The 144,179-nt window shown below is 41.2% G+C and overlaps 3 protein-coding genes across 4 annotated transcripts; 1 reads left to right on the top strand and 2 right to left on the bottom strand.

Annotated features, from left to right (window-relative positions):
• Positions 1–66,274: 66,274 nt before the first annotated feature.
• TEX43 (testis expressed 43) lies at positions 66,275–71,243 on the bottom strand. Its single transcript, XM_025432652.2, has 3 exons — positions 71,086–71,243; positions 70,215–70,323; positions 66,275–66,514 (listed from the first exon to the last, which is right to left on the bottom strand). The coding sequence occupies exons 1-3, from the start codon at positions 71,220–71,222 to the stop codon at positions 66,305–66,307; spliced, it is 456 nt and encodes a 151-aa protein (XP_025288437.1). The 5' UTR covers positions 71,223–71,243; the 3' UTR covers positions 66,275–66,304.
• A 3,450-nt stretch (positions 71,244–74,693) lies between these two features.
• On the bottom strand, positions 74,694–89,307 carry PHAX (phosphorylated adaptor for RNA export). 2 transcript variants are annotated; one of them, XM_025432611.3, is made up of 5 exons: positions 89,177–89,307; positions 86,046–86,659; positions 83,056–83,176; positions 79,958–80,041; positions 74,694–75,961 (listed from the first exon to the last, which is right to left on the bottom strand). In XM_025432611.3, exons 1-5 carry the CDS (start codon positions 89,270–89,272, stop codon positions 75,692–75,694), a joined length of 1,185 nt encoding a protein of 394 aa, XP_025288396.1. In that variant the 5' UTR covers positions 89,273–89,307; the 3' UTR covers positions 74,694–75,691. The 2 variants fall into 2 exon arrangements, with proteins under 2 accessions (XP_025288396.1, XP_025288397.1); XM_025432612.3 differs by lacking the exon at positions 79,958–80,041.
• A 6,717-nt stretch (positions 89,308–96,024) lies between these two features.
• On the top strand, positions 96,025–143,446 carry ALDH7A1 (aldehyde dehydrogenase 7 family member A1). The gene is made up of 18 exons (XM_025432468.3): positions 96,025–96,270; positions 97,541–97,594; positions 98,128–98,193; positions 107,518–107,598; positions 107,966–108,089; positions 113,449–113,581; positions 116,712–116,756; positions 120,276–120,353; positions 121,695–121,792; positions 126,442–126,483; positions 127,741–127,835; positions 130,166–130,250; positions 132,099–132,205; positions 135,130–135,246; positions 136,480–136,577; positions 136,786–136,859; positions 141,748–141,823; positions 143,193–143,446. Exons 1-18 carry the CDS (start codon positions 96,079–96,081, stop codon positions 143,245–143,247), a joined length of 1,620 nt encoding a protein of 539 aa, XP_025288253.2. The 5' UTR covers positions 96,025–96,078; the 3' UTR covers positions 143,248–143,446.
• The last annotated feature ends 733 nt before the right edge of the window (positions 143,447–144,179 follow it).

The following is a 144,179-nucleotide window of genomic DNA, read 5'->3' as shown; positions in this document are numbered from 1 at the left end:
TTCTCTAGAAATGAAAACAATATATTAATCAGGCAGAAAACTGATCTGATGCAGGGATCATCATCATGCAGGCTTCCTTGGCCTGCATTTTGCAGTTCCTGATGACATCATGAGCAGAGGACAGGGAGGGACTGACCTAATCTCCTTCCTAGACATGAAGTGTTTGTCCACTCTGTGGTCACTGGAGGCATACTGAGTTGTCCTCTGGACTTCCAGAAAAGCCTTTCCACAATCTTTCCACTTTGGGTCTTGCCTTAGCTTTCTGAGGTCCAATATATCGTAGGGAATAGACTTAGGACATTCGTGCAAGACAAAGGAATGGGACTTCCATTAAAGACTAAACACCAAAATAGTGACTCTAACAGTCATAATTACACGTACAAAGTTTAGACATTGTTAATTATGGCTTTCCATCTTCATATTTAGAAAGACTATCTACAGATAACATAATGTTTGGATGTGATGAAGTGCAATGATATCAAAAAATACATGCCTGTGTCTATACAAATAAACACATTTAAGACTAGAAGCCAATTAGCACCTGTGACGTATAACAATAATGGTATGTTTTTGGACCTTTCTCAAAAGTTAAATTCTATTAAAGATTTTATTTATTTTTATTTTAGAGAGACAAAGCACGCACAAACTGGGGGGAAAGGGAGAGGGAGAGGAAGAATCTTAAGGAGACTCCTCGCTGAGTATGGAGCCTAACACAAGGCTCGATCTCATGACCCTGAGATCACAACCTGAGCCGAAACCAAGAGTCAGTCAGTTAAACCACCTATGCACTCCAAAAGTCAAATTCTACTTATAAAGCTAACTACATAAAAGACTTTGCCCTTGACTGTGTGTTCATAATAATTGCAAGTTTTTTGTCTCTCACATAACTCCCATTGCATACCAAGATGCCAGACTTATCCTGTATTTTCCATTGGTCACACTCTGCCTCTTATTACTGCACCAGACCTCTTTTAATTCAAAAGAAGAAGTCGCAAAAATATTAGGAAAGAATGCATCACTTAATGCATTCATCACTCTACAATGGAAAATAAGCAAGGTTTGCTTTTAACTGCAATATGTGGTTATGGTATTAAAGTCATGTGTAGGTGGCCGTGGACTGCCCCTTACTCTCTGAGGGCCTCCACTGAGCTCACAAGAGTAGATTTTCGATTCTTCTAAATCTTGTGTCTCTGGTCTGGTTCTACTCAATCGTCAAGGCTGACTGGTCCAGAGCTAAATCCTGAGCAAAGAAGGAAAACCGTATATCTTTCCCAAAAAGTGGACGTTTTGATCTAGAAATGTTTGAGGCAGCAAGCACTCTACAGAGAAAATCTCTGAATGTGTCCATCCTCAGCGAGGTCCCCAGGGGCACTTTGCTCCTGCCCTCTCAAGACCTGGTGCCCCTCTTCCCTGCATTGAGGAGATGCTCCAGAGTTCTCCTACAAGGGCCTCCACCCCTTGTTTTTTTGCCTAAACTTTCCTCTCTTCTTTTTTTCTTTTTCTTTCTTTCTTTTTTTTCTTTCTTTCTTTCTTTCTTCTTTCTTTCTTTTCTTTTCTTTTTTTTTTTTTTTTTTTTTTTTTTTTTTTGTCACTTGTAACCAGAGGAAATTCAATGTAACATAAAAGGAGACACATGTCTAATAGGATGTTACTTCAGGGCTACCATGGAATTTATGGTTTCTGGTAAAATGATGATCATAGGGTCATGTTCTGGCTAATTCTGTCCTTGCTGGAGTACAAGAACTCTAAATAGCCACAACTGATGTGCTTAGAATTATTTGAAGGTAAGTTAAAGCAGTGTGTTAGAAAACGATTTAAGGAATTTGCAGGAAAATGTGGGGCCTGTTAACTTAAACACTAAACTTTTTTTTTTTTTTTTTTGAGTAAAGAATGTCTGGGAAAAAAAAGAATGTCTGTTAGACTTCCTTTCAGAATCTCAGCATCACACAGGAGATTGTGAACTGTCTCTAAAAGTTATCATTCAGTTTCTTACAACCAAATGGGAGACTTCTCTCTGGTTAAGCACTAGATACAAGTGCTCATGCCAACCTACTCAGGATGTAGAAGTCCTAAGTCATTAGATAGCAGTGAGATTTCAAAAAAAATTGGGCAGCAGGAAATAGAGCAGAACTCTTACCAACACATGCAGACTACAGTAGCAGCCACAGAGAATGTGGTATCCTGTTCTGCCTCGCTCACTGGGCTGGCTGATGTTGTCTCATAGACCCAGTTAATGCTGGAAGAACTTAACAGTGCATATTGTCGGGTGAGGGGGGGCTGCAAAATTATACCCATAGATGCTACAGCTTCTCAAGTTCAGATGAAACCAGCAGTCTTGCTTCTAACACTCAGGGTGTGTTTCCCATTAAACTAAAATCCTAGTAAGCACCTGTAGTTTCTTCTTCACCATCTCTGTCGTGAAAATGAAATGAATGGGTTTGCCCCTCCTTTTCTTCTGGAAACAGCAATATCTAGCTGCACCTGAAAATCTGCATTCAGGGCATAGGTAGAATTTGTCTGATCTTTTCTGCACCCCAAAAGAAATGGTCTAAAACTGGAGGCAGTGTTGGGTAAGATTAAATGTGTTGATTTGGTTAGAGTCCAGCCTATACATAACTAGAACAACCTTTTATTGATTCCTCCCCCCTTCCACCAATTAATTAGTGTTCTTTATCCTTCAAGGCATTATTTACAAGAGAAGACATTAAAAGAATTCATAGGCTTACCTTTTCCTAAGAATGTCTTATAAGACCAACATTCCCCGATCTAAATGAGAATTTCAAACGTTTCCTAAAGATCTCTTGGTGGAGTTCAGTGAACGAGAGTTGAGATGAGCCCACAATAACACTCTGAGGACATTGTAAGTCTCTGAGTACCAAAACCTTGTCCAATTCCTCTTTGTATCCCTTCCACCCACCATCAGGCAAGCTCCAGAAACCTTTGTCAAATAAGCATTAGCTTTCCTATTCAAATTCTAGTTCTCAGAGGGAGTAAGAGCCATGTGGATTTAAACTGCAAGTGCCACACTAGTCTGACAAATCGCATGCCTGGGGAAAGAACTTCAGATACATCTTAATCCATATTTATTAAATTAAAGCAAAGCAGTCAATACCAAGAGATTTCAAATATAAAGAGTCTTCGGTTAACTTGGAAAGACTGAACAAGGTATATAAAAAGACCATTCAAAAAACTCAGGGCTTTGCTCTTGGAAGCAGACGAGTAGCCCCAAAAGCAAACTCCAGAGTGGGGGAATCACAGTGGTCTGGAAATTTGGGGGAAAGATTCACGGGAGATGTGGAGCCCATTTGGGCAGCAAAGGCTGGGTGAGAGACAAAGCTTACCACTCCCACCTCTGCAGAGGTTCCTAAATTCACCACTTCACTCTTCAGTTGATGATGAGTCAAACCAAAATTATCATCAAAGCTGCTAAGCTTTCTGCCCCCTCCCCTGGCTTTTTTTCTTTTATCTTTTCTTTCTTTCTTTCTCTCTTTCTTTCTTTCTTTCTTTCTTTCTTTCTTTCTTTCTTCTTCTTTCTTTCTTTCTTTCTTTCTTTCTCTCTCTCTCTCTCTCTCTCTCTCTCTCTCTTTCTTTCTTCTTTCTTTCTTTCTTTCTTTCTTTCTTTCTTTCTTTCTTCTTTCTTTCTCTTTCTCTTCTTTTTTTTGTAACCAAAGCATAACAGGCAAAATAAAGACAATAAAAACCTTGGTGATAAAATAGTGCACATGAAGGAGTGACTCATTTATTGTTTTTTCACAAGTGTCTGCTAAAAGGTTAACCAAGGGGATGCCTGAGTGGCTCAGCAGTTGAGTATCTGCCTTCGGCTCAGGGCCTGATCCTGGGATCCAGGATTGAATCCTACATCAGATTCTCTGCGGGGAGCCTGCTCCTCCCTCTGCCTATGTCTCTGCCTCTGTATGTGTGTGTGTGTGTGATGAATAAATAAATAAATCATAAATAAATGAATGAATAAATAAATAAATAAATAAATAAATAAAATAGTTAACCAAGCATCTCCCTTGATGGAGTATATGTGGCAGAAGGAGGAGAGAACTAATTTCATCCCTTCTTTGTTCAAGCTTTTGCCCATGCTGCTTCTGAAAATAACTTTATCTGGAGTTTAAGTGGAACAGGGGTCTAATGGACATCACATAAAACATTTGTTAATGTTTAAGGAAGCAAGACAAAAATTTAATGCAACAAATGCCATTGTACACTTTAAAATAATAGTTAATTTTGTTATATGGATTTTACCTGAATAAAAAAAAAGAATGGAGCAACCTGGGTGCCTGAGTGGCTAAGTGTTTGAGCATCTGCCTTTGGCTCAGGTCGTTATTCGAGGGTCCTGGGATCGAGTTTTGCATTGGGCTCCCCGCAAGGAGCCTGCTTCTCCCTCTGCCTGTGTCTCTGCCTCTCTCTCTGTGTCTCTCATGAATAAATAAATAAAATCTTGAAAAAAAAAAAAGAGCAAACTTAATTTGCCATCTTAATTTGCCAAGGTCATGAAATTTGTCCATACTACTTTGTGTGTGTAAGCATTGGACCAAGGCTAAAAGCAATTTAGTCCTGTGAAAAAGTCCTGGAGGGGACCTGAGTTCTGGCCCAGCTCTGCTTCATCTGGGGGAATCTTTAAGATTTCTTTTATAAATTACCAGCATTGGAAATTGGGGTCATCCAGGTCTCTTCCAGAAGCAAATTTATTTCAAAGCAACAGCAATTTACATCTTTACTTTTATCTTTCAGAAGAACTTCTTTTCCATATCATTATCCACTTAAGTCTGAAGGTCCAGTGAAGGGACAAAACCATTAAAATCCAAGCAAATCATTTCACTGGGTCTTTCCTCACCCCAGGAACTGATTCATTGGAAAAACACACAACTTAACACATTCCAAGACACAAATATGAATAAAACCCAATCTTGCCCCCAAGAGGTAATACGCAGTCTATTGACCATTATGTAAACATATACAAAAGGGCAAATCACAGCACAGCCCAGAAAGTGTCCTTAGGGATGAGGATTAGGAAGGACCTGGATCCAGAGGATGGGTCAGGTGAGGCAGATCCACCAGCAGGGCAGAGAGCAAAGGGAAAAGGCGGATGAGAAGGGGAGCTGGAGTCATCAGGAACAGCAGCCCTTTGGCACCCTTACCATCACCGGGCAGATGAGGCAGTTGGTGACATGAAGGGTCCCCACAATATTCTTAACCACCAAGAGAAAAATGGTTACCCTACCAGGGAGGAAATGGGCAGGCCTCTTTGTTGAAGGATCACAGCTAAAGTCCCCAGATAGACAACGAATTGACATAAAGTGTTTCTTGATATAATGCACTGAGTATTCTGGGGGAATTTCTGCCACAAATGCCTATTCTCAATTTAATCATAAGGAAACACCAAAAAGACAGAGGAACTGCTCCCCACTGATTAAGACTAAAGAGACAAAACAATTGAATGCAGTACTTGTTCTAGAATCTTCTCTTACTCTAAAGGACATTATGCAGATAATTGGAAAAATCTGAGTAAGTTCTGTAGCTTAGGCAGTAATATTGCATCAGTGACAATTTCCTGATTTTGTGGTTATGGAAAAGAATGCTCTTATTTTTAGGAAGTACACACTGAAATACTTAGGAATAAAGGGGCATCATATCTGCAACTTATTCTCAAACAACTTAGAAAAAGTGCATGTATGTATCATATTATTATGCAGTATATTATATATTTTATGTATATTATGCTAGTACATATACAAATGCCAAGGAAAAGGGATAAAACAAGTGTGAAAAAAATGTTAACATTTGTGAAATATGGGTGAAAGGTATTTGGGGATTCTGTGTGCTGTTGCTGAAACTTATTTGTAATTCTGATTTTATACCAAAATAAAAAGTGGGGGAAAAAAAGAAGTTGAGCCTCCTGATGCTAAAATACAAACCCCACTTTCTGGCCATGTTTTTGACCACTGGCTATTTACTTGCACTCTTTGTGACATGTTGGATGAATAATAAATAATACTTATAATAAGATGGGACAGATGGGATTTTTTACTGCACTGTAACTTACATGCTATAAAATCACCTTTTTAAATGTACAATTCAGGGGTGCTTGGGTGGCTCAGTGGTTGAGCATCTGCCTTTGGCTCAGCATGGTCCTGGAGTCCCAGGATCGAGTCCCACATCAGGCTGCCCTCAAGGAGCCTGCTTCTCCCTCTGCCTATGTCTCTGTCTCTCTTTATATATCTCTCATGAATAAATAAATAAAATCTTTTTTAAAATAAAATAAAAAATAAATATACAATTCAGTAATTTTTAGTTATGCAATCTCACCACTAATTCCAAAACATTTTCATCCTCCTCTAAAAGTAACCGATTCATCAGCCATTATTCCCCATTCCCTCCTATCCCCATTCTTAGGCAAATGCGTTTTTTGCTTCTGTTTTGTTTTGTTTGTTTTTAGAGAGGAATAGTGCACACGTGTGGCAGGAAGGTGCAGAAGGAGAGGACGAGAGAGATCTTAGGCAGGCTCCACAGCCAGCATGAAGACGAACATACGGCTTAATCTCAAGACCCTGAGATCATGACCTGAGTTGAAATCCAAGTCAGGTGCTTAACCGACTGAATCACCCAGGTGGCCCTTGGCAACAGCTGTTACTATGGATGGGCCTATTCTGGACATTACATTTAGATGGAATCTTATATGGGCATCTGGGTGGTTCAGTCAGTTGAGCCTCCCACTCTTGTTCTCTGCTCAGGTCAGGGTCTCAGGGCCAAGAGATTGGAGTCCCAGATCTAGCTCTGGGCTGGCTATGGAACCTGCTTAGGATTCTCTCTTTTTCTCTCCCTCTGGCTCCCTGTCTTTCCCTCTAATAAAGAAAATTTTCTAATTAAAAAAAAAAATAAAAAAATAAATGGAATCATGTAATATGTAGCCTTTTGTATCTGGCTTCTTTTATTCAGCTTAATGTTTTTTTTTTTAGCTTAATGTTTTTAAGATTCATCTGTGTAGTGACATTTATCAGTACTTTATTCTTTTTAATTACTGAATAATATTTCATTGTATGGTTATGCCACATTTTATCTATTCATCATGTGATGGATATTTGGGGTTTGGGCTATTATGAATATGCCATTGTGAATATTCATTACACATTTTTTGTGTGGTCATATGCTTTCAATATTCTTGATGACATAACTAGGAGTGAAATTTCTGGTACACGTACTGTATTCACTTGCAACAGCTGCCATAACAAAATACAACAGATCGAGTGGCTTCAACAACAGAAATTTATTTTCTCATAGTGTTGGAGACTAGAAGGCCGAAATCAAGGTGTTGGCAAGTTTGGTTCCTTCTGAGGCCTCTCTCCTTGGCTTGCAAATGCATCCACAAGCAGAAAATTACTTTTTCTCTTGCTAAAATGGTTTGCTTTTGATGACATAACTTCTAAGGTCATATAATGTTAAAAAATTGGGAGACATAAAAATTAAGAGACATAATGGAGGTGTGTGCACAGGACAAAATCCCTTTTGCCATTTGGTGCTTTATAAGAAAGAGTCTGGTGAATAAACAAAATTTAAAGAAATTTAGAGATTAAAAATTTTTTTAAGTTAGTTTCATTAACATACAATAAGTGCCTCTTGGAGGAGTATTTAGCCCTTTCTGACACAGTAAAAAGTATTTTAAGGAAATCTATACTTAATCTGTTATTTTTGTGTTAAATATGGTGATTTCTTTGGCCTTATTTTTTTTAAGATTTACTTATTTGCAAGAGAAAGAGAGAGAGCATGCACACATGGAGGAGGGGCAGATAGGAAGAGAGAAACCCAAGCAGACTCCACCCTGAGCATGGAGCCCCACATGGGGCTCTATCCCACAATCCTGAGATTGCAACCCTAAGATTATACCTGAACCAAAACCAAGAGTCAGACTCTTAACCAACTATGCCACCCAGGTGCCTCAGCCTTACTTTTTAAAAGGGAGGATCTGAGTCACAGAAAGACTGAAAAGGTTAATTAGAAATGACTAAGTGCAGAGATGGGGCAACCAAAAGAGCTGGGCAGGGCTGGCCTGCTGATCACCAGTGGTTGGCTTTCTGTTTGGGGTTGGGTTGGGGGCTGGAGCATCTTTCACCCTCAGAGATAGTGCACAGATCCAATCTATCCTGGAGAACATCAACCAGGGAGGTGTGTCTAAAATGAATTATCAGAGTGAGCAAGTTTCCCAAGGCAGATAATAATAGAAGGTGCAGAGCCAAAGAAGATAAGAATAAGAAATGCACAAGAAGGCAAAGGAACAGCAATTTCAGAGGCTTTAGTTACTGCCTAAAGTTGAGCTTTACATTTTACTAATAGAATGTTGCTTGGTCAGGCTGGATGCCTCGGTCTCTTCCAGGATGGAGCACATGGAAGGAACAAGAAAGTTTAAAACAGGGTTTAGGTCATGTCACAAAACATAGGATATGACTGAGCAAGGGAGCCAGGTGGCTCTCACAATCCCCTCCCCCCCCCAATTAGCTTCAATTATTTGGGAGAGCTAATTGAGTCAGCAACTTCTAATAAATTTTGAAAAATATTGTTTATGTGGTTTTAAAATGAACTTTGCTGAACAGCTGGTTTACAGGATCAAAGAGGTAAGGATATTGGGATATTTGTTTTTAAAATATACATTTTTTTGCTCTTAAACATCTTTGAATTCTTTTTTCATCATCATCCTTGATATTCTGTGACTTTTAGGCTTTTCAAAGGAACTGACTTCTATTTTGTAAAAGTTGATACTCAAATAAAATACTCTGTAAGAGAAGGTGCTATTTTGTTTTTTTAGTTTACATTCTCAAAGCTTTCCCTGCCCAAATGGGAGTGCCTGCTGCAGTATTCAAAACCTACAATCATTTGGTAAATGACAAAAGGCAAACCGCATCAGTGGGGCATGCCAGAACCTCCCAGGTGTGTGTCAGACACTTTATTTTGGCAAACTGGAACTTGTATATTTCTGTAATAAACAATGTGATTCTGTTCATTTTTCAACCACTTAAAGGGGGGTGGAATTGTGTCCTTTCAAAATTCAAACAAAGGGGCACCTGAGTGGCTCAGTCAGTTAAGTGTTGGACTTCAGCTCTGTCATGAGCTGAAGTTGATTTCAGTTGATTTCAGCTCTGTCATGAGCTCGGGGTCGTGAGATCCAGCCCCTCATCAGGCTCTGCACTGAAGAAGCAGGGAGTCAGCTTCTCTCCCTCTCCCCCCCCCGCCCCACCTCAGGTTCTCTCTCTCTCTCTCAAATAAATTTTTTAAAAATAGACTATTGATTTAAAACATGAGACATAGTTTTCTGTTCCATTAATGTCAAGAATACCCAGAAAGGATTAGCAAACTATAGCTGGAATATGCAAAATTTATAATTTTATGGAATTTTTTCAGAGTTTCTTCTTTCTTTCTTTCTTTCTTTCTTTCTTTCTTTCTTTCTTTCTTTCTTTCTTTCTCTTTCTTTCTTTCTTCTTTCTTTCTTTCTTTCTTTCTTTCTTTCTTTCTTTCTTTCTTCTTTCTGAGGTCATTCTTTAAAGTATATACTTTTTCGCCTCAGGTAGACAAAGAATACTTACATTTGGAAGTTAAACAAGTTTGCTTCTGGAAAAAAAAATAAAGAAGATCTGCTGGGAGACCTGTTTTCTTCTTAACAGGGCCAATTATACACACACAAAAAAAGCCAGAAACACAAAGAAACCACAGCAGTGTAGGAAGGGATTCTTCTAGTACTCTACCTGGAATGAACAGGTCTCCCTGAGGTTATTTTTCACTGGAACTTAGATCCCATTAGGGATAGCTCAGCAGACTAACGTGCTGAGCACAACTCAGGCAGGAATCTCGCTGGCCATAAACCTTTCAGAAATACACATTTAAGCCAGCTTGGGCTAGGAGCCAAGACAATACAGTAATCCACTTGGACAGCTGAGGAGGTAAAGTTGGGTCAGAGCTAAGTAGCCCCAGCTGAAGGCTCGCAGCTCACCTACCACCTGACGGAGCCCAGGCGCAGGGCTCTGCAGCGCAGGTGTCTGGGCGTGGTGCCTGAGGCTTAGCCCCTCAGCCATCGGCTCTGTTACTGTGATTACCTCAGCTCCGATACTTAAGTTTTTTTTTTTTTTTAAAGACTTTATTTATTTATTCATGAGAGACACACAGAGAGAGGCAGAGACACAGGCAAAGAAAGAAGCAGTTTCCCCGTGGGGACTTGATCCCAGGACCCCAGGATCACGCCCTGAGCCAAAGGCAGACGCTCAACCCCTGAACCGGCCAGGCGCCCCCTGATACTTAAGACTTGCCAAAGTGAATACATTCCCCCAATTCATGCATGGATGCTGAACTGAGCTGCTGAAATAAAATCCTCATTTTTTTAAATCGTAATTTTAATAAAATTTTCTCCCAGGCTTCATTTCATTTATTCAATAAATATCTATTGAGTGCTTCTTACGTGTTAGGGTTTATCTTATAGTTAAGCCAAGCAGAGGAACAAGAGCTGCCAAGGTTTGCCCTTTTGAGTTTCTTTCCAAGTGAGCAAACTCCCAAAGGAGTCAGCAGAATTGATATTTTCTGTGGCAGCTGCCAGCTGTGGGGAAACAAAAGTGTCACAGATTACTGGTGACAGATGGAAGCAATGGCTTGGGTTCAAACAAAATGCAAGTTTATGGACCAACATTATAAAAAGGCCAAATTACTTTAACTAGTTACACAATGTTTTAAGGTGCTGAGTAGTATACAAGTATAATTTAGATAAGCCCTTTGGTGTTGTCAAAATGCTAGTAGATTTGAAAATTAAAACATTGCCATAATGAGATGGGTTAACACCCTCTGTCTACTCTCTACCTTTAGTGTAGTAGCCAGAGTGCTTTCTGCTGCAAGTGACTGAAGCCCAACTCAAAGTCATCCAAGCATATGAGTTTATTGACTTGTGTAACTGGTAAATTCAGGGTAGGACTGGTTTCAGGATGACACATCCAGGGTCTCAGATGAGCTGGTTAGGTTTCTCTCTCAACATTTTTTCCCCTCACTGTTCTGGACCTATTCCCTTCTATACAGGTGGGCTTTCTCAGGGAAATTATCAGACAATATCCCCTAGTTCTCATCTGCCATCACCTCCCTAATGCAAAAAGCCAAACAGCTCTAAATGTAAAGCCCAGAAGGGGTGTTCATTGGTCTGACTTGGGTTGCATGCCTTTGCCTACTAAAACCAGATAAATAGGGTGTTAGGAATGTCTGGAATGTTCTGTGCCCACTGAGCAGGGTCCTGGTTGAGCAGCCCCACCAAAAATCACACGATTGCACTGCTGTGGGGGAGAACCAATTCCCCAAAGAAGAAGAGCTATGCAAACAACGTCAAAAGACATTCTTGAAGAATCCAATCCTAAACTTTGAATCTGCCCTTACTTCTTGGTTCAGCAGTGTTGCATTGAAAGTTTGACTAATATGGTTATATTTCTGGCTTGGTAGTTCTTCAACTTCAACTAGCATCAGAAACATCTGGAAGGCTTGTTGAAATACAGATCGCTGGGACTCACCCCAGAGTTTCTGATTTAGTAGGTCTCTTTCCAAGTGATGCAGATGCTGCTGGTTGGAGGACCGCATTTCAAGAACCACTGTTTTGATTTTTTTTTTTTAATTGTCAAGGAGCTTCTTTTTTTTTTTTTTTTTTTTTTTTTTTTTTTTTTTTGTCAAGGAGCTTCTTATCCAAATAAATACCACTCCTGGATATATTTGGTAAAAGTTTTCTAATATTCAGGAACATATCATTCTCATGCTGATTAACATTGTGGCCTTGGGCAAGTTATTTAACCACTTTGCCAATTTTTTCTTGTGTAAAATGGAAATAATGGTGCTAACTTCCTATGGTTGTTGCAGAGATTAAATGAATTAATATACATAATATATTACACTACATACGTATACTATATATGTACACTACATTACACTTAGAAGTATGTAGTATATAACACAGAAGTGTTTGCAAGTATTTAAACTGCTCCAAAAAATAGAGGGAAATCATCCAAAGTATTTTATAATGGAATCAAAATACCAGTATCAAAGCCTAAAAAGGATTATGCACACCTATGTCACTGATGAATTAACCAACCATGAAAACCCTAAATAAAATAGTAGCAAACAGAATCTAGCTGTACATTCAAAGAATATAATATCAAAGCCAAGTGGATTTTATTCCAAGAAGGGAAAGATGAAAAAAAAAAAAAAGCAGGGAAAGATGATTCAACTAAATCTACAAATATAGTTACTATAGAGATAGGTCTGAAGCAAAAAAAAAAAAAAAATATATATATATATATATATATGGTCATTTCAAATGCTGGAAGGGTAATCATTACTGACTCCTGATGAAATATTTTAGTAAAGTCAGAATAGATGGGTAGTAGATTTTGTCATTTCTATCTTTGACTATCCAGTGTCAGCATCCCATTATGGAGTACGGAGTTTCGTGCATCTTGGTGGGAAAAAGGGAACCCCTTAAAAAGCCAGTAACTTGTTTTCCTGACCCCCGGGGAACCATAGTGCAAACAGCAGCCAAGCCCGATCAACCAGAGACCCTCACCCAGGACTCTGAGTCAGGAGTGGGTAAAGCAAAGAATCAGAGGTGAGTTAGAACTTAGTCTGCAGGCAGCAGAGATGGTAGGATCTTCAAGGGTGGCAGAGGCATCTCAACCTAGTTTTTTTTTTTTAAGATTTTATTTATTTATTCATGAGAGACACACAGAGACAGAGGCAGAGACACAAGCAGAGGGAGAAGCAGGCTCCATGCAGGGAACCTCATGTGGGACTCGATCCTGGGACTCCAGGATCACACCCTAGGCCAAAGGTAGGTGCCAAACCACTGAGCTACCCAGGGATCCCCTCAATCCAACTAGTTTTGAGGAACAATTTTGGCTGCAATCAAGCTTCCCAGCTTTTTATTTTTTATAAGAGATAAAATTTGAATTTACTTTTAAAAGATCAGTATGATTGTGTCTTACAAAAGCACTAAAAAAGCATTGTAGACAGAGGAAACAGAATGTGTTTTTTTCTGATGACCAAAGGGATAAAAAAAAAAAGAGAAACAATGGGTAAATGCTATAGGAAGTCAAAGAAAATTGGCAAAATCATGACTGCCCTATAGAGACTGATGGGTCACTACTTGGTAGAAACATTGCATCAAAGGCTCACATGTTTGGGACACCTGGGTGGCTCAGCGGCTGAGCATTTGCCTTTGGCTCAGGGTGTGATCCCAGGTCCAGTAATCGGGCTTCCTACAGGGAACCTGCTTCTCCCTCTGCCTATATCTCTACCTTTCTCTGTACCTCTCTTTCATGAGTAAGTAAATAAAATCTTAAAAAAAAAAAAAAAAAAAACTCACATGTTAGATGGATCCTTGTACCAGATGATTTCAGGTGATTTACAATCCTGAGACTTATTAATGGATGCTTCTCATAGGATATTCAAGGAATAAGCAAAACTCCCAAACTTCAAGGGAATCCCCAATTTCATGATTCCCGGTCTTTCTTGTTTTTAGGTTGGGTTTGGATCTTCAGTCTTCACAGAGATTCCAAGAATGATCAAATAGCCTTGTGAAATTTTCTTCCAGTAAGTTACTCAGATTCTGTTTCTGATGGGAAAGAACCTTGAAACCAAGAATTTTGACCAGTGCAAGATGAATATCTTCTTGACTTGATTTTAAGAGTGTGTATCTTAAGCCAATAGCCAACCTTATATTTAATGGTGAAATACCAAAAACCCCTTAATGCCACCAATATGCAAATGTGATGTCTACGATCATCCACCATAGAAGTCTCTGGATTTTTTTTAAATGTTAAGGAGAAGGTGGCAGGCAACAACTTTTATACCACTGAAACCTTGCAAACACAAGTGTGGGCATGGAAAGATGAATGGCGGTAAAAGGTCTAAATGCAGTCAAGGAGAGATTTCCAGAAACCAGGCCAAAGGAGTTGCAGCAGAGGAACATGATAATATGTCTAAAAAATGATAATATGTCTTAACAGATGTTCATTCCCTCTCTCAGCAGTTTACTGCTGGGGATTCAGCCTAAGAAAATAATCAGGGCTGAGAACAAAGATTTGTGTGTAAAGGGCAGAAAATTTGCACCTGGCCACAATAGACGACAAGCAGGCTCTCTTGTAAGTAGGAAACTGCTGTCTTTATTTCTTCCTCTCCTCACTGCCCATCTCCTCCTCTTAACTTTCTTCTCCTCCACCTTTGCCCCCTGCCCCTCCAGTTCTTTTCCTTTTTCCTCCCCTTCCTCCTCTTCTATCTCCACCCCCCCCCTCCTTTCCATCTCTAACTTTCTCATACCTTCATAACCTCTTAGTCATCTGGGCTAGATGAAAGGAGCAGGTTGGGAAAAAAGTAGGCTTAGTACTTCTGAGGACAGATACATTAAAGTATGAGGGAAAAACAAGATCCTAAAGATATTTATAAAGAAAAAGGAAGGGTACTTGGATGGCTCAGGTGGTTAAGCATCTGCCTTTAGCTTAGGTCATGGTCCTGGGGTCTTGGGATAGAGCCCCACATCTTTCTCCCTACTCAGTGGTGAGCCTGCTTCCCCTCCTCCTCTCCCTCCATTTGTGATTACTCTCTCTCTCTCCAATCAATAAAATCTGAAAAGAAAGAAAGAAAGAAAGAAAGAAAGAAAGAAAGAAAGAAAGAAAGAAAAGAAAAGAAAGAAAGAAGAGATAACTAGATGATATGAAAGACTAGCCCCTAACTCACTGGATTGAGACTAACTTATATGAATTTATTATGTGATTTTAGCATAAAGCCTTCTGTGCACGTGTTCCCCAGTCGCACTTGGGAATCTTAGGATTTTCAGCACTCTGGACCTTGTTGAGAGGCATCTGGCATATAGCCAGAATTTATTGAATCCTCATTATTTCCTAAAATCTGTTCTTATGTAAATCACTTGATTTAATTTGCACAACTGCCCAATGAGATAGATGCTATTGTAATCTTGAATAAAAAAGATGAGGAGCAGAAGCTTTGAGAAGTAATGAGTGGGATGTGATACCAGGCAGACAGGCACCAGAACCCCCACTCCTAACTACTAAGTGGCAATGTCCCAGTTGGCTAGTAAATCTAGAGGACTACTTAAAAACTAGTTATTTGGGTCCAAGAGGCCTCCCATTCTCCTAACTCAGTTTGGTCATACGATATGGGAACCCCTATTCTTTTTGCTGGCTGAACTTCATGGGGATGCATCAAGTCTTTCCACATTTCCTATTATTCTCTCCTGGCTGCCCAGTGTGGTGTACAGAGGTTAAGCTTTAGGAACATATAGACACGAACTTCGCTTACATCCTGGGGACTGGCTGTGTGACTGAGTCTAAAAGGTTGTCCAACTGGGAGTCCAGGTCCTGTGACTGACCAGAACAGGTACTGTTCTTCATTGCTCTTTGAAACATCTTGCAGAACTACCAAGAGTGCAAAAGGGGTCTGTGTTAGTGAGACAGTTTCAGCCATGCAGCCTTGGACAGGATGAGCAATGCCACGTGACAGCAGCAGATGTGAGTAGAGAATTTCTTTGATTATCCAGGTTTCAGCTGGATACCAGACTCCCTCCTTCTGGCTACAATAATAACAGTATGAAGGTTCCCTCTAATCTAGAGCAACTTTTTTAGATATGCATGTCCCCAAGGCAAGAGTGAGAAGTGTGGAGGCTGAGCGTCTGAGTTTTGGCTCCTGCAGAGACACAAACAAGGTCCGCCCCTTGAAATGAAGAAGCACCCTCAGAGAGTCCTAATCACATTGGGTGTGGGGCTGGAGGACACAGGGGATAGAAACTGAACTTGCCGATCTTCCAAGGATGTGCATGTGGGAGGCATCACTTTCCCCGCAAATTATCAGGTGGGATGCCCCAGTTCCATTTTGAAGAGAACAGAACATTCATATTGTTGCTCTGAAGTTCTGAAATCTTACATTGGGCATTGGTGATGACTTTACAGGTTGTCTCATTAACAACCCACCCAATATTTAAATCTCCTTGCCAAGAGTTGTCCAGCCTATTTCGACAGATCTTGACACTGCAATTCATTATGTTTTGAAGCAACTTCTCTCATGTTTGGGAAACATTAATAAAATGGTATTTGAAAATTGTGCCAAAATCCGTCTCCCTGTAATGTTCATTCTTCGGTCTGGGTGCTACACTGAGGCAATATGGGCTAAGTCTAGTCAATATTCCATAAAACACCTTTCAAAAATGTAAAGGCAGCCGGCATAAGGGAGATGGCTCCTAAGAAGCCAAACATGCTCAAGTCCATTCGTCCAATTGTTTTTGCGTGACATGTGTCAGGGCCCTCAATGCTCCTGATTTCTCTCCATGAGAACTTGGCAGTTATCTCTTTTCCTTCCAAAATACAACATCCAGAACTAAATGTCATGCTTCTGAAGTAGGAAGCAACTGTCAACTATGCTTTTCTATTAATGCAGACCAAGAAAGAGCATACAGACTTTTTTTTTTTGTAGAAACCTCAAAATGGGTGGAAATTGATATAACTGCTGGCTACATTCCCTAAATAATTTTCACATGCGTTGTTTCTAAACCCTGCTTTCACTTTGCTCAAGGCAGCTGCTGTACTCTTGTGACACTCAAATGCCCTCAGGGGTATGTTCCAGCAACAGAAGGAATAGTCCATCCAATATTATTAAATCTGTGTTTCCAAATAAATAAATAAATAAATAAATCTGTGTTTCCAGATTCAAGACAATCTCATGCTTTCAATCATGCGTCGTATCTTTTCATAAAAGAATGATTTAGTATTTCTTAAAATGCCAGAGAGTATGCCTGATTCCCTAATGTTTTAGCCATTATGCTTTGCTATGCAAATGTGGAAACAACCTAAGGATTATTGGCATTTTTTTTTTCAGATAAAATTTAAGCTTAATTTAGAAATATCGTTACTATTCCAGTTCAAAACAATGGATTCTCGGGAAAATGTCCTAGTGTTTGTATTAAGTTTACAGACTAATCTTTCAGACTGTCAGGGAAATTGCTAGTTTTATCATCATAAAGCCCAACTCTTAAAATGTAAAACAATAATTCACTTTATAGTATCTAAGGGTTTGAAAAAAGATTAAAATTAAAGTATGTGATAGTAATGTTTAGAAAACCTTATAGGATTTTTTCAAGCACTAGATTGTTGCCCTTTTATCTAAGTTTAGCTTAGATAAGTACTTAAAATCTCAGAAATCAATGTTACACAAGCAGAGTGTCAGTGCAAGATTAGTGTGCTTGGAACTGCCAGGGCTTCGTATCTGTCTAGCAGAGTAAGTAGAATTTGCCAAGTTCTTTACAAGTATGCGAGTTTCTAGGTTTTTTTCAAAAACAATATTTGGGTCATTTAAAAAAGAATCTTACAAATAATTCAGCTGAAACTAGTTTATTAGTTCAAAACAAATTACTTCATACTTCATCATACTTTGGAATTGTGCATATTTTAAATTACATTTGGCCTCCAGCGGTTGGTTCATGGCCTTTTCCCACGTGTATTTTTGGCAAACTTTAATGTTGACAGTCTTGAAATATTTAATTTTTCTAAAAGCAAAGAAGGGAAATCGATTTCACTTGAAAACTCATTTAAAAAGTACCGAATAGGGATCCCTGGGTGGCTCAGAGGTTTAGTGCCTGCTTTTGGCCCAGGGCATGATCCTGTAATCTCAGAATCGAGTCCCACATCGGGCTTCCTGCATGGGGCCTGCTTTTCCCTCTGCCCGTGTCCCTGCCTCTGTGTGTGTGTTTGTATCTCTCTCTCATGAATAAATAAATAAAATCTTTAAAAAAAAAAGTACTGAATAGAAAAATGAAACTCTTGATATTAACGTACACACCCTACAAAAAGAAAACTGTTTTACTCCCTGGCGTGCAGATAGACAAAGTTACACACAGGACAGGCCCTCCCTCTCCACCTTCCCCAGAGGCCAGGGTTCTGGATGGAATTTCTAGAGGTGGAGACTGCATTTAGTCGGTGCTCTGTGAAGGACGCAGCAGAGCAGTGAATCATCCTCTAGGAGCTGACCTGCCACTGACTTTGGTCCTCCAAACTCAGGCTGAGCACTGATGCCTTTCTCCACCCACTTCTTCCTGTGTGGCCCCTCCCTTCCTCTCTTTTTCTCCAATGGAAATTTAACTTGGTTGGAAGGTGAGAAGGGGTTGGTGGAGAGAAGAGGGCGGGAAACTGTAAATGTGTATTTAAATTTTTCAGCCTTCCCCTAGACCAGTGACTTTATAACTTAAACATGTCAATAATGGAATCCATCCCATAAAGCAAAGAATGGCTCATAAGTAGTTCATCTGGGAGAAGCCCTCAGGTGCATGCAAAGAATTACAGTGGGTGCAGGGTGGGTGAGAAGGTGTGAAAGTCACACATAATTAACCTTTGAAGTTCTCTATAACCAAATGACTTTAGAGAGAATAACATTGGGTAACCTTCAATTAATAACAAACTAAAAGTATTTATGGGGGTAATTCCTCTAGGTTCTGCACATTGAGATGAGAGAAAACCCATAAAAACAAAAACAATGTCCTTAATGAAAATGTGTGCAATTCTTCAGAAAAGTAACGTGGGCTAAGTGTTTTCAATGTTTATCATTATCTTTTTTAAAAAAAGATTTTGTTTTTTTTTAAGATGTTATTTATTTGAAAGAAAGAGCACAAGTTGGGGGAAGTGCAGAGGGAGAAGGAGAAGCAGACTCGCTGAGCAGGGAGCCCCATGTGGGGCTTGATCCTAGGACCCTGGGATCATGACCTGAGCTGAAGGCAGACACTTAACTGACTGAGCCACCCAGGCTTCTAAAGATTTTATTTTTAAGTAACCTCTACATTGAACATGGGGCCAGAACTCATAACCTTGAGATCAAGAACCGCATACTCACCGACTGACCTAGCCAAACACCCAGATTTGTCCTTAATTTCTGTAGTGGAATGAAATTGTTCTTTTCAGGGTTCATCAATAAGCCCATGTTGCCAATCACTTCTCTTCTGTTTTGTGTGTGTGTGGAAAGCATTCAACACAGTTGACCACACTTTCTTTTCTTTTTTCTTTTCCTTTCCTCTCTTCCTCTTTCTTTCTTTCTTTCTTTCTTTCTTTCTTTCTTTCTTTCTTTCTTTCTTTCTTTTCTTTCTTCTTCTTCTTTCTCTTTCACCAAAAATTATATATATGTGGTATAAAGACTCAAATGATTCCATAAGGTTTATTTTTAACATTAAATTAAAATTTTTTTCAAGGCCAGTCTGTGGGGGGTTGAGGTAATTGGTTGACAGACATTAAGGAGAGCATATGATGTGACGAGCACTGGGTATTATATGCAACTGATGAATTACTGAATGCTACATCTGAAACTAACAATGTACTACATTGGCCAATTGCATTTAAATTTAAAAAAAAATTCTTTTCAATCCCGGCTGTTCCTCCCCTCAACCTTTCACCATACTCATATCGTGCTTCCATTTCCCAGAGCTTTGAACTCTTTTCGCTCATTCTTTTGATATGGAGCTCCAAGTCTCTAACAAATGTGCATAGAACACCACTTCTTGAATTTCCCATTTTAGGTATTATCAATTGATTTCACGCTTTGGGCAATGAGGAATTAATATGGATTTGGTCAGTCTGCCCTCTTTCTTACACATACACATACACACAAACCCCACATGCATTGCACTTGGCAACAAGCATACTTCTCATCCTCTTGATTCCAAAAAAGAGTTGAATTATAAAAGTACTTTTGGGGCACTTGGGTGGCTCAGTTGGCTAAGCATCTGCTTTCAGCTCAGGTCATGATCTCAGGGTCCTGGGATGGAGCCTTGCATCTGGCTCCCTGCTCAGTGGGGAGCCTGCTTCTCCCTCTCCCGCTGCCCCTTTCCCTGCTTGCTCTCTTGCTCTTGCTTGCTCTCTCTGTCTGGTAGCCTCCTGAGAAAAAGTATGTGAGTGATCCATCTTTTTTACTGCTGTATGGTCGTCCATTGTGTAAACATATCACAGTTTTTTTTTTTAATTTTACTGTTGATATGCTTTTGGATTGCTTCCATATGGGAACTGCTATGAATAGTGCTGCCATGAAAATTCTAGTGCATGTTTTTTGGTGATTTATCTAAGAATATTTACTGCGTATATACTTTGGAGTGAAATTTATGGTACAGGAGATGAATGTGTTCAGAGAGAATAGGTATTGCCAAAACATTTTCTGGTGTTGTTGGATGGACTTACATGCTCTTGCCAGAATGTCTGAGAATCCAGGTTCCTCTACAATCTTGCCAACACTTGTTGTTTGCTGCGTTGTTAAAATTAGCCTTTTTTGAGGGTTTGTAATGGTATCTTACAATGGTCTGAATTTTCATTTCCCTGGCTACTAATAAAGTTGAATGCCTTTTCACATCCTCCTATGTGATGTCACTGTTTAAATCATGTCTCTACACTTGATAAGATGAGCACTGGCTGTTATACTATATGTTGGCAAATTGAATTCAAATTTTTCTAAAATGTCCCTACTTTTTCTATTAGGATTGTCCTTTTCCTATTGGATTATGTTATTATAGATATAAGTCCTTTATCAGATACATGTTTACTGGATATCTTCTTACTCTGTCAGTTGCTTTCATCATCTCTTAATGGTATCTTTTGCTAAACTAAAATTTCAGATGTTAATACAGTCCATTGTATATATTTTTTCTTTTATGGTTAGTGTATTTTATGTCCTTTTTAAGAAATCTTGCCTTCTAAAGATCAAGAAGATATTCTCATATGTTTTCTTCTAAAAGCTTTATTGTTTTACCTTTCATCTGGAATTGCATCTGGAAAAAATTTTCTGCACATGTTGAAATATTTCAGTATGGTGAAGGACTCTAACACGTTGTCCTGCTGGCTCAAGCTTGCATATCCAGTATCAATCCAAATCAACTGTGAGATATCTTAGTTACAGACTGCTGAATTTGATTTGCAAATATTTTGCTTGGAATTTTTATTATCTTTATGTTAACGAGTGAGGTTAAATTGCATTTTTCTCTTATACTTCTTTTGGTGTCAATGTTATATCAGTTCATTAAAATGATTTGGGAAGGGTTTATTCTTTTTCTATGCTCGATGAGATTACAATTAACTGGCACTTGAATTTTTGGTAAAACTTGCTTGTCAAATTGTGTGGACCAAGTTGTTAGGTTTATTTTGCAAGGAAAGCTTTTAAAGCTATTAATTCAATTTATTTAATAGTTAGAAGACTGTATGGTTTCTCTGTTTCATCTTGGACTATTTTATTAAATCATACTTTACATAAATTTGTCTATTTCATGAAAGTTTTCAAATATATTACACTAATATTTTCCCTAATTTTTCCTTTCTTATTAATCTGTCCTGTCCTGCATCTACACTGTTGTCTCCCTTTTCATAGGATTGTGTCTTCCTTTTTTCTTGATCTAACTTGTAGATGGTAGTCAAATTTTTGTTCTTTCCAAAGAATCATCTTTGAGATTTAACTTTTAAGCTTAGAAAATTATTAGTTTTAAAAATATTGCAATAAAATTTGTATGTGTTTCAGAGATTGTGATTTTTTTTTGGATAGTTTTGTGTTTTATTTTGTGGCCTGCCACATAAACAAATCTTTAAAATGTTCCATATGAGCTCAACAAGAATGTATCTGATTATATATCCATTAGATCTGGCTTGTTGATCATATTGTTTAAATCTTTAATACCTCGATGATTTTTTCCACTTAAAGGATCGTTCATGAGAGATATATGAAAACCTCCTTCTTAGATAGGGAATTAGCTAATTTCCTCTCAAAGTGCTAATAAATTCTGCTTTCTATATTTGTTGCTATGTTAGTAAATGGATAAAAGTTTAGAAGTATTTATCTTCTATCTGAATTGAGCCTTATAATAATATGTAGTGATCTTTTTAACTCTAATAATGCTTTTTTCCTAATAGCTTATTACTACAACCTGATATTATAGCCTTCTCTCTTTTAATATTATTTATGTGTATTTTTCCATGTTTGAAATGCATGGTACTTTAAATGTCTTTTTTTTGGGGGGGGGGATCTTTTTTTTTAAAGATTGATTGAGTGATTGATTGATTGGCAGAGACAGAAGCAGAGGGAGAAGCAGGCTCCATGCAGAAAGCCCGAGGTGGGACTTGATCCCAGGTCTCCAGGATCACACCCTGGGCTGTAGACAGCGCTAAACCGCTGAGCCACCCGGGCTGCCCTAAATCATGTCTTTTATTGGAAAAAAACTTTTTGGCTGGCTGGCTGGTATGTCAGTAGAACATGTGACTCTTGATATCAGGGTTGTGAGTTTAAGGTCCACAATGTGGGTAGAGTTTACTGTAATTAAAAAATTAAAATAAATAAATAAATAAATATATATATATATATGAAACATTTCTTTTTGTTTTTTACCTGTTTTGTTTGTTATGTTTTGAGTGAGAGAGCATGTATGTGCTCATGTGTGGATGTGTTCACAAGCAGTAGGGGAGGGGCAGAGGGAGTGATAGAATCCTGAGCTCCATGCCCAGGACTCGGTCTCACAACCCTGAGATCATGACCTAAGTTGAAATCAAGAGTCACACACTTAATGAACTGAGCTACCCAGGCACCCCTGGTTTTTAACAGTATTATTGAGATATAATTTATATACCATAAAGGCCACCCACTTAATACAATTCAGTGGTTTTCACAGAGTTGTGACATCATCACCACAATATAATACTGGAACATTTTGTCACTCCAAAAAGGCCATACCCATCAGCAGTCACTTCATCTTTTCTGCCTGTCCCTTCTCCCTCTCACAGCCCCTGGTAATAATTAATCTACTTTCTTTCTCTATGAATTTGACTATTTCAGGCATCTCACATATATGAAATCATATGGTGTTTGTCCTCTGGGGTCTGACTCATTTCACTTAGCATAATGTTTTCAAGGCTCATCCATGCTGTAGTACTTCAGTCATTTCCACTGATGAATATTTTATTGCCTGCACATTCCACATTTGTTTATCCATCATCAGGTGATGGACATTTGAGTTATTCCCTTTTTTTAGCTATGATGAATAATGCCATTATGAACATTCATGAACAAGTTTTATATGTACACATGTGCTTTCCATATGTGTGTTTCTTTTGGGTAGATGCCTAGGAAAGGGACTGCTGAATCTTGAAGGAAGTATATGTTTAGCATTTTGAAGAATGGATGAACTGTTCTCTAAGCAGCTTACATCATTTTACAGTCCCACCAACAATGTATAAGGATTTTAATTTCTCTACTTCTTCAACAATACTTGTAATGATTCATCTTTGTGACTGTAATCATTCAATTATAATTGTGTCACCTAATACAAACAAGGGCTGCCATATGCAATACCACAGGCTAAATGGTTTAAATACCAGAAATATTTCTCATAGTTGTAGAGAATGAGAAGTCCAAGATAAAAATGCTGGCCAATTTTTTTCCTGGTGAGACTTTATTTCTGGCTTGTAGGTGGGCACCATCTTGCTGTGTGATCACAATACTTCTTCATGTGTGTGAAGAGAGACTGCTATGGTCTTTCCCTTTCTTAAAAGAACACTAATCCTACTGAATTTAAGGCCCTGCCCTTATGACTTCATTTAACTTAATTCATCTATAAAGGCTCTGTCTCCAAATACAGTCTCATAAGAGGTTAGGGCTTATGAATGAAAGAATGAACATATGAATTTGGGAAGGATGCAAGCATTTAGTCTGTAACATAGAAAATATAGAGTAGTATCTCATTGTGGGCTTGATTTTCATTTGCCTGATCATAATTACTTGAGCATCTTACGTGTTTTATTATTCATTCATGTATCTTTTTTGGAGAAATGTTGATTCAAATCTTTTGTCCATTTTTAAAATCAGATTTCTGTCTTTTTATAACTGAATTGTGAGACTTTTAAAACATATTCTGGATATAATTCCTTTATCAGATATATGATTTGCTAAACCATATATTTCCAAAGTAAACATTTTAAATTATAAAAGTCACAAAATATGGGCACACCTGCTAGCCCCATCAGTGGAGCATGCAACCCTTGATCTCAGGGATGTAAGCTTGAGCCCCATGTTGGGTATAGAGATTACTAAATAAAATTTTGTTTTAAGTCATGAAAAATGCCAACTTAACAAAATACTAAAACTATCAAAAAAGTAGGACGCGGGGATCCCTGGGTGGCTCAGCAGTTTAGTGCCTGTCCTTTGGCCCAGGGCGCAATCCTGGGGTCCCGGGATCGGGTCCCGCGTCGGGGCTCCCTGCATGGAGCCTGCTTCTCCCTCCTCCTGTGTCTCTGCCTCTGTGTGTGTGTGTGTCTATCATAAACAAAATTTTTAAAAATCTTTTAAAAAAAAGGACACCTAATAAATAAATACATAAACAAACAAACAAACAAATAAGTAAATAAATAAAGTAGGACGCCTGGGTGGCTCAGTGGTTGACCACCTGCCTTCAGCTCAGGGCATGATCACAGGGTTCCAGAATCAAGTCCCCCATCAGGTTCCCCACAGGGAGCCTGCTTCTCCCTCTGCCTGTGTCTCTGCCTCTCTCTCTCTCTCTCTGTATCTCTCATGAATAAATAAATAAAATCTTGAAAAAGGAAAAAGTGTTATCAAAAGAGCAAAGAAAACAAATTACATCACAAAAGAATTTTTCGATTACAGAAAGAAAAAATATAAAAGAAAATGACATAAAAAAATAAAATATGCCTGTCACGTCAAAAAAATGAAAATATGCCAAGATGCCTGGGTGGCTCAGTGGTTGAGCATCTGCCTTTGGCTCAGGTCATGATCCCGGGGTCCAGAATCGAGTCACACATCGGGCTCCCTGCAGGGAGTCTGCTTCTCCCTCTGCCTGTGTCTATGCCTCTCTCTCTCTGTATCTCTCATGAATAAATAAATAAAATCTTTTTTTAAAAATGAAAATATGCTTACACACCTTTTGCAAATCAACAGATTTTCAGATTACATCACAAAGCAAAACCCAAACTGCAGAATGTAAGAGAAACACAACTAAAACAAAGCAATTCACAAAGGTTGAAGATAAAGAATGGGCAAAAGTAATCTAGGCAAATGCGAAGTAAAAGAAAGCAAGAATTGCAATCTTAGTATCATAGATTAGGAATTTATGACAAAAACACATGAAATGAGATCAAGTGGGTCTACTGACAATATTAGTTGATGCAATTTACAATGACGATATAACATCTATTTGGTAGATATGCACCAAAAGCATGGTGGCAATAGTCAAAGAGCAGATACTACAGGAGATGTAGACAGAATTAGACACATCTACCTTAGGAGACTTTCATTGCATCTCTAGGTTCAAAGCAGATCAAACAGATTTTTTTTAAAAGGATGTGAGGGGCAGCCTGGGTGGTTCAGCGGTTTAGCACCGCCTTCAGTCCAGAGCCTGATCCTGGAGACCCGGAATCAAGTCCCACATCGGGCTCCCTGCATGGAGCCTGCTTCTCCCTCTGCCTGTGTCTCTGCCTCCCTCCCCACCCCCCTCTGTGTCTCTCATGAATAAATAAATAAAATCTTAAAAAAAAAAAAAACGGATGTGAGGATGTAAATAACATAAGGTAGAACTGGTCAATGTATCACATTTCTTTGGATATAAGATGCCATCGGTAGTAAAGCATAACATGTTTTATATAGCGCTGAGAATAAATACTATCAAAGTATGACACAATGCCTCAATTGTAGCCCTGCAAAATACATGAGTAAGTCTCACTATCCTCTGCTCAGTGTAAAATTTATTTCCTCTCTTCTGAGGGATTTGGCAATTTCTCTGTTTGGTGTACAATAACTATACTCCTGTACATATCTCAGGAACAAAACACCACACAGATCCATCTACTCATAGTTACTGTTCTTTATTGTTTTAAGGTTATTCAAGGTCTTTGGTTGTTTTTATAAGAAAATGTAGAATTATAGTAATTCTTCCATCAATATTTGCTTTACTAATATCACATTTATACCTATCTGCTTTATTTCCAAGCTTTACTCTGTGCCCAGTAACTTTTAGTTTTAGTGCCAAAACATACTATAATCTTATCATCCGCATTCAAAATGGTAATTAAACCCAACATGTACAGAGCCAGCAATGCAAACATAACTGAGTTGAAGAGTCAATGACATAAACAGCTGGGACCCAGTGTGTCCATGTGCCAGCAATAACAACCACACTACAAGTGCCATCTGGCCAAAAGTAATTACAAGATGCCAAAATTGAAAGATGAATCTCAATCAGGGATTTTAAAATCTAAAGTAAGACACTATGACTTAGATTCAATAAAATATGGTGCATTTTACTCCGTCAGAGCTGGTAATACATCTGCATTTCAAGTGCCCATTGAAACCTCACCATATACGCGTCCACAAAAAAACCCAAACAGATTTCAAACAGTAGAAATAATACAGGTCACATTCTTTAATCACAATGTAAGTGGCAGCCCGGTGACTCAGCAGTTTAGCGCCTGCCTTCAACCCGGGGTGTGATCCTGGGGACCCAGGATCTAGTCCCACGTTGGGCTCCCTGTGTGGAGCCTGCTTCTCTCTCTGCCTGTGTCTCTAACTCTCTCTCTCTCTTTCTCTTTCTGTGTATGTCTCTCATGAAAATAAAATCTTTAAAAAGAAAATCACAATGTAAGAAAGCTAAACTTAACATTATCACATAATAAAGGCCTTCTACCCAAACATGTAAAGAAAACAAATTCTCTTATATTTTGGATCCAGAGGGATATGCTGAAATACTAGGCAACAACGCATGTTCTGGAATTGTGAATAAGTCAAAATCATCAGTTTTTGACTTTGTCAAATAAATATTTAAATTTAGGGATTACCAGTCAGAAAAATCAATGGCATATACACTCTCTAAAACAGTACAAGAGAAAGAAGCAATAAGGACCAATGTCAAAGAACTTACTATGTTTCCTTCTACTGGGTTTTATGGTTTCAGGTCTTAGGTTTGAGTCTTTAATCCAGTTTGAGTTTATTTTTGTGTATGGTGTACTTTAGGAGTCTAGTTTCATTCTTCTGTACGTGGCTGTCCAATTTTCCCACCCCATCTATTGAACAGACTGTCCTTTCCCCATTATATATTCTTGGCTCCTTTGTCATAGATTAATTGGCCATATAAGGGTAGGTTTATTTCTGGGCTCTCTATTCTGTTCCACTGATAGATGGGTCTGTTTGGTTTTTTGTGTTGTTGTTGTTGTTGTTTTTTGCCAATACCACTGTTTTGTTCCCAGATTGGATTAAGTCCCACCCTAAGGGCCTCATTTTAACTTAATTGCCCCTGTAAAGGTTCTGTCTCCAAATGCAGTCACATTCTGGGGTCCTGGGCATCAGAGCTTCAATACATGAATTTTGAGGGGGCACAATTCAGCCTGGAACAAAATTTAAAATAAAATATTATGTGGAGACAAAACATAAGAGACTCATAGGAAACAAACTGAGGGTTGCTGGAGGGGAAGTGGGTGAGGGGATGGGATAACTGGGTGATGGACATTAAGGAGGGCACCTGATATAAGGAGCACTAGGTGCTATGTGCAACCAACAAATCATTGAACTCTATGTCTGAAACTAATGATACTGTATTTGTTCATTGAATTTAGATAAAATAAGATTTTAAAATACTATGTAATTTTTCAGGATTTCTGTGTGCAAACTATAGGGCATGGCTACATTATCACAGTGCTTCCCCAACTTTAGACACACTTCTGAATGCCCTAGGGATATTATAAAAAATGCAGATTGTGAATCAGTAGTTCTCAGAGGGTTTTGGATTCTGTAATACTAACCAGCTCCAAGCAAGGCTGATGCTCCACCAAATGGACCACATTTTGGGTAGTAATGAAGCACAACAAGATATGAAATAGTCAGATCCTTGCACCTCCTTGTAATCAAGAGGTTTGGATTTGAGAAATAACAGGATCCAAAGATATTCCACACAAGAAAAACAGAAAAATGAAACAGCAGGGGAACAAATGTGATTTATATCTGTAGATGCTAAGAGAAAGAAATTTAAATGAAGTAAGGATAACATGCCAAGACAACATACTGCCTTTGTGGAGAAAATGAGGAGGTATCATATCCTCCCCGCCAAGTGAATAAGTGATTAGTTTTAATATACCCCACCAGTGCTGTCAGATTTCCCAAACTGCAAGTGTGCCAAACAGTTTTTCATGCCACTGCATAATTTCAACACCACTACAGGTAACACAATGGGATGCCCACCATGTATCATCAGTAATACCAAATACAATGTTTTTAAAAAGGGAAATGATTCAATCAGCCCTAATAGCCCCCTTTCCAGTTTATTTACTGCCAATTTTTTAATTGGCATACATCATACATCACATAAGGAAGAAGCTCAGATTTAGTAAGTTATTCAAGGACTGTCTTTAACTCCTTTGGGTTTCCTTATCCATACCACCTACCTCTAAATTAACAGGGCTTTTTTTTTTTTTGTAACTTCCTGTAAAACAACAACAATAAACTCATTATTAAAATCTAACAAATTATCAATGATGTATATTTGTAGTGGGTTAATCCTGGTGGAACACTGTACAAACTGAGGGTAGTTCTTTCTTGTGCAAGACATTTCCACACCCTATAGGTGGTTTAACATTCCTGGGTTCCGCTCGTTAAATATATGAGTGTCCAGCCTCCAATCCTTATTAGAGGTAAAAGGATCCCTAACAATAACTAAAACACACTTTAAGGGGCACCTGGGTGGCTCAGTCAGTTGGGCATCTGCCTTTGGCTCAAGTCATGATCCTCAGGGTCCTGGGATTGAGCCCCGAGTTGGGCTCCCTGCTCAGTCGGGAAAGGAACCTGCTTCTGTCTCTGCCCCTCCCTCCTGCTCTGCTTTCTCTTGCTATCTTTCAAATAAATAAATAAAATATTTTAAAAATAAAAATAAATAATAAAATACACTTTAGGATGTTGACCATCACTGCATAGATCATCAACTAGACTAGACTAAACTTTACACCTTGAAGATTTAATGCAACTTGCAAATGCCTGACTTAAAACCAAGATAGTAAAGATACCGAAACAGAAAAAGCTTCACAACTGTTTTATAATCCAAAAGTTTCCTACAGAAAGGTCAAGCCCTAGAAAAATCTGACATGTTCACTCAGGATTTGTCACTGAAAATCTCAGGTAGTTAGATAGCCAGTGAGCTCTGAAAGTTCTTCCTCCCTTACTAACTGGAAATTCAAGAACAACCACTTCTATTCTTTTTATATCCTGTTTTACCCAAGAACGCGCCTCTTTCACTCTCTGTTCAAAACACAACATACTTGAAGACACTCTGTTTACATTCACTTACATTCACCCCACCTGCAAGACTTTGTAGCCTATCTTACGGAAGACCGGGTCCTATTCCATATCATAATGTTCATGCTTAATTACCCTTCCCTGAATGAGGTGACTTCAGGGGACCATCTGTTCAGAAAATAACTGGATAAACACTTGAGAGAAAATATGTGAAAGGGTCATTAATATGGTAAGCTAAACAACAATAAGAACTACACACCCATATTTGGTTCATTTGCAAGATCTCATCAGGCACCCCTTTTAACATAGCATCTGTATAAAATTAGGCAATGCGCATATCAGGCCCTGTAATTTGTAAAGCTAGAATCTCATCAACAAATTGGTAAACTCTGGCTAATTTATCCCTGAGATCAAAATCTAGATGGATTAGTAGCACCAATAAATTAACTCTTCACAGCCTTAGTAAATTATGAAAAAAATACTCTTATTAACAATAATTCCTAGATTCACAAGATGCTCTTTTAATATAAGTCAAAGCCATGTGTTTTTGCAATGTTTGCCACCAATAGGTTTCAGTTTACTCCAGACATTAAAGCAAATGGGTCATATTGTAATTGTTGCTTATATCTGATTGTAAGATATCTACCAGTGCACTGTATATGTAGAATAAAATCTGGGGGGCTAAACCACAATACACTGACAGAGCTTGTCTCTAGAAGCTGGGATTAAATGTAATCTTTACTTTGTTCTTTATATTTTGCTGGTTTTTTTTTTTTTAAGGTTTTATTGGGACGCCTGAATAGCTCAGGTTGTGATCCCAGAATCCAGGATCAGTCCCACATCGGGCTCCCTGCAGGGAGCCTGCTTCTCCCTCTGCCTATGTGTCTGCCTCTCTCTCTCTGTCTCTCATGAATAAATAAATCTTTTAAAAATTTAAAAAATAAAATAATAAAATAAAAAGGTTTTATTTATTAGAAAGAGAGCGTGTAAGCACACTGTGCATGAATTGGGGGAGGGGCAGAAGGAGAGGGAGAAGCAGACTCTGTTGAGCAGGGAGCCTGACTTGGGGCTCCAACCCAGGACCCTAAGATCATGACCTAAGCAGAAGGCAGATGCTTAACTGAGTCGCCCAAGTGCCCCTCTTTTTTTTTTTTTTTTTTAGATTTTTAAAATCTATTTACTCATGAGAGACACAGAGAGGGGCAGAGATACAGGCAGAGGGAGAAGCAGGCTCCATATAGGGGGCCCGATGTGGGCTCGATCTGGGGACCCAGGGATCACGCACTAAGCCAAAGGCAGCCGCTCAACCACTGAGCCACTCAGGCATCCCCTTCTTCTTTTTTTTTTTTTTTTTTTGGTGGGTGGGGGCAGTGGAGGGAGGGGGAGAGGAAGAGGGAGACAGAATCTTAAGCAGGCTCCACTCCCAGAAGGAGCCTGAAAGGGAGCGCAGTCTCACCACCTTGAGATCAAGACCTGAGCTGAAACCAAGAATCCCACACTTAACCCACTAAGCCACCCAGGTGCCCCTTGATGGGTTCTTTTCTAAAATTTGTTCAGTAACTATGTTTTACTTTTATAACCAGATATAAATGAATGAGAGTTATTTTTTAAAACATAATGCATGACTTGCAGAATGTTGACCAAAACTTGTTTGAAAATGTCTTACTGCATGGAAATGAATGAAGCGCAGAGAAGACAATGCTTTGGAAAGATTAAAACCACAAACCATGGCAAGCATTACCAGGGAAAATGAAGGTTTTAGATGTCAGGCAAATAAAATATCTGGCAATGAACATGATAATGTAGTCTATAAACAAAAACTTTACTATGAAGAATTAAGTTTAAAGCAAATTTCCTTTTATTTCAAAACACTCTGTCATGTGAGTACTTAATTATTTTTTTAAAGATTTTATTTATTTGAGAGAGAGAAAGAAGGAGAGCATGATCGTGTGTGTGTGTGTGTGTGTGTGTGTGTGTGTGCCCGCTCACGCACGCACAGAGGAAGAATACTGCTGTGCGAGGAGCCCGATTCAGGGCTCCATGGGGGCGGAAAGAACTTCAGCATCATGATCTGAGTCGGAGGCAGATGCTTAACTAACTGAGCCACCCAGGTGCCCCCAAGAGAGTACTTTAAATCTCTGTTTAAAAACTTTTTTTAGAGGGCAGCCCGGGTGTCTCAGTGGTTTGGTGCCTGCCTTGGCCCAGGGTGTGATCCTGGAGACCCAGGATTGAGTCCCACATCAGGCTCCCTGCATGGAGCCTGCTTCTCCCTCTGCCTGTGTCTCTGCCTCTCTCTCTCTCTCTCTCTGTGTCTGTCATGAATAAATAAATAAAATATGAAAAAAAAAAAAAAAAAACCTTTTCAGAGCTCCCTGCACTTTGCTCAGGGTCAGGACATCCGGGGAGGAAAAGACGTCTGACATGAACCAGGAGGGGAGCCCTCACCAGACACCCTACCTGCCAGCAACTCCATCCTGCACTTCCCTGCCTCCAGACTGTGCGAAACACATCCTTCACGTTTATCAGCCACCCACCCAGTCTAGGCTACTCTGTCCTAGTGGTCCCAACAGACTAAGACAGCAAGGGTGAAGTTTCTCTATTTAGCTCCTTTCCTAAGGAATTTTTTTTTTTTTTTTGCAGAAATTGTCAAAGTTAGGGCTTGTGGTGGCCAAAGCTCAAGATCATGGGGTCTCAGTAGCCTCAGAGGTCTGCTCCCTTTATAACACGCACAGGAGGGCACAGCTAGACACTCCTCTAGCAGGGGTTCTCCAAGTGTGATCTGGAGATGCCTGGGGTTCCTGGACACCCTGTGAGGAGGGGCTGTGAGGTCAAAACTATTTGCAACACAATTATCTGGCCATTTTTGTTTCTGTTCTTACACTAGTGTACAATGGAATGTACTGAAAACTCCGTGACAGGTAATATCACAGCAGAGAGAAAGCAGGAGCAGCTGGGAGACTCCACCTGGCTTCAGTTAAACAAGATATGAATGATGCACAGAGTCTGTCGCTCGTTAAATAATTTTTTTGTTTTGGGAAATAGAGTTATTTTCCTTAACTCTAATGTTTTTAAACATCATGTGTGCATGTGAGCCTATTATTAATTAATCTTTCATTTTGAGGGGCGCCTGGGTACCTCAGTTGGTTGAGTGATCAACTCTTGGCTTCAGTGCCAGTTGTGATCTGCTGTGTCAGGGGATCAAGCCCCGTGTGGGGCTCCCCGCTCAGAGGGAGTCTGCTTGGGTTTCTCTCTCTCCTTCTTCCCTTCACCTTCCGCCCACTCATATGCTCCCTCTCTTTGAAATAAAAAAAAAATTGTTCATTTTGTTTTTAATCTCTAGTATAATATCAATAGAACCCACATAAAAACTCTCTTAAGGTCTTCAGTAGTTTTTAAGAACGTAAAGGGTTCTATCTCTTATGTTGTTGGTGGGAATGCAAACTGGTGCAGCCACTCTGAAAAACAGTTTGGAGAGTCCTGAAAAAATTAAACATAGAACTACCCTATGATCCAGCAATTACACTACTAGGTATTTATCCAAAGGATACAAAAATACTAATCCAAAGAGATATGTGCACCCTTATGTTTATAGCAGTATTATTTACAACAGCCAAATTAGATGTCCACCAACTGATGAATGGATAAAGAGGTGCTATACATACACAATGAAATGTTAGCTGCAAAAAAGAATGAAATCTTGGCATTCACAATGATGTGAATAGAGCTAGAAAGTATTATGCTAAGAAATAAGTCAGAGAAAAAAAAAAGAAATAAGTCAGAGAAAGACAAATATCATATGATTTCACTCATATGGGGAATTTAAGAAACAAAATAAATATAGGGGGGAGGAAAACCAAGAAACAAACTCTTACCTCTAGAGAAGAAACTATTACCAGAGAGGAGGTAGGCAGGGGGATGGGTGAAATAAGTGATGGGCATTAAGGGGTGCACTTGTGAAGAGCACCAGTACTGTGTGTAAGCGCTGAATCACTAAACTGTACATCTGAAACGAATATTACATATATGTTAAATAACTGAAATTTGAATAAAAAACTTGAAATAAACAAACAAAAGAATGTAAAGAGTTCTAAAGACCAAAAAGCTTGAGAAGCACCATTTAATATAGTATAATCGATCTAAACTCAGAAAGCACAGAGGACTTGATATATAAACATAACTATTATTAGAAATGGGCTTCAGGAAGTGTTTTGTTTTATTCATGGAAAAAACAGACCAGTAGAACATGAACACACATTTCTGCAGCCTCAACTCGCCCAAATTAATTAATAAAATAATTTAGTAGGATATCTATATGCCAATACATGGGACTCTGTCACCAAATAAAAAGCATATGATGTGATCCTGAATTCCCGGGATCGAGTCCCACATCAGGCTCCCTGCATGGAGCCTGCTTCTCCCTCTGCCTGTATTTCTGCCCCCCACCCCATCTCTCATGAATAAATAAATAAAATCTTAAAAAAAAAAAAAGCATATGATGTGGCTTCACTCTGACAAATACTGGGAAACACTAACTTGTTTTGTCATTTTGTTGTGGTGTTACAGAGCTACAATCATTAGCCCAAACTATCATCTATGAAATGCTTGTGTACAGGTAATTACAATGAGAGAATGTCAAGTATGGACCAATACAGCCAGTGGTGTGTGAACACTCAGAGATCTGATGATCCACCAGCTATATCAAGCCAAAGGAAAATTCTCATTTGAACAGGTACTGGTTTTCTTTCCTTTTTTTTTTTTTTAAATGATACAATTTAGGGGGATGCCTGGGTGGCTCAGTGGTTTGGCACCTGCCTCCGGCCCAAGGTGTGATCCTGGAGTCCCGGGATCAAGTCCCACATCAGGCTCCCTACATGGAGCCTGCTTCTGTCTCTACCTATGTCTCTGCCTCTCTCTTTCTCTCGGTGTCTCTCATGAATAAATAAATAAAACCTTAAAAAATGATACAATTTAGGGAGAAGACACAGTTAATATATGTATTTAGATACATGAATTTTTGACATTTTCATTACGAAGATTTTTAAGTACAACAGACAAGAGTATAGTACATTACACCTTGTGTGTCCATCCTCTGCTTCAATAGCTACTAACATTTTATCAATGTTGTCTCATCTATCCATCACCCCACAAACCCACTTTTTAGCTGTAGTATTTATTTTTTTTTAATATTTTATTTATTTATTCATGAGAGACACAGAGAGAGAGACAGAAACACAGGCAGAGGGAGAAGCAGGCTCCATGCAGGGAGCCTGACGTGGGACTCGATCCCGGGTCTCCAGGATCATGCCCTGGGCTGAAGGCAGATGTCCAACCACTGAGCCACCCGGGCGTCCCTAGCTGCAGTATATAAAACAATTCTCAGTTGGGCATAGGAAATATAGTCAATGATACCATAATAATATTGTATGGTGACAGATGGTAACTACACTAATCATGGTGAGCATTTTCTAAGGTATAATAAACTTCTAATCCCTATGTTGTACACTTCAAACTAACATAATTTATGTCAACTATACTTCAATTTTAAAAATGTCAGACGTGGGATCCCTGGGTGGCGCAGCGGTTTGGCGCCTGCCTTTGGCCCGGGGCATGATCCTGGAGACCCGGGATCGAATCCCACATCGGGCTCCCGATGCATGGAGCCTGCATTCTCCCTCTGCCTGTGTCTCTGCCTCTCTGTCTCCCTCTGTGTGACTATCATGAATAAATAAATAAAATCTTTAAAAAAATAAATAAATAAAAATAAAAATGTCAGACGTTATATTATTTACTCATAAATAATTCAACGTGACTTGGTAATAAAGACTTTTAAACTTTTATCTAATAAAATGGTCAATACTTTTTTGGTACAGAGTAATCTAATACCTAGTCCATGTGCAAATTTCCCTGATTATCTCAAAGCTATTTGCAATGAAATTTATTTCCTCCCTTTTCCCTTGGGATTTAAACCAGTTCCTCAAATTATGTCTCTTAAATCTCTCTTAATGTCATTTGTTTGTTGAAGAATCTAGGTAATGAAAATGAATATTTTAATTTCATCATTAAGTAAAGAGGCAAAAAGGGGCACCTGGGTGGCTCCATTGGTTAAGCATCTGCCTTTGGCTCAGGTCATAATCCCAGGGTTGTGGGATTGAGTTCCACATTGGGCTCCCTGCTCAGCATAGAGTCTGCTTCTCCCTCTGCCCCTCCCCCTGCTTGTGATCTCTTGTTTGCTTGTTCCTTCTCTCTCTCAAATAAATAAAATCTTTTTTAAAAATGTAGTGAAATTTGATGTAGCTAACAAACTCTAGCTAAAATTAGATTAATGGATGAGATATGGATTTTTTTTTTCATTTAAAGTAGAGTGACAAATTACTTTGTCAAGTCACAGTTACTTTGTTGGTTCTCTTCCTTCCTCTGTTGCCTGAAGGGGAACAGGGATACTGAGAAAATGTAAGGACCCTTTGGGATGAGACAGGAGCTCCAGGAATTCAAACCAACATCAGAGTCGCCTATTTAGAATGCTACTGAGTAAGGGACAGGTGAAGCTAGGTAGGGAGACCTAGGGGGTGATGGGATCAGGCTCACAGAAATCCCCAAAATGCTGAGATGTATGGAAATCAGATATAAGGGAACAAACCAGACCACTCAGCCCTAGCTGTGGGTGGGGAGGGTGTCTTCTTTTTGACAGTCACATGTGACCAAGAAAGAATAACCAGACCCCAAAAGAAAGCCATTAGAGATGTTATTACCAGTCTTTACTCAAACCAAGACATCAGAGGAATGATAAGGCCACAGGCTCCCTGGTCAGTTCTAGATAAATGGCTGTCAGTGCAGGCCTACGTTGGCAATGCTGTCGGGACCCCTGAGAGCTTCTTCTGTATCCTTGCTTAAGAAACTTTTATTGCTTTGCTCACTCTCTTTTGTCCACAAGATTCATTCTTCGACTCCATGAGACAAGTACCTCGCTCTCCTGCCTCACTACCAGCCTCCAAGGACAGCTTCAGATGAAGAGCTGTTGGTCCTGCGTCCTGTACTTTCAGAATAGAGTGCTGGTGAGTGCTATACTGCTTACCCTACCCAAGTTATTCTAATTAGTTATTTTGGAACAAATTCAAATGTATTCTGTGCCAATTCCCCCTTCTGGGTTGAGGACACCATAGCCCCGCGGTTGGGCACATTGAGGGCAATTGGCATCAGCTGCTGGGAGCCGCCTCTGCCAAGATCACAGAGGGCAGCCCCAGGCCAACACCTGGCTAAGCAGGGGATACAAAGTCCTGCTTTCCTTGCTTCGGTTGGGGCCAATGCTCAAGGACCAAACCAGCTCTGGAGTTCACCACAGGGCTGCAGGGTAGGCCAAAGCCACAGCTGTGACTTACACCGTGGGTCAACTTCTCCCTCTGCCCAGCACTGCCTTTTTCACTCCCTGGCAGGTGTATCTCCTGAGAGCACTCCCTAGTAAACCTTCTGCCCTCATTGTTGTCTTTGTGTCTATTTCCAGCAAACCCCATGTAAAATTGTTGGTTAAAAGGGACGACTGGGTGGCTCAGTGGTTAAGCATCTGCCTTCAGCCCAGGGCATGATCCTGGAGTCCCGGGATCGGGTGCCACATGGGGCTCCCTGCTTCTCCCTCTGCCTCTGTCTCTCTCTGTTTCTCATGAATAAATAAATTAAATATTAAGGAAAAAAAAACACATGCATATATTCTGTCCCTCTTATGTTTTGTTAAACATATGATAGCTTTATTTTTTTTAATTTTTTTATTTATTTATGATAGTCACAGAGAGAGAAAGAGAGAGGCAGAGACACAGGCAGAGGGAGAAGCAGGCTCCATGCACCGGAAGCCCGATGTGGGATTCGATCCTGGGTCTCCAGGATCGCGCCCTGGGCCAAAGGCAGGCGCCAAACTGCTGCGCCACCCAGGGATCCCCCATATGATAGCTTTAAACCATTCTTTGCTTTGCTTTTTTCTTTTAACAATAAATTTATCTCTTCATAGTATGTTTTGCAAGACTGCCTTATTATTTTTAATGGATGTTTACTATGGAGTTACCACAATTTATTTAACCATTGCTCTCTTATTATTGCAACATATAAATTGTGTCTGATTTTTTTTTTATTACATGCCAGGCTGTAATATATCACTGTGCATGTATCTCTTCAGAAATATGAGATTACATCTCTAACATACAGAAATAGAGTCAAATTGCTAGGTCAGAGGATATGACTTTAAAATACTGTTTGATGTTGAGGTGCTTGGGTGACTCAGTCGGTTAAGTGACCGACTCTTGATTTTGGCTTAGGTCATGATCTCAGGGTGGTGAGAATGAGCTCTGCTCTGGGTGTGGAGCCTGCTTAAGATTTTCCCTTTCCCTCTGCCTGTCCTCCCCTATTCGTGTCTCTCGCTCCTTCTGAAATGAATAAATAAATAAATAAATAAATAAACTATTGACTGATGTTGCCAAATTTACCCTTCATGGAAGTTTTTTTTTTTTTAAGATTTTATTTATTTACTCATGAGAGACACACAGAGGGAAAGAGGCAGGGACACAGGCAGAGGGAGAAGCAGGCTCCATGCAGGGAGCCCGACGTGGGACTCGATCCCGGGTCTCCAGGATCACACCCTGGGCTGGAGGCAGCACTAAACCGCTGAGCCACCCAGGCTGCCCCTTAATGAAAGTTGATGAGAATGTTTATATTGCTATATCCTAGCTAATGCCCTGAGTTTTTTTTTTTTATCTATATCAATATGATACGGAGGAAATCATCTAAGGATAGCTTTAACGTGCCACTGAGTCATAGTGAGTGTCTTGTTTTTAAAAAGTATTTATAGGAACACCTGGGTGGCTCAGAGATTGAGTGTCTGCCTTCTGGCCCAGGGTGTGATCCTGGAGTCCCAGGATCGAGTCCCACGTCTGGCTCCCTACATGGAGCCTGCTTCTCCCTCTGCCTCTCTCTCTCTCTTTGTGTCTCTCATAATAAATAAATAAAGTATTTAAAAAAATATTTATAGTGAACTTTTTTCATGAACTATCTGTTCATATCTATTGTTAATTTTTCTATTGGGTTTTTATTGCTGCTTCTTATCTTTTTCTAGTTCTTTAAAAAATTTTTTTAAGATTTATTTATTTATGATAGACATAGAAAGAGAGAGAGGCAGAGACACAGGAGGAGGGAGAAGCAGGCTCCATGCCAGGAGCCTGATGTGGGACTCGATCCCGGGACTCCAGGATTTGCGCCCTGGGCCAAAGGCAGGCGCTAAACCGCTGAGCCACCCAGGGATCCCCTCTAGTTCTTTATATATTAGGAAACACAGTATTATAGGATGAGCTACCAATACTGTTCCATGGTTTGTCATTTGTATGTAGACTTTGGTTTTAGTAGTTTCTGTCATGCTAATTTTTAAATTTGGTTAATTTATCATTTGTCTCTGGTTTCTGAGATTTTTGTTAAAGAGTATAAGGAGAAAAAGACTTCAAGATAAAACCCAGGGTGTGCTAGAAAGGAACATAATAATTAAAACTGGATAAGGCCAAAACTACTTGCAATCATCACTGATGTTTCTCCAAGGAAGACATACAGATGGCCAATAGACCCATGAAAGGATGCTCATCATTAGTTACCATTAGGGAAATACAAATCAAAACTGCGATGAGGCATCACCTCACACCTGTCAAAATAGCTAAAATCAACAACACAAGAAACAACAGGTGTTGGCGAAGATGTGGAGAAAAAGGAACACTTGTGCACTGTTGTTGGAAATTCGAACTGATGCAGCCACTGCAGAAAACGGTATGGATATTCCTCAAAAAATTAAAAATAGAATTTCCCTATGATCTAGCCATTGTACTACTAGGTATTCACCCAAAGAATACAAAAACACTAATTCAAAGGGATACATGCACTCTGATATTCATAGTAGCATTGTTTACAATAGCCAAACTATAGAAACAGTACAAATGTCCACTGATAGATGAATGGATAAAGAAAATGTGATATATATACAATGGAATATTATTCAGCCATAAAAAATAATGAAATCTTGCCGTTTGCAATGGCATGGATGGAGCTAGAGAATATAACACTAAGAGAAATAAGTCAGAGAAAGACAAGTACAATATGAGTTCACTCATGTGGAATTTAAGAAAAATAAATAAGCAAAGGAAAAAAGAGAGAGGGAGAGAGAGACAAATCAAGAAACAGACTCTTAACTATTGAGAACAAAATGATGGTTATGGGGGGCAGGGTGGAGGATGGGTGACACAGGTGATGGAAGTTAAGTAGGGCACTTGTTGTGATGAACCCCAGGTGATGTATGGAGTTGTTGAATCACTATATTGTATACCTGAAACTAATATTACACTGTGTCAACTAACTGGAATTAAAATAAAAACATAAAACAAAAAAACTATTACCAATAACCTAATAAAAATCTTGATCCTCCCTCCACCTCACCCTCCAAAACTTGTTCCTCCCATAGTCTGCCCCATTTTAGCAAGTACCAACTTCATCCTTCTATTTACTCAAGGATGGCCTTGGAATTATCCTTGGCTCTTTCTGTCACATCTCCCATTCAAACCATTAGCAGCTCTTATCAGCTCCATTTTTAAAATATCTCAAGAATCTGACCTTTTTTCAAAACCTTTACTATTGGCACACCTGAGTGGCTCAGCAGTTGAGCACCTCTGCCTTAGGCTCAGGGCATGATCCTGGAGTACCAGGATCGAGTCCCGCACCAGGCTCTCTGCTGGCAGCCTGCTTCTCCCTCTGCCTATGTCTCTGCCTCTCTCTGTGTGTCTCTCATGAATAAATAAATAAAATCTTAAAAAAAAAAAACAAAAACAAACTTCGCTATTACCCTAATCCAAGTCATTATCATAGAGGCTCCTAAGTGGTTTCCCTGCCTCTACTCTGACCTATACAGTTTACTTTCAAGCAGTTAGAGAAATCGTTTAATACCATAATACAGATCACTCAGCTCCTCTACTCAGTCCCCTGTATAGTCTCCATCTATTTGGTTTAGGATAAAAGCCAAAGTCTTCCCAGTGGCTTATGGTCCACTAAGATCCTCCAAACTCATCTACCACACACTGCCTGGTTCACTCTGTTGTCTTTGCTATTTACCACTAGAACATAGAAAGTTTCTGCCTCAGGCCATTTGCATGTCTTGTGCCTATCTTTAGACTGCTCAGTAGCTGTAAGTTCATTTTTAGTGAAACGTTTAGTGAATGTTTAGTGAAAAGTTCCCTTTTAGTATTTTAGTCAAATGTCACTTTTCCGTGGGACCCTCTGTGATCACCATATTTAAAACTCCACTCTCCATTCTGACCACTTCTGTGCTCCTTATCCTCCTTCCTACTCTATAGCTCATATCTCATACGACATTTTGAATATGTTGCTGATTTATTTATTTAATATCTTCATATCCTAGCCCTGCCACCACCCTTTTAAACTCTGAGAGCAGAAATCTATTCCTTTTGTGTTCACTTTTATATCCTTAGCCCTAGGACAGTGCCTGTCAGATAACTAGGATGGAATGGATCAGATCTTGAATTGTACTTGAGGGATTTCATTTCCTAATTTGATTCCACAATAGTGTGCTGAAAATTAGCTATGTGGATGACTCTGTACTTGGAGCAGTTGGGAAAAAAAATTCTACTCATACAAAAAAAGTTTCAAAGAAGAATCAAGGCAGAGTACTAAGAAAAAAAGGCACACATGGGGAACCTGGGTGGCTCAGTCTGTTAAGCTTCCAACTCTTGATTTGGGCTCAGGTCATGATCTGAGGCAGAGCCAGACATTGGGGTCCACACTCATCATGGAGTCTGCTTGTCCCTCTCCCTCTGTTCCTATCCCTGCTCTCTTTCTCTCTCTCATAAGTAAATAAATAAATAAACTATTTTTTTAAAAAGGCACATAGGTAGGAAAGCTTAAGCTTTTCCAGGTAGTTATATAAGAGGTGGGTGTGTGAAATAGATACTAAGGAATTTAATCTGGGAAATGCAAATTTTCTTAGTTTTAAGAGATCCTGGGGTTAGGTTATACCGAATTGTATATGCACTAGGAAACCATTGACAAGACTTGAGCAGAACTTGACACAGTGGGAAATGAGTTTTAAATGCTTCATCTACCAACATGTCCAGGATGCAGTGGGGCTGGAAAGGCAGCTTAGAACCTAATGCCTACCTACCACATCAGTGATAGTGACCTTGAAAGGGAATGACTTGAAAGACCCTGTATATTGGCTACGGAAGGTAAAAGGGAACAGGGGTCAGATGGTGCTGAAACTTTAAGCATAGGTGATCTTTAAAGCATGTTCTAGACGCCTTATGTAACCAGGTCTAGTACTTTGATGTACGTGTGAACACTCCACAGACCCTCTGTGGAGAAAGCCTGCAATGCCTTAGCTCTAGCTGTGTAAAACCCCGGGTAAAAGGCTGAGAAGATCATCTGGCCTTTTCTCTCCCTTGAAGTGTTTCTTTTTTTTTAATATTTTTTTTTAATTTATAATAGTCACACAGAGAGAGAGAGAGAGAGAGGCAGAGACATAAGCAGGCTCCATGCACCGAGCCCGATGTGGGATTCAATCCCCGGTCTCCAGGATCATGCCCTGGGCCAAAGGCAGGCGCCAAACCAGCGCGCCACCCAGGGATCCCTCCCTTGAAGCGTTTTATGGAATGTCATTGCTCAAGCTGCAGCTAACCCCTAGAATTTGACAAAAATTTGCATGGCTCTTCAAGAAGACAAACTCCATGCTGCCTGAATTGAATTCAGCAACTTTCCAGCCACTGAGGAATAGTCATCATTCTCATTCTGTGGGAAAATCAGCCCAAAGATAATTTGCATATTGTAAGGTGGGTAAGACAAAGGCAGCCCTATAAAAGATCAAAGTCCTAGATACTTTCTCATACCTTCTTTATCTACACTTCTCCTAGGTTTCTTATGCAAATATCAAGAGATTAAACACCACACTTTGCCCAGCTTGAAAGAAAGGAAGGAAGGATGGAAGGAAGGATGGAGGAAGGAAAGAAGGAAGAAAGGAAGGATGGAAGGGAGAAAGGAAGGAAGGATGGAAGGAAGGAAGAAAAAGAAAGAAAGAAAGAAAGAAGAAGAAAGAAAGAAAGAAAGAAAGAAAGAAAGAAAGAAGAAAGAAAGAAAGAAAGAAAGAAAGAAAGGAAGAAAGAAAGAAAGAAAAAAGAAATCTATGTGATTCAGAGAATTGTCAGGCTGACTTTATCTTTTTTTAAAGGTTTTATTTATTTATTTATTTAAGGGGGGGGGGGATCCCTGGGTGGCTCAGAGGTTTAGCACCTGCCTTTAGCCCAGGGCTCGATCCTGGAGTCCCGGGATCGAGTTCCACGTTGGGCTCCCGGCATGGGGCCTGCTTCTCCCTCTGCCTGTGTCTCTGCCTCTCTCTCTATGTCTATCATGAATAAATAAATGAAATCTTTAAAAAAAAAATAATAAGAGAGAGAGAGAAAGAGAGAGAAAACAGGAAGAGTGGGGAGGCAGAAGGAGAAGCACACTCCCCACCAAGTGAGAAGCCTAACATGGGCTCCATCTCAGGACCCTGGGATCATGACCTAAGCTGAAGGCATATGCTTAACCAACTAAGCCATCCAGGCATCACATGTCAGCCAGCTTCATACTTACCAGGGTAAAAGATTGATCTGTAATAGCTTATGGAAATACTTCTTTAACAATTTTGTACCTTCTAAATGACTTTCTTTAGGTTTGTTAATTTTTTAGAAAAGATTACCAAAACCAGTAAACCAAACGTTATTGGAACATAGCCATGCCCATTTGTTTATAAAGTAAACAAAAGTTCATTCAGCCTATAGCTTAAGGTTCAAGTCATTCTCGACAAGGGCTATGTGTCGTTTCCATGGTCATGGCCGGGTGCCCTGGAGTATTTCTGGGCATTGCCAAATACAGCTAATTCCCATTGGACTCACTTGGCCCCTTTTCCTACTCTTCTGAAACAAATCAGCCTCAATTATACCTTAATTGAACGAAGTATTTGAGCTGTTTAAGACAACTTGATTGTATCTAGAGCCAAAAGCAAAGAACCAAGTGTCTTTGACTCATCTCCAAAGTTTCAAGTCTGGTAATAAAAGACATTATATGATTAAAGGGCTTATTATAGGTTAAGTTTAGAGTAATATTTAATGCCTTAGAGTCCTGTGCTCCCACTCTTCCCAGCTTATAAAGAGCTGACTCTGTATATTCCTTGAAGACATTTGATTTTAATACAATACAGAAAATCAGTAAATACAAAAGCTAGAAAGGAACTATGAAGTCATCTGGTCCATTTTATTTGCGTTTTTCAGACGGTGAAACTGAGACACAGAGAGATAAAATCATATTTTACAGGACTCCATCATAGACCTGAGAGGAATCTGAAACTGGAATCCAGTTCATCTGATCCAGTGGCTTTGAACTTTACCATGTTTACGATAGAATAATTAAGTGATGTTGTGTTTTTTTTTTTTTTTTTACTCATGAGAAACACAAAGAGAGAGAGGCAGAGACACAGGCAGAGAGAGAAGCAGGCTCTATGCAGAGAGCCTAATGCGGAACTTGATCCTGGGAATCCATCCTGGGACTCCAGGATCATGCCCTGGGCCAAAGGCAGACACTCAACCGCTGAGGCACCCAGGTGTCCCAAGTGATACTGTTTAATAAAATAAAATCCAAGCACGATAACTCATCATTCAGCCATTTTTCAGGGGAAAGGTACCAGAGACTCTGTATTAGAAAGGAACAGAGTATTTGGAAATATTCCATCAACTTGCTAGTTTTTCAGGAATCCCCTTAGAGCTCACAGGTAGAGAGTGTAGGAGAGTAATGCTAGCTGCTGCAACAAAACAAACTCTAAACTTTAATGCCAAACACACTCAAAGTTTACTTCTCACTCGTTTAATAATACAAGTGTTACTGATTGGCGGCCATCTTTCCCAAGGTAACTCTGAAACCCAGACTCTTTTTATCTGATGGCCTCCTCACTATAGGGTCATCTATGTGCAGAAAGAGGAAAAGAACAAGTAGAAAAGGCTTCTTAATCTTGGTCTTGAGAGAATGCGTCTTACCTTGTCTCCCATTCCATTGCTGAGAACTATTCCTGTGGCCCCTCTATTGCAAAACAGGCTGAGAAATGTTGGTGGCGGCTGGACAGAGGCCTCTGTACACTAGAGAAAAAGGAATGCAAATGTTTGGTGAACCCTCCCTGAGGTGAAAGGGTTAGATCTATATTCCTGTACCAGTCAGCGACCCTAGGCAATACCTTGGGTGGGAAGTGGTTTAATTTCCCAGCCATGTGTGACTTAGGCAGTTTCCTTCAGCCAAATGCAAGCCTCTAGGGAACAGCATAGGTGTGAGTCATTGGCAGCCAACATGGGAACTCCAGCACACAAAGCAGACTCCAGTCTACCCTTCGTACCACTCAGAGCTGATTCTTCCTATGTCCATGTCACTCCATCTGGTTGCAGGTCTTCCAGGATTCTGACTGGTACAGTTTCTGGGTACTTGTAAGAGGAGGGTTTCTAGAACAAACTATAACCCTGACTATATCAGGGGCTCCTCAGGTTATGATAAATATGCCCAGGACGAATTGTTGCTCTTTACAGCATGAAGGGGGTCTGATATAATCATTTAGCCACCAAGTAGGTGGTTGGTTTCCTCAAGGGGTTGTACCGTATGGAGAACTCCATTGCTGCCGTTATGGCTACTCTGCTCATAAGCCAAATGTGCAAGGGCTGGTGTGGCTGAGGACAAAAGCTAGTGGGCATCTGCTGAGTGACCCTTCCTGTCTCCTGGTTGGTTACTACCTTGTCTGTCATAGATACGATCTGGTGGATGTTAACCAATGCTTCTTGCCCACACCCAGTGATCCACTCACATGCTTCTTCTCTAGAAGAAGATTTTCTAATCTTGCTCCTTGTCAGCCCGCTTACTCGACCAGTCAGGCCATTCGCCAGTGCCCGTGAATCTCCACATAACCTTTTTTTTGGGGGGAGGGGCGTCTTCTCTCCACACAGAGTAGACACCCAAGAACACCAAAGTAGATACCCAGTGGCAGAACTTGTTTTCACCCCCGTCATGCACTAGCAGCCTGTTTTCAACTTGCATTAACCCACCAGGAAGAGGGTTTATCCTCCTCCATCAGCGGTCTTAGGGAACCCTCAAGAAGCTATGAGCTCAAAAGAAAAGCTCATGAAAGAGAAATGAGAGATAAGTCATCTGAAGTACTTGTTTATACAGCTTACTCACAACTCGAGGACCTGTGTGAACCCAGTCTCAGACATACTGTGTTCATCTTATGACGGAATGCTGCTGGTGTACCCAGTCTTACGACTAGCTGTGTCTGGACAAGCCCAGCTCATGGTAGGCAGCTCTAGTTGCCTCACTGCTTGATGTCTTATACCCAGGGAGTCCCTTCCAGGTCTGAAGAGTGTGTCAGAAGCTCTATTTGAATGGTATATAGTTCCCTGCTGCAGATGGCATGGCCTTGCCCGAGAACCCTAGACGTCACCCTGCAACTGTCACATTTGGGCGTCCCAAATATTTCACAGAGCATTTTAATCTAACATAATACAAACCAATCTAGTACCCTAGAATCCTTTGAGTCATATGGCCCAAACATATTTCTTATTTTGTAACTCAGATCCACAACAGAGCCCTCTTGTGCTCTGAGTCTCACTTAAGCTGGTGACCTTCCTCATGCCCAATAAATAGGTCAGAGCAGTTTCGCAAATGTGATAAATACTACCTCTGAAATGCCTGCATATCCTGTATCTTTTTTAGTGGTAGGAAGCACAACGCACAATTACTTGTCCTTTAGCAGAGATGAGATGTCCCAGCATGTCCAAGAACACTGTACCCCTAAATATATGTACATGGTGGCAGGCTCCTCCATCTTTTTAACATTATCTTCCACCTTCCAAAGTGCATGTGTCTTGCCCGCATCCCCGAGCACTTGCCAGTTCCTTCTTACCAGGTTCATTTAACATGACCATCGGTATGGTATGGTGGGCCAGTGTGAAGTTCTGTGGAATGTCTGCACGATCCAGGTCTTTTGGGAGTACACTGTGACAGAGCATAGGAGAAGTGAAGTAGCCCTGGGGCAGAGTGATGAATCAATACTATTATCTACTCCTTGTGAAAGCAAACTATTTCTGATTCACCTTTCTGATGGAAATAGGAAATAAGTGTTTGCCAGTTACAGCTGCACACCACATCCGAAAAGCTATATTAATCTGTTTTAGTGAAGATACCAAACTCAGTCTAGCAACTTTGATTGCAGCTACTGCTTGAGTTTCTGGGAGTCCATGTCATTTGCCACAATTTATTTAGTTTTTGCAAAGAACAAGCTATTGAATTAAATGGCAATTTGTGGGGTACCTGGGTAGCTCAGTGGTTGAGCATCTGCCTTTGGCTCAGGTCCTGGTCCCGGGGTCCTGGGATCAAGTCTTGCATCTGGCTCCCCGCAGGGAGCCTGCTTCTCCCTCTGCCTATGTTTCTGCTTCTCTCTGTGTGTCTCTCATGAATACATAAAATCTTTTTTAAAAAATAAAAATAAATGGCAATTATGTGGGAGCTATCATCTCTGCCTCCCCTAAGTCCTTGTGGATACTACTGATGTCTACCATTTTCCCTAGGATATAATATTGTTTTCACACTATAGGTGTTTATTTGCTTGTTTTTAATTTTTTTTTTTATTTTGAAATAACTACAGACACAAGAAATTATGAAAATAGTACAAGCAGGCCTGTTTACCAAGCTTCCCCTGTTTGCCTGAAACGTGTTAAATGCCAGAGCCATTGAACAATTTAACACAGTCTCTTCTACCTATATTTTGTCCCAGTCGCCACAGGTGACAATCTTAGTGAGCTCACACTCCAGCACGTCAACGTTTACCGTCTGACAAGGATGGGGTTCACATTGCCACCTAGTGGTTGATTTATGCAATCCCAAATTCCAGACTATTCTGCTACCTAAGGACCACGGCTGCACCAACTATCTTAAATTATGCTCCCTCCATGAACAGACTCTGAGGTGGGAATTCCTGCTTCAGTGATTTTTTTTCTTAAAGACTTTATATATTTATTTGAGAGAGCACATGAGTGGTGAGGTGTGGGATGGGAGGAGGGAAGGGCAGAGGCAGAGGCAGAGGCAAACTTCCTGCTGATCAAGGAGCTGGATCCCTTGGCTGGATCCCATGACCCCAGGATCATGACCTGAGCTGAAGGCAGATGCTTAGCCGACTGAGTCACCCAAGCACCCTGCTTCAGTGATCTTAAGGAGAATTTAAAAAGTAGCAGACAGGGGCACCTGGGTGGCTCAGTTGGTTGAGTGACTAACTTGGTTTCATCTCAGGGTCATGAGATTGAACCCCGCCTTGGCCTCTCCTCTCAGCAAGGAGTCAGCTTGAGATTCTCTCTTCCTCTCCCTCTGCCCTGCCCCTACTCACATGTGCATGCCCTCTCTCTCTCTCTCAACAAATTTTTTTTTTTTAAATGTAGCAGGGTGCTTGTTACCAGACAGCCTGCTTCTCCCTTGCCTCTTGCTCCTCCCCTCTGCTCATGCTCACTCTCTTTCTTTCTGTGTCAAATAAATAAATAAAATCTTCAAAAAAAAAAAAAAAGGAGCAGACAACAGGGGATGATGTTTGGCAACTCTACTCCTTAGGAGAAGTCTGTTCTCAGCCTGATCCCATGGGAAGCCCTGGATCGTTAATTGCACCAAGAAGGTGTCCCACCCAGAGGAGAGGAGGCTGCTCTATCTCTTCATCACTTAGTCTTTGGCCCTGGCCCCCCTACGTGGAGGATATGACCTTCAGCTATGGTCTCCAGGACCACCACCACTGGGTGAGAAAGCTCCCATCAGCCCAGGACAATCCTCCATAAAAGGACAAAACCCTGAGCCTTGAGCTGCCAAACACCTGGGGGGTGAACCCATAGCCTGTGAGGGGGATAGGGCAGGGTGCCCAGCAGCATCCACTGTGCCTCTGAGAAGATGATGGTCACTTAAAAAACCCAATGATGAGAAGGAGTGAGCCATGTGTAGCTCTTGGGAAGAGCATCCCAGGTGGTTCTGAGATGGGCACTAACCTGGTGTGTTTGAGATACAGAGGAAGCCCCTAGTGGGATGGGGTGCAGAGGCGGGGAAGGAGGGACCGTGCTTGGCAATCGGCCAGAGCAGTGGGATAAAGTTTTATACTCTGATTACTGCTTCCTTGAGACACTTTATGTCTTGGAAATAATGTTGTTTTCTTTTCTTTTCTTTTCTTTTCTTTAAAGATTTCATTTATTTATTTGAAATAGAAAGAGTGAACGAGAGAGAGAGCGAGCGAGGGAGAGCATGAGTGAGCATGAGCAGGGGGAGCAGCAGAGGGAGAGGGAGAAGCAGGTGCCCCGCTGAGCAGGGAGCCCGACGTGGGGCTCCATCCCAGGAGCCCAGGATCACGACCTGAGCTGAAGGCAAACGCTTAACCCATGGAGACACCCAGGCGCGTCTTTTTTAAATAAACAGTTCACTCCAGGAATTACTTCTTTTTAATAATTGGAGACACAAGAGCTGGAGTGACTCACTACAAGGAAATGTGAGTTAGTGACAAGCTTAGAAATGTTATTCCTGCTCTCATTAAAAACACACACCCACACATGAGCCATAGCTCCTCCAGAATGCATCAGGTCCCAGGTATTGTCACGTTCATGAATTTTCACGAGGTAATAAAGCAGGTCCGATCTTGATCTTGGATGCCTTATCTATTCCTTCCTAACTAGGCTGTACTTAAATGAAACATCTCTGAAAGGGAAAATAGTCACACTAAGCAGCTTTCTTAAAATACTTCACCATAAAAAAAAAAAAAAGCACTGTACCTCCTGCTACTTCCTACACCACACATTGATTTTTTCCCCCTCTCTGTGTTATCATGTTTTTTAGTTTTATAACTTTTCTTGGAGGTTAAAATGGTCTCTCCACTCATGCCTTACTGACCTCATCTATAAAGGTAACTACCAAGTGCAACTAAACTCTTTTTATGTGTAGGTAGGTCTTGTCTCCACATGCACAAGCCTCTCTTGTGCAGTTCATTTACACCAATATAAACTGTAGAAAGGCAGCTCCCTATTCTCCATTCTATTTGCTTTGATCCTACTTTAGCCTCCTCGCCTGGATGTATTTCCAAATAAGTGTCACGATTTCTTAATCTCCAAACCATCCTTTGAATTACTGGCAGATAAATTTTCCTGAAACCCTATTTTGCTCATTAGCACAACTCTCCATAGTAATCTGTGTGAATCACTCCTTTTAGGACTTAAAGCTCAAAAAGCTGAATCCCTTTTCCTAAGACTATCTTTTTTTTATTCTCCAACGGAAAACTGCTCTGCCCAGGATATTCTCACCATTCTGTCAATACCACAGCTTTTTCTTTCCTCATTGCCTTTGTTCATATTTTCCCCACAAGTAGAAAGATCTCTCTGGTTCTTCTCTGCTCACATCTCACCCATTATTCAAACCTCACATTTCCTGTAAGCAGAGAGAGTTAGAAGTCCCCAGAAGAAGCAGCTTTCTTGATGTAAAAAAAAAGTCATTTTGGGCTGCTGGCTATCTTGTGAAAGAATGTAAGAACTGACCTTGACTCGGACTCAGTCATCTTAAGATGACTCTTACCCCAACTCCATGCTGCATTCCCCAAATGGGCAAGTTCCTTCATAAATATGTATGTTCCCCTTAGCTTAAAATTTTCCCACATTTGTTGTTTGGAGAGACACTGCTTTGGGAAAGATCTCTGGTATACTCCTTTACATGTTGCAACTAAAATCCTTCCTTTTCCTATTCTTTGGTGTGGTTGTATCTTTTGGCTCTTGCATGCACCAAGAGGCAAACCCAGTTTTAAGTAACAGTCCTGGAATTTGTCCTGATTCCTTTCACTCTATAAAGCTTATCTCTCCTCTGATAGGTAGCACCAGTCAAGGAGTGGCCATCTAGCAGTCACTTAGGATAAAATGCACATGTAATTGTTTGAGAAACTTATAGCATGACGATGATCTTTGTCTTCCGATATCAGGATGGCAACGAACCTTGCTGTACTCGCAAAGAATTCTTTTAACTCCCCAGGAAGACCAAAGGATGAACACATTTGTTATCCTGAAAAAGGAAAGAACAGAGTTGTCACAACTCATTGCTGGGGGGAATTAAGTATGTCCTAAGTGACCTAAGTCCTGTGTGACTCCACAGCAAGAAGACTCTTGGAAACGTGTGCCTGCTGTCCCTGGACTTCACCCCGTGTGCTGTTTCCCTTTGTGGATTTTGTTCTGTATCCTGTTGCAATAAATCACAACTATGAGGATAACTATACACTGTTTTGCTAGTCCTTCTAATGAATCACTGAATTTGGAGGTGGTTCTGGGGACCCTCCAATACGTAGGCCAAAGGACAGTTAGTGGAGGAATGGATAAAGAAATTGTGGCACATCCATAAGGCAGAGTACCACTCAGCAATAAAGAGCCATAAACTACTGAAACATGCAACAAATTAGATGGATCTCAATGGTATTACACTTAGAAAAGCCAAAGTCAAGGGTTGCATACTGTAGGATTCTATTACTACGACGTTCATGAAGTGACAAAATTATAGTGCTGGGACATGGATCAGTAGTAGTAGATCCAGGGGAAACACGTGACTATCAAGGGGTAATGTGAGAGAGTTTCTTTATGGTAATGGAACAGTTCTGCATGCTGATGGTCACGATGGTTAAGTTGAATCTATGCTTTTGATAAGATTTCACAGAACTATATACTCCTTCCTGGCCGCCATCCCCCCCCAAAGAGTGCCTGTAAAAAGTGGTGAAATTCCTTTTTTTTCTTTTTAAAGATTTTATTTATTTATTCATGAACGACACAGAGAGAGAGGCAGAGACACAGGCAGAGGGAGAAGCAGGTTCCCCCCATCACCCTGGGAGCCTGAGGCCCCCAGGATCACAGCCAGAGCTGAAGGCGGATGCTTAACCACTGAGCCACCCAGGCATCCTAAAAGTGGTAAAATTCTAATAAATTCTGTATCTTGGGACACCTGGGTGGCTCAGCGGTTGGGTGCCTGCCTTCAACCCAGGTCGTGATCCCGGATCTGGGATCAAGTCCGCATAAGGCTCCCTGCAAGGAGCCTGCTTCTCTCTCTGCCTGTGTCTCTGCTTCTCTTTCTCTCTGTGTCTCTCATGAATAAATAAATACATCAAAAAAATTCTGTGTCTCCATACCTGAATTAATAGTGATTTAACAAAATCAATTTTCTGGTTTTGATCAACTACTCTGGTTATATACGATATGATCATTGTGGAAGCTGAGTAAAGAGTGCATGGGAACTCTCTGTACGGTTTTTACAAATTCTTGTGAGTCTGAGATAATTTCAAAGTATAAACACATTAACAGAAGAGTGAGCATGTGTGTATGTGCGTATGTGTGTGTGTGCAAACTGCCCAAGACTTGCCACAGGAGACATATCTTAAAGAATAAATGGCATACTTTCTCTTTGTGCTGCCAGAGAGCAGAAAGGACTCCCTTCTATTTAATACCTGCTTGTGTTTTGTCCATTTTAAAAATTAATCACCAATTAAGTGTAGCAGAATATGCCACCCCCAAATATGTCACTTTGGCATAAGGATTATTTTGAGCTAAAGGCAATTGAGAAGATGTGGATATAAGAAAAGCTATCTGCCTTCCTACTATTTGCCTAAAACAGGAAATCCGTTTGTAGAGGTGTCCCCATCTCCCATATCTACCAAGGGACAGAAGTTAGTCATCATAGACAACTCTATACCCTTATTAGCTCAGAGGAATCTAGATAACAAACCTTGCTTAAACTAGCCCTTATCTACCATTGATTTCTTCATATATTCCCTCCCCCAACCTGCAACTCCTATAAACTTTAAGTCCTTCTGTTTGTTTTGCCAATTATTAAATTAAATTAAAATTATTATTATTTTCCAGTATTATGCCAATTAGAATTATTATTATTATCCTTCCGTTAAGATGCTATAAGGCCCAAGTTCTACCTACTGTTTTGAGTTACTCATCACTGGCTACTCCCATTGTATACATGATGCATGTGTTAATAAACTTCTGTTTGTTTTTCTCTTGTTAATCATTCCTTTGTCAGTCTAACTTACAGGGGTCCAGAAGAAGAACCTATGAAGAAACATGAAAAAAATTAAAAATTCCCTTCCTTACCCTCATCTTTTTCTTATTGATTTGAAGAAGCTCTGTATACAATCTGAAACTCTTCAGATTTATGTATTTCATCTTCTATCAATGTGATTCAGTTGGTTAAGCATCTGCCTCCGGCTCGAGGGGTGATCTCAGGGTCCTGGGATCGAGCCCTGCATTGGGCTTTCTGCTCAGCAGGGAGTCTGCTTCTCACTTGCCCTCTGTATGCTCTCTATCTCAACTAAATAAATAAAAAATAAAATCTTAAAAGCAAAAACATAAACTTAACATTCATCACCTAAAATAAGTATCTCGTAACTAATATATGCTCAAGAAACATTTGATGAATAAAAGCAAGAGTGTATGGGGATGCCTGGGTGGGTTGGCGGTTGAGTGTCTGCCTTTGGCTCAGGGTGTGATTCCACAGTCCTGGGATTGAGTCCCACATTGGGCTTCATGCATGGAGCCCGCTTCTCCCTCTGCCTATGTCTGTGCCTCTCTCTCTGTGTCTGTCATGAATAAATAAATTAAAATATTTTTAAAAAAGCAAGAGTGTATGAATGAAAGCAAGGGCCAAATAAAAGACAACAACTACACTTGATCTTACTGCTTTTCATATATATTCAGTTGCCCACATGTATTCCCCATTCTCCAGTCATTAAAGCATAAAGTAAAGGTCTGTGAAAAAAGCAAGTCTAGTTCACTTGTAATTAACCCTTTTAAAAAAATGAATTACAAGGATGCCTGGATGGCTCAGTGGTTGAGAGCCTGCCTTCGGCTCAGGGCCTCATCCCCGGATCTGGGATGGAGTCCCATATCGGGCTCCCTGCACGGAGCCTGCTTCTCCCTCTGCCTGTGTCTCTGCCTCTCTCTCTCTTTGTGTATCTCATGAATAAATAAATCTTTGGGAAAAAAAAGAATTACAGATTTAATGTGTGATAATTGGTTGGAATATTTTAAGGTCTTTGTGAAAAGAATGTTGTTTTCCGAAGAGAAAAATTTTTGTCTAATTTATATTTGTCTATTTATATTTGACAGAGAGTCTAGTCCTCATTTGTGGTCAAAGCTCTTTGTCTTGTGATTTTATTTTCTTGCTATTTAAGAGTTAAATTTTGAGGCCATGTAAAAATGGCCTTTATTGGGGGCACTTGGGTGGTTCAGTCAGTTAAGCATTCAACTCTTCATTTTAGCTCAGATCAGTTATCTCAGGGTTGTAAGATTAAGTCCCACATGGAGCCCTGAGTCAGGCTTGTTGCTGGGCATGAAGCCTGCTTAAGATTCTCTTCTGGGCAGCCCAGGTGGCTCAGCGGTTTAGTACCACCCTCAGCCCAGGGCCTGATCCTAGAGACCCAGGATCGAGTCCCATGTCAGGCCCCGTATGGAGCCTGCTTCTCCCTCTCCCTTTGCCTCTACCTCTCTCTGTGTGTCTCTCATGAATAAGTAAATAAAATCTTTAAAAAAATATATTTTCTTCCTTGCAGGGCACCTGGGTGGCTCAGTGTTTGAGCATCTGCCTTTAGCTCAAGTTGTGATCCTGGGGTCCTGGAATCAAGTCCTGCATCAGGCTCCTTGCAGGGAGCCTGCTTCTCCCTCTGCCTATGTCTCTGCCTCTCTCTCTATGTCTCATGAATAAATAAATAAAATCTTTAAAAAAAAATTCTTGCTTGCTTTCTGCCCCTCCCCCAACTATCTCTCTTAAAAAACAAAACAAACAAAAAGCCTTCTTTTCCACTATGGTTAAGAAGTCCAGAGTCCATTATTAACCCAGACAAATCATTTACAATGAAGTTATATATTTATAATAAAGATGTTAACATAATATTACCTTCTGGTAGTGCTAGAGGCAAAGTTATATTAAGGATGACCATATATTCTTCCAAGATTACTTTCCTGGAAGGTAAACTATTGCTTAGCAATAGTTTATTCAAAAGATAATGGTGCAGGGATGCCTGAGTGGCTCAGTGGTTGAGCGTCTGCCTTCGGCTCAGGGTGTCATCCTGGAGTCCCGGATGGAGTCCCACATTGGGCTTCCCCGCAGGAAGCCTGCTTCTCCCTCTGCTTGTGTCTCTGCCTCTATGTGTCTCTCAGGAATGAATAAAAATCTGATAGATAGATCAGATAGATAGATAGATAGATAGATAGATAGATAGATAGATAGATAGATGATAGATAGATAATGCCGTGGAAGCCCAGAGCAAGGGAGGGATTACTTCCAACACGAGAGGTAAGAGTGAAGGCTTCGTGGACAAAATGCAGTTGAGCTGGACTTTGAATGGATGGATAGATCAGGACATGGTTATATTAGACAGGTTGGGAGGCGGCAGGGTGGGGGGTGGAGAAGCTGTATCCAGCACAAAGCATGAACCATTCCCAGCGACCATGGAGGGAGGTGACTTCAGAGAAAGGACAGTGGGTGCAAGCGTGTGGGTGGTAGCACAGGTGTCATGGGCAATAAGATAACCACCTTCCCTCCTTTCACTGTCCTGGATGCCAGACCTCCTGCTAATGAAGATGACCTGGTTTGGATCGTGACAGTCCTTATCTAACATTATGCTCTGGTCTTTGAATCATTAACATGTTGTTGATGTGTCTGTAGTAGAGTAGACATATCAGAAAGCTATTTCAACTCTTTAAAAAGTATACATTTCCAGGGGTACCTGGGTGACTCAGTTGGTTAAGCGTCTCCCTTTGGTTCGGGTCCTGATCTCAGGGTCTTGGGATTGAGCCCCACTTTGGGCTCTCTGCTCATCAGGGAGTCTGCTTCTCTGTGTGCTAGCTCGCTCTCTCTCTCTCTCTCTCTCTCTCTCTCAAATAAATTTTTTAAAAAGTGTACCGTTCTAGCATCATTGAGTACATTCACACTGCTGTGAAGCCATCACCACCATTCACCTCCAGACCTCTGTGAATGACTTTTGAGCGGGAGAATGAAGGACTCACAGAGCGCATTAGCAAAATTACTCTAGAAGCAGCTTGCGGGACCGCCTGAGTTGTCCTCGCCTATTTATGCAGAAGGTGAGAAAGGGGAGAGGGAACAGAGTAGGAGGTTGTCGGAAGGAACTTGGTGCAAGGACAGCGACCCCTGGAGGGCGGGCAAGATGGCAGAGGAGCGCGAGTCCTCAACTCTCAGGCTCCCACCAACTTGCCTAGATAACTGTCAAGGCCTCCGGAAGGCCTGGGAATCCGCCCTGGGGTTTAAAGAGAGAACAGCCGGGACTCTACGGAGAGAAGGGCTTTGGCTTCCAACAGGGTAGGAAGGTGGAAGGAAGGAAAGGAAGGGAAGGAGGAAAGAGGAAAGAGGGAGAGGGAGAGGGAGAGCTCCAGGCTCCCGGGGTCCCCAGGAGGGGAGGGGCGCCCGGGCAGAGCTCCCCGCACCCCGCGGCCCGACCTCGGGGAGGGGCTGGAGCCCCGGGGCATCTGGGGGAGCCGGGGGAGGGGGGGGCAGGCGGCGGCTGCGGGGGAGGCGGGGAGGGCCCAGGGCAGCGCGGCCTCTCCTGCCGCCGGGCGCCCCGAGCTGCGCCGAGCAGCACCCCCGCCGCCCCGGGAGCACCTGGGCCAGGGCGGGGTGGGGGGGGGGAGCCTGCGGTGCTGCCCGCGGAGCTGACTCCAGGGCTGGAGAGCCGGCCGCCGCCATCCCGCTGGTTCCTCCTCCTTCCCCTGAGCCCGGGAGGGGGGGCCCGGGGGACAGAGGCCTCGCAAGGGAGCAGCGCAGGCGGAGCCGGCACCTGGCGGGGGGCGGGGCGTCTCCCCCAGGTGCACGCACCTGAGAGTCAGCGCGGCAGGCCCCGCCCCCGGAACCAGCTGGAAGGACAGGGAGGAGCAAGTTGGGGACCACGCGGCGCTGGGAAGCTCCAGGACCAAGGGAAAATCGAGGGAACATAGATGGTCCCCCCTCTTTTTTTTAGAATTTTTTCCTTTTTCCGTTCAACTTGTTTTTATATCAGACTAAAAACTTCCAATATTTTTTCTCTTTTTCCACCTTAACTACCATACGTTACCAGCTCATTTTTAAGTTTCTTCTCTTTTGACTTTCATTTTTCTACAATTACATGTCTTAGATATATTTTTTCACTTCTGGATTCCCTTCAACATACTTAATTTGGAGAGATATATGAGATTTAGGTTTTTGGTTTGTGTTTTTTGTTTTCTCTGCCTCTTTTTGTTCTACAATGACGGAAGTTAATAGCGTCTAAAACATGACCAGCATGCACCCAGAACCAAGTGGAATACCTTGCTGGATCATTCTGTGAGATTATATTCTCTCTTCGTTCCCATTCCTCCCCCCTCTTTTATCTTGTATATGTTTTGGTGGTCAGTGTTGGGGCTCTCTACAAGTATTGCTGGTTTATATAAATTTGGGAATGAGCATCTTCTAACAGAATAAAATACACTCAGAACCAAGAGGATCTGAATTGGCTTTCTGATCGAATTGAAATCTGTGTCTTGGGGCAGCCCCGGTGGCGCAGCAGTTTAGCGCTGCCTGCAGCCCACGGCGTGATCCTGGAGACCCTGGATCGAGTCCCACGTCAGGCTCTCTGCATGGAGCCTGCTTCTCACTCTGCCTGTGTCTCTGCTTCTCTCTCTGTGTGTGTCTCTATGAATAAATAAATAAAATCTTTTTAAAAAATCTGTATTTTGTAACTCTGTAGCAGAGATACTGTTTTTGATTCTTTCTTTTGTGGTGAATTCTTCCTTCTAGTCATTTTGTTCAGTGTAGAGTGGCTATATGAATGAGCTGAGTCAAGAATATCGACCACAACCTAAGTAAATTTCACCCTAGATGATTCTGATGAGGTCAGAGACCAGAAAATGAAAAAGAAGATCAGAACAAAATAAAGCAAAAGGACCACTAAAGTGAAAAACAAATTTTAAAACAAAATAGTGAAAAATAAAAGGCCAAAAATTCCAAAGAGAAAAAAAGAAAAAGGAGGGAAGAAAGTAAAGAGGAACAAGAGAAAAAAGGAAAAGGAAAAAATGGGGGGACTGGGAGATGGTGGTGCTGAAGAAGTGGTAGTGGAGGGAGAATGTAGTCTACCTGAGGTGTCCTAGAGGGTGATCCTCTTGGTTCTGAGTGTATTTGCATATTTTCAGACCACGATGCTTTGAAACTAGAACTCAGTCACAAGAAGAAATCTGGAAGAAACCCAAACACATGGAGGTTAAAGAGCATCCTACTAAAAGATGAATGGCTCAACCAGGAAATTAAAGAAGAATTAAAAAGATTCATGGAAACTAATGAAAATGAAGATATAACCATTCAAAATCTTTGAGATACAGCAAAAGCAGTCCTAAGAGGGAAATACATCGCAATACAAGCATCCCTCAAAAAATTGGAAAAAACTCAGATACACAAGCTAACCTCACACCTAAAGGAACTGGAGAAAGAACAGCAAGTAAAACCTACACCAAGCAGCAGAAGAAGAGAGATAATTAAAGATTCGAGCAGAATTCTATGAAATAGAGACCAGAAGAACTGTAGAACAAATCAACAAAACCAGGAGTTGGTTCTTTGAAAGAATTAATAAGAAAGATAAACCATTAGCCAGCCTTATTACAAAGAAAAAAGACTCAGTAAAATCATGAATGAATGAGGAGAGATCACAACCAATACCAAGGAAATACAATGATTTTAAGCACCAATTATGAGCAGCTATATGTCAACAAATTAGGCAATCTAGAAGAAACGGATGCATTTCTGGAAAACCACAAACTACCAAAACTGGAACAGAAAGAAATAGAAAACCTGAACAGGCCAATAACCAGCTAGGAAATTGAAGCAGTCATCAAAAACCTCCCAAGACATAAAAGTTCAAGGCCAGATGGCTTCTCAGGGGAATTCCATCAAACATTTAAAGAAGAAATACTACTACTACTAAATAATACTAGTCTACTAAAGCTTTTCCAAAGGATAGGAAGAGATGGAATACTTCCAAACTCATTTTATGAGGCCAGCATTACCTTGATTCCAAAACCAGACAAAGACCCCGCCAAAAAGAATTATTGACCAATATCCCTGTTGAACACGGATGCAAAAATTCTCAACAAGATACTAGCCAAGAGGATCCAACAATACATTAAGAAAATTATTCACCATGACCAAGTGGGATTTATCCCCAGGATGCAAGGTTGGTTCAACACTTGTAAAACAATCAATGTAATAGATCACATCAGCAAGAGAAAAAACAAGAACCTTATGATCCTCTCAATAAATGCAGAGAAAGCATTTGACAAAATACAGAATCCATTCTTGATCAAAACTATTCAGAGTGTAGGGAGAGAGGGAACATTCTTCAGTATCTCAAAAGCTATCTATGAAAAGCCCACAGCAAATATCATTCTCAATGCAGAAACACTGAGAGCCTTTCCCCTAAGATCAGGAACAAGACAGGGATGTCCACTCTCACCACTGCTATTCAACATAGTGCTAGAGGTCCTAGCCTCAGCAATCAGACAACAAAAATAAATAAAAGGCATTCAAATTGGCAAAGAAGTCAAACTCTCCCTCTTCACTGATGATATGATACTGAACATAGAAAACCCCAAAGACTCCAGCCCAAGATTGGTAGAACTCATACAGCAATTCGGCAGTGTGGCAGGACACAAAATCAATGCCCAGAAATCAGTGGCATTTCTTTACACTAAAAATGAGACTGAAGAAAGAAATTAAGGAGTCAATCCCATTTACAATTGCACCCCAAACCATACAATACCTAGGAATAAACCTCACCAAAGACATAAAAGATCTATACCCTAAACACTACAGAATACTACTGAAAGAAATTGAGGAAGACACAAAGAGATGGAAAAATATTCCATGGATTGGAAGAATTAATATTGTGAAAATATCTATGCTACCCAGGGCAATTTACACGTGCAATGCAATCCCTATCAAAACACCATGGACTTTCTTCACAGAGTTGGAGCAAATAATCTTAAGATTTGTGTGGAATCAGAAAAGACCCCAAATAGCCAGGGGAATATTTAAAAAGAACCCCAAAGCCAGGGGCATCACAATGCCAGATTTCAAGCTGTACTACAAAGCTGTGATCATCAACAGTGTGGTACTGGCACAAAAACAGACACATAGATCAATGGAAAGGACCCAGAAATGGACCCTGAACTCTATGGTCAACTAATATTCAACAAAGCAGGAAAGACTATCCAGTGGAAAAAGGACAGTCTCTTCAATAAATGGTGCTGGGAAAACTGGACAGCCACGTGCAGAAGAATGAAACTGGACCATTCTCTTACACCATACACAAAGATAAACTCAAAATGGTTGAAAATTTTAAATGTGGGAACCCTGGGTGGCACAGTGGTTTAGCGCCTGCCTTTGGCCCAGGGCGCGATCCTGGAGACCCAGAATCGGATCCCACGTTGGGCTCCCAGTGCATGGAGCCTGCTTCTCCCTCTGCCTATGTCTCTGCCTCTCTCTCTCTCTCTCTCTCTCTCTCTCTGTGACTATCATAAATAAATAAAAAATTTTTTTTAATTATAAAAAAAGAAAATTTTAAATGTGAGACAAAAATCCATCAAAATCCTAGAGGAGAACACAGGCATCACCCTTTTTGAACTTGGCCACAGCAATATCTTGCAAGGTAAATCTATGAAGGCAAGGGAAACAAACACAAAAATGAACTATTGAGACTTAATCAAGATAAAAAGCTTCTGCACAGCAAAAGAAATAGTCAATAAAACTAAAAGACAACCTACAGAATGAGAGAAGATATTTGCAAATGACATATCAGATAAAGGCTAGTATCCAAGATCTGTAAAGAACTGATTAAACTCAACACCCAAAAAGCAGACAATCCAATCATGAAATGGGCAAAAGACATGAACAGAAATTTCCCCAAAGAAGACATACACATGGCCAACAAGCACATGAGAAAATGCTCTGCATCATTTGCCATCAGGGAAATACAAATGAAACAACAATGAGATACCACCTCACACCAGTGAGAATGGGGAAAATTAACAAGACAGGAAACAACAAATGTTGGAGAGGATGTGGCGAAAGGGGAACCATCTTGCACTGTTGGTGGGAATGTGAACTGGTGCAGCCACTCTGGAAAACTGTGGAGATTCCTCAATGAGTTAAAAATAGACCTGCCCTATGACCCAGCAATTGCACTGCTGGGGATTTACCCCAAAGATACAGATGCAGTGAAACTCTGGGACACCTGCACCCCAATCTTTATAACAGCAATGTCCACAATAGCCAAACTGTAGAAGGAGCCTCAATGTCCATCGACAGATGAATGGATAAAGAAGATGTGGTCTCTATATACAATGGAATATTACTCAGCTATTAGAAATGACAAATAACTACCATTTGCTTCGAAATGGATGGAACTGGAGGGTATTATGCTGAGTGAAGTAAGTCAATCGGAAAAGGACAATCATTATATGGTTTCATTCATATGGGGAATATAAGAAATAGTGAAAGGGATTATAGGAGAAAGGAGGGGAAATGAGTGGAAAAAATTAGAGAGGTTGACAAAACATGAGAGACTCCTAACTCTGGGAAATGAACAAAGGGGTAGTGGAAGGGGAGGTGGGCAGGGGGATGGGGTAACTGGCTGATGGGCAATGAGGAGGGCACTTGACGGGATGAGCACTGGGTGTTATATGTTGGCAAATTGAACTTCAATTAAATATATATATATATATATGTATATATTATATATTATATATAAAGGAGAGTGACTCCTCACTGGGAAGGAAAGAAAAGCTAGCTGTGTCTATACCACTATCCACCTACAAGGACAGATGTAACTCAGCGGTTTGGTCAGGAAGGTAGCAGAGTCCAAAGTGACTTCTGAGACCCAGAAAACTGAGAGTATAGGTATGCTATTGATTGATGATATTTATCAATATTAGATAATTTCAGGAATAGGCAATTCAGGAGAAAAAAGTAGGTCCAAAAAGAAAAGAGCAGGGTGGATAAGGAGCTCCTCTGTTGAATCTCAGACTCTTGGTGAGATGATTATTTGAGACATGCAGCTTGGAGTGGAAATCACAGTTTAGCCTGTTAAAAAGATTAGAGGTGTGAATTTTTTGGTTTTCTCTGAGGTGAGAATATTTGAAGCCAAAATAACACAGAAAAAATGTTCCTTTTCTTGAAAAAAAAAAAAAAGAAAAATAGAAAAATGTTCCTATTCTCATTTTCTGGGATTTTCTATTTCCTGAATTCACTATATTATTCTTCCCAGAAAAAGCTACTTTGTAACTAAGTCAGGCATAGCACAGGTAAAAATTAACTGGCAACCTAACCCCGTGCCCATCCACAGACCTAAGAATAATAGGTACAGGGTACTTAGTGTCATGCTATGGACTTTACAGGTAATCTAATAGACTATTTACAACAACCCTCTGAACCAGCTGTCGCTAGGCCCATTTTCCAGTTGGGAAAGCAAAAGAGAGGTGTTCGGGATGTGGAGCTTGCCTTAAGCCACACAGTAAGCAGTGGCATCAGATTTTGGCCCAGGTCAGTCTAACTATAAATCCCTATAAAGTGCTTCAAAGAAGCACTTCCCTGATTGATTTTATTTTATTTTATTTATAAAGATTTTGAGAGAGAGAGAGAGAGAATGAGAGCATAAGCAGGGCAGAGAGGGAGAAGCAGACTCCCCACTGAGCAGGGGGCCTGACTCAGGGCTCTATCCTAGGATCCCCATTACAGGACCCCAGGATCATGACCTGAGCTGAAGGTGGACACTCAACCGACTGGGCCACCCAGGCTCCCCTTTGATTGTTTTCAATTTGTGCCTAGAACACATATGTTTTCCTGTTTAAATGTATATCCACTCCCTTGTTTTCTCTTTTTCTACTTTCATTTTTTTGCGGGACTTCATTCCAGGGCCCTGGGATCACCCCCTGAGCCAAAGGCAGATGCTCAACCACTGAGCCACCCAGGCGTCCCTCTACTTTCAAGTTTTTACATATCAGATAAAATTCCTCTCTGACTCTATCAGAAAGTGCTAGATACTAATGGTGGTGGTTCTAAGGGTTCAAGCTTGATAAAAAACTGTTTGGAAATTTGTTACAGAGACTCTGAAGAATTTTTCTCTCAAACTTCTGTAATATCATAGTATTACCAACAGGTAAGGACAAAATTTTCATTCATGAAATAAACTTTTTTTTTTTTCTTGAGCAATGCAACAGAGACCTCTTCTGGTCAAGAAGCAGAAGTCTTAGGTGGAGAACCAACTGGGAAAAAGCGTGGAAAGATGAAGTATGAAACAGGTTTTGTGTAAGAGTTGACATTGACTTTGGGTGTGGAACTACAACAAGCAGAATACAGAGGAGTGATGTGTACAAATGTGGAAGTGTTCCTTCTTTTCTGATGATAAAATACACATTTTATCATCAGAAAGGTAGATAATTTATAAAGGTACAAGTATGTAAATAAGAATCATTTATAATCTTACCATACAGAAATCACATTCTGATGCACTGGCTTTTTGCATTGTTTTCTGGTGACATACATTCTTTTTTGTCCACAAAACGGTGTAAATTCTGATTTTTCATTCAGGGTTTTATCACATCTATTTTTCCATATATCTTTTTTCTTAAGTAGGCTCCACTGGGTTTGGAGTCCAACACAGGGCTTGAACTCAAGACCCTGATATTAAAACCTGAGCTGAGATCAAGAGTTAGAAGCTTAACCAGTTGAGCTACTCAGGTGCCTCTTTCCCTATTCTTAAAAGATGCGGGACGCCTGAGTGGCTCATTGGTTGAGTGTCTGCCTTTGTCTCAGGTCCTGATCCCAGGATGCTGGGATCAAGTCCCACATGGGGCTGCTTGCAGGGAGCCTGCTTCTTCCTCTACTATGTCTCTGCCTTCTCTGTGTCTCTCATGAATAAAGAAAATCTTTTAAAAAAAGAAAAAGATGTATTCTGATAGCCAAGCTTCTCTTGAGAAATCATGTAAAAGCCTGAGAAGTTTTAATGAACACTTTTCATATGGTCTCCATATTGCCAGGGCCCTCGTTAATGCACTGAGGTGCACACAGCATGGTGAGTCAATTTGCTGACTACGTTCCAGCTGCTGTTCATCTTGTCGGCCAGACTCCCCTTCTCCACCTTGGTGGCAGACTCCCCTTGATGGCACCTCAGCCTCTCAGGAAGCTAACTAGTAAAGGTCAAATATGATCACCAATGTTCACAGAATGTGAAAGACCTATCAAATGGCTTTTTTGACCTTGGGAATCCCAGAGATTTTCAGACCCAAATTGGAGATGCTCCGGCCCAGGGTGTCATGTCAGCAAACCAAAGCTCAGAGAACTACCATGTCCCTGAAAATGCCCTGCCTCATCAGAAATGCAGTATATCCAGCCAGCCAATACCCAATGCTAGCCAACTATGGTGTACTTCCTTCCTTGTTTCTTATTCTTTATCCTATAAAAGTTTCTTGCCTTCCATCGGATTCTGCATTTCTTCTAGTGGAGGCAGCCCACTTAAAGTGTTTGTAACACCTAAAGTTTGTATCACCTTAATTGTCTAATAATTTTTAACACCTTGTGTGTGTATGTATATACTTATATATATGTATATATATATATATTACTTTACTTATACTTTAGTGATCTCTAGGTTGTTGTCAGATAGACATCTCTGTCCATTTTTATAAGAGTTTCCTTACTGTGGTAATCTGAACACTTGGCTGGGTGGAGTGTGGCTTAGATCTACTATGATCTTTTTTTAAAAAAATTGTGGTAAAGGCCTCCTGACTGGCTCAGTCAGTAGAGCTGTGACTTTTGATCCTGGGTTGTGAGTTCGAGCCCCATATTCATTGTAGAGATTACTTAAGAATTTAAAAAAAATTTTTTTCAGATTTAAATTGCAGTAAAATATATATGACATAAAGTTTACTTTACCCTCTTTGTTTTTTTTTAAGATTTATTTATTTATTTATGATAGACAGGGGGCGGGGAGGGAGAGAGGCAGAGACACAGGAGGAGGGAAAAGCAGGCTCCACGCTGGGAGCCTGATGTGGGACTCGATCCTGGGACTCCAGGATCACGCCCTGGGCCAAAGGCAGGCGCCAAACCGCTGAGCCACCCAGGAATCCCCTACTTTACTCTCTTTGAATGTACAATTCAGTGGCAGTAAGTACATTTACCTTGTCATATGACTGTCCATCTCCAGAACTTTTTCATCATTTCAAAATGAAACTGTACCCATGAAATAGCAACCCTATTCTCTCTTCCTCTGTAGCCTTCAGTTACTACTACTTTCTCTAGGAATTTGACTATTCTAGGTATCTTATATAAAAGAAATCATACAATCTTTGTCCTTTTATGTCTAGCTTATTCATTTAGCATAATATTTTCAAGATTCCTCCATGTTGTAGCATGTATCAGAATTTCAGTATATTTTATGGCTGAATAGTATTCCATTGCATGTGTATACCACATCGTGTTTATGTATTCATCTGTCAGTGGACACGAGTTTTTTCCACATTTTGACTATTGTGAATAATGCTGTGAAGAACATTGACACACACACACACACAAAAGAACATTGACACAAAAATATCAGTTTGAGGGACACCTAGATGGCTCAGTGGTTGAGCATCTGCCTTCGGCTCAGGTCGTGATCCCAGGGTCCAGGATCAGGTCCCAGCAGGAAGCCTGCTTCTCCCTCTGCCTATGTCTCTGCCTCTCTCTCTCTCTCTCTCTCTCTTATAAATAAAGTCTTTAAAAAAGTATCTGTTTGTGGGCAGCCTGGCTGGCTCAGCGGTTTAGCGCTGCCCTCAGCCCAGGGCCTGATCCTGGAGACCCGGGATTGAGTCCCATGTCAGGCTCCCTGCATGGAGCCTGCTTCTCCCTCTGCCTGTGTTTCTGCCTCTCTCTCTCTGTCTCTCATGAATAAATAAATAAAATCTTTTTTTAAAAAAAGTATCTGTTTGAGTCCCTGCTTTCAATTCTTTTTATTTTTTAAGTAATCTCTACAGTCAGTATGGAGCTTAAACCCACGATAACCTCGAGATCAAGAACTGGATGTTGTACCAACTGAGCCAGGCAGGCACCCCCTCGACCCAGCCTCCCACCTTCAATTCTTTTGGGCATATACCTGGAAGTGGAATTGCTGGATCCTAAGGTAATTGCTCAAGAAACCACTACACCCTCTTCTACAGTGCTGCCCTATTTTACATATGGTCATTTTTTTTGGTTGTTAAATTATGCTCATCCATTCTTTGCTGCAGGAGATTGATACTTGGATACACTGAACCAATACAAAAAACAGACTTTAGCTGAAATCATGCAGTGAGTGTATCATAGAGGTATCTGCCAAACACTTAAAATTACCATGTTGAATAGTTGCCGGGACTCACCAGCTATGGTAGGGGAGGTGTGTTGGTGAGGTGGGGCAGAAAGATGATGTTGGGGCAGTCAGAGAAGGAGTAGAAATAATTCCACATCCTGCCACTCATTCTCAGTTTGGCTCATCTGACACTGAGCTTTGGAGGTGATGAGCAACAAAGGAGGGAGGAGAAGACAAAGAGCAGTACAGTGAAGATAGATGGTTGGTGTGGGTCCATCAGTTAAATGTCTTAACTAATTGGTGTGAAATTTATTTCAGTGAGAGTCTGTCTTGTCCCCTACTTCATCTCCAATGTTCTTGGAGCCCATTTCCTTTCAAAAACTTTAATAATGTACAAAGAGTACAACTGACTCATAGCCTTTAAAAAAGTTGAATGTGGAGGTGAAATACAATTGTACAACGGCCTTAAATTTGTGGGGAGAGAAAGAGACTGAGATCTAAATACTTTGGCACTTTATTCTTCCATCCTTAGACCAGTCGCCTCCTGAAGCCATGGGAAATCACAGTGCTTTGGTATCTGGAGAGCGGTGAATGCAGAGGCATATCTGCAATTTTTATTTCTGGTGGGCCTTTGTTCAAGACAACTTTTCGATCTTCCCCGTGGCAAAGCCTTTCACTGTGATTCAAAAACAGAGAGTCTTCTAAAGGGCCAGCATGGATCCCACGCACTTCTGCATGCTAAGGGGTTGGGAAAGAAAAATTCACTGTAAATCACACCAAACAGCACTTGACTAGATGAGGGTGGAGGTTCCCCAATAGCTTTTCCTAACTCCCCCTGTTGAGAAGGAAGGTCTAGGGGCATCTGGGTGGCTCAGTCAGTTAAAGCATCCAATCTGATTTTTGGTTTTGCCTCGGGTCACAGTCTCAGGGTCAAATCCCCGCAACAGGTTCTATACTCAGCACGCAGCTCAAAGTCTGCTTGTGCTCCCTCTACCTCATCCCTGAGCACACACCACATCCATTAACTCTCTCTTTCAAATAAATAAATAAATAAATAAATAAATAAATAAATAAATAAATAAATATTTTTTTAAAAAAAGGAAAGATAAGAGAGGTCTAGTGGACAGACCAATATAACATTCCTTTTTTGATTTTTATTTTTAGATGTTTGTTTCTTATCTGAGAGACGAGCTCAGGAGAGCAGAAGCAGAGGGAGAGGGAGAAGCAGGCTCCCCGCTGACAGGGAGCCCAACATGGGGCTCAATCCCAGGACCCCGGGATCATGACCTGAACCGCAGGCAGAAACTTAACCACCTGAGCCACTCAGGAGCCCCAACAGCACCCCCCCCTTTTCTTTAAAAGCAATGGTTTATGGCTTGCTTCCAGACCACCAGGAAGAGCGACATGGACTGCTAATTAATCATGCACTTCACTGCTTATGTGACCTTGTACAAGTCACTTACCCAGCTGTGAGACTCAATTTTCCAGAATATAAAATGGGTGTTAGTCAAGGATTGAGTGTTAAATAAAACATTACATGTGAATGAAAAGATTTTGCCAACTATGAAATATAAGATCAATATTAGCTCTGCTGCCACGGCAACTGGGCCAGGAGAAAGAGCAGCCACCTGAGCTACTGTCTTACATATGTATCTGTTTCTGGTTCTTGGTTTCTGCTGAATTGCACTAGGTAGGGGGGTGGGGGGTGTTGGGTAGGTTGGGGTGCAGCCCCATCTCCACTATGCTGTGTTCTCACTGTGATGTTGTTGCATAGTTACATCCTCTCTGGTAGAAAAATGAAGATAAGTAAAAGGAAGGAAAATACAGCTAGTATTCACCCAGTGTACATTCCTTTCATTCAGTTCTCACTTAATTTTCATTTTTACCCTGTCAGGGAGAACTTTCTCTACACCAGTCACTAATTTTATTTTTTAAATTGTTAGGAACACTGTCAACTAAATTGTGCGAATGAAACAGCTATTAGAAAATTATGCCAGATTATAGCTCTCAAGAGTGAGGTCAAGATACATTCAAGACAGTTTTTGTTGTTGACTTCAGCTCAGAGTTTATGCCATGTAGTTCTGGCAAATGAAAAAGAAAAAGTCAATGCTAATATTGTCACCATGCTAAAGCTATTTAGGACAGGCAAAACGACTTGACAAGCCACTGAATTACAAGAAATACAACCCAATATTAAGCCTGCAGAAGTCTTCATAACCAGATAAATGTGATGTTTTGAATCTTGACTTACTCCATTTTATATTCGTTTTCAAAGTATCAGATAAAAGTACATACAAAATAATCATCTCAGGGCAAATAGCAGCTTCATTTACTATATTGTGTTTCTGTAGTTTCTAAGAAAATAAAGCCATGGGATGTCTGGGTGGTTCAGCGGTTGAGCATCTGCCTTCTGCCCAGATCGTGATCCTGGGGTACTGAGAGGAGTCCTGCAGGGGGCCTGCTTCTCTCTCTGCCTATGTCTCTGCCTCTTTCTGTGTCTCTCATGAATAAATAAATAAAATCTTTTAAAAAAAGCAATATTTTTGTGATATATTCTGTATATCGTATATATTCATATTATATTAATATTCCTATTATATTAGTATTCATATATTAATATTCATAATAGACATGATATGATACTCTGTCTTTGTAAAGTATATTCAACCTTAATTGTTTAGCTGCTAGAAATTTGCATATTTATGCAAACCCATTTCTTTCTAGGAATCCTAATTTGAAATCTCCTGCTATAGTCTATTACAATGGATTCTCTTCTTTATTTTTTTTTATTTATATATTCATGATAGACACACAGAATGAGAGAGAGAGAGTCAGAGACACAGGCAGAGGGAGAAGCAGGCTCCACGCCAGGGGACTCGATCCCAGGACTCCAGGACTCCAGGACCACACCCTGGCCCAAAGGCAGGGGCTACACCGCTGAGCCACCCAGGGATCCCCTCTCTTCTCCTTTAAAGAAACAACTTACCTTTTCACAAGTGATCCCATCTGTCTGAATTTGGAAAATGTTTTGAAAATACTGACTGAATAGCAATGCTTAATGGGAAGCAAGTCTTATCTGTAAATCTAGCCAAACTATTCCCATAGTTTTTAACCTGTATATGCAGTATAGCTTTAAAAATGCATGCTCTGTACTACAACTTGAATGTTAATGGCACATTTTGTTAATATTAATTAATTCTTTTGTTAAAGATTTATTTATTTTAGAGAGAGAGGGAGAAAGCATACACTAGGAGGGGGAGGGGCAGAGGGAGAAAGAGGGAGGGATAGAGAGAGTCTTAAGTAGGCTGCATGCTTAACTCGGAGCCCAATTTGGGGCTCTATAGTATTTTTTTTTTAATTTTTATTTATTTGTGATAGTCACACACACACAGAGAGAGAGAGGCAGAGACACAGGCAGAGGGAGAAGCAGGCTCCATGCACCGGGAGCCTGACGTGGGATTCGATCCCGGGTCTCCAGGATCGCGCCCTGGGCCAAAGGCAGGCGCCAAACCGCTGCGCCACCCAGGGATCCCCCAATTTGGGGCTCTACCCCGAGATCATGACCTGAGCCGAAATCCAGAGTCAGATGCTTAACCAACTGAGCCACCTACGTGCCCCATTAAGTTAATTCTGTGAGTTGGTATTATGCAGAGAGAAAGGTAGGCAGAGATTTCTGAAATAAATATTTTATCTATTTCAAGATTGTCTTTAGGTAATTTGAATAGCTACTGGTATTTAATTCTTCCTTGCAAGTTTACGTAAAAGTGCATCAAACAGTTTATAGTTTTTGTCAGACAAAAGAATGGTGGTTGCCAGGGCCTGGAGGGAAAGAGAAATGGGGAGACATAGGTCAAAGGGCACAAACTTTCAGTTCTAAGACCAAGGTTTTTGTTTGTTTGTTTTTTTAAGGATTTTTTTTATTCATTCATGAAAGACACAGAGAAGAGAGAGGCAGAGACACAGGCAGAGGGAGAAGCAGGCCTCATGCAGGGAGCCTGATGCGGTACTCGATACCAGGACTCCAGGATCAGGCCCTGGGCTGAAGGCAGACGCTCAACCACTGAGCCACCCAGGTGCCCCTAAGACCAAGTTCTGAAGATCTAATGTTCAGCTTGGTAACTATAGTTAATAATACAGTAGTGTATACTTGAAAGTTGAGGAGAGTAGATCTTAAGGTCACCAGAAGAAAAAACGAGTTAACTATGTGAGGTGATAGATGTGTTAATTATCTTGATCCTGTTAATTATTCTACAGGGTGTATGTTTATCAAGTCATCACTTCGTTCACTTTAAATGCCTATGTTTATTATTCCTAATAAAGCTGGAAAAATATAAACTTAAAAATAGCCTTTGTACAGTTATCTATGCTTATTCAGAGATATATTAAATTATACCATTTAACTATGAATTTTTTATGATGGACATTTATAGGAAAATACCTTCAGATTCATATTCCTGAATATCATGTTTTCTTTCCAAGGCATAATGTAATGTCGTGGGATCATCCCTTGCTTTAATGAAAACCGTGGCAAATGAACCTCAGTAGACCTGAAAATGAGGAAGGAAGGATATATATCTGTTGAGTTAAATACAGTCATTTTAGCGTTGTTCGTGTGTTGTGTCTGTGTTTGGACCCCCATGACTGTAGGACAGGGAGCTATGTCATTGTTTGATGCTCATCTAATAATGAACCCATTAAAACTCCAAGTATCACCAAGATCAAGAGTCAGGCTGGATATATCTGTCCCTGTAACTTCATGCCATCCTTTACAAATTGCTCATGATGTTCACTTAACCTGATCCTAAGGAAGAAGGCAGCACACCATGATTTGCCCCAGGCCTACCCGTGGCCTGAGGAAGTCTCTGGCCAGCCACAAACAACAGCTTCTGAATTTAATAGTTGCTTTACACTCAGGAAAGAATTGCTTTTTCTGCACACATATCGTTTCCCTCTAGAACATAAACCTTTCTATATAGATGCCAAGGGAAGCACAAAACGCTTGTCCTCATCTGTGTAGCTCCCAGACGGCTAACAAAACAAAACAAAACACTGGGATGCCTAGGTGGCTCAGTGGTTGAGCATCTGCCTTCAGTTCAGGGTGTGATCCCAGGGTCCTGGGATCGAGTCCCACATTGGGATCCCTGCATGGAGCCTGCTTCTCCCTCTGCCTATGTCTCTGCCTCTCTCTCTCTCTCTCTCTCTCTCTGCATCTCTCATGAATAAATAATAAAATAAAATCTTAAAAAACAAAAAAATGAAACAAAACACAACCCTCCCTCACCCCAAACCCAGAACCCTCAAGTCCTCACTTATTAGAAGGTTTATGTGAACTCTCATCAGAACAGCTGTTGGCAAGTTTAGGTAGGATAGGACAAGTGTCTTTCCCTGAAGCCATCACTGCCAGTAGGGACAGAATTCTCATCCAGAACTTCATGAACTCACTCATCTAATTGTTGCCTCAGACAGAACAGTCTGGCTAACTTCATAGCAACCCATAGCAGTTACATCAGCAGTTGATTAAGAATGTGGAGTTTAAAAAAAAGAAAAGGAAGGGATCCCTGGGTGGCGCAGCAGTTTGGCGCCTGCCTTTGGCCCAGGGCGCGATCCTGGAGACCCGGGATCGAATCCCACATCGGGCTCCTGGTGCATGGAGCCTGCTTCTCCCTCTGCCTCTCTCTCTCTCTCTGTCTGTGACTATCATAAATAAATAAAAATTAAAAAAAAATAAAAAAGAAGAAAAAGAAAAGAATGTGGAGCTTAAAGGGTGCCTGGCAGGCTCATTTGAAAGAGCATGGGACTCTTGATCTCAGGGTCATGAGTCCAAGCCCCATGTGGGCTGTAGACATTAAATAAATAAAACTTACAAAAACAATTTTTTTTAAATGTGGAGATTAGAGCTGTTTTTAGTGTTTTTTATACCCCTAGGATTAAAATATTCTTCTCGTGGACCACTTAAAAAATGGGGGCACCTGGGTGGTGCAGTCAGTTAGATGTCTGGCTCTGGCTCAGGGCATGATCCCGAGATCTGGGATTGAGGTCTGCATCAGGCTCCTTGTGTGGAGCCTGCTTCTCCCTCTGCTTGTGTCTCTCTGCCTCTGTGTGTGTGTGTCTTTCATGAATAAATCTTAAAATAAAAAAAAAAGAAAGAAAGAAAGAAAGAAGAAAAAAAGAAAGAAGAAAGAAAGAAAGAAGAAAGAAAGAAAGAAAGAAAGAAAGAAAGAGAAAGAAAGAAAGAAAGAAAGAAAGAAAGAAAGAAAGAAAGAAAGAAAGAAAGAAAGAAAGAAAGAAGAAAGAAAGAAAGAAAGAAAGAAAGAAAGAAAGAAAGAAAGAAAGAAAGAAAGAAAGAAAAAGGCTAAGCAGCAAGAATTATTGCCAGATAGTTTGGTGAGACTATGGAGTATATACCTAACAATAGTTTGGATAGGCATTTCTTTTTGTCAAGTGATCTCCTCGCCCAATGTGGGGCTTGAACGCATGATCATGGATCATGGATCAAGAGTCGCATGTTGTACCAACTGAGCCAGCCAGGAATCCCTGAATAGACATTTCTAGATTTGGATAGGCAGAAAGGTTTACAGAAGAGTAATTTTAGTAGACAAAAACATAAGGAACCTTGTAAGTTGAAGTATTGGGGAGGACTCCAGGTTCTGGCCTGTGCCCCAATGGGACTCTCAATCCACTCAGACCAAGTTACCTTGCTTCTGGAGCATGTCTTCGAGCAGAAGACTGTGAACCCCCAAACTCTGCAATCTTAAGAGGACATGCCACCTCCCTCAGCAGAATGCAGAGGTTTGACATCAGTCATGTGAATCACTGTTCAGCAAAAATATAGAAAAGTGTACAAAGATGTGGAGAAATTCCTTCAGGGGATCTGGCCATACACCACTTACAGGGAGCTGACGGTGAGCGTGCAAGGCAGCTACCAGTGCTTGAACTAAGGAGCAGATAGGTAGATCCTTAGCTGAGGAAGGGGCCAAGGTGCCATTTCAAAGAGGAAAGATCACAGTAGATTCTTTTTCCTACATCTACTCTTAGTCCTGGTGTGACCTGGAGGTTGAAGGTAGCCCAATGGGCTGCTAAAGCCATCAGCCAACAGCAGTACCTATGTTTTGGTGCTTCTCTTTCCAGAGAATGCTCTGGGGTGACTTCACAGGGCTCTGTAAGGTGACTTTGTTCCCTACCTTAAAATTCTCACCTTGATACTTGCCCTGAATTGGATTTCTTCTGTGAGGTTAAGACAGTTCTTTCACACTCATGATTAAAGCTATCTGGAACACATCGAAAATCCTGCTGAACATTTTGCATCAATCCCCTCAGCATATGGTTTCTTTTTTTTTTTTTTTTTTTTTTCAGCATATGGTTTCAATGAGTATTTGTAGAATTCCAGGAAGTTAGTTTCTTTTTTTTTTTCTTAATTTTTTTTTAATTTTTATTTAGGATAGTCAGAGAGAGAGAGAGAGAGAGAGAGAGGCACAGAAACACAGGCAGAGGGAGAAGCAGGCTCCATGCACCGGGAGCCCGATATGGGATTCGATCCCGGGTCTCCAGGATGGCGCCCTGGGCCAAAGGCAGGCGCTAAACCGCTGCGCCACCCAGGGATCCCAGGAAGTTAGTTTCTATTCACTGGCACCAGTGAACACCATTTGATGCCCTTCTCTGGGTCATTCAGGAAGATTCTGCAAAATTATTATTTGTGAAGATATTCGAGAGAGCCAGTGTGAACTCGAGCCCTGGGGGTGGAGGGGCAGCGGGAGAGGGAGAAGCAGCCTCCCCACTGAGCAGGGAGCCTGAATGAGGTTCAATCCCAGGCCCCTGGATCAATGAGGCTCAATCCCAGGCCCCACTGAGCAAAAAGCAGACGCTTAACCAACTGAGTCACCCAGGTGCCCCTGCCACTTTAAATGCCACACTTTCATGTAAATTCTAATTTTTCTAGTGAAAGTGATGGGCATTAACATCTGAGGCTACTTCATTTTCACCAGTAGCTGTTCCATAACCATTTGGAAACCATGGATTTCTGGATTGTGTTAGGATTACATCCTAATGTTAAACAGAAACCAACACAAGTTGTTTTTTCAGCAATCTATAACGTATCATTAACACATCTTGTATTCTTTTTTTAAAAAAAGATTTTACTTATTCATGAGAGACACAGAGAGAAAGAGGCAGAGACATAGGCAGAGGGAGAAGAAGCAGGCCCCCTGCAGGGAGCTTGATGTGAGACTCAATTCCCGGACTGAGATCACGTCCTGAGCCTAACGTTCAACCACTGTGCCACCCAGATGTCCCAACACATCTTGTATTCCTATCCTGTACTTTTACCAAACAGTAATAAAGTTTTGACAATATCTAAATAACAAACATTAAACAAAATAATTCTGCAGAGGGGCACCTGGGTAGCTCAGTGGGTTAAGTGTCTGTCTGCTTTCGGTTCAGGTTATGATCCCAGGGGTTCTGGGATTGAGTACCTCATTGCGGGGGGATGGAGGTGGGGATTTGTGTGTGTGTGTGGGGGGGGGTCCCTGCTCAGCAGGGAGTCTGCATCTCCCTCTCCCTCTGTCCCTCCCACCCCTGCTTGTGTTTCTCTCAAATAAATAAATAAAATCTTAAAAAATAAAGTGGCAATTAAAGGAATGTTCTCTTTCCCAATGTATTACACTTTTAAAATCACCCCTTGTGAATAATTTCAGTAACAATATTCAGTTACCTATTCAAAATATTTTTCTTCCCTTGGTTATAGCAATTTTATACAAGAATATCTGAGATTAAAAAACGGTCACTGGAGGGATGCCTGTCTGGCTCAGTCAGAGAAGCATGAGACTTGTATTCTCTGGGTCTGGAATTCGAGCCCAGGATGGGTGTAGAGAATACTTAAATAAATAAATGTTAAAAAAAAAAAAAAGTCACTTGAAGCTCATTAAGGACTGCCCAAAATCCAATTTTATTTGTGCATTCTTTAAGAATAAAAAGCAACCAATAGCCATTTTCTTATTTTCCCACTTACACCCTTAGATCCAACTTCAATGACTATATATTCCAGGAACTACAGAAAGACTTTAAGTGTGGTCTATAAAGAATTTCTAATTGCTTCCTACATATTTTTGCTTAACCTATTTTATAAACTATAGTGAACTCTCAGAGCATCTTCACTACCTTTATGTCCTTCAATAAAAACGAATAATTTGACACTTCAGGCAGATGTAACATTTTTAATACCCAACTTCCTTAACATAAGGTAAAACAAACAGTCTTAGGCAGGCAACCACTGTCAAGTTTTTAAACATCCATGGTAATTGCACAGGTATGGATCACATTCAACATTTAGTATATGATCGAATAATCAAAAAGAAGTAACAACAAAGTTAAGAGCCAAAACTTCTTTGAAAAGCTTCCAATGTTAATTTACTTCTGGATAAGTGGTAAGAGCCATCAGTATAAAACTATTTTAATTTTTAGTCTCTGTCCTTAAAACTGCCTAAAAGTTCTTATTAGAACACAGAAAAACTAAATTTGAGCACATCTGTAATCTTAACAACTTATGTGTCTTATTAGGATCTTTTAATGGAATGTTTTGAAACCAATCATAATTCACTTGCGAGGATTAATCAGAAAAAGAGAATAAATTTTTGAATGGCATGTCATAATGACCTAGACAGAAATAATTATCAACTAGTAATAACTAACACATGCACAGACTGAGAAATGAAATTCTCTGCTATATTATAAAGTATTTTGTAAGACATGAGAAATATTTCTATCAATAACATTCATTGCCCCACAAATTCAACTTTAAACAAGACAACAGTTCTTTCTCTCCAGATTTTTATGTTTATCAGTGCAAAGTAAAACAAAGCAATCTCAGTAGAAATGGCTTATTACAAGGTAATTCTAGAAAGGCTTATTCCTCCAAATATACTAAAAGATGTCCAAATCATTAGAATGATCAACTTCAATGGCTTCTTCTGGGTCCAATTTTGTCTCCCCATGGCCTTCCTGCGGCTCGTCCAGAGAGGCCAGGGCCTCATTCGTATCACTCGCGAAAGTTTCTCGTGATGTATCATCATCTTCTTGAAAATTTAGATTTTTAATAGCTTGTTTCATCTTTTTTCCCAACACTTGTGTTCTCCGCTTTCTAGCAGCCTTTTTATTTTCATACTCCTTTTGATTTTCAATGTAGAAAATGTCCTACAATAAAGAAAGGATTTGAAGTAAAAACTACCATTTACTGAACATTTATTAGAAGGCAGGCCCTAGATTTATGTTCATCATCTCCATTTCTCACAAAAAACAAATATTATTAGATTCCTAATAAGACACTGAATCCAAGACAGCAGATAAGTCTCCACTGCAAACAGACGATGAAGCTGTAATTCAAACTCAACCTCATGTCAGTTCCAGGGCCCATGCTTATTCAAACATAACCCATCTCTATATATCCAATATATCCAGGTTTCCTAAATGGGAAGATACAGTAGAGAAATCATGTCGCTCAGGATTTAAATAAAATATAATTTGTCACAACAAAATGAAGTCTTTGGTTTACTAACTTTGAAATGTTATCATAAGCATACAGGACTGCACATGCTAAGAAACCAAGCCATGCCTGAAGAGTGTGACTAAGTATGATCACATAACCTACACAATGAAAAAAAAAATCCATCCCTGAAAAAAAATTACTGTAATTAACATGAAGACTGTAAATCTGTCAAAAACTTATACGATGAGGCATAAAAATAATATAGTCAGCATTGGGATATATCCCAGGATGTAGAAAATGGATTTTATAGAAGAAAAATGAGATTGTTAGTATAGTATTTGCACCTTGGCAATCTGAAATCTCCAGCTCGATCACTGCTGTGGCAGTCTGCTATGTGCACTGCAGGATGCTTAGCAGCATACTTGGCCTCTATCTATTAGCATAGACCCCTACCCCCCACAACTGTGACAACCAAATACATCTCCAGGCATTGCCAAATGTCCTCCAAGAGGCAAATTACCAGTGGACGAGAGATGCTCAAGAAAATGCATTTCAGTAAACTACTACATGGAAAAACGTAAAATGACATCTGGGAACCTTGATATGACAGAGAAGTGTAATTTCAGAGGGCACAAAAAGAAAAGGAGGCCAGGAATCTAGAGAGAAGGCCAAAATGACTACGCTAGGGCAGAGAAGGTTCAAAGGCTTATAATAGAGGCCAGGAGAGACAGAACACACTTCTGACAGCCTCTGATCTTCTGGGAAGGGACCATTAAAAGCTATAACCAGGTCAGTCCCTCTGATATTCTTAAAGTGCACAAATCACAAATCCTTCTTGTTTATAAAAAGCGATGTGGAGGATGGTGAAATAAAGGGGCCCTCCCCTATAATTTATGCTAAATAGTTATAAGCAATGTACAGAATCAGCAGAGGAAGGAGTAAGAACACTGAAACTAAGAGGACAAGGGAAAGTTTCAGAAGATGAATGCTTTGATAGAAGGAGGAATAGAAGTATTTGCTAAAGAAATGACAAGGCTGGGGGTGGAGAAGGAGGGTACATGTGTAAGTGGAAGAAGGACAAAAAAAGGGACTTCAGGTAGGTATCATTTACTGAATGAGCACATTTATATGCCAAGCATTGCACTAAAGATTCTTCATTCTCACCAGAACCTTATGAAGTGGGTATTACCCTTCTTCACAGATGAGGAAAGCGAGAGTGCCTGCTTCAGCAGTGCGTACACTATAATGGGACAAGGAAAGTAAGGCACAGGATTGCAGAGCTAACGTGTGAAAAGTAAAAAGTGTAAGCTCATATATTAGTTCTCCAAATTCACATTCTTAAAGCCTACTGTGTTGCCTTCACAGAAGTATGACAATGCACAATTTTTTCAACACAGTCTACTTACCCTAACAGAGGAGAGATCCAAAAGAAGCTGCAAGGGGAAGTATTTCCATCTCACGGGGAAGCACATCCAAACATCTCGATAAGAACAATTCTAAGTAGTACAATCCTTGGCAATACTAAGCAGAATTATAATGTTTCCCTTTTCCCTCTAAAGACATCAAGCTCTATTAAAAAGGAATGGCTTTCCATAGGTTCTCAATCTGCTCCAGGGGATTAGAGTTTCCTCTAATAACAAAAGTACTCAATCCATGCACATGAAGAAAATTTGGAAAAACACAGAAAAATCTTATAAGCCAAAACATCTATAATCCCCTGGAACAGATTTACATATCAATTAATTTTCCCATGCTTCCTTTTTGTTCTAAATTTGTACTTTGCCTTTTTAAAAAATTCGACATTATTTCATTTTTCTCTTTTTCTTAAAAGTGCTTCACAAATGTAGAGGCTACAACATAGTCATTTTTAAAATGTCCCCCTTGGTCAACACTCCTATATTACTAGATTTCCAAAAGTTTGTTTGTTGTTATAATGCAAAGTTTCTGGTAGCTTAACATAAACTACTAACATTAAAACCTTGGGACACCTGAGTGGCTCAGCGTTGAGCATTAGCCTTCAGCTCAGGGTGTGATCCTGGGTCCAAAGATAAGTCCCACATCGGGCTCCCTACTGGGAGCCTGCTTCTCCCTCTGCCTATGTTTCTGCTTCTCTGTGTCTCTCATGAATAAATAAGTAAAATCTTAAAACAAAAAAATACCCAAATTTTGAAAGTTAGAGAATTCTTTTTATCACATCATGCTATTTCTCTGAAAAGCATGACATTTTACTATTAACAATATTTAATATTACTTAGAATAATGCTCCTTTTCAGTGTACACGTTTTGTTAGGGATTATACCGTGAAGAAGAAGTAAGCAGTAAACTCTGTTCTACTCAATAGGTGTGTCCCCACAGAAAATTACATTGTTACATATTTATCAAAGTCATTGTTCCACTGAGGAAAAAAGGGCAGTTGTGGACTAGAGATTTCAAATGTGCAATAACAGTAACATTTCCTGTAGGAATTTCAATAAAGATTTAAAAAAATAACTGGAAGTGGACAGCCTGAAAACTCGAGGGAAAAGAACCTAACATTCAGCAGCTGCAAAATAAACTCACACAGAATGTAAGCTCAAGAGAAGTGGCTTTTATTTATTTGTCTTCATTAGCCTTATAAATGGCTAAACTATATTCTCTGTCCTATACTACCTACTTTTACAACACAGAGAATAAAGCTGCTCACAGTATCTGTGTTGTCTTCGTACCACCTCTTTCCTATGCAAGAAGCAATTTCTCAATCTTGATCGTATCTGCTAAACGCAATCATGTTCCTTAATTCACAAATTAAAAGATAAATTCTGAGCTGTGAAAATCTCACACTGTAAAAGAACTCCCATACTGGACCTTCTAGTAATGCAAAAATGATTATTACTGACCAATTTAGCTTCTAACTTCTTTTTTTTAGCTTCTAGTTTCTAAGAACTACTGGAGACAGAGGAATGAATAAAACAAATCCATGAGGAGACAATGACCAGAATGTGGTACATTCTATTAGGTAACCATCTCAGACTCTTCAAAAGGTCTAAATCATTACAGAAAACGGGGAATTAAAAAGCTCAAATAAGATACAACAAATGAAATGTGGAAATCTAGATAGTATCTGGGTTTGGAGGAGGCAAAAAGGTAGACAACACTTTCTTGGGACAACTCAGGAAACTGGAATAAGGTCAAGGTATTAGATGATACTATGAAATTGTTTTTCTTTCTCTTAGGTGAAGCTGTGTAGGAAATTGTCCTTATTGTAAACAGATACTTATTGAAATAATTAGGGTCGAGTGACATGATGTTTGCTACTTATTACCAAAAGGTACAGAAAAACAACTCTAAGGTAAGAATCTCAAAATACTAACAACCCCTAAATCTAAGTGCGGGAAGTCATCCTATTATTCTTTCATCTATTCTGCATGTTTGAAATTTTTCATTAATAAGAGATTGTAGGAGGGTAGTAAAAATAATGGTGGGCTAAAAGACCAGGAAAATGGACATTAAGGAAATTGTGACCTTGGCTTGTAAAGGGAACAAAGAGGAGGCATACGTTTTACTTGAAATGAGACAATGACAGAATTGGTCAATTTAAGGCAGAACACGTGATGGGGATTTAATAGAATATGAAGCTAAAACCCAAGCAGAAATGAAATTGTGGGGGAAAAAAAAGAAATGAAATTATGATAGATCTTAAAAGTCAAGGATACTATAATTTTTACCTTAATTTGTTCCTCGCTAATACTAGGAGTATTTTTCAGGAGATTCAGGAAAACTCCACCTGGTGTTCTTCTTCGACTACCATTCTACGAAAAGAAACAGAAAAGGATACTGTATAGACTCTTCCTATGAATAGTCTAAAAGCATCTCTTAAACAGATAGGTACCTAAAGAAATAATAAGATCTACCCTGATACCACAGTTTAACTGCAAAATCCTCCTCTCTTCTCCATACCTCCACATGATCTTTTTTTTTGTGATCTATCTTTATCTTTTAATAACATGGTATTTATCACTTCCTAAAACACCTGAAGATATATTTATTCTTTATATATGGTCTCCTTCCCACTGCCAACTACAATGTAAGATTGTTGTTGTCCAGAACAGTGCATAGCACACAGCAATAAATAATCATACAAGAAAAATGTCCATTAAAAGAAAGTGAATTTGGACTTGTACCATTCCAACACTAGCTCTACAAGAGAAACTTTTATCATTACAGTATTAAGATACTAATGAATCTATAACTTTCTGTTCAACTAAACAAAAAGCTAAGTACCTTAGCAGTGACAAAGGTGCCAGGACATTCATGATTATTGTAATTTGTTTTGTTGTCAACTTCTGTTTTGAATTTTTTAAAGATTTGTTTATTTGACAGAGAGAGAGAAAGAGAGCGAGCAAGCGAGCACAGCAGGGGGAGAGGCAGAGAGAGAGGGAGAAGCAGGTCCCTGCTTAGCAGACAGTCCAATGTAGTTCCCCCACGGGCAGGAAGTGGGGAAACAAGCAAAATAGGTGAAAGGGTTTAACAGGTACAAACTTCTAGTGACAAGAGTTCTGGGATGATGACCTGAGCCCAAGGCAGAGGCTTAACCAACTGAGCCACCCAGGCAACCCTGTTTTGACTTCTACAGAATCTGTGTTCACAAGCTATTTCCTCAGCCAGTGCTACCAATTATAACTGGTTTCTTTTCTCTTCATTTCCATAGCATAATATTGATTTATTACTCTCATGTGATGTTACTATTCAGATTCATGAGGAGCAAATAAGATGCCGTTCAAACTTCATCCTCACCTTGTGGTGAAAGCTGAATTAAATGAGATCTCCAAAACCACTGTATGGGATAAAATATCACTGCCTGTGATCTGGCCCTAACCAAAGTAGTGCTCTTTCTGCCATTCTCAAACAGTGAAGTGTTTCTTGCTTCACATCTTTCAGAGTGACTAGTATAAAGACAAGAAAAAACAAATGTTAAAAAAAAAAAAGAAAAGAAAAAGAAAAAAAGAAAAAACAAATGTTGGTGCGAATATGGAGAAAAGGGAATTTTGGTGCATTGCTGGTGGGACTGTAAACTGGAGAGCCATTATGGAAAACAGTATGAAGTTTCCTCAAAAAATTCAAAATAGAAATACCATATGATTCAGCAATCCACTGCTGGGTATTCACCCAAAGAAAGCATAAACACTAATTTGAAAAAACATATGCATCCCTATATTTACTGCAGTATTATTTAAAATAGCCAAAATATGGAAGCAACTTAAATGTCCAATGACGGACAAAGATTATAAAGATATACACACACACACACATCACATTACAAGGTCATATATATGTATGATGAACTACCACTCAGCTATAAAAAAGGATGAAGTCTTGCCATTTACGACAAAATGGATGGGCGTAGAGAATATTATACTAAGTGAAATAAGTCAGAAAAGAGTAAGCCAAATGCCAGATGAATTCACATATATGGAACCTAAAAACCCAAACAAACTTGCTTACCAAAAATCCAAAAACAGAGTCCTTAAATACAGAGAATAAACTGGTGGTTTCCAGACAGGCAGGAAGTGGGGGAACAAGCAAAATAAGTGAAAGGGTTTAACAGGTACAAACTTCTAGTGACAAAATAAAGTCACAGGGATGGAAAATACAGCATAGGGAATATAGTCAATAATATTGTAATAACTTTTGGGGCGCCTGGTGGCCCAGTAGGTTAACTGTCTGCCTGAGGCTCAGGTCATGATCTCAGGGTCCTAGGATTCATGCTCCCTCCTCAGCAGAGTCTGCTTCTCTCCCTCAGCTCCTCCCCACCGCTCATGCTCTCTCTCCCTCTCAAATAAAGAAATAAAAATTTTTAAAAAACCGTAGTAACTCTGTATGGAGATAGCTGATAACTATACTCATTGTGGTGAGCTTTTCTGTAAGGTGTATAATTATCAAATCACAGTTATACAGCTAAAATTTTATGTCAACCATACTTCAGTTAAAACTTCGGAAAGGAAAATGGCAAAGTGTAAAGGAAAACAAACACTAAAGTGTTTCTCAAGCCTTTTGTTTACTGTAGCTTCCCCTACCCCAGGAGCCTTTGCAGATTTTTTCCTATCCACCCCATCTTTTCCTATCCACTCTATCACCCATTGAATTTTAATACTCACAGATACGCTGTATATATATCTGTGCTTTATACATATACATGTGGGTTTTTGTGTGTGTGTGTGTTTTCTTTTTTCTTTTTTTTTTTTTTGGTCCCAGAACCAATTTTTAAGAATCCATGAATTAAACGAACCAAAAGCAACATGTGGGTTCGTCATTGCTAACTACGGGCTGGGCACACTGTGCTAAGTATGTTATGCACATCATCCTGCTCAATCCTTGTAACATAGGATTAGTCTCCAGTTTGCACCTTTGAACAAGACGCTCTCTGAGAAGCCAAATAATTTAGCCAAATCTCACACCTAATAAGCTGCGAGCCCAGAATTCAAAAGAAGGTATCGCAAACTCCAAAACCTATATTATTAAAATTTTAGTTTTCAAGTCCCCTCCAGACTGTTTTCCTCAAATTTGAGCCTGTACTCTCAATTGATTCTATAAGAGATCTGCTGTTGACTGTATACTAACGGGACAAATTTATGTATGGCTTTTGTAAGGTAAGTAATAATTGGAAAAACAAACTATATAGAATTTTAAAATTCAGTTTTCTGAAATTTGAACCACACTGTAACACACTGATAAATAAGAGATCCTAGAGACAAGTTATTTTGTTTAAAAAAAAAATCACATAAAACACAATATAAAACGGAAACAACAAAGCAGTAAATCTTACCATTATAAAAAGGCCACCATTTTGTTCAACTTCAGCAGTTTCCATCAGAAGTTCAATCGCCTTTTTGTTCCCAATTATCCTCACTACTCGTGCTATCAGATCTTTCTTTGGTTCCTGCAACCTGATAAAGAGCAAATCCAGTAAAGCAATGTTAATCTCTTTATTTGTTGTATAAAGTTGAAGAAATGTACCTTTGTCTTCAGTTTAGTCCCTATGTGGAATCAAAATCCTATTCTGGTAACATCTGCTTTGAAATCTTTAGTATTTAACCTTAGAGTCACTGACATGACAAGACCTCTACCCTCAGTCACCAAGGAGACAGTGAACTCAAGGTTCCATCTCAAGTCTCACAACTGGCCTTTTCATTTTGCCGTAATGGATCATGATGAATTTCAAAATGAATGTGCACATCCAGAAAGGGAAATGCAGGCCTAAAAGCAAAAGAAGTTAAGTCCACTCTTGTGGCAACAGACATACATTATGCTTTCAACTAGGCCTAGAAGTTGATTCTCCTAACTCCAGAGATGTGTGGGAGCTTTAAAGTGGATATGATCTTTCTCAGGCTCTCTGCTACAGAACAAACTATCATTTAATTTATTGATGACGTGACGTCTGGGTGGCTCAGCGGTTTAGCACCTGCCTTTGGCCCACAGCGTGATCCTGGAGTCCCGGGATTGAGTCCTGCGTCGGGCTCCCTGCATGGAGCCTGCTTCTCCCTCTGCCTATGTCTCTGTGTCTCTCTCTCTCTGTCTCTCATGAATAAATAAATAAAATCTTTAAAAAAATAATAATTTACTGATGACTTACTGTAGGATCAGCAGAATCCTAAAAACTTTGCATGCATTATCTCAGTTAATTGTCTCAACGGAAGTAGGTACTTATTTTCATCTTACCATTGAGAGGTAAACACACAGAAAGCATAAGTAACACTTCTAACGTACAGTCCACATTCCACAGAGATGAGGGACCAACTCACCAACTCTAGTTCTCCAACTAGACCTAGCTTCCTTGCTCCTTTTCAACAAAAGGTAGTGCATTATTTGGAAAACAGCACGAGACTAGGAACAAAATGAGGTTTAGTTCCAAATAGGACACTTAAAATTGTGACTTTGGACAAGCCGTATGTTTTTTTTTTTAAAGATTATACTCACTTATTCATGAGAGACACACAGAGAGAGGCAGAAACACAGGCAGAGGGAGAAGCAGGCTCCCCACAGGGAGCCCGATGCGGGACTTGATCCCAGTACTCCAGGATCAGGCCCTGAGCCGAAGGCAGACACTCAACCGCTGAACCACCCAGGCATCCCTGGACAAGCCATATTAACTATGGGGTCATAGTTTCCTTATCTGTAAAGTGAACATTTTGGTTTACAAAATCTCTAAATTCCTTTCCAACACTCAAATTCCAAACTCACTGTGTAGGTTACAAGTCCAGAAAAAAAAAAAAAAAAAAAAAAAAAAGTCCAGTCCTACCATTGACAGGCTGGCCTGAAAACTAAATACTTGTTTTCGTACCAGCAATATTACTCTTGAACCATATATGTTTTCAAATCTGTGATACTGTTCATTAATGACTTAGAGCTAAGAAAAAGTTAAAATTGAACTTGTTAAAAGAAAAAAAAAAAAAGGAAGTATCAATTTACCATGTACCAAGAAATTCAACTTCTAGGTACTTATCCAGGAGAAATTAAAATACACGTCCTAGTATCCGCGTGTCAAAGCTCATAGAGCATTATTCATAATAGTCAAAAGGTGGAATAGTAATATGGACATTTTTAAATGTATATAAATAAGAATAGTAAGTAAGGGATCCCTGGGTGGCGCAGCGGTTTGGCGCCTGCCTTTGGCCCAGGGCGCGATCCTGGAGACCCGGGATCGAATCCCACGTCGGGCTCCTGGTGCGTGGAGCCTGCTTCTCCTTCTGCCTGTCTCTGCCTCTCTCTCTCTCACTGTGTGCCTATCATAAATAAATAAAAATTTAAAAAAAAGTAAATAAATAAAACATTATTTCCAGTTTAAAAGCTACATTTGTTGAACTGAAACCTACTTTAAAAAAAATGAATAAGTAATGATGTCTACTACAAAATGGACAAATCTCAAAAACATTTCACACAGAGACCACATACTGTATGATTCCATTATTACAAAATATCCAGAAAATGCAAATTCATCCCAAGAGAAAGTAGGTTGGCAGTTATCTGGGATAGAAACAAAGAATAACTTTAAATGGGAATATGAGGGGGATCCCTGGGTGGCGCAGCGGTTTGGCGCCCGCCTTTGGCCCAGGGCACGATCCTGGAGACCCAGGATCGAATCCCACGTCGGGCTCCCGGTGCATGGAGCCTGCTTCTCCCTCTGCCTGTGTCTCTGCCTCTCTCTCTCTCACTGTGTGCCTATCATAAATAAATTAAAAATAAATAAATAAATAAATAAATAAATAAATGGGAATATGGTCAGGATGGATCTATTAAGGTGATGGAAATGTTTTTAAAAGTGGTCTATGGAAAAAAATAAAAAATAAAAAAATAAAAGTGGTCTATGGTGATGGTTTTAAAACTGATAAATTTACTACACAATCAACACCCAAAGTGGGTCACTTTATCATGTGTACAAGATGCCTCAATAAAGTTATAAATGTCCATGAATGTCTGAAATCACTAAAAACAAACAAAACCCAAAACCCATGATTGAAAAAGATATGCTTTGATCTAAAGAGCTCCAAAGCACTAAATGGCAAGTCACCAAAAGTTCATTAAAAGCAAAAAAAAAAAAAAAAAAAAAATCATAAAAGCCTTCAAAATTCATTATTTTATTAGGTCTCCCAATTTAAGGAAATATAGATACACTCCTATAACCAAGTAGGCCCATTCCTAAAATTAAAAAAATCTCAAAAGAAACATCACCCTTCATGCATTTGGAATTATTTTATTTCCTATAAACGGAAGACAGTTCATCAAGTGCTCATTTGTAGGCCAAATTTTAATGCTCACCTGAAAGAAATTTCATCAGCCACTTTCTCTTGTGCATCATCCTCTGTGATCTCATACCGGCCTTTATAGTTCATTTCTAGTCTGTCCCCTAGTCTGTCTTTGACAGGTCGTTTCCGTTTGAGATGACCTTGCCCATTTTCCTCTTCCTTTGATCCCATTTTTTTGCCACCATGCATATATTCATCCAGCTCTTTGTCTAACTCTTTTGTATGTTCTTGAGATTCCCTCTTAAGTTTCTTAGCAAGCAAATAATTGTAAGTCTCAGATTGTCTGCTTTTGTCAATAGTACCCTCCATTCCCAAGATACCAAGTTCAGTAGCCACTGCATCTTGATTCTGTTCTTGTAGCACAGCACCCCATATATTGTTAACTTTCTTTCCTCCAGGAACAAGAGGTTTCTGGCTGCTCTGGCCAAACTGAAAAGGCTCTGGCTTTGGAGGAGGGTTAAAACATTTCTGTCGCTTGCGCTTCCAAAGGGAGCTATCATCATCTGAATCAGAAAAACTCTCTTCACTTGAATCCACGCTTTTAACAGTTCGATAATGTGATACCGGTACACATGGTGTTGCAGTACCCTGGAAGGGTCTCACGGTGCTGTCCCCACCTAGTGTTTTCTGTAAATGAAAGGAAATACAGTAAATTCCAAGAAACACATTAACTCCACTTACCACGTGCTATTTTATTTAAAAAAAAAAAAAAAAAAAAATTGGGATCCCTGGGTGGCCCAGCGGTTTGGCGCCTGCCTTTGGCCCAGGGCACGATCCTGGAGACCCGGGATCGAATCCCACATCGGGCTCCCGGTGTATGGAGCCTGCTTCTCCCTCTGCCTATGTCTCTGCCTCTCTCTCTTTCTCTCTCTGTGACTATCATAAATAAATAAAAATTAAAAAAAAAAATAAAAAAAAAATAAAAAAAAAAATTATTTAAGGATTCAGCTGGACCACCAAAGCAGAACAATCCTCAATGAATCTCTGAAACCAATCCAGTCCCTACTTTTCTAAAGTTCCACATGGAATTTGCCATTTCAAAACCACAAATTCTTATTTTTTTTCACAAATTCTTATTTCTAAAGCGAATACAGAACTTAGTTCTAAAGCCTCTTTCTAAAAACTTACCAAAGGTCTTAATTCCCATGTCAGAGTATTTTCAGTTACTGTCAGAATATTTGAAAACGACAAGCACAGTAACTGTTAGTAGCAGTTGTGAAAATTAAAAAAGGAACGTCACTAAATAGGAGTCAATGGGCTGGAAGGAGGAGTTCTCCTGCGCTATCAAAGGAAAAGACCTGGCTTTGCATCTCCCGCAGGAAGAAGCCCATACCTTCCTAACACAGCAAGAGGAAGATTTTCTTCCAGTCTGACAACAGCCCAACCAATGAGACTGTCCCAACACAGCGAATGAAAGGGCACCATACTTTAAACTCTCAGTTTACTCCAATGAACTTTTTTTTTTACAGCCCCTCTCAACTCCTCCCCTTCTTCTATAAAAGAGCATTCTTCAACGTTTCCCCTTTGTCTATGGTTTTGCCCTAGCTTGCTAGTTCAAAGCTGCGATTCTCTGCTGTTCCAGAATAAACCCTATTTTGCTAAGATAACTGACAAGTTTTATTTTAAAGGTTAACCCGGTATGTTTCCTTTCTTTCCAAACATGCCTTTCTTGCATCTGGACACATCCCACTTCCTTTACACAGTTTAGTGACCACACTCTTTTGAGAGTAGATACAAAACTATGGGTAAAAACCCCTAACATACTACTTTTAAACCTGCACAGTCCATAGCATTAAGTTTACCAAGTCATGGGTCAATTTATGGAAAAGACTGAAAACCCAAACTGAAACCTTCCTATCAATTTCCTAAGACCTCCATATGCAAAAACGAACACCTTGGGGGCGTCTGGGTGGCACAGTCAGGTAAGCAGACAACTCTCTAGGTTTGGGCTCAGGTTATGATCTCAGGGTCATGAAATCAAACCCTACCTTGGGCTCTCCACCTTAGCGCCGAGTGGGCTTGGGATTCTCTCTGCCTCCCCTCTCTCTCTTTCCCTTAAAGAAATAAAATCTTTAAAAAAAAAAAAAAGGCGGGGGGCGGGGGGGAGAAAAGGTACAACTTTTCTTCGTTGTACCAAACGAAATATTTGCTATGCTATTATGTGCTAGACACGGAGGCAGGAGGGGGTGATTTAAGCCCATAAAGAGGCAGTCATCCTCTTTAAGTCATCTTATTTTTTTTTAAAGATTTTATTTATTTATTCATGAGAGACACACAGAGAGAGGCAGAGACACAGGCAGAGGGAGAAGCAGGCTCCATGCAGGGAGCCCGACGTGGGACTCGATCCCAGGTCTCCAGGATCACGCCCTGGGCCGAAGGCGGCGCTAAACCGCTGAGCCACCCGGGCTGCCCTCTTTAAGTCATCCTAAAGAGGCATTTGAGAGTTGCCAGGCATTCCTGTTCACTGTACGGCTCACTGCATCCCGACAGACACCCTATCAGTGGCAGACTCCTCATTCCTAGTCGTACAAATTGGGGCACGAGGCTCCATCACCTGCCACTGGTCACACGGCGGCGGCGCCAGTTTTCGAACGCCGGCAGCCCGCACGAGGCCCGCCCAGGGCGTCCGCCCCTCCGCAGGGCCATCAACACAAACCCCCCTTCTGGAAAACCGGGAAGGGAATACGAAACCCGGCGCCACATCACGGCACGGCGAAGCCAGGTCTGATGGGATCATGGAAAACCAGGCCCCCAAGCAAACGAGGAACTCCATCCCCGGCTTTCCGGTCTCCCCAGCGGCTTAGGGCGGGAAGAGCGCCCGCGGCGGTTCTGCCCGCCGTCCCCCAGGTTCTGCGTTTGCAGCGACACCTGCGAGGCCGGAACCACCCACCGACCCAGCCCACGGCGGGGGCAGCCCGGAGGCTCAGAAAACCCGGAGCCGCACACAGTCACGGGCGGAGAGACGGCCGCACGCCTCGCGGCCCCGCCGGCAGCCAGAGGCCGGGTCCGGGTTCCCACGGCCCTGCGCCCCCCCCCCCGCCCCCGGGCCCGGCGCCGAGGCCCGCGCGCCCCGCCCGGCCGGGGACTCCCGCCGCCCGCCCCTCCCGGCCCCGAACTGCCCGCCGCCGGGCCGTCCGCACTCACCGGCACCTGCAGCGGCCGGTCGCTCGGTGCGACCGTCATGTCGGAGTCCGAGTCGGAAAGCTGCCCATCTTCCATGTCGCCGGCGTCCTGCGCCATCTTCCCGCGGCGTGGCGCGGCGGGGCGGGGCGGGGCGGGCGGGGCGGGGCGGGGCGCGGCGGGAGAGCACTTCCGGCGGGGAGGCGGGCGGGCGGGCGGGGCCGCGGCTGCTCGGGCGCCCCCGCGCGGGGCCGCGGCGCCAGCCTGCGCCTCGGGGGCCGCGCAGCATCCTTGCGAGCTGCGCGCCGCGTGCACGGCTCCGGGGAAACCAATCTCCTGTTTCCCCAGCGCTTCGGCGCGTTTTCTCCCGAACTTTGTTTTTTTCCGAGCAGACCGAAAGCGGTGCGTGGAGAGCGGGCGTCGGGGATTCCTCCCTTGGCTTCCCATATCCTCCGCAGGATGCTCCGCACGGGCTTTCTCGCCTGGCGTTCTTGCTTCTGCACAATCCACTCTTCTCGTAGCTTCTTGCAGAGCCTTTCCGACAGCAGCCGAGGTGGTTGCCCTGCTCGGACCTTCCAGGGACTTGGCGGCGCTCGGTAGATCCTGCCTCTGAGTTCTCCGCGAGGCGCCCGCAGCCGTCCCGTCCGCTCGTCTCGAGCTCGGCTGCAGGCCGCCCCGGTGCTCACGCCGTCCCCCGGGCATCCTTCGTCCTTCCTGCCTTCAGGGCTTCTGCGGTTGCTTTTCCTCTGCAACCTCCTCTGGACGACCCTTCACACCCCAGTCTTCGCGCAGGTTGTTCTCTTACATGATTCAGTTTCCATCGAATGCCACCTTCTTGGCGAGGCCTCTTTCGACCCCCCTCACTGAAACCGGATCCTCTACTGTCCGTCTTGAACGCTGATTTTTCTTCATGGCATCCATAGTCATATGCATATTTGTTTTGTCTTCTTTCTCCGCTGGAATGTCTGTCTTATTTATTGGTGTTTGTCTCCAGTGTTGAGCTCGCTGACTTATTAAATATAATAGGTGATGAAGAAATATTTATGGATTTTTTTTTTTTTACCTAAAGGGTATTATTTGTACCTTTTACTATTCTGTAATCTTTTTTTTTTTTTTTTTTTAAGAAGCAATAGAGGTGCCTGGCTGGCTCAATCAATAGAGCATGAGACTGGATCTTGGAATTGTGAGTTCCCACCCCACTTTGGGGAGGTAGAGCGTATTTATTTTTTTAAAAAATTTTTTTGGAAAAACTTTAAAGAGAAACAATTTATCCTGGACACCTTTCTGTACCAAAATAGAAAGATCTAGCTTCTTTTTTATGACTACCTCGCATTCAGTTGCATAGTCGTACCGTCATTTATTTAGTCTCTGATGGTGTCCATTTAGGGTGTAGCCAATTTTGCAGTTAACACGTGTTTTGTTTGTTTTTTTTTTTTGTTTTACAAATTTGCTTTGTTATTTTCTTGTGATAAGTTTCTAGACTGCAGGGGTCCCTGGGTGGTGCAGCGGTTTGGCGCCTGCCTTTGGCCCAGGGCGCGATCCTGGAGACCCGGGATCGAATCCCACATCGGGCTCCCGGTGCATGGAGCCTGCTTCTCCCTCTGCCTGTGTCTCTGCCTCTCTCTCTCTCTCTCTCTGTGACTATCATAAATAAATAAAAATTAAAAAAAAAAGTTTCTAGACTGCATAAAAATGAATGAATATAGATTTTTGAAATGTGAGTGTAAGATCTAAGACCTAGTCCAGGGCAGCCCGGGTGGCTCAGCGGTTTAGCGCCGCCCTCAGACCAGGGTGTGATCCTGGAGGCCTGGGATCGAGTCCCATGTCTGGCTCCCTGCATGGAGCCTGCTTCTCCCTCTGCCTCTCTTCCTCTCTGTGTCTCTCATGAATAAATAAATAAAATCTTAAAAAAAAAAAAAAAAAAGACCTAGTCCAGTCCTTTTTTGACAATGAAAAGAGATTACACAGCTCAAGTATTTAAAAGACTCCAGGTCTCCTAACTCTTAGACAACTTTATTGTTTTATCTTTCCTACATAGACTTACAATCCCCCTGGACTTTATCATGTGTGGTGTGAGGTAGGAGTAAAATTTCATGGTATAATTAACATTTGACTACGTTGGATGCAACCAAATATTACAAAATGCAGAGAACAGCTCCCCAACCTCAAGAATTTCTCTATTGTTTTCCTCTAGAACTTTTAGAGTTTTGTTCTTACTTTTAGGTCCTTGGTCCATTTCCAGTTCATTATTGTAGATAATATGAAGTGAAGATCAAGTTCATTTTTAGGGGCTTGATTATCCAATAGTCTAGTACCCTTTGTTGAAAATGATGGGGGAACAGAGGAGTAGCTGAGGACAAAGCACATTGACAAATCCTTGAAACCGGGAGAGTGACATTCCTCTACAGACTCAACTGCCTCGATGTTCATACTTTGCTAAGGGCAAAAGGCAATCTTAGCCTGACTCTCAGGAGCCTGTAAGCCTACTTTAACATATAAAAATTCCTTAAGAAAATTTCTTTTATCTCTAGACCCCCAAGATATGTGTTGGCAATCATCCCCCAAGCGCATGGCCCACTGATAGACATCTGAAGGGTTTCATGACTCAGGTTTTATTAGACCGTCATAAGTGACCTTTTCCCAACAATAGCTAGCCCCCTAAAGGTCCTGGAAACCTTGCTTCCAAAATTCCTTAGAGAGTGCGCTATCCCCAAACCCCTCCCAGCTCCCAGGTATAATCAGTGACCCCTCACAGGCCTGGGGCAGCCGCTCTTCCTGCTAATGGAATTATAGGTACAAAACTTCATCAAAAAGACCATACTTTACTCTGAATTTCTTTTACACCTTTATTGAAAATTGACTATGCATGTAAGAGTATTTCTGGGTTCTATATTCTAATGTTTATGTCTTTATACCAATGTGATACTATCCAATTACTTAGGTTTGTAATTATTGTACAATTGTATAATAATTGTTAAAAAAATAACTAGTTACTTTAAAAAAATAATAATAATTGTTAAAATAAGGTAATGTAAATTTGTTTCTTTTCCCCAAAATTGTTTTCGCTATTCTAGATCCTTTGCATTTCCATTTAAACTTTAGAACTGCTAGCTAATTCTGGTGTTTGATTGGGATTGCATTGAATCTATCATTTATTTCAGACACTGGGAGACTATCTCTTAGCCTGATGGTATTAAAAGCTGGAATAGGAGGCTCTCTGGTAGCTCAGTTAGTTGAGAAACCAACTCTTGGTTTCAGCACAGGTCAGAATCTCAGGGTTGTGGGCTCAAGCCCGAAGGCGGGTTCTGTGCTCAGTGTGGAGTCAGTTTGGGATTCTTACTCTCCCTCTGTCCCTTCTCTCTCTCTCTCTCAAATAAATAAAATCTTCTAAGAAAATTAAAAAAAATAAAAGCTAGAACCATATATTGTTTATTAATAACTCTTCTGATTCTGGGCTCATTAAACAACCAGATAGGTAGTTTGTATCCTGGGAGAGAATACAGTGATTATAGGATGTGAATTGTTGGTCCTTTCTGAAGACAATTTTCCCTATTAAATGATATGCCAGCATTGTAGTTGTGGCATCATTTCTTTGTGAGCTTGATTAATGAGTTTGCCCAGAGCAATAGTGTCACTCACCCAAGCTCTGACAAATCAGGTTTTGCATTTGCAAAAATGAAAATGTATCCTGGGTGGTGGTGATTTCTCTAATTTATTGCTGCCTTGGGGCAAGCATGCATGTTCAGGTCACATCTTCTGCCTTCTGGCTGGCTATCTTTGAAGAATGAAGACTTCTAGCGTTCACTGAGGACATCACATCATAAGCACTATTCATTTGTTACAATGCTGTGACTCCAGAGTCCTTGCTTTAATCACCATGCTACTGTGCCTTTGATAAGCCATTTGGAAGCAAGATTGGCTATTTGCAGACTCTGCCACTTCTTATACAGAATACTTTCAAGGTGCCCCGAGTACATTTCTATAGGGCTTTGCAGTTTTTATATACGCTTTTATGTATGATTCATTCAATTCTCTTTCATATATGAAATGTGCTCTCATGAATCATTTAATTCTATCTCTTCCTGCTCTGCCCTGTCAAAATTCATTGCTTATAATTTTTCCTGACCTCCTATTGGGCAGGGCTAAGTCAGTTTTGAAAAACGGAGGTAGAAGAGTGAGATGTAATCTCCACTCAATGTAGGCAATTACTCATGTCTATTTTCCTAGAACTAGTTTAGAGAGACAGCCCTGAACTTCTCTAGTTGACATAGTGAAGAGAAAGAATCTAACATTCCTCAAGAGCACTATGCATTGCTTCTAAAATTCAGTGTATCTGTAAATGTCTTCTGAATTAAATGGAAAAGAGGAGAAAGAAGACTGGTGTTAAGATACATGTATAAGGAATCTTGCTAGCGGCCAGAAAGGGAGAAGAATTAAATTCTCGGTTAAATGTCTGAGGGGGAAAAAAAAAAAAAAAACTGTCGAGAATTAGAACAAAGGAAATTAGTGCTTCAGTCCTAGGAGTAGATGAGGATAGTAGCTGGGCTGTTGATAGATTACCAGTGCTGGACAAAGTATCCATGTGTACTGCTCCTAAGGTGTGTTCACAGGTTTTTTATTCATTCATTCATGTCACATGAGCCTGCTACAATGCTGGTAATTGTGGAGCTATGCAAAGATGAACAGGTGAAAATTTAATATTTATAAACAAAAGCATCGTTCCTGTATGTCCAGCACTTACTATAGTTTCTGGTAGGTGTTTGATACATGCCAGAGTATTTGTTAAATCATTTGAGCCATAAAGATGGAACAGATAAAGCTTTAACTTGAATGCAGAGGTGGAAGGAAGAGTTTCACAGGTGGATAGAATAACAAAGGGCAAAAACACAGTGGGAAGAAAACAGGCTTTGCATAGACAAAGTAACTTAGTATGTCTGGCTGCATTGTGGAAGGCCACTAGCAGGAGAAACATTTTCAGAAGGTATGATGGAAATCACTGAGAGACCTATGAACTCAGTTGCTTCGAAAGTGGCGTATATATGTATTTTTTGAAGATTTATTTATTTGAGGGGGCTGAGGAGAGGCAGAGGGAGAGGGAGAGTGAGTCTCAAGCAGACCTCACACTATGTGCAGAGCCAGACATGGGGATCCGCCCCACAGTTCTGGATCCCAAAACCAAGAGTCTGAGGCTCAACCAACTGTGCCACCCAGGAGTCCCAAGAGTGTGTATACATATATATTTTTAAAGATTTATTTAGTTGAGAGAAAGGGAGAGAGCACACACTTGTGCACATGGTGGGGAGAGGCAGAGGGAGAGAGAAAATCAAAGCTGACTCCCTATCCACACCCCCAACACACACACAGTGGGCAGCCCCACATGGGGGTAGATCTCAGGGCTCAGAGAACTTAGGCAAAATGGAGAGTTGGATGCTCAACTGACTGAGCCACTCAGGCACTGCAAGAGTGTGTGTGTATATATACATAATTTACTTATTTATTTATTTATTTTGATGAAGAGAAAGAGTAGGGAGAGGGGCAGAGAGAGAGAATGTCAGAAGACTTCATACTGAGCAGGGGAGCCCAAGGCAGAGCTGGATTTCAGGACCCTGAGCTGAAGACCTGAGCTGAAATCAAGAGTAGGATACTTAACCACCCAGGTGCTCCCGAGAGTGCATATATATTTTTAACTTCCGTCCAAATCATTCTGCTAGTGATGTTAATATTTCCCTTATATAGTGTAGGGCCTAGTTACCGTGGAACAGGATGGAAGACGGGATGGTTACGCCTGGTGGCGGTGGTGAGGGGGGAGGGAGTGAAAATGCTATGGCAGGAAATGTCAAAGACATGGAAAATGAAGGGAATTGATCAAGACTGTATTTATTCTTCAAAAGCAAGAATATACTCTGGCAGGAAATTTAGAAGGAAGTATCATCATTTAACATTTTTCATTAATTAGAAAACTCAAAATTGTAATTCTTTAAAAAGATTTTATTTATTTATTCATGAGAGACACACACAGAGAGAGAGAGAGAGAGAGAGAGAGAGAGGCAGAGACACAGGCGGAGGGAGAAGCAGGCGCCCTGCAAGGAACCTGATGCGGGGCTGGATCCCGGGACCGCGCCCTGGGCCAAAGGCCGCCGCTCAACCGCTGAGCCACCCTGGCATCTCCTCGAAATCGTAACTTAACAAAGCCCTGAAAACAACCCTATCCCCCCTGCCCCCCCCCCCCCCCCGCCCCCCGCCACCAGGAAGCGGCCTTTGGCTACTCCTTGTTAAGCCGCGTCATCATCACTTGGGAGCTGGTTGTAAAGGGCCATTCTCAGACGCCAGGCCGGAGCCACCGAATCAGAACGTGTGTCTAACGCGATGGAGCGACGGAAAAGTGACTCCTGGGATCCCTGGGTGGCGCAGCGGTTTGGCACCTGCCTTTGGCCCAGGGCGCGATCCTGGAGACCCGGGATCGAATCCCACGTCGGGCTCCCGGTGCATGGAGCCTGCTTCTCCCTCTCCCTCTGCCTGTGTCTCTGCCTCTCTCTCTGTGTGTGTGACTATCATAAATAAAAAAAATTAAAAAAAAAAAAGTGACTCCTTGCGCGAGGCCGCCCGGGACCCTGCTCTGAGCCTGGGTACTTCAGAGGCGATGTTGGGCCGCAAAGAGCTTCCAGCTGGAGCCGCGGTTGGCGGCGGCCTTCAGCACTCGGCGGCGGCCCTCCCCGCGCTCCCAGCCGCACGCGCCCTGCACCCGCGAGGGCGAGCTCGGCGCGTCCCCGGAAGACCCGGGCGCGGGCGGGCCGGACGGGGGAGTCCCGGGGGGCGTGCCCGGGGGCGGGGCCCGGCCTGCCCAATGGGCTCTCCCGGACGGGGGGCGGGGCGCTATTTCTGCAGCTCCCGGGGCGCGGGCGCGCCGCGCGTGCCCCGGGCCCGGTATGTGGCGCGTTCCCCGCCAGCTGTGTGTGCGCGTTGCAAGCGGAGGCAAGCTCTCGGGCCCTCGCCACAGACCCGCTGCCTTCATGTCCACTCTGCTCATCAATCAGGCCCAGTATGCTTGGCTGAAGGAGCTGGGGCTCCGCGAGGAAAACGAGGGCGTGTATAATGGCAGCTGGGGAGGCCGCGGAGAGGTATGCGGGCGCCCTGGAAATCCGTGCGGGCTCCGTGCGCCCCCGGAGGCCGCGCGGGCGCTGCCCGGCCCCCTCCCGCTGCTGGGACCGTGCTACCGGGTGGGCAGGTCTGAAGCCCCGGAGTAGACGTGCGCATGTGAAGGGGGCCTTGCAAAATAGGCTCAGATTGTTAGGTCTTTGTGTGTTCTGGACAATCAGCGCCGTTTTGGAGCTGGTGGGGCTTGAACTTCCCGCACGCGCTTACAGCCTTACGGCGGCGTGGTGCGGTGGGTAGGGAGACAGGCTGCAGGCTTAGCCTCGGGAAATTACCTCGGTTTTGTGCTTGACTCCGGCTCCTCTGATGTCAGGTAATGTTCTTAGTTTTATACTGTCTTTGCTGTTGTTGGAGTTCGCAAGCCGGGACTTGCTGACATCCGGTTAAATCTGTTGGGCTCTGAGCTTCCTTGAGGACAGGATTTTCAGCGTTTATTTCCAGAGCCAGACAGCGTGACTGGCACGCAGAGAAAGCTCAGTGCAACGTTTTATTAGGGAATAGGATGGAAAGGTAAGGTTTTGGGGGGAGCTGCGTGAATCAGAAAGCTTTTATAAGAGGATGTTACATACAAAAGAAAAAGAAAATGTTACATAACATGCCACAAAGTTTGTTGCATACACCGAACTTGCCTTGTTAGAGGAAACACCTGTTCCTCCAGGTTATTGCTGACTGTAGGAGATGTAGGTATTTGCAGTTATTCTCCAAATTACCCTCCCCTTCTCTTGGCAGTTTGATCCTGTTTTTCCTGTGGCATTTTATCATTAGGGTCCTGGATAAAATACTTCCTCCTGAAAATTTTTTAGCGACGCCTTGATTTTTTTCCTTTCTAATCTCTGCAGCTTGTGTCGAGATACAGAGTTGTCCTCTCTTCTTCACCTTCTGACTAGGACAGAGTAAGAGAAGACTAAGTGACACTCTTCAGTTTAGTCTCTTATGAATGGAGAAAGAGGCGACGTAATGGGTTATATTAATTAGACTTTTGCTCCCACACCCCATATTTAGATGGCAAGACTGGGTTTTGCAAAAAGTGGTTCTGAATGTTTAGGTCAGAAATGAAAGACCACTCTCTAAGTGACCTATTTGTAATAGAAGCTAATGTAAAAATTCCAAGTTTGGATATGGTATCTTAAGTTTTTTTTTTTCTTCCTCCTTTACCATCCCCTGTTTTTTGGTCTGTTCCCCCTGTTTGGAAGGGATTACATTTTCTATAGACTGGCATTTTCTTTTTGTTTGAAGGTTATCACGACCTATTGTCCGGCTAACAATGAACCGATAGCAAGAGTCCGACAGGTAAGTTTTTTTGTTTTGTTAATACAAACTGCCCACTTGTGCCAGTGATGAAAAGCAGTATGGAGTCTCACAGTCCAAGAATAAAGTATTTCGTTTTCATGTGACATTTAAGAATGTCTCAGGAGACTGCCCAGTCTTTGGGTTTGGGTGCTCTAAAAAAGGTGACAGAAAAGTCATTGGGAAGGGGGCTCCATTTAAGGCCATATCACCTGTTTTTGAAAGAAGATTCTAACCTCTGAAGTCTGGGTTGGAGCCCAGGGTTCTGATTTTCTAACATCTCAGGTATTGTCCCCAGATGAGGCTGATGGAGCTTGCTTCTAGAAGCAACTGTTTAAGAAGCACAGCTGGATTCTAAGCTGTCTTACCGAGTTCACAGTCTATGAAGGCATAGGCTGTGAAAATCATTCTAGAAACTACGAATCCGAGGGTCACCTAGAGATACTCCGATTCTTTTCCACAAATCTCGTTTGTTCTCAGAGGGGATCATCCCTTCCCTTTATTTTTCATTGTCTCCGGTCTAATTCCTACTTTAGGCCAGTGTGGCTGACTATGAAGAAACAGTGAAGAAAGCCAGGGAAGCCTGGAAAGTCTGGGCAGAGGTGAGTGCGAAGGTCACGGCATGATGACCTATGGTAATTGCAAGGGAGATAGAGAAAAATTTTACTAGAGCAGTCAGTGCTCCCTGCAAGGGGAGTGCTTGGGAGCTATGATAATCTCTGAGCCGTAGCCCTAGGATAGTGCCTTTTCCATATTTGGCTTTCAATTAATGGGAGATTTTAAGTGGATTAAAAGTCTTTACTGAAGAAGCATAAACCTCAGCTCTGAACACTATTTTCTAGTTGAAGTAAGTTTCTAATTGGACTAAAAGAAAGGACTGTGTATGCTAGAAACCCCATTTTGCTGCTTCTCCCGTCTCCTTCTAGCCAACTGTATGCAGGGGTGAGGGGTGGGAGCATCTCAGCAGTAGGTGGATAGCCCTAGTTCAAAGGGCAGGGGCTTAAAACAAAAACAAAAACAAAAAAAAAACAAAACAAAACAAAGGGCAGGGGCTTGAGTTCCTGCAGTCTGATCTGGCGTTAGAGTGGGTGGTGCCTCCTTCTTCTGTCTCCACCTGGGGTAATGTGATCCTCTATAGGAGCTGTGACTGGAGCTGAACTGGGCCACAGGGAGCTGTCACTAGGTGAGGGCCAGGCTCTGGAAGAGAAGAGAGGGAAGAAATGGAGTAGCCCGCATTTCCCTCCTTCCCTCCCCCACTCTGAATATTCTATTCTATCACTGAAGATTGTAGGCCTGAGGCTAGAGGAACATCTTGGACTATTTAACCCAGCTCTACCCTTGGGTAAATTACTTCCCTTCTGTGTGCTCTGTCTTGTAAATAGAGGAGATGGCCTGCCTGCCTCCTGGGGTTATGGTGAGCATTAAATGAATTAATCCTGGAATTGCTAGCTGCAGAACCTGGCCTTTGCAGACATCTTACCAGGGCTACAGAACCACGTGTTACTGGTTTCCAGACTGCTGAGTCAGTGTTTTTTTCTGAATCAAAGAATGCTAGGGTGACTTGGACAGAGGCAGGCTCTCCCAGAGAGCCCTGAGTTGAATGTACCTTAGTTGTCAGCTGAGGGACCGCCTCTGTGCAAAGCAGGAGGAACATCTTTCCTGTACTTTAAGCCTGATTGTTGGTGTAGGGTTCCATTATGCACAATGGAAAATATCCTTGAGTGTTAAAACACCACTTCCAAAAGTATATGGTATAATAAGTAAAGTTCACTCTACGTAGAGAAAAGTGTCCAAAGCAGTGTCATTTATTGTTTGCAAAATAATTTTTGTTTTCTTTTTGATCCTAAAAGTAATACATATTTGGGGTACCTGGGTGGCTCCCTCAGTTAAGTGGCTACCTTCTGCTCGGGTTGTGATCTCAGGTCATGATCTCGGGGTTGGCTCCCTGCTTAGCAGGGATCTGCTGCTTCCTCTGTTTCTCCCACCACCCCATCATGCACTCTCTCAAATAAATATATAAAACCTTTAAAAAAATTAACACAGGGTGCCTGGGTAGCTCAGTTGGTTAGGTGTCTGCCTTTGGCTCATGTCATGATCTCAGGGTCCTAGGCATTGGGAATCCCTGCTCAGCGGTGAACCTACTTCTCCCTCTGCCCCTCCCGCCTGCTCATGCGCGCTCTCTCTCTCACTCTCTCTCAAATAAAATCTTTAAGAAAGATTAATATATACTCTTTTTTAAAAAATATTTATTTATTCATGAGAGACACAGAGAGAGACAGAGACAGAGAGAGAGAGACACACAGGCAGAGGGAGAAGCAGGCTCCATGCAGGGAGCCTGATGTGGGACTCGATCCCAGGACTCCACTGATCATGCCCTGGGCCGAAGGCAGGCACTAAAACGCTGAGCCACCCAAGAGTAATGTATATTCTTTAATAAGAATTGGATGAGACACTAATATAATCACATTGGATCCCCTTACCTCATCTTCTTTTATAGAGAATGGTTATTAGAGTTGGAGTTTGTGCATTTCCTTCCAGTCTTTTGTGTTTTATAGTTGTGGTTATTATACGTGGCATGTGTAAAATTTTGACACCCATCGTGGCATTGCCTACCAGCCTAAAGTTGCGTGATTTTATTTTATTTATTATTTTTTTAAAATTTTTATTTATTTATGATAGAGAGAGAGAGGCAGAGACATAGGCAGAGGGAGAAGCAGGCTCCATGCATCGGGAAGAGAAGAGAGGGAAGAAATGGGGGAACCCGCATTTCCCTCCTTCCCCCCCCCCCCCCCCCCAACATCCTGGGTCTCCAGGATCGCGCCCTGGGCCAAAGGCAGGCGCCAAACCGCTGCGCCACCCAGGGATCCCAAGTTGCGTAATTTTAAAATTGTTCTCCTATATATAAGCTATTCACAAAAAAATTAGACTTAATTTTTTAGAGTAGTTTCAGGTTTATAGGAGAGGAAAAAATTTTTGCTTTTCACTTCCGAGTTCTGTGGCTGGTTTAATAATTGACATAAAACAGATGAACAGGAGAAAAACATTTGAATTTCTCATGTGGGGCACGGAAGAGTGGCAGTGAGGAAAGATCCAAGACCCAAGGGCAGCCAGACATCTAAGCTTGTATGCATACAGAGCTCTGGGGCTTCTTGGAGAGGAAGGCAGTTCACAGGAAGGTGAGAGGAGCAAATGTTTGGTACACAAATGTGTTCCCTGCCATGCCAGTAGGTCGTCCTTATAAAAGCGATCTCTGGTAAGAACTCGCTTCTTGGCACAGATCCCCTTCTTTCAGGCAGTAAGGGAGAGGTAAAAAGCTTTTCCTGAGTCTGTTGGGCCTCGGTTGCCTTCAGCTCAGAATGATCCTTATGCCCAAGTGGCACGTTCTGGCTTAGTCTGAGTCCTTTCAGCAGAGAGATGAGTGGAAAACAGGGAATCCCGTCCTTCTTATCACACTTTGCACGTTTCCTTAACCACCGTCTTACTTTGGTGCCCTACATTGCTTACAATTGGAGAGCCAATGCTGATCAACTATTATTAACTAAAGCCCATAATTTGCATTAGGATTCACTGTTTGCATATAGGGTTTTGAATGCCAGTGAAACGTGATTAGAAACATGTATGTGGGGATGCCTGGGTGGCTCAGCGGTTTGGCGCCTGCCTTTGGCCCAGGGCATGATCTTGGAGTCCCAGGATCAAGTCCCATGTCGGGCTCCCCGCAGGGAGCCTGCTTCTCCCTCTGACTGTGTCTCTGCTCTTTCTCTCTGTGTGTCTCATGAATAAAAAAAAAAAAAAAAAGAAAGGCATGTATGTGTGTGCATTTACCCAGGTGTGTGTGATTCGAGGTCTTTCCTAAACTCCTAAACTGGCTTTTTTTTTTTTTTTTTAAGATTTTATTTATTTATTCATGAGAGACACACACACAGAGAGGCAGAGACACAGAGGAAGAAGCAGGCTTCATGCAGGGAGCCTGATGTGGGTCTGGATCTCGGGACTCCAGGATCAGTGCCCTGGGCTGAAGGCAGATGCTAAACCGCTGAGCCATCCAAGGATCCCCCTAAACTGGCTTTTTTTTTTTTTTTTTTTTTTTTTTAACTGGCTTTTAAATCAGTCTTGTCTTGCCCTGCAGGGATCCTGCTGCTCCCTCTGTCTGTGTCTCTGCCTCCCTGTGTCTCTCATGAATAAATAAGATAATCAATCAGTCTTGGCTGTGCCCTAGGGGCTGGCAGCTGACACTGATACCTTTCCTTAATAGTGTGCAGTACTCTTCTTGTTACTGCTATTTTCATGTTTAGGATTTCACATGGCCATCCTCTCTCAGTGAACAGTGCCCGCCCCTGCACCTAACATGCTTGCTTCTACTTCCCAGACTGCTCAGATCTCCCAGTAGAGTGATATTGCTAAGTGGGAGCAGGTTGTTGTCCTGGGTGATGGTTGGGGATCCCACTTGTTAGAATTTGAGTTAAGCAATTGAGTTCAAAGTTGAGGGTAGCGGCAGAGCCTTTCCTAACTGCATCTGGGGCTCCTGCCAACGGGGCAGTCACTTAGAGGCTGCTGGTGCCTCACACAAGGAGAGAGCAAAGCTCATCCCCTCCTGGTCTACACTCTTAACCCTCCTGGGTCCTTAACTCAAGTGGGGCTTCTTCTGCTTCCCCTTGATAGTTTTGGCTGGCCTCGCCTGTGTTAGGACAAACCATCGTTTCATTGACTTCTTTTGCGTGAGGCCTGAAATTTTTCAAAGGGAACATTTTTTTAGGGGGTGGGTGGGACATTTTTCTTTAAGGAAAAAGTATAAAAATATAGGAAGCTTCCTATGTGAAAAATATATAGCTGATTTCTTTCTTCTAACTAAACCTGAGCACAGAGAACCTGGTCGGGATTACTGTCTCTGCTGCTCTCTCTCAGGAACTGGTTTCAGCCCAGAATGCCACCTGTTTATGCTCCTTTGCATCCGCTGTGTGTCTTCATTTTCCCCCTGTCCATCCCTGGGGAGGAAGAGCTAGAGTGATGACAGGCACCATCTCTAACCGAATAAAGGAATAACATTTACATGGAAGCTCTATAATATATGGTAGCTCTTTGGTGATCAGGGAAGGAATCTCTGAGGAGGTAGCACATGAACCCAGAATAAATAAGAGCCATCCATCTAATGGCACCTGGGTGGCTCAGTGGTTGAGCGTCTGCCTTTGGCTCAGGTCATGATCCCGGGGTCCTGGGATCAAGTCCTACATTGGGCTTCCCGTCAGGGAGCCTGCTTTTCCCTCTGCCTAGGTCTCTGCCTTTGTCTTTCATGAATAAATTTTTAAAAATATTTAACATGGTAGCAGTTTAACACAGGTTTCCTTGTATTATTACCCCAAAAGCTCAGCTAATAATTCCCTCAGTGCTGATAATTCCTTCTTGTGGCTGTTGGGGATGCTCGTTTTAAGTATGACTTCACAGATACAGTGTGCAGGGATGAGGTCTCCTGTTGTCCACCTCAGGAGGACATGAGGTTACAAATGGCCTGTCGTGTTGAGATCAGTCAAGCTCACCTGGGAGATGGGTTATCATGTTGCCCACTCTGCCCCCATTTCCCTCTCCCCAGACCCAATCCTGCTTTCTCAATTCTTGCTACTCTATCCCATCATTGGGAGGCTAGAACAAAAATGAAGAGGCCACATTTGAATGGTCTTGGATGGAATCCAGCTCAAAGGTTTCATGGGTGATGATTTTGCTATATACCCAGGGTTGAGGATCTGTCAATTACCAATTGTCAGTTACCAAGTCTTGAATATTTTATTTTATTTTATTTTTTTTATTTTTTATTTTTTTTAAAGGTTTTATTTATTTATCCGTGAGGGACAGAATGAGAGAGAGGCAGAGACACAGGCAGAGGGAGAAGCAGGCTCCATGCAGGGAGCCAGACGTGGGACTTGATCCCAGGTCTCCAGGATCCCACCCTGGGCGGAAGGCGGCGCTAAACCGCTGAGCCACCCGGGCTGCCCAGTCTTGAATATTTTAAATTGCAGTTATCTCTGTTGCTATTTCTGTAATTGAGACAAGTCACCATCTTTTTCTTGCCTAATGGTCTTCCTATGTGAATCTTGTCTCACTCTGTTCTATTTCCCAGACCACACCTGGAGGTTTTTTTTGTTTTTTTTGTTTTTTTAATACAATTGTTTTAAGTGAGCTCTAACCCCAAGATCAAGAGTTACATGCTGTGTAGACTGAGCCAGCCAGGTGCCCCTGGAGTGGTATTTTACAATGCACTGTGATTTTCCCCCTACCATTTAATACCCTCTAGTGATTTTCCCACTATTTTTTTTAAGATATTTATTTATTTATTTATTTATTTATTATTTATTTATTTATTTGACAGAGAGAGCACAAGCAGGGGGAGCAGTAGAGAGAGAGGGAGAAGCAGGTTCTGCACTGGAGCAGGGAGCCCGATGCGGGACTTGATCCCAGGACACCTGAGCCACTCAGGCGCCCTCCACACTATTTTTTGGAGGATTCTTTATAGGGTCCTTTGCACTGTGACCCCAGATTTTCTCCCCTGCCTCTTTTAACCCCTTTAAATTTTTCAAAGTCCCCATATTCTCTTTTGTTTTTTGGCCTTTGCACATTCTCTGTCCTGTTGCCCATAATTTCTGTCTACCTTCTCTACCTCTTTACCTGGCAAACACCAATCATACTTGAGGTCTTCAGTCTCAATTTTAAACTTCTTCAGAAAGCCTCCTTCCTCCCTACTTGCTTAACCCCAAGTAATACTAAATTAACACGGCTAGCTGCTCCCCTTATACAGTCTGGCTTCTCCAGCCTGGCACTTAGCACATGAGACTGAAATCACCTATTTCTTGTCTTCACCACTCCTGGAGTGTTGGTTCTGGTGGGCTTGAATTGTAGTTGTCTTCTCTAGTATCCCTGGGGAAGAACAGAATATCTGGCACTATAGGAAGTGTGCAATAATTACTGGTTAGAGACTGAATAATATATACAAGGATATGATGTAAAGGGCTATGTGTATTGGACATTCTGAGTTGAAATTAACCAGTTTGCTAAACTTACAAACCTGTGGGCTAAATTCATTTGGAACAGTGGTAAACTCATTCCATGCTTAGGAAATGTATAGGATCTGTGCTGATTCATGTAACAATCAGTTTTTGATATTTTCAAAAGAATGCATGTATTGTAAAAATGGCAAATATTGTAGACTTATTAAATGTGAGGAACGAAAGTCTTTTTTTTTTTTTTTTTTAATTTTTATTTATTTATGATAGTCACACAGAGAGAGAGAGAGGCAGAGACAAAGGCAGAGGGAGAAGCGGGCTCCATGCACCGGGAGCCCGACGTGGGATTCGATCCCGGGTCTCCAGGATCGTGCCCTGGGCCAAAGGCAGGCGCCAAACCGCTGCGCCACTCAGGGATCCCGGAACGAAAGTCTTATAATTCCATCCCACCACCCAAAAAAATCCCATTCCCCAGAAATGACCATTCTTAACATCTTGTGTATTTCTTCAAACATAAGCAAAAATTTAGTTATTGTATGCGTATTTTGCTATTTTCTGTTACAACTCTGGAAAGTTTTTGCTTGTAAGTCTACCTTGTAGAGTGTAAATAACCCCGTCTTACAGCTTTCGTGTAATTAACCAGTCCTGTGTTGATAGACATAAAGATGGTTTGTTTTTCTCCACCAGAAACAGCACTGCAGTAAGTGTTGTACCTGTATGTCTGTGATGTAGGTATTTGCTTGATATTCAGAAATGGAATTACCTAGTCAAAGAGAAGGAATGGGTTAAATGTTACAGTATGCCGGGTTACTTTCCAGAAAAGCTCTATCACAACACCATCTATTTGGAAAGAAGAGAGTGAGGATGAGCCCTGAGTTCTGGGTCAGGCTCTGGGAAGCCACCCTGGAGCAGAGCTTTGATAGCACACTCTGAGGAGCCAGTGGAGTACTGGGGCCAGCCTGGGGGAAATGGTCCTTTTAGGTGCCTTTGAAGGAGAGCCAGAGTTAATTGGGAAGAGCTGGGGGAAGGGAAGGAGTGATGGTCACATTGAGGAAGTCATGTCTCCATATGTGAATCATGTCTCAAACTTCACGTGGCCCAGCCTGTACTGTTTACCTTCACAAACCCGACACTTATTTTTTTTTTAGAGATTTATTTATTTATTTGAGAGTGAGCCAACACGAGCTGGGGGGGAGGAGTAAAGGGAGAGGGAGAAGCCGACTCCTCTCTCAGCAGGGATTGATCCCAGGATTCTGGAACCATGACCTGAGTCAGAGGCACTCAACTGACTGAGCCACCCAAGTGTCCCAACCTTTGATACTTCTGAGTCTTCTTCATCTGGGGAATTGTACTTCCATCTACCTAGCTGTTCAAGCCAGAGATCTGGGCATCATCCATGGTTCTACGTCCCTCATTTCCCACACCTATTCCATTAGTGTGTCCTGTCCGTTCTATTTCCTAAATAATCCTGGATCTACTTTATGTCTCCCTTGCTTCAGTTTTATGTTTTTGTTTTTTTTTAAGATTTTATTTACTTATTGGAGATACAGAGAGAGAGAGAGAGAGAGGGAGGGAGGGGGGAGAGAGAGGCAGAGAGAGAAGCAGGCTCCATGCAGGGAGCCTGACCTGGGACTTGATCCCAGGTCTCCAGGATCAGGCCCTGGGCTGAAGGCGGCGTTAAACTGCTGAGCCACCCAGGCTGCCCCCGGTTTTACTATCAAGTTAGTATAATCTTTGGCCTAGGCTACTAGAGTGTGTTCTTAATTGATCTTCTACTTTTCCCCTCCTGTATCTGTTCCATCTATCCCACATTGATTTTTCTTTTTAAAATTTTTATTTAAAGAGAGAAAGAGAGGGGTTGGGGAGCAGAGGGAGAGGGACAAGCAGATTCTGTGCTGAGTGTGGAGCCTGACTTAGGGCTCAGTCCCACTGAGATCATGACCTGAGTGGGAATTGAGAGACTCCGGGGCACCTGGGTGGCTCAATGGTTGAGCATCTTCCTCTGGCTCAGGTTGTGATCCCAGAGTCCTGGGATCAAGTCCTGCATCAGGCTCTCCGGGGGGAGCCTGCTTCTCCCTCTGCCTATGTCTCTGCCTCTCTCTGTGTGTCTCTAACGAATGAATAAATAAAATCTTAAAAAAAAAAAAAAAAAAAGGAGTCAGACTCAGATAATCAACCCACTGAGCCACCCAGGTACCCCCTAACAGCGATCTTAAAAAGGCAAAGCGGGGCACCTGCATGGCTCGCTCAGGAGAGTATGTGACTCTTGATCTTGGGGTCTTGAGTTCAAGCCCCACTTTGTTGGCATAAAGCTTACTTAATTAAAAAAGGTTTTTTTGGGGAGGGAAGGTAAAGCAAATAATTTTCCCCTTGAAAACCATTAAAGACTTCCCATTGCGCTTAGAATAAGATTCAGTAAGATTATTAGCTCCATGAATGCTTCCCTTATTTTAGCCCAGGTGCCTGGCATTATTCCTGTTACATACTAGGTGCTCAGAAAATAGTGAGTAAATCATAATTTGAAAAAAAAAAAATCCTAATTTGAATGGCTTATGGAATGCCATTTCATCAGCTGACTAGTATTTGGGCATGCAGTCATTTTGACACATAAGAAAACATCACTGGAAGTCTTAAAGGTTTACAGATATTTAAGGTATCTTAAGCTTTTTCTAGAGTCCTTGCAAAGATTGTGTTCATTCTCTGAATTTCTCTCTGTCTTTGGCACAGACCCTTGCTTTCCAAGAACCTGTCATCTGGATGATGTTTCCTGGGTCTCTGGTATTGGTTTTAGGGACGTGCTATAATCACAGTCTTGATGTGATCAAAAAATCATCTGATGGGCTGGGACTTAATTCTCTTAGAGCACGATTGTCTACTGTTGTGTTACAGACATGTTTACGCTTTGAATTAGACATTGAGATTCCATTTTCTTCTTAGGTTCCTGCTCCGAAGCGAGGAGAAGTAGTGAGGCAGATTGGGGATGCTTTGCGGGAGAAGATCCAAATACTAGGAAATTTGGTAACGTATTTCGATAGTAAATACACGTTCCTTTGAGTGGGGAATAAGGCTTGTTGTGCATTTGTGTTTAAGATTGTAAGATTGTGATGCTTAAGGAGAACAGTCATAATATTTATAAAAAACATCTCTTTAGAGGAAAGATGAACAGGGAAAAGTAAAGACAAATCTTGGGTTTTTTTTTTATTTTTTTATTTTTTATTTTTTTTAAATCTTGGGTTTTTAAATTAATATAACAGACTCTCTGAAATTTACCCCTTCACAAAATTAACATGAAATACTGTTTGGTCCCCACCCTGCCCCATAAACTTAGTATTTAAAATATGAATTGCGTTGCAAAAATGCTTCTTGTTTTTTTGTGCTTTTTTAGGTGTCTTTGGAGATGGGGAAAATCTTAGTGGAAGGTGTGGGAGAAGTTCAAGAGTACGTGGATGTTTGTGATTATGCTGTTGGCTTATCACGGATGATTGGGGGACCCATCTTGCCTTCTGAAAGTAAGCAATGAAGTCAGTTAAGCTAAGAATTTTGTGCTCTTAGGCAGAGCTCAAAAAAATGCTGTAGCTGTGAATTAGTTGGCAGAAGAGCAACTGCATGTAGCATGTAAATATACAAAAATGTCTTTCATGTCTGTACCAACGAATATAAATTCAAATAGGTAAAAACGTCAGATCAAAGTACTTTTTTTAGATCAAAGTACTTCTTAAATTTTTCTATTTTTTTAATTTTAATTTTTAATTTTTATTTATTTATTTTAAAAGATTTTATTTATTTATTCATTAGAGAGAGAAGAGGCAGACATAGGCAGAGGGAAAAGCAGGCTCCATGCAGGGAGGCCGATGTGGGATTCGATCCTGGGACTCCAGGATCACGCCCTGAGCCGAAGGCAGACACTCAACCACTGAGCCACCCAGGTGTCCCAAATTTTTCTATTTTTAAAGATAATACTCCAGGAGATGCCTGGGTGGCTGAGTCGGTTAAGTGTCTGCCTTTGACTCAGGTCATGATCTCAGGGTCCTGGGATTGAGTCCTACATCAGGTTCTGCTCAGTGGGGAGTCTGCTTCTCACCCTACTCGTGCTCTCTCTTTGATTCTCTCAAATAAACAAAACCTTTTAAAAAATAAATAATTTATTTAAGAAATAACAATAAAACTCTGTTTTGTCAAGTCCATTGGTGAGATAGCCACTCTTTTATGTGAACTTTTTTGGTAATGTGTATCACCAATCCATCAGGATAACAATCAGAAAATAAATCCAAAGGGCCAGAAATGTTTAATACCAATTTCAAGAATCTAATTCAAGTAAATACTCTTGAAATGTGAAAAAGGTTTATATGTAAAGCTGTTCCTTGGCACCCCTGGGTGGCTCAGCAGAGGAGTGTCTCTGCCTTCCGCTCAGGGCGTGGTCCTGGTGTCCCGGGATCGAATCCCACATCAGGCTTCCCTCGAGGAGCCTGCTTCCCCCTCTGCCTATGTCTGTGCCCCTCTCTCTCTGTCTCTGATGAATAGATGGATGGAATCTTTAAAAAAATAATAATTTAACCAAAAGGGGAAAAAAAAGCTATTCCTTATAGTATCAATAGGACACATTTGAAATGACCTAAATGCTTTATATGACAAATGTTAAGCTCATTTTGGTAGTCTATTAGCATATATTAAAACTCATACTTAGGAAAATTTGTTTCTCCTAAACCCACACTTACAGAAAAGTTGTATTTACTTTTAAATTATTTTAATGTTTTTGTTTTTAAGAGGTGATAAATTTGTATCACGAAATTGAAAAGGAATGAAGGGGTAAAGGATAAAAAAAGTTTCCTTCCTACCTCCCTGGATACTCCCTAAGTATTCCCATAGAAGTAGAGAATGTTTCTTGGTTTCTTCTTTATTTTTTTAGAACTTTTGTCTTGTGCAGGCAAATATGTCTTTTAGGAACACAAACATTAGCAAGCTAAATGTTCTGTTCTTTTTACTTAATGTGTAAAAAGACACTGTCACTTATTATTTCAGCAAGGGGCTTCCTTCATCTTTTTTTTATAGTTGCCTTTGGGTGTCAGGACACTAATTTTTTTTTTTTTTTTTAGATTTTATTTATTCATGAGAGACACAGAGAGGCAGAGACCTAAGCAGAGGGAGAAGCGGGCTCCCTGCAGGGAGCCTGATGCAGAACTCCATCCCAGGACTCTGGGATCACGACCTGAGTCTAAGGCAGATAGACACTCAACCACTGAGCCACGCAAGTGCCCCAGGACACTAATTTTTTTAGCCAGTTCCCAAGTGATAAATATGTAGGGTATTTCCAATTTTTTTTGCTGTTACTTAATGTTGCAAGGGCTGACTTTGTACTTGGCAGAGGTTTCAAAAGTGAGGATACGGGTTTATATGATTTGTAATGTTTGTAGTGTTAATGGAGCAAAATAGGTGACTGAATGCCTGCATATAAAGTACCAAGTAGGGCAGCCCTGGTGGCGCAGCGGTTTGGCGCCGCCTGCAGCCTGGGGTATGATCCTGGAGACCCGGGATCGAGTCCCACATCGGGCTCCCTGCATGGAGCCTGCTTCTCCCTCTGTCTGTGTCTCTGCCTCTCTCTCTCTGTGTCTATGAATAAATAAATAAAATCTTAAAAAAAAAAAAAGAATACCAAGTAGTGGAAGTCAGCCAAAGCAGTAATAGTGGTTGTCTGTATGTGGCAGAATTATTGATGGTTATTAATCTGTTTTTCTCTATTTTCTAAAATTTCCATGATTGGGATTCTGTTACATTTATAACCAGGAAAGGAATAATTTTTTTTTTTTAAAGATCACATTTTTCCGGTTTTTTTTTTAAACAATTTTTATTTCATGAGAAATAAAATTTTAATAAAATAATTATTTTATTTTATTATTTTATTTTTATTTATGATAGTCACACACAGAGAGAGAGAGAGAGAGAGAGAGAGAGAGGCAGAGACACAGGCAGAGGGAGAAGCAGGCCCCATGCACCAGGAGCCCGACGTGGGATTCGATCCCAGGTCTCCAGGATCGCACCCTGGGCCAAAGGCAGGCACCAAACCGCTGCGCCACCCAGGGATCCCAAATAATAAAATTTTATAATAAATAAAAATAAATAAATAAATAAATAAAAAAAATAAAGAATAAATTAAATAATATAAAAATAAGATAAATAAATAAAATAAAAAATAATTAAAAATAAAAAATATTTAAATTTAAAAAATAAAAATAAAAAATAAAAAAATAAAATAATAAATAAAAATAAATAAAAATAAAATAATAAAATTTTATTCATGAGAGACAGAGAGAGAGAGAGAGAGAGAGGCAGAGACGGGGAGAAACGGGCTCCATGCAGGGAGCCTGATGCGGGACTCAATCCCGGATCCCAGGATCATGCCCTGGGCCAAAGGCAGACGCTCAGTCGCTGAGCCACCCAGGCGTTCTGTGTTTTTTGTTTTGTTTTTTTGTTTTTGTTTTTGGGGTTGTTTTTTTTGGGGGGAGGGCATATTTGATGCATTTACTTTAGGAAAGAATTGGGATTTTTTGTTTTTTAAACTACAGTTAATGTCCTTAATTAGGTATGTAATAGTGATTCCTATTATTCAAGATTATTTTTATGTTACTGATCATTTTCAATAGGCTTTTCTAGTTAAAAAAGTAAATTGCCAGTTTGGCGAAGTGTACGTGTGCATACAAGGAACTTCTTTGATTACACCTATTGTGATGTCTGCCTCACCAATTAAAATCTGTCTCAGTTGCTTGCACATTCTTTAGAAGAGTAGGTTATTCGTTTATGCAGAGCCTTTGTGGATAACTTTGATTTCATTAATATAATAAATGCTTACTGTGTACCAGATGCCAGGAGAACTAGTAGGTGGTACTTGATCAGTAAGGAATTATCCCCATCCTGAAAGAATTAATTAATTGATAGATTGATTCATTCATTCATTGAGAGAGCACAAGCATGCATACGAGTGGGGTGGGGAGATGGGAGAGGGAGATAATTTTTTTTTAAAGATTTTATTTATTTATTCATGAGAGGCACAGAGAGAGGCAGAGACATAGGCAGAGGGAGAAGCAGGCTCCTTGGAGGGAGCCCAATGTGGGACTCGATCCCAGGATGCCGGGATCACGACCTGAGCCAGAGGTAGATACTCAACCACTGAGTCATCCAGGTGGCTGTCCTGAAGGAATTTATAAGCTTAAAGATTCATTATGTTTTAGAGTGGGAGGGAAGTGAGAGACATGTAATAGGACAATAGTAACAGTATGGTAAGTACTTGGGGCACAGGGCAGGGTGGTGACCCTGAGCCAGCCTTGTGAGGCAGTCAGGAGACACCCCTAGGAGACAGTAATCCAAGGTCAGGCCTTAAGGAAGGAGAGGGTGAGGTGCTTGGTCACCGAGAAGAAGCTTGTGTGATTTAAGGTGGGAAAACACCGCTTATTTAGGCAACTGCCTTGCTTTAGCATAGCTTGAGGGCAGAGGGGAGACACAAGGTGAAAATGGAGCCCTGGCAAGGAACTCAGACTTTGTCCTGAGGGCATCACAGTAGTGATCCAGTAGCGATCCAGACACCAGAGTCCACAGAGTGGTAAGCCAGGGACAGAGGTCATTAAACTGCGCTGGCCACCCTGGGGAGGACAACAAGGGGAGGGCAGGAGAGGAGGAGGCAGGCCTGCCAGGAAGAGGCTGTGTCAGCACATCATCTCCAGGGGCCTGGGAATGGGGGTAGCTCCCAATGGGTTCCCTGTCCCCACAGCCTGAGTGTGGACAGACAGATGGACACCTGGGAGCTCCACCTTCCCAGGTGGTCTATGGTTTTTCTTTTTTTTAATATTTTATTTATTTATTCTTTTTTTTTTAAGATTTTATTTATTTATTCATAGAGATGCAGAGAGAGAGAGAGAGAGAGGCAGAGACACAGGCAGAGGGAGAAGCAGGCTCCACGCAGAGAGCAGACGTGGGACTCGATCCAGGGTCTCCAGGATCATGCCCTTGGCTGCAGGCGGCACTAAACCGCTGCGCCACCAGGGCTGCCCTTATTTATTTATTCATGAGAGACACACAGAGAGAGAAAGAGAGAGAGAGAGAGGCAGAGACACAGACAGAGGGAGAAACAGGCTCCATGCGGGGAGGCTGACGTGGGACTCGATCCTGGGTCTCTAGGATCACGCCCTGGACTGAAGGTGGTGCTAAACTGCTAAGCCACCCGGGCTGCCCTGGTCTGTGGTTTTAACTTGGTTTGAGTGGTCACCTTCCTTGCTCCAGCTGCCTTCAATTAAAATACACCCCTGTAGGATGGTGGGTGACGTTACATTTAAAATTTATATATAAGTTACATATTTTTCTTTGTATTTCTCATTTTCCAATATAAATATAAAGTCTTGTGCAGTTCATTTAACATATATGTAATTCTTATAGCTGTTCTTTTTTTCCTTCACATGAGCCATCTTGGCTTCACTTTGGAGAAGTTGGCCAAGGGCTTTACAGGCATTGTAAAAGAACAGGTGTCACAGGTCCTGTGTTGTGCCCTTTGCAGTCACATCATCCAGGGCACCTCTCCTCACCTCTTTGAAGTTTCCTTGTCTCCCAGATGGTGCTGATGCTGCCCAGATCACAAGCAGGATCAGAGGTGTGATGGTATCAGGACAGTGTATAACCTAGTATAGTAATAACAGCTTCATTGTGTACTAATTAATACACCACTATCCAGCAGCTGTGTAAAATGATCCAATGCAAGACATCTGGATTCCCACTTAGCCTGATGCACCTTTGTTCTCAAAATGAATGATGTCAGACTGTAATGATTACCATCAAATGCATTAAGATACTTGTTTAAGCACGTTCCATACCTTCCCCTGTCCTCAGGACCTGGCCATGCGCTCATTGAGCAGTGGAATCCTGTGGGCCTGGTTGGCATCATCACTGCGTTCAACTTCCCTGTGGCTGTGTATGGCTGGAACAATGCCATCGCAATGATCTGTGGGAACGTATGCCTTTGGTAAGAACTCCCTTTCTTACTCAGTGTTAAGATGATAAAAGTAGCCATTTTCAGGTATTACTAAAAGTATTTTCTTTCTTTCTTTCTTTCTTTCTTTCTTTCTTTCTTTCTTTCTTTCTTTCTTTCTTTCTTTCTTTTTTACTAAAAGTATTTTCAATGTATTGAAATGTTTTCTAATATCCTACACTTTATTTTTTAATTTTAATTGAATTAATTAACAATGCATTATTAGTTTCAGAGGTACAGATCAGTGACTCATCAGTCTTTTTTTTTTTAATAAAGATTTTAGGGATCCCTGGGTGGCGCAGTGGTTTGGCGCCTGCCTTTGGCCCAGGGCGCGATCCTGGAGACCCGGGATCGAATCCCACATTGGGCTCCCGGTGCATGGAGCCTGCTTTTCCCTCTGCCTGTGTCTCTGCCTCTCTCTCTCTCTCTCTCTCTCTGTGACTATCATAAATAAATTAAAAAAAAAAAATTAAAAAAAAAAAGATTTTATTTATTCATGAGAGAGAGAGAGAGAGAGAGACAGGCACAGACACAGGCAGAGGGAGAAGCAGGCTCCATGCAGGGAGCCTGACTCGGGACTTGATCCTGGGTCTCCAGGATCACACCCTGAGCTGAAGGTGGCGCTAAACTGCTAAGCCACCCGGGCTGCCCTCATCAGTCTTATATAACACCCAGTGCCCATTACATCACATGCCCTCCTTAATGTCCATCACCCAGTTAACCCCGTCCCTCCAACTCCGTCCCCTCCAGCTACCCTCAGTTTGTTTCCTATGATTAAGAGTCTCTCCCTTTCTGATTTCATCTTGTTTGAACATATAAGTCACACTGCTAGTTGTAGAGTGCTGATTTTTTGTTACTACGTATTATGCTATTGGTATAATTAATTTTTTTGCCTTATTTTTTTTTTTGACAAAGGCTTGGCCTTACTCTGGTTTCCAGCTCTTTCCACCCCAAGTGGGTATACTGCAAGAGTTGGTGTTGGCTCTGCAGATGTAAGGGCTTAACCCTTCACAAGGTTGTTTACTCTTCAGATGTCGGCCAAGAGCATCCCCAGGTCACCAGGACATCTGCAGTTCTGGCCCGCCATCTATCAATTAGGAGGTCCCCATGAGGCCTCAGTTTGAGTAATTCACTAGAATGACTCACAGAACTCAAGAAAGTGCTTTATTTAATGATTACAGTTTTATTTTAAAAGTCTTATACTCTACCAGCTGAGCCAGTCAGGCACTTGATTACAGTTCTATTTTAAAGGATACGCATAGGGTAAGGGGTAGAAGGTCCCAGATGCAGAGCTTCTATGCCTTTTCCCAGTTTAGTTGGGGCATATCACCCCACCTACCAGGAGGCTATACTCAGCTTTGCTGAGTACAGTTTTTATTGGAGTTTCCTTAAAAAGTCACAGTTGATGAAATCATTGAACAGGTGATTGGACTCTCAGCCATACTCCATTCCCGGTAAGTAGATGGAGTGGGGGGACATAGGTGGAGTTCCAACCCTCTAATCACACTGTTGGTTTTTATGGAGATCAGTGACCAGCCCGGATCCTGCAGCAGTCAAGCAAACTCTCCTGGCACAGGTCACCTTGTTAGCATAACAGAGACACTTCTATCCCTCAGGAAATTCCAAGGGGTTTCTATTATTTCAGAAACTGGGAACAAGGGGATCCCTGGGTGGCTCAGCGGTTTGGCGCCTGCCTTTGGCCCAGGGCTCGATCCTGGAGTCCCGGGATTGAGTCCCATGTCGGGCTCCCTGCATGGAGCCTGCTTCTGCTCTCTCTCTCTGTGTCTCTCATGAATAAATAAATAAAGTCTTAAAAAAAAAAAAAAAGAAAAGAAACTGGGAACAAAAACCCAGGTGTATTCTTTATGCCACACTCTTCATTCAAAACTCAGTTTAAAAGTTAGAAAAAAAGAACTTGGGAAGAGTTACAACCTTCTTTGTGAAATTTGACTCCCCCCTACCTTCAATAAAAATTTCATCGTGAATTCCCAAGTTATTGATTCTGCAGCCCTTGGCTGTGGTTAAATATATTAATTTTAACGTCTTTTTTTTTTTAAGACTTTATTTATTTATTAATGAGAGACCGCAAGAGAGAGAGAGAGAGAGAGAGGCAGAGACATAGGCAGAGGGAGAAGCAGGCTCCCCTTAGGGAGCCTGATGTGAGACTCGATCCCAGGACCTTGGGATCATGACCTGGGCTGAATGCAGATGCTCAACCACTGAGCCACCCAGACATCCCAACTTTAACACCTTCATAAAATGCATAATAGAAGTTGATTAGGAAAATGTCTATTTCATAGATGACAAAACACTTGCTTGTTTTTAGCTTCCATGGTGAGTGGAGGAAGTGAGATCAGGAAAGCCAGGAGAACTGTCTTTGCCCATTTGGCATCTGTCCCACTGGCTCTTCACTTAACCGTAATGTTGTGTTCAATTGAGTATATTCAAAGACTGTCTATAAAAGCCTGGCATCGTTGGGAGATGAATGATTGGCACCATGTTGCCAGAGGGCCCCATGCTTTCCAGTGTTTTAATTCATAAAGATGGGTCATATGGTTTTCTCAGCCCTCTGAGCCTTCTGAGGAACTTCTGAAGTTCACATTGATAGATTTCCATTTCCGTAATTGACAAAGGTTAATGTAATGGTTCCTGTGTTTAGTCTGGGAAGCAGGTTCAAAATTGTTCAGTGTAATTTTCTTTCTTTTTTTTTTTTTTTTTTAAGATTTTATTTATTTGAGAGAGAGAGAAAGCTAGAGCAGGGGCAGAGGCAGAGGGAGAAGCAGGCTCCCCACTGAGCCCAAAGATATGATGATATGGGGATGCAGGGGATGCTGGACTCCTCCCAGGACCTTGAGATTATAACCTGAGACAAAGGCAGACACTTAACTGACTGAGTCACCCAGGCTCCCCTGTTTGGTGTCATTTTTATGTTTTGCAAAGTTTTGTAGTCCCTTGGGTCCCAGACACAAAGCTTTAGAAGGACAGATTTTGATTTCAGTTACTAGGTTTTGTGGTCTAATTGGACAGAACTCATCACAAAGAGTTTTGCTTTTTCTTGACAGGAAAAGGTATTTATGATTTCTACCAAATTAAGTTGCCCTTTTTTTTTTTTAACCCTCTTAAGGAAAGGAGCTCCAACAACTTCCCTCATTAGTGTAGCTGTCACAAAGTAAGTATGTGGCTTTCTTTTTCTTGAGTCTTGAATAATCTCAGAGGGTGATTGATAGGCACTGATTTGTAATCCTGTGTGGAAGGGTCATATTTACTTAAGCATGGAACTTGGATAACCTCTTTCTCCTTTGATTGTAATAACATTTTGATAATCATTTTACAGTATATGGAGTTCTTTCAGAGCCGTATCATTGAACTCTTTGGAAACATTCTAGTATTGATTAACATGTTGAAATTGAGCTCTTATAAACCTTTATTTCACCTGGGAAAGAAAAATCCAGTGGAAAGGAAATTGTGCAGTTTAGGGGTTGTATTTAGTAATTGCTGAACATGTTCATGGTTTTGATTTCTACTTTCATTGCTTTCATTTAATAGGTGGTTGGAAAAACAGAAGGAAATGTTTATTATACTGTTCTACTGATTCTAGCAATGTCTAAAATGTATTTCATTTTTTGGTTATGGAATTTTTTTTAATTCATTTTTGAGAACTTGACAACGCTGTTTAGGTCATGAAATTTGTGTTCCTGATGTGTCATTGGAATTTGGAATCTGTATAGAAAGAGGATGTCTTTCCATGTACAGGGATGTGTGCTGACCTTCCTTGATGTTCCATTGGTCGCATGATCTACATTCTCTGAAGAATTGCTAGTAGAAAGCATGTGGAGTCTCTGTGGAAGAGGGTCCTTAATGTTAAGAAACTTAGGGACAGTGGCTTAGCAATTGCAACATAGGCTAAAACAGAGTAGTGTGGGTTAGTATTTACTTGAAGGGACTATGTGCTATTGAGGAAACTTTATCCTCCAAGGCAAGATAATTAAATTGGATAATTAAATAATTATTGACCTATAATAATTAAAATTTATGATTATACTTATAGTTATTACCGACACCTGTAATCTACAAAACACATGAGACAGAACACATCTATAAAAATGATGAGATTCCCAGGCAGTTTAAAAAACAAAAACCCTAAAACAGTTACTGTCGATATAGTGAACAGACTTGGCAGTTGTTATTAAGCAGCTGGTTTAAAATATGTACTTTGATAATAGTTTCAGATGTTCTAAGTGATTGCTGCTTTGAGCTTATTTATGTATTTGTTCTAAACAGTTTGAAGGATTTGAAATGTTCACATGGGAACATGGCTGGTTCTTTAGATAATTGAGAATGTTATCTGATTTTATTACAGAAGACAATAAGCAAAATGATGCTAGATTTTGCTGGAATTAACCAAGGGTGCCCTCTTCTTGCCCAGCAGTTCTTAAATTCAGCTAAATGTTCAGATTTGTAGATGACGACAGGCCACACACTGCACCTATTTCTAGTCAGCAGGATGTAGAAAAGGTTGTATTTTGGGAGGAGGAGAGCATCCAGTATTTCTCTTCTTCTATGTCTTCGTAGCAATTCATGCAAGAGCAGGGAGATGAGATCTGCTTTGGACAATTGTAGCAGTTGCCCTGGTATAAAAGCCTGCTGACCCATAGGAACCGGAATGTCTTGGAACAATTCTATCAGCAGAGCTTTTAGCTACCCACAAGGGACATGAAGTTACCAGAGTCCCTGTGCTCAGGGAAGACCAGAAAGCCTGAGCTTCCCATTTATAATCCTCACGATGTTACCCTGGTCTAGGTGGAGTCAACCAGTTCAGGGGTCATTTCTAGCAGAAGTCCTGTTGTGTCTGTGTAGCACTGTTGACTTTCTAACACATACCAGGTAACTAGGGCAGCAAAACAACAGAGCTAACCCAAAGTCAGAAGCTCCATGCAGTATGGAAAAGGGTTTTGCAAACCTAAGGCACAAAGCAAAATTCCCACCCTTGAAGAACAATCCATCTCCTTGTGCAGACAGTATATATACCCTGAGTCCCTGGGAGAAATTGGACTGCCTGACGTCTGGTCTCAGACATGACAGTGGCACATGTGATCCTTCATGGCCTGAAAAAAAAGAACAGCACTATAAACGACGTGTTTGGGGGACAGTTGGAGAATTTACATATAGCAATGGTATCTTTTTTTATGGAATTGTGTTTAGGGTTTGGATTATTTTTTGAAATTTAAGTTGCATTAGAGTAGCTAGAGGGTTAGAAGATTGATGAAAAGAGCCTTGGCTCTATTTAGGTCCAAGTGCCTCAGGAAGGTCAGAATGAATGAAAGAACCCTGTGTCAGAGAAGCCAGAATTACTGAAGCCGTTTTGTACAACTATCAGATTTAAGTGGCCTTGAACTGTATTTATCATTATAACTCAAGTAGCATAAGTCATAGGATAACATTGAAGAAGCAGCTCTGCTTGCCCACAGTGATGTAGCCCGGAGGGCGCTGATACTTCTGGACTAAATAAAATTTTTTCTTTTTTAAAAAAACAACAGTATTTTTAAAAAATTTTTTGAGTATGGTAGACATGTAATGTTACATTAGTTTCAAATGTATAAAATAATTATTGGACAAATATGTACATTATGCTGTGCTCACCACAAGTGTAGCTCCCGACTGTCACCATACAATGCTATTACAATGTCATTGACTATATTCCTTACGCTGTGCCTTTTATTCTCATCACTTACTTGCTCCATAACTGGAAGCCTGTACTCCCACTCCCCTTCACCCATTTTACCCATCCTCCCATCCCCAACCTGGGCAACCATCAATTTGTGGACTAAAGAATTTGGTGCAAAGCCAGTGGACACTGGTCTCTTTTTTTTTTTTTGGACACTGGTCTTGAACACGCTTAGGTTCTGCTGGCAGGTCCAGCTCCCTTTGCTCTAGCTGCCTCAGCAACTACTGTAACTTAGGGGCCAGTTTCCTGTTTCATCCTTGACCACGTCCCTGGCTGGTGTCTCTTTGCAGAGATGTGTTGAAACTACTCATTTGCTGATGGAGACTACCTTTCCTTTTCTTCATTTTTCTAGATTTTATTCCTTTTTATTTCTTACCCTCATTTTAATGGATTTGTGGCAAGAGACCCAAAAAAATGCTCTGTGATTAGTCTGTCATCTTGAACCCAGCCTGGTGTTCATAGTTTGGCAGAAAATCTTTGAAAACAATGAACACTTGAACTACCTGACCAGTGTGTTGTGTCTTTTATTTTTGCAAGTATTTTTCTTTTTTTTTTTTCTTTTGAGAGAGAGAGGTGAATCTTAAGTAGGCTCTACACCCAGTGCAGAGCCTGATGTAGCGCTGTATCTCACGACTCTGAAGTCATGAGCTGAGCTAAAATCAAGAGTTAGACGCTCAACTGACTGAGCCATCCAGGAGCCCCATGTATTTTTCTCCTTAAGATTTTAAGGAAATAATTGTGCTTTTAAGTGTTGGGAAATCTTATCTCTTAATATGTGAGGTTGGAATCCCGGCCTGCCTGTTTGGGGTGGTGAGTGGAGGTTGGGGGAGAGAATTGAAAAAGGAAGTCAAGTGGTTGGAAATTATTCCTAGTTTTAAAAAAACAAACAAACAAACAAACAAACAAAAAACCTCTTAGAAATTAAATTGTTCCCTTTTTAATAATTGCTTTTTTCCTTTGTAGAATAATAGCCAAGGTTCTGGAGGACAACAAGCTGCCTGGTGCTATTTGTTCCTTGACCTGTGGTGGAGCAGACATTGGGTAGGTCAGTGGGCCCAGAGTAGCTCTCTGTTGAAAGACTCCAGATTGATTGATTAGAATCTTTTTTTTTTTTAATTAATTTATCTGAGAGGAGAGAGATAGAGAGAGCATGAGGGAGAAGCAGGCTTCCTGCTGAGCAGGAGCTTGATGTGGGACTCAATCCCAGGACCCTGGGATCATGACCTGAGCTGAAGGCAGATGCTTTAATCACTTGAGCCACTCAGGCACCCCTAGAATCTTACTTATTAGAATAATGAAACCCTATATAGCTGAGGAGGTGAGAGTGGTTTTTGTTAATCATTATTATTTTTATTTCATTGGGCTTTGCCTTTATGACTACATAGCCTTTGTTGGAAGATGAGTAAGAATTGTCTTTTTAATTGTCCAGAGCTACTTTTATGAGGTGTTGATAGCCTAAAATAAGAAACCACTGTATAAATATATAAAGCAAGTAGAATTACAGTTTGGTGTCTCCCTCTGCTCCCCATCCTATTATCTAGGCTCTTCAGCTGAACAAAAAGGGGACCTCTGGGAATACAGCCTCTTTTTAAAAATGTATTGTTTTTAGAAAATTGCTGCATAACTCACATACCATAAAATTCTCTTCTTAAAAAAGTATAGTTGAATGGTTCTTAGAATATTCATAGTGTTGTGCAACCATCACCATTATTGTTTCAAGAATATTTTCATTACACCAAAAGGGAACTTTCATACCCATCAGCACTTAGCATCCATTCCCTTCTCATCTACTCATCTCCAGCCATTCATCTACTCATCTCCAGAGATGTGCCTGTTTGAGACATTTCTTTTTTTTTTTTTTTAAGATTTTATTTATTTATTCATGAGAGACACAGAGAGAGAGGGGCAGGAGACACAGGCAGAGGGAGAAGCAGGCTCCATGCGGAGAGCCTGATGTGGGACTCGATCCTGGGTCTCCAGGATCAGGCCCCGGGCTGAAGGTGGCGCAAAACTGCTGAGCCCACATTTCTTTTTTCTTTGCTTTTAAATTTTTTTTTTTATTCTTAAGATGTTATTTATTTTTTCATGAGAGACACAGAGAGACAGAGACATGGGCAGAGGGAGAAGGCTCCCTGTAGGGAGCCTAATATGGGACTTGATCCTGGGATCCTGACCTGAGCCAAAGGCAGATAGTCGATCACTGAGCCACTCAGGTGTCCTGAAAATCTAGTTCATTTTCATGAAGACCTTCCCTTGCACTGTTGGGACAGACTTTTTTTGTTTCTGACTAAGTGCTTGTCTATGATGAGGAATCATGTTCCAGTAGCTGCTACCACTTGCTGGGTTTCTCTGCCTTGGGTGACGCTGATTGTTCCCCTGCAGCACAGCAATGGCCAAAGATGAGCGGGTGAACCTGCTGTCCTTCACTGGGAGCACGCAAGTGGGAAGACAGGTGGCCCTTATGGTGCAGGAGAGGTTTGGTAAGTGTTGACTTGCTCATGAGGATCACCCTTCCCTCAGGTGTGGCTATGAAATCTAAAAGTTGCCTTTTTTTCCCCCTTGATCCTTTCTGCGGATACACCAGCCATGTTGTTTATTTGACTATCCCAGTGAAAAAGGAGAGGTATAGTTATTAATAATAGGGAGATTGCAAATTTAGTAGCATAATTTGGAAAAGGATGCCATTTTCCCCATGAATGACCAAAGTGAAATCCTTTCAATTGCATTTCTTTATTTCTATCAGAAGTGTTTGACAAATGAAAAACAGAAAACTCACACTTTAAGCAGGACCAGGGATTGATAAGACCTAGAGTGAGTATGGAATGGAATGCTTAAATATGCTCATCTCCTTTTACATTTTATATATGTAAAACTGGCAAGGATTGTATGCACACAGCTTTGTGTGCTCCACTCTATGGCTTACTAAAGAGGTTTTCAGGAATAATATTCACCGTCAAATTTTGGTTCTTGTGCTGAAGTTTAACCCTAGCATAAGATGAAGCTTGACTTCTAAATCTTCCAGCTGTTTGGCTATAAAGGTGTTGCATGCATTTATTTGTTTGTTTTATTTAATTTTATTTATTTTATTTAATTAATTAATTTATTTTTTTTAAGATTTTATTTATTCATGAGAGACAGAGAGAGAAAGGCAGAGACACAGGCAGAGGGAGAAACAGGCTCCATGCATGGAGCCCGACATAGGACTCGATCCCAGGTCTCTAGGATCAGTCTCTGGGCTGAAGGCAGCATCCCATTTTTAGTTTTTGAAAAACTTAATATTGTTATAGCCTAAGAGCAATACCGCTTAGATAATCTACGGATTCATTGCAGTCCCTTTTAAAATGTCAGCTAGCTTCTTTGCAGAAATTCACAGAAATTAGATGAAATGTGAAGGACCTCAAGCAGCTGAAAACATTTTCAAAAAGAATAAATTTGGAGGACCCATACTTCCTGATGTCACAACTTAATACAAAAATTCAGTAATTGAGACAATGTCCTGGCATAAGGACAAAGATCATTGGAAGAACAGTGAGAGTCCAGAAATAAATCCATGGTTATGGTCATTTGATTTTTTAAAAAATATTTATTTATTCATGAGAGACACCAAGAGGCAGAGGGAGAAGCAGGCTCCATGCAGGGAGCCCAATGTGGGACTCAATCCTAGGACTCCAGGGTCACACCCTGAGCTGAAGGCCTACACTCAACTGCTGAGCCACCCAGCTGTCCCATGGTCATTTGATTTTTAGTAAGGGTGCTAGGACATTTCAATGGAGAAAGAGTCATCTTTTCAACAAAGGGTACTGGGACAACTAGATAAATCTATGGACATAGGTATGAAAAGATCCCTACTTCCTCCTATACCCCAAATATAATGTTCTGAAGACCTGAATATAAGAGCCAGAACTATCAAACTCATAGAAGAAAACAGGGATAGGTTTTTGTGACCTTGGATTAGGCAGTGGTGTCTTAGATATGACACAGGCAACAAAAGATACAGTAGGGTTCATCAAATAAAAATTTTTGTGCTTCCACAAATACTTACCAAAAAATAGATAGAACAACATACAGAATGGGAGAAAGTATTTGCAGATCCTTTATCTGAGGAGACATTCGTCTCTAGAATAAATAATTCTTAAAAATTCAACAACAGAAAAAAAGCCCCATTAAAAAATGGGCAAAGTTTGTGAATAGATAGTTCCTTTGAAGATCCACAGCTGGCCCAGGAAGCATGTGCCAGGGTGCTCTAGGTCATTAGTACTGCTGTCTCCACAAGCAGGTTCATCTCTTCCTTGTCTTTTCCCCTTCTTACTCAAAGCTGTAGTTTGTTATTCTCACTGAAGTAGTACTGTTTTGTAGCAGGATTACAGTCTTTAGAAACACGTATCCATCTTTCAGTTACAGGTTCTTGGAGAAGGTTGGTGGTTATGAGTATAGTTAGGGTGCACATAGAGAATTAGAAGGTTATGAAATATATAAGTCCCTTCTCTGCGGTGTGTCCCTGGAAGCCAGGCAGCAGGAGCCCATGTTCGGTGTAGAATCTGCTGCTCTATTCCTTTTCTTAGCATAGAGAAGAGAAGAGCAGCTTCTTCTGCTGAAGCCAGCAAGCTGGCTTAAATGCCTGTAGTAGCAAAGACTACAACTGATAGTAGCAGTGACTTCTGGTAATAACAGCCCCATCTCCTTATAATGTCCCCTGGATCTTTCACTGTTTCAGAGCATTGGAGAGAAAACATATTCTCCCTGCTGTCACATGTTCTCCTGATATCACAAATAAAAAAATTTATTCATGTAGAAGCTGATTTTAAAGGGCATTTAAGGAAAAATATTCAAAAGGTCCAAAGTAAACACAAGCTCTAAAATTGAGACAAAAAAATAAAAATAAAAATAAAATTGAGACAAATCTCTGCTCTTTCTGCTAAGGTGTGTAAAATAAGAGTGGTGTTCATAGCCTCTGTGTAACTTTCCTGGAATGCAGGTTGGTGGTGTATAGCAAGAGCTACCCTATGGCCCTACTGAAATAGATAATCGAGGTAGATAGATGATCAGTAACCAATAAATCCAACACTAGAGAGTAGGTAAGTAAAATTTGATAGATCATCATGTTGAAATAGTTATATACAGTGACTTTTTTTTAATTTAAATTCAATTTGCCAACATACAATGTAACATCCAGTGCTCATCACATCATATGCCCTCCCTAATGTTCATCACCCAGTTACCCTCTCCCTGCCCCTACCTCCCTCAACAACTCTCAATTTGTTTCCTAGAGGCAAGAGTCTCTCATGATTTGTCTTTGAGTGATTTTTTTTTAATAGCTCTTAACTTACGGAAAAGGTGTTAAGAGCAAATTAGTTCCTATGATGTCAAGTAAATATAAAGGAACAGCAAAGAGATTTGAAGGTGCTGTATCAAATTATAAGGAGAGATTTCATGGTGACTTATGAGCTGTAGCTTTTTGCCTGTTTGATAATTTCTGATTTAAAAAATGTTTTTTTTCAGGATCCCTGGGTGGCGCAGCGGTTTGGCGCCTGCCTTTGGCCCAGGGTGCGATCCTGGTGACCTGGGATCGAGTCCCACATCGGGCTCCGGTGCATGGAGCCTGCTTCTCCCTCTGCCTGTGTCTCTGCCTCTCTCTCTCTCTGTGACTATCATAAATGAATTAAAAATAATAATAATAAATAAAAAATAAAAAATATATTTTTTCTACAATGAGCACATAATTTCTTAACTTTTTTTGTTGTGGTAAAAGAAATGTGTGTGTGTATATATATATATATATATATATATATATATATAAAGAGTAACAAAATTTATTCTTTTAACCATTTTAAGTTTACACTTCTGTGGGATTAAGTACATTTTTTCTTTTTTAAGATTTTATTTATTTATTCATGGGAGACAGAGAGAGAAAGAGGCAGACACAGGCAGAGGGAGAAGCAGGCTCTCCACAGGAGCCTGATGTGGGACTTGATCTTGGACCTGGGATCAGGCCCTGAGTCAAAGGCAGATGCTCAACCGCTGAACCACCCAGGTATCCCTGCATTTTCATTGTTGTGCAACCATCACCATCATCCCTCTCTAGAACTTTTTTGTTTTCCCAATTTTATCCCCATTAAACACGAACTCCCCATTTCTGCCATCCTCCAGCCCTTGGCAACCATATTCTCCTTTCTTTCTTTCTTTTTTTTTTTTTTTAAAGGTTTTATTTATTTATTCATGAGAAACACAGAGAGGAGAGAGAGAGGGGGCAGAGACACAGGAAGAGGGAGAAGCAGGCTCCATGCAGGGAGCCCGATGTGAGACTCGATCCCAGGTCTCCAGGATCACACCCTGGGCTGAAGGTGGCGCTAAACCGCTGAGCCACCTGGGCTGCCCTCTCCTTTCTTTCTTTGTGGATTTGACTAGTCTAAGAACCTCCAATGAGTAGTGTCATCAGTGAGTAGTGATTTGTGCTTTTGTGACTGGCTTACTTTACATAGCATGTTATAAGGGTTGTGGCATATGTTGGAATCTTCGTCCATTTTAGAGATGGATAGTATTGTGTTTATTTGTTCATTTATTGATGGACCTTGGATTGCTTCCACCTTTTAGCTATTGGTTAAGTACCCAGAAGTGGATTGCTAGATTATATGGTGATTCTATGTTTAATGTCTTGGCAGGTGACACAATTTCCCACAGTTAAAGAGTTTCAGGAGGTATAACATCATGGTGAGAGAAAAGTTAGTGAGACTAACAGAAGGAATTTCTATATATCCTTTAATGAAATTCACCTAATTGCTTACATGTTGCCCCATTCATCATTTTCTCTCCCTAGCAACATGCACGCATGTACATAAACAGTGAGTGCATATTGGTTTTTTAACCTTCGAAGAAATGTTGAAGACGCTGTGTTTCTTTAACATTAAATATCTTGGTCTGTTTCTTCAGAATTAGGACATTGGGCCATATAACTATGGTATAGTTATGAAAATCAAGAAGTTTGACATTGATGGAATGTTCATGCTACATTTTGAATCTGAAAATAAAATTAATTTAAAATAATTGAAGTGGGCTGTGATTTGAGGCTGTGTCTTGCAATGTGCATTAAATACTGACATGGGCATTAATGTGTGTTTATGTGTTTTTAAAGGGAGAAGCTTGTTAGAACTTGGAGGAAACAACGCCATTATTGGTAAGGCTGCACTTCATTTGTTTTCTGCTCAGAATAGTTTTGGTAGCCACAGGGAACCTACAGAATTCACATAGACACTCCTCCCTCCTCTGCTGTGTGTGTCTAAGACATAATCTTAGCTTTCAGGATTTACTTGTGAGACAGGACACAAAGGTTTGAAGGCAGAGATGACTAGAAAGGACAGGTGTTCCTGTTGGGAAATGCTACCTGGGGCTTAGAGCCCATGTCTGAGGCTTCCTAGTGTGGCATGATTTCTTATTTTTCCTTCTGCTTTCTGAAAACTGGCCACATATTTCTCTGGAGTAAATAACTCGCTTTTTTTTTTTTTTTTTTTAAAGATTTTATTTATTTGAGAGTGATAGTGAGCAAGACAGCACAAGCAGGGGGAGGAGCAGAAGGAAAAGATAGAGCAAGAGAGGTAGACTCCCCGCTGAGCAGGGGTCCCATGCAGGACCCCATCCCAGGACTCCAGGATCACGACCTGAGCCAAAGGAGGACACTTACTGGTTGAGCCACTTAGGCACCCCTAAATAACTTACTCTTAGATGACCTGCTGATTCCTTTATATTTCAAAAAAGTTAGCCTATCCATTCTGAAATGCTGAGTGCTTTTATATTGGGAAGGAGCTTTTAAAGCATTTGATCATTTACCTGTAGGCTTGGAGTTGACTTGATTTTCTTTTTTGGTTGTTGGGTGCAAAAGGAAATAGGCTACCAGCCCTTTTTGGATAATGAACATCAGTAGGATGAGGCTTGATAGAAGCATGAATTTTGTGCTAAAAAAGCAAAATTTGGTAATTTGTATATTGCCATCATTCTCCTCCTGTGTAAATGCCTGTATATTTATGGCGTACATCAGAAATTTAAAAAGTGTGGTGATGGGTTTATTTTGGTTGAACTCCTCTAGTTAAAGAGCATTGATTTAAAGATACAATTAGCGTTTAGTGAGCACTGGGTATTCACAGATACTGTGCTCAGCTGTTTCATATGGGTTATTTCCTTTAATTCCTACAGTAATCCCATGAGGTACATACGATTATTAATCTCATTTGACTCTTTCTTGGGGTAAAGACCATAGAGCTCATCATTCTGCTCTTAGGCCATCCTTCCTGGAAAGAAAGTTGGCTTCTGATGTGAAGCATGCTTGTATGGGGTTAATGCTGCTATTCCTCTGACTGAGCTTTCTGACAGCATCACTTAGTACCAGTTAGCTTATCTGTTTGGCGACACTGATGGGTATCTGTTTTGTTTTTCTAAGCTTTTGAGGATGCAGACCTCAGCTTAGTTGTTCCATCAGTCCTCTTCGCAGCTGTGGGGACAGCTGGCCAGAGGTGTACCACGGCGAGGCGCCTGGTGAGTGTGTCTGCGTGGGCGCATGACATTCCATGAATTTGTCTTCAAACCCTGCTTAGTAACAAGTTGTACTGTTAGGAAGTGGTGTAGAAGTACAGCTAGAAAAATGTATTCTGTAGACGTGGTTGGCACATCTGTACTCCTGTTAGTCTCTTCCTTGCTCGAAGCAGATGGTGCTGATCAGCCAGGGACTCTGCATCACTCTCCACCCCAAACTGAAAGTGGACTCACGCTAATTGATTGGAGTTTGACTGAGAGATGAGACCCGTTGTCAGTGTTAAACCTGGAATAATAGAGACAAAGTCCAATGTTACTTAAAGAATAAAATCAGGTCAAAGTTTGAAGAATTCAAAAATTATTTGCTGAAAGATAGATAGCCTTGGCTTTTTCATAAAAACACTTTAAATAGTAAAGTATTATAAAGATTTTGATTTTGGGCCTGTAAGTCTGGTATTAGATCTAGACTTGGTATGGCATGGTTTTTTTATTTTTTAATTTTTAAAAACTATTTTATTCTATTATTTATTCATGAGAGACACACACACAGAGAGAGGCAGAGACACAGGCAGAGGGAGAAGCAGGCTCCATGCAGGGAGCCCGACACGGGACTCGATCCCAGGTCTCCTCCAGGATCACGCCCTGGTGTGAAGGCGGCACTAAACTGCTAAGCCACTTTAGCTGCCCTGGCATGGTTTCTTGAAAAGCAAGTGACTTTATATTTGTTGTCTCTGTATGAATATATGGCCGGCACACTCATATATAGGACAGGTCAGTATTAAGTGCATATAGGGAGATGTGGTTTAGCATCCATGTGTGGAATTTGAAAATTTTAATCTCCAGACTTAGATTTGAGCTGGATTTCAGTTTTATGTAGGATACAACCCTGATTTTCATGACTCTCATGGTACTGAAAACCATACTACAACCAAACAAATTTTGATTAGGTACAAGATGTGGCTCCATTTTACCTTTTTTTCCTGAGAGAGAGAGAGAGAGAGCAAAGTGAGGAGGAGTGAGAGAGGGAGTAAGAATATCTACCTAAGCAAGTTCCACACCCGGCAGGAGCCCGACCAGGGGCTCAACCTCATAACCCTGAGATTATGACCTGAGCCAAAATCAAGAGTCCAGTCGCTTACCTGAATGTGCCACCTAGGCACCCCTACATTTGGCATTTAAAAAATTACTCTTGTTAAGTTTTCCTCCTTAAATAAAAAAAAGTTTTGCAATTAATTACAGAGGAGTTGGCTTTGTATTTTTATTCTCTCCCATAATGAGTAGGAACCAATTCTTTATAAGGTTGATATAATGTAAATTAATTAGAATAAAAGATATCTATCTGTAAAGTAAGTCTCTTTTTTCTATAACTTTTCATATTGATTTTACCCCTGTATTTGGCAGTAGTTGGTAATCTGTATTTCCTTTGTTTTTCCATAGTTGAAGTTTTCAAAAAACTCTGAGATACTATGTTCATAGAATATATTATAACTTATTAATTTGTTTGCTTTAAACTTTTACTGCGCCAGTGCTGAGAAGGAAATCAGTATTCCAAAAAATAATTTAATCACATGGTAAAGTTTGAAATGAAATGGAAGTCAAGCATTTGTATATTCAGCCAAGTTTTATTTTTCCTTTGTATGTTGGGGCAAGTGTACATAATCATGCTTTATATTTAGTCTTAAATGTTAGAGGATGCTGTTACCCACTGCCCACATTGGTTTCCATAGGGACAATTAGTGACATGTAGAAAAATCTTTTCCAGTACGGTGGACCTCTCCAAGACTGTCAGTCCATTTGCTACATGAAGACCAACCCAGAGAATGGATGGTTTGACAAGTTCATCTGCATCAGCAGGAATGTAGCATGGAGCTTACCATCCTACCTAGAGTGAGGTTGAGGCCTCCCTCTGGAACCCTGCTTGGCCTGAGGCTAAGGGCCTGCTGTTAAACAGCTGCGCTGGGCTGACCATACAGTGTGTGTTCACTATGACTGGGACAGAGAAACTTGAGGCTCTCTGGTACCTAACATGTCGAATGCTCTAGAATAAAAACAGGCCTGAATGATGTGTGAGGCTTGGCCAGATAGGTTCTTAGAAACTTGATGAAGACATGGCTTATAATTTTTTTCTAACCTTCACCGAGTGGAAATTATTATCTTAATGTAGTTAATATTAAAATTAGAAGTTACAGAATACTTATGTTTGCTTATGTTTTCAGAGATCACAATATTTAAAAACCATTTAGAGTTGTAAATCAGTACTATTAAGGAAAATTGCACATTGTTACAAATTTGTATGTTTGACTCTTCCCTTGAATGTTTCTTTTTTCATGTAGTTTTTACACGAAAGCATCCATGATGAAGTTGTAAATAGGCTTAAAAAGGCCTATGCGCAGATCCGTGTGGGGAACCCATGGGACTGTGAGTATCTATCTGGCTCATTTCAAAATGTTCTGATCTTGTACTTTCTGTTTTTTATTTCCTGAGAGGCAGGAGGGCATAAGAAGCAGAGTTATTGGGCACTGGGGATATCAGGTCTGCTCCTAAGCTTAGGATCCTGAGTGCTTTTTTTTTTTTTTTTTAAAGAATTAATTTATGTATTCATGAGAGACATGGAGAGAGAGGCAGAGACATAGGCAGAGGGAGAAGCAGGCTTCCTGAGGGACTCAGTCCTGGGACCCTGGGATCACACCCTGAGCCAAAGGCAGATGCTCAACCACTGAGCCACCCAAGTGTCTTAAGATCCTGAGTGCCTGATGTCAGCTGGTGGGTGAGCTTAGGAGGTGATGTTCAAATAGGATGAGTTGACAAGCTTTTCTCTCTTCACTCTTTACGATGCTCATGTAAGCCATCACCATCCTTGTGGAAGGGTGCACAAGTCACCTGACTTGCTAGCTTCCACTTCTGCTTTCCAAAGAAGCCAGGATGATTTTTTTTTTAATGTAATTAGATTAAAAATAATTCACTTTCTTGCTCCCTCCACTCCAGTGACTCTTAATTGCTCTTAAGTGGAGACCTGGATTCTTTCCCAGTCCCTCTGGATCTGGCTCACAGTCTTTCATGCTGTGACCTCTTCCTCCTCTGCTTAACCCACCCCTGACTTCCTGTGTTCCCCTTGCTACCCCCTGCTCCCTGAGCTCTCCATCTTTCTCACAGAGCTCCATGTGTCCCAGGCTCCATCCTGCTACCTTTTCCATTGGAAATGCCCTTCACCCCACTTTTCCCAGACAGGAAAAGCTATCTGAGAGCAGAATCCTTCTCCCTGGGAGAAGTGGGCTCCCCATTTACCTACCACTGGTGCTCTAAGATACCATGTCCTCAGTGAGGCATACCTGACTCTCCCTTCTTCCACTGTCCCCTAGCCACCTCTCAGGTTCTGGATTCCAGCAGCCATATAGGGCAGCATCTGTCTTTTCCTGTTAAATTCCACACCAGCTCCTGAGCCTGTGGAGATTGTAGAGAATGATCTCATGGTCATGAATAAATGGATCTTACTTTTTATTTTAAAGATATTATTTATTTATTCACAGAGAGAAGGGCAGAGACATAGGCAGTAGTAGAAGCAGGCTCCCCATGGGGAGCCCAAAGCAGGACTCCATCTCAGGACCCCGGGATTATGCCCTGAGCCGAAGGCAGATGCTCAACCACTGAGCCCCCCAGGCATTCCAGATTTTACATTTTTAATATAGTGCCACGATTGATTGACAGCTATTCCTTTAACCCAGGCGTTGACAGATTTGGCCCACCACCTATTAATGTAGAGCAACTTTACCAGGACACAGCCCCACCCCCTGGTTTCTTTTTTTTTTTTTCTTTTTTAAATTTTTATTTATTTATGATAGTCACAGAGAGAGAGAGAGAGAGAGAGAGAGAGAGAGAGGCAGAGACATAGGCAGAGGGACAAGCAGGCTCCATGTACCGGGAGCCCGACGTGGGATTCGATCCCGAGTCTCCAGGATTGTGCCCTGGGCCAAAGGCAGGCGCCAAACCACTGCACCACCCAGGGATCCCCACCCCCTGGTTTCCATGCTCCTTTTGCTCCCCTTGAAGAGATGAATCGCTCCCCTCAAGGTGATGAGTCCTTGCCACCAGCATTTTCACTGAATGCCGAGCATTCAGTATTTCCTGTCCTACTGGGAAGGATTGCTGACTCCTGCTCTACCCTGGGAACACTGTATGAAGAGTTGGGGGTGTTCATCAGGAGAGCTGTTCAGACAATAAAATGATGCCATTCAGGGTGAGATGAAGACCATGCCTTTTTCTCTGCAGCTGATGTTCTCTATGGGCCACTCCACACCAAACAGGCAGTGAGCATGTTTCTTGCAGCAGTGGAAGATGCAAAGAAAGAAGGTGGCACTGTGGTCTATGGTGGCAAGGTAATGACACCTGAGCTCCCTAGTGATGGATTTTTGCTTCCTTTTCTTAGGCACAAGTAGGGCTCCGGGCAGATTGGTGCAGGGTCTCCTACTACTGTCTTCTCTCTATCCCATTTATAAGGGGAAATAACTTTTGGTGAGGGACAGCATAAAATGCATGGAACACTCCTGGAAGGACACACAGGAAACTCCAAGCCATGGTTGCTTTTGAACAGAGTCCCTAGGAATTTGTATGGAAGGGAGACCTCCTTTTCTTGGGACAGTACAAGACTTTGTATTCAGTGGTCACAATCCGAACTTAGTGATTACTTTTTAAAGGCAGGGAATCAAAAACAGGGTACTCAGTAGTTTTGCAATAGGCATTTTTGCCACCAGCATTTTCACCGAAAACATTGTTGCATAACTAATTGGTTCTAAAGGCAATTTTGGCATAAAGGGTAATGAAAATAACTGGTTGGCCAGTGTGTTGGTGTAATCAGTGGGTTGACAGTTGGGTTTTGTTTCTCCATTGATGTACTCCCATTTTTATATTATATAAATCTTGGTGCTCATCATGGTCTCACCCATGGTGCAGAGTTTTGAACCCATTTCCCACAGAACTGTGAACTTTGCATTTCCCATAGAACTTTAAAATATCTGTCAATGGGCACATGGCAACATGCCAAGCACAAACCACAGGGGTAGAATACAAAGCTCAGTTAGAAGTACACATCCTAGTATTTGGAAACTGATATGATTCTTAACAAAGGAAGAAATTAAAAAAAAAGAAAATTAAAAAAATAAATAAAACAAAAAAACAAAGGAACAAATTTTAGGAAAAAGGAAAAGTATGTCAAATGAACAGACAAATCAACAAGCAAGAAAATGTATAATTCTATAAAAGAGTGATTTTGAAGACAAGTAATTAGGTACAATCCACTAAATCAGTTATTTGCACAGTGTGACTTACCTACCACATGTGAGTTTTTTGTTTTTTATTTTATATTTTATTTATTTGAGAGAACTGGAGCATTAGTAGGGGGAGGGGTAGAGGGCAAGGGAGAAGCAGGCTCCCCACTGAGCAAGAAGCCCTATGTGGGGCTTGATCCCAGGACCCTGAGATCATTACCTGAGCTGAAGGCAGGTGCTTAACTGACTGAGCCACCCAGGCATCTCACCTACACATTTTTAAATGGATTCAAACATTTTGTATTTTGCAATAAAGTCTTTTTAATTTTGTTGTTCATCTTTCCTGTTGTTGTTTTCAGTGAGTGCCCCTCCTGTGTTTTTTATGGTTTTGTCTTTTATGGCAAAACTACCATTTAGCCAATTAGTTCTGTGGTAAAAATGGTTTTTAGTATGTATATTTTTTCATGTCCAGGATTTTTGCCATAATACCTTTCCTGTAAACAATTTCTTTTGATATAGAGTCAAGGCATTTTCATCTGTGGTAGGACTTGACAAGTGATTATTATCTACAATTTATTTTCACTTCCTTTAAAATTCTGAGAACTGAGTCTCTTGAAAAGCTGTCTGACAACAGAATCCTTCTCCCTGGTTTTCTTTTTTTTTTTCTCCCTGGTTTTACACTGACACATACACATCTAGTTGGATAGAGGTGTGTATATATATTTGTGTATTTTTGTTACTTATATTGAATTTTTCTAAGTAGCCCAAGTTAATATTTAAAATAGTTCTTTTTTTTTCCCCTGTGTAATATTTACTTACATTGTGTAATGCAATGTGGTATTATGGTAATAGATAACAGCTGCCATACACAGGATTGGATTGGGAGAGTTGATCCAGGTGACTCTTGGTAAGCACACAGCTCAAAGGCTGAGAGTCAAAATGATACAGGCATATTGGAGACTCTGCCACTAGCCAGAGCAGGTAGCCATGGGCATCAGGAGTTTTTTTACAGAAGAAGCAGGTGTTAGTTTAAGTGGACTTGAACCAGTGATTTGTTTACATGGAGGTTAATTAGGAGAGTATGTACAGTATATTCTTGGGCTTTTTAATTTTTGTACAATATGTATTGCTTTGCTAGGACTGCCCTAACATAATAGCACAGACTGGGTCATTCTTTCCTGTATTAATTTGTTTATTTTTATTTTTGAGAGAGCAGGGGGAGGGGCAGTGGAGGAGGCAGAGGGACAGAGTCCATGTTGAGTGCGGAGCCCAAAGAAGGGCTTGATCCTATGACCCTGAGACCCTGACCTGAGCTGAAATGGTGTCTGATGCTTAACCTACTGAGCCACACAGACGACTCACTAGGTCATTTAAATAATAGAAGTGTACTTTTTTTACAGTTCTTGGGACTGAGTCTAAAGTCAGAGTGCTAGCAGGATTAGGTGATGAGGCCTCTGTTGTTGGCATACAGACAGCCAGCTTCTTGGTGTCTTCGTGTGGCTTTTGAGTGTGATGAGAACAGGTTTCCAGTATTCCTTTTTTGTATAGACCTGAGTTCTATCAGATTTGGGCCCCACCTGTGTGACCTCATTTAACTTGAATTTTTCCTTAAAGGTTCTGTCCCCAAGTTCAGTCACACTGTGAGGGTTAAGGCTTCATTCACCATACTACTCTGAGGGTAGAGTGGATACAACATAGTCTTTAAACACAGACAATAGAGATGACATTTTTTACATTGTATAAACATTTTTAATAAGCCACCTGTAACAGTGTTTTTTCCATGTAACTTGGTCGTGTCAGTATCCCAGCTTTTGTCCCTTCACTTGTTTTTTTATTTTTCTCTGACCAACTAAGTTTCAACAGGAGGCAGAGAAAGTTTTGTAAATGATGGGAAGTTATTTTGGGGAAATAATTCATCTGTCTAAATGGTGTTTATTATTATTTTTTTCTCATAAGTTTAGGGAAAGGTTGTGTTCTCTGACCCAAAGTACCAGAAAACAAAATGCCTTCATTCTTATTTTATTTTTCTACTGAAGGTCATGGATCGCCCTGGCAATTACGTAGAACCAACAGTTGTGACAGGTCTGGCCCACAATGCGTCCATTGCACACACAGAGACTTTTGCTCCGATTCTTTATGTATTTAAATTCAAGGTAAAAATGGATTGTTTCCCTTTTCTCTAGTTGACTGTTGAAACAAATGAAAAGACTAAAGAAAATGAAGGTATATGAAATTTCACTCAGCTCTTAGAGAGGTTTTAGAAAGTCACTTTGACAGTACGGATTTTTTTTTTTTTTTAAGATTTTTATTTATTCATCAGAGACACAGGCAGAGGGAGAAGCAGGCTCCATGCAGGGAGCCTGATGTGGAACTTGATCCCAGGATTCTGGGATCACGCCCTGAGCCAAAGGTAGACGCTCTGCCTCTGAGCCACCCAAGCGTCCCTGACAGTAGGAATTTGAAGGTGAAAGATCAACTATGATGATGTGAATTGAACACTCTGTACCACAGAGCATGTCAGACTAGCTGCTGGGGAAACCAGGACAGGCTGAGGACCAGAGCTGGAATTGATGGAGGATGGCTCTCCTTCATATGTCACCTGTTCTGAGCTGTGCAACCCATATGGTCACGTTCCACACAAAAGGCACCAGAGTTTGATCGCCTGAGTGCTGAGTATCAGCAGATAAATGAGAAGATACAGGAGCAGTCTAAAGACACATTTCTAACCTGTATCAGGGGACAGCCTGTGGAGCTTTTAGCAGATAGAAATAGCTAGATGGTCTCTTTCCCCACTGTGAGACAGGCCCTAGCCATATCAGAAAATATTGAGTGATAGAATCAAGGTTTGGATGTGCCAGGATTAGCAGTTAAAAAATACTGAGAATTACATCCTTTTGCAACTATATGAATGCTTTTTTAAAATCTTGATTTAAATTGTCTTATCATTGTTACACATAATGTGACTAGAGAGGATAATTTCATGTTTTGTACTGTGTGTATGTGAGTGAATTCTTGAGCAAATTATTTAGTGTACCTTGACCAATCTGTAAGTTGGGGATACTATAAAACCTGTATCATTGGATGAGAATTAAATACTTAAATGCATGCAAAGTGCCTAGGTCATGGGGTTGCACATAATAGGAGTTCAGTAAATATTAGCTCTTAAATGTAGTACCTCGAATGGACGCATGTACCATCTGTTTTTCAGAGTGCAATAAAGGAAAACTCCACAAAGCTGTGTATATTAGAGAAACAGAATTAGATTCTGAGTTTTTAGTTTACTTTTGTGCACTGAAATTATACTGGTACATCTCGTGAAATGTACCATCATGAACTTTGACCCAAACACCGCATCATCTAACAGCTTCCACCATTTATCCTTTCAGAATGAAGAAGAAGTCTTTGCATGGAATAATGAAGTAAAACAAGGACTTTCAAGTAGCATCTTTACCAAGGATTTGGGCAGAATCTTCCGCTGGCTTGGGTATAACTTTATCTATTTTGAGAATTTACATAAGCCTGATTTGTGCCGTGAATGGGCTTACAAGAAAGAAAATGAAACCATCATAATTGCAAATCCTCTTTTGAGCATCGAGAGTTTTAGAGGTTTTGCTTGGATTTTCTTTTTTTTTTTTTTTTTTTCTTAATTTCTTAAATGTTGCTCTCAACTCTGTTTCCCATCTTACATGCAGACCGAAAGGATCCGACTGTGGCATTGTAAATGTCAATATCCCAACGAGTGGGGCTGAGATCGGAGGTGCATTTGGTATGTAGAGAATCCTTGTCCTCATTGGGGGCAATGTGTTAGATGGTCAGGCTGCCATAACAAAATACCATGGATTGGGTGGCTTAAAACAACAAGAATTTATATCCTCACAGTTCTGGAGGCTGCAAGTCCAGGGTCAAGGTGTTGGCAGTTGTTGGGTTTCTCCTGAGGCCTCTTTTTCATGGCTTATAATCCTTCCGTGGCTTTCTCTCTGTGCATGCGTACATCCCTGGTGCCTCTTCCTCTTTTAGGAGGACACCAGGCTGCACCTTTATGGCTTCTTTTCTTTCTTTCTTTTTTTTTTTTTTTGGCTTATGACCTCGTTCAACTTTAATTACCTTCTTAAAGGTCCTCTTGCCAAATACAGCCATATCCTAAGTATTGGAAGTTAGATTTTCAACATAGGAATTTTGGGAGGGGACACAATTCAGACAATAAAAGCAGTAGTAGCTTTTGAAAAAGTTCGACCAAGAACCTGAAATAACCTGGTAAGAACCTGGTCTAACATGCTTTTTTTTTTTTTTTTTTTTTAAGACTTTATTTATTTATTTATGAGAGACACAGAGAGAGAGACAGAGACACAGGCAGGGGGAGGAGCAGGCTCCATGCAGGGAGCCTGATGTGAGATTCGATCCCGAGACTCTAGGATCACGCCCTAGGCCGAAGGCAGGCACTAAACTGCTGAGCCACCCAGGGATCCCTGGTCTAACATGCTTGAGAGGAGCTTGATATGCCATATTCAGAGTTACTGTTCAAGATCCAACTTTTTATTCTCAGATGCATCATCATGTTGGAGCTGGGGCCCTTGACCTAAAATATGTGACCCCTTGAAATGGTGGCATCTCTTTTGTAGAGAGGGTCATGACTCAAAGAACGTTAAGAACCCCTGGTTTTCTGGTTTGTTTTTAAAGATTTTATTTATCTGAAAGAGAACACATGTGAGCACGAGTGGGGAGAGGGGCAGAGGCAGAAGCTGACTTGGTGCTGAGCGTGGATCCCAACTTGGAGCTCCATCTCATGACCCTGAGATCACAACCTGAGCCAAAATCAAGAGTTGGGTGCTTAATGGACTGTAGGACCCAGGTACCCCTAAAAACCCCTGGCTTTAGGCATAAGCCAGATTTTGTCACAAAAAATTCTAGTTTTTAAAACCAGAAGGAATATAAGTGTTAAACGTTAGCATTTTTATTTTTATTTATTTATTTTTTTAACATTAGCTTTTTTAGATAAAATGCTAAGTTGCTTTTTTCACTGGGTTCTGCTTATATTTTCTCTTAATAAGCCTTGAGTTCTCAATGCTTAAACTGAGGAATAGTTTTTGTTTTTAAAGCCATCCTGGGATCCCTGGGTGGCTCAGCGGTTTAGCGCCTGTCTCCCGCCCAGGGCATGATCCTGCAGTCCCAGGATCGAGTCCCGCATTGGGCTCCCTGCATGGAGCCTGCTTCTCCCTCTGCCTGTGTCTCTGTCTCTCTCTCTCTCTCTCTCTCTGTCTCTCGTGAATAAATAAATAAAATCTTAAAAGAAAAAAAAAAAGCCATCCCAACCAACAATTGTGTATTAAGATTACTACTAAAAATTAGTGAAAATATAGTAGAAACAGATTACCTTGTTTATACTCATATACTTATGTAGGTATAGAGGAGAACACACATGCATTAATACCTCCAACAGTTTAAGTAATTAGAGGCATTTTTTATTTTTTTTATTTATTTTATTTTATTTTATTTATTTATGATAGGCACACAGTGAGAGAGAGAGAGGCAGAGACACAGGCAGAGGGAGAAGCAGGCTCCATGCACCTGGAGCCCGATGTGGGATTCGATCCCGGGTCTCCAGGATCGTGCCCTGGGCCAAAGGCAGGCGCCAAACCACTGCGCCACCCAGGGATCCCTAGAGGCATTTTTTAATGTTTTAAACCAGTGTTGGGATCCCTGGGTGGCGCAGCGGTTTGGCGCCTGCCTTTGGCCCAGGGCGTGATCCTGGAGACCCAGGATCGAATCCCACATCGGGCTCCCGGTGCATGGAGCCTGCTTCTCCCTCTGCCTGTGTCTCTGCCTCTCTCTCTCTCTCTCTCTCTCTCTCTCTCTCTGTGTGTGTGTGTGTGTGACTATCATAAATAAATAAAAAAAATCAAAAATAAACCAGTGTTTACTGCCCTTAGCATTCAATCTGCCGATTTTGACAAAAGGTTCCTCCTTTCCTTCAGGCTCACCCCTGCCCTCCGCTGTTGAGTGGCCTGCGTGCACCTGTGTGCTCTCTCCCCTCCGGGGCCTTTAGTCCTTGTTTTTGGCCCATACTTTTTCGTCCGCCTGACTCGTCTTTATTTGAGCCTCCACAAGTTAATTTGTAAATGGGAAAGTGGCTTCTCCCACTTTTCTCTTGCGGCTTCATTTCTAGAGGCAACTACTTTGAGATAGCTAAGAAAAAAACAGTAAATTTAGCTTTGAATTTACTTTAGTTTGTTTGTTTGTTTGTTTATTTATTTATTTATTTATTTATTTATTTATTTATGAGAGAGAGAGAGAGAGAGAGAGGCAGAGACACAGGAGGAGGGAGAAGCAGGCTCCATGCAGGGAGCCCGACGTAGGACTCGATCCCGGGACTCCAGGATCATGCTCTGGGCCAAAAGGCAGGCGCTATACCGCTGAGCCACCCAGGGATCCCTTTTTTTTTTTTTTTTTTTTTTAATTTATTTGTTTTACATAATCTCTCCATCCAACAAGGGGCTGGACCTCATAATCCCGAGGTCTAGAGCTACATGTTCCACTGACTGAGCCAGCCAGGTGTTCACTGCTTACTCTTTTCTCAATTTTAGACATTATTTGTTGACTCTCTGTTAGCTTAGCTGAACCTTTTTAAACCTCCCTCTTCTTTCTACATGTGTAGCATTATGTTAACTGCTCTATGTGAAGTTAAAAGGAAACCAGAGAAACCAGCCAAGCTTCTAAGTGTCTCCCCCTTGAAGTCACAGGACATGCTAAATTCTTCCAGCGGTAGATTGGGACAATGTACATGGAATGTCATCTACCAGGGTGACTGGTCACCTGGCTTATTCCAAAACTCCAGACTCCCTGAAAAAAAGAGGTGTTTAACATAAACCACACTGTGCAAAAGCAGTTGAGGCCCAGTGAGAACAAGTATCATGTAGGGGAAATTTTATGTCCCTGTAGGGGGAGCTACTTAGTACCTGAGTGCCCATATGCAGCAGCATTGCAAGCAGACCTGCGCTGCCTTTGCTGCACAGTTTGCAATAATTTTTCCTCAGACTTTTGAAGTTGTTACTCACTTACATTATGGTTTCTGGTATTGTGGTTGAAGAGTTCAGTCCACTTTGATTTCCGATCTCTCTTTTCTTTCCTATTTCAAAAAATTTGGGGTCTGCTATTTATGTCAACAAAGATCTTTGTAAACATTTTTCTTGGACAGTGGGCCAGGGATTAGCTTTAGAGTATTGGGACTCATAATTTTCAATGCTGGGGTGTTTTTGCTAGTTCTGTGTTGGTAGTTTTTTTTGACAATTTTATTTCCTTCACTTTTTCTCTACTTGCTTGTTTTTTTGTTTTGTTTTGTTTTTTAAGATTTTATTATTTATTTAGAGAGGTGGGAGGGGAGATGGAGAGGGAGAGTGAGAATCTCAGATTCTATGCTGAGACCACTGTGGGGCTTGATCTCAAGATCCTGAGATTATGCCCTGAGCTGAAATCAAGAGTCAGAAGCTTAACTTACTGAGCCACCCAGGTGCCCCCCCCCTTTATTTTAAAGTAATCTCTGCACCCTACATGCAGCTTGAACTTAAAACCCTGAGATCAAGAGTTGTATGCTTTGCCAACTGAGCCAGCCAGGCACCCCAATATTTTTCTTTTTAATTACTATTCTAGTAAACTATTCTGTTGTTTGAGTGTTATCTCTTGAAGAATTGTCTAATTTTGTTCTCTTTCATTTGTTTTGTTTTGTTTTGAATATGGGAAATTTCCTTTTTTTAAGATTTTTATTTATTTTCATTATTGCAATTTTTTATTGCAATTTTTTTAAAGATCGGTTTATTTGAGAGAGCGAATGTGTGTGTACACTATGTGAGAGAGAATCTCAAGCAGACTCCCCACTGAGCACAGAGCCCAACACAGGGCCCAGTCTCTCTACCCTAAGTTCATGACCTGAGCCGAAATCAAGAGTCGAATGCTTAACTGACTGAGCCACCCAGGTGCCCCTAGGATTTTATTTTTAAGTTATCTCTACCCCCAATGTGGGGTTTAAACTCACGATCCCAAGATATCCGGAGTTGCACACCTCAATGACTGAGCCAACCAGGCACCTGCTCAGATTATTCTTCTAGCTCTTTTATTAAGTGTTTTCTTTTCTGCTGTTACCAAAAACACTACCAAGTCTCATTTCTTGTGCTCTGATGGCACACCTCTACATAGTATCCTTTTCTTATTTTATGGAATCATTACTTTCTTAATGATATAATGACATTAATATAAAAATTCAGAATATTATAAAAGCAGTATGTATGTATATATATATTTATTTGAAAATATATATAGCTAAGCTTAAATGAGAAAATAAAATTATATTTCCACCATCTGGAAGTTTCCCATCTTAATATCTGGTCTCATGGTAAGGTTGGTTTTCTTTTATTTCTGACAAATTTGTTCCCTCTTTATTCCTTATGTGTTTTTTTTTTTTTTTTCTTTTTTTCTCAGTTCTTTTTTCCTGTTTATCTGGTCTCTGTCTTTTGTATGTAGAGGAGATAACTCTGAGATAAATGTAAATCCATTGGTCAGGTAGCTCTAATGTCCTTTTGGTGTGTTTCTTTTCATGCTGCCAAGTAGGAGCTGCGCACAGAGAAACTCCTCACGAGATGTGAGCTTCTTGTGTATTTCTCTAGGAGGAGAAAAGCACACTGGTGGTGGTCGGGAGTCCGGGAGTGATGCCTGGAAACAGTACATGAGAAGATCCACTTGGTAAGAAAAGGCTTTGGGAGGTTGGGATTGAGCTTCCCAACCATTGGGAACAGGCTTTTACACTGTTCTACCTTATGCCCTGTCTTTATAGGGCTATACTTCATTTTGGTTCTTTAATGAGCACAGCTGTCCCCTCCTGGGACATCCCTTCTGTACTGTTAGTTCTCCCTCCTTCTTGTCCTACCTCAGCCAGTGCCCAGGGCTCAGCTGGGAAACTGTCCCATTGGTGGTTTCTGGAGACGCCAGAGGAGCAGGACATTGGAAGGTCAACCAGTAGGAGAAAGTAGAGGAAGCTGTCCTTGTAGTTTTCTCATTGGGTGCAACCAACACCCTTGCAGGCTGTAGGAGTAGAAGCAGACTGGACAGAAGCAGACTGGACACGTGCGGGGCCCCTGCAGGCCAGAATAATGAGCATGATACTTGAGGGTGCTTTAGCATGTTCACCCAGCACACGGCTAGCTGCCACAGGAGCCTGCTTCAGGGAGGATTTTACTAGGAGTTGCTCCTTTTACTTGTATGCTTTTAAAAGATTTTACTTATTTTTAGAGAAAGAGGAGGGGGCAGTGCATGATTGGGAGAGGGGCAGAGAGATGGAGAGAGAGAATCTCCAGTAGACTGTGCTGAGTCTGGAGCCTAATGCGGGGGTCGATCTCCCAACCCTAAGATCACAACCTGCACCGAAATCAACAGTTGGTTGCTTAACCAACTGAACCACCCACGTTCCCCCCTTCTCTGGCTTAGACAGAGAGAGATTTACCCAAGTGCATTAAAACGATATGTGAGTCAGGCCCATGGGATATGATGTTGTAGAAAGAACATAGGTCCAAGATCCCAGAACGCTCATCTTAGTCTCATTTATTGCTTCTCACTAACCCTATAGCCTCAGGTAGATTCTCAGCCTTAGTCCCTTAGAGCCTCAGTGAAGTGATATCTGTCAGGAATTTCTGAGGTGCTTTTGTCCGTACTTTAAGTCCCAGATGCATGCACGTTCTCCTGGTTCCCATTCTTTGTTGTGGGGGTTTGTTTGTTTTTTCCTGGTTCCCATTCTTTGAAGTCATGTACATTACTTTTCTTGCGTACTTGAGATCTAGAGTAGATCCCCCTATTCTTGTGCCTTGAAGACTATTAATAACATTTGATAGGCATATTATAGATTTCTATGTTTCTCCTTTGTTTTTTTCTTTTATGAAACTGAATCTGTACTAACCATGTTTTGTATCTTAATTTTTTCTTCTTCACCAACCTGTATCTTGGACATTTTACCTTGTTAATATATACAGATATGCTAGATTTTCTTAATGGCATAAATTTTTCTATATTATATATGTACTACCCTTCATTTAATTTGTTCATTTCTTTTCCCCTCTAGTACTATCAACTACAGTAAGGACCTTCCTCTGGCTCAAGGAATCAAGTTTCAATAAAGGTGACGGTAAATCAGCATTACTTCAAGTCTTCTAGGCATTCTTGCAGTTCTTTGTTCTGAAGAAGAAGAAGAAAATTAAGATTTGCCCTGAATAAATGCATCATTTTGATTATGACAATGACTAGTCTCTTAACCCTGAGGCCCCAGCTAAATCAAGAGACTTACTTTTTAGAAATAAAACTGAATTGTCACAAATAGCCATATTTAGTAAAAGATGTGATGAATTTTTATGTTACTAGTAGTTGGTGAGTTTAAGGATTTTTTATTTTAATTTAGAAAAAAAATAGTAGATGCAATAGTTAGGAAATAGGAAAATAGAAGTCTTCTCAGTACATGCAGGAACATGCATGTAAGATTGCTATAGTGAATGTTGACTCACACTAGCCTCTAGTATTGGAAAGAATAGTGTTTGCAGGGAGTGTGCTTGTGTTCCTTGCAGGTGGAGGAGCACAGCACAGCTCCACGTAGGATGGCTTGCTCTGTATGGAATGACTAGGGGTCTTTATCACCATTACAGTTTCTCTTGCCCACATTGCCTTGAGTCACTACAAAAAAAGATAGACCTGGTGGACATGGGTTTTGGTCCTGCTATAGAACCTATACCCGCCAAGGACTCTGCCTATGTCTATGGGTTTCTTATGCAACCTTAGAATATTTTCTTTATAGCTATTATGTTTGTGCATTTGCACTTGGATTTGTTCTGGGAGAATGACCACCATGAGTGTGGCAGCATGTGGTTGAGGTAAAAGGAGGAAAGTTCATTTGTTTGTGGCGAAGAATCTGCCTCCTCCTCTTGGGAAACAGCTTTTGGAGTGGTTCAGCCCAAGCTTTCCTATTGAGCTCCCATTGGCTCTTGAAGGCCTCTTCCTGGCAGTCTATATGCCCTGCTGGGTTGGAACTGGGCAGAAGCCTTCCAAGAAGATGACATTT

The sequence above is a fragment of the Canis lupus genome, chromosome 11 (genome assembly GCF_003254725.2).
Source record: "Canis lupus dingo isolate Sandy chromosome 11, ASM325472v2, whole genome shotgun sequence".
In the NCBI taxonomy this organism is placed as follows: Eukaryota; Metazoa; Chordata; class Mammalia; order Carnivora; family Canidae; genus Canis; species Canis lupus.
Note: the sequence above shows the minus strand (reverse complement) of the source record. Positions and strands in the feature narration are given on the sequence as shown.

Bases quoted from the DNA above. Each gene is read 5' to 3' on its own strand.
- TEX43 (XM_025432652.2), bottom strand. From the start codon at position 71,222: ATGAGTGAGTTCATGAAGTTCTGGATGAGAATTCTGTCCCTACTGGCA. The intron at 70,324-71,085 runs GTGAGGACTTGA...CCTCATTTTCAG, and splicing joins TCACATAAACCTTCTAATAA to GTCTACTGAGGTTCATTTGC. The intron at 66,515-70,214 runs GTATTTTCCTAT...CCAACCCCTTAG, and splicing joins TCAGGAATATGAATCTGAAG to CATGCAGAAGTGCGTGGGAT.
- PHAX (XM_025432611.3), bottom strand. From the start codon at position 89,272: ATGGCGCAGGACGCCGGCGACATGGAAGATGGGCAGCTTTCCGACTCG. The intron at 86,660-89,176 runs GTGAGTGCGGAC...TTTCATTTACAG, and splicing joins ACCGGCCGCTGCAGGTGCCG to AAAACACTAGGTGGGGACAG. The intron at 80,042-83,055 runs GTAAGATTTACT...TTCTTTTCGTAG, and splicing joins ATGGTGGCCTTTTTATAATG to AATGGTAGTCGAAGAAGAAC.
- ALDH7A1 (XM_025432468.3), top strand. From the start codon at position 96,079: ATGTGGCGCGTTCCCCGCCAGCTGTGTGTGCGCGTTGCAAGCGGAGGC. The intron at 120,354-121,694 runs GTAGGTCAGTGG...GTTCCCCTGCAG, and splicing joins TGTGGTGGAGCAGACATTGG to CACAGCAATGGCCAAAGATG. The intron at 132,206-135,129 runs GTAATGACACCT...TTTCTACTGAAG, and splicing joins CTGTGGTCTATGGTGGCAAG to GTCATGGATCGCCCTGGCAA.